The 131,547-nt window shown below is 41.1% G+C and overlaps 1 protein-coding gene across 1 annotated transcript; it reads left to right on the top strand.

Moving 5' to 3' along the window:
* The first annotated feature begins 19,142 nt into the window (after window positions 1-19,142).
* On the top strand, window positions 19,143-125,353 carry ST8SIA1 (ST8 alpha-N-acetyl-neuraminide alpha-2,8-sialyltransferase 1). Its single transcript, XM_034063417.1, has 5 exons — window positions 19,143-19,394; window positions 49,312-49,456; window positions 79,871-79,980; window positions 85,374-85,466; window positions 124,360-125,353. Exons 1-5 carry the CDS (start codon window positions 19,156-19,158, stop codon window positions 124,844-124,846), a joined length of 1,074 nt encoding a protein of 357 aa, XP_033919308.1. The 5' UTR covers window positions 19,143-19,155; the 3' UTR covers window positions 124,847-125,353.
* The last annotated feature ends 6,194 nt before the right edge of the window (window positions 125,354-131,547 follow it).

Raw genomic sequence — 131,547 nt, 5'->3', positions numbered from 1 at the left:
TTTTCTTGCTATGCAGTATGTGTAGTATTGGTAGATAGGAGAAAGGTCAGTTTTGACTACTCTACAAAGCAGAAATGAAGTAAAAAAGGGTGAAGTGACTTGCCCTGTCTGCAGAAGAGTTCCATGCCCTGGAAGCATCAACAAGCCTTGCAGTCCTTTCTGGACTCATCCCACCCTGCCCATGGCCCAGGGCCCCATTTCAATCCCTGGGCCAGGAGTCCTGACCCCTGTGATACAGCTGCAGGGCTGATCTCCAGCTCTCCTCAGCCCTGCCTGGCCATGGTCACTGCTGTGCTGGGGTTGCCCCCATGTCCCCATCACTCCCTGGTGCCCTGAGCAAGTAGCATGATGCAGGGGTAACTAGGCTGACACAGTAGCTTAGATATCAAACTACCATTCATTTTTAAGCTCCACTTACGCAGTTGAAGTAACTGAGATGTAGAGGTGTGAAACAATGTGCCAAGGTCATACTTGAGGGCTGGTGGGAGAAGCAGGTCCTGATCCAGACATCAAGATGCTGTGCTTGTCAGTAGGGTGCAGCAAGTGATGATTGGCTGAAGACAGTTTTATGTGGTCCTGCATCTCTTGGTGTTGTGCCTACGAGATGAATGCATTGCCTGAAAAGCAGTCCTCAGATTGTACCAATGTGTCTGGAGTTAATGTTCTCAGATAAGAATTTACTGTGTGTATCAGTCAATGGGCAATTTGCTGAGTAGAAGCTGAAGTCTGAAATAGTTGATTTAATTTTGGAAGCAGGAGTCACATTTCAGTTGACTTGGCAATTTTTTAACTTAAACACGATATTCACATTAAATGATACACGTTTCTTTTGTTGCAAAAGCATTTCCATGAACGTGTACAGGAATATCCCCTTACATTGTAGGGAGGAGAGGAACTGGGGTGATTCCAGTTCTGATTTCATTTTCTTAACATCAGATGTCTACAACACTCTGGTCAAGAAGAATCTTTGCCTGAAAACCTTGTGGGATTTTTGGAAATGGCAAAGTAATTAATTACAACCTTGTGAGCAGAATATTCAGCCCTGAAGAGCTCTTAAATGTTGAGGGAGTGCAACCACACCTGGTAAGCTTTAAAGAGACACCATTACCTCCCAGCATGCACTCTAAAAGCCAGAGAAGTGAATGAAAGCACTTAGAGACAGCAACTCTTCTTACTGCATCCCTTCTCTGCCCAGTCTGTGTCCTCTCCCTGCCCAACACCATCCTGGGAGTGTGCCCTGGGCTATCCCCTTCCTTCTCTCCCTGCCCTGTCCCTGGAGGGGTTGGTTAACCACAGGTCGGAGACACTGCATGCACTTAGCTTCTATTTTGCTCTGCATAGAAGAGAGGAGGCTGCTGTGTTTAAGTCTGGAAGCTGCAGATTCTGTTCATGCCCCTTGCAGGACAACAGGCCTATCTGCACTGCAGAGCTGTAATTCAGTTTTCAGGCTTTTACTGAAATTGATGATCTATTTATACTTTGGCCTCAGCTCAAGGTTGGTGCTGTTTGCATGGAAATGGCTGAGAGAAGATGAAATCAAGAGTTGCTTGTTATTAAATTATCATAATCTCCCACCTCTGTCTTCCCCAGCTCTCAGATCCTGCCCTTGTGCTGCGTACTGTGTGCTGTTATCAATGTGCTCTGTCAGCTGAAGTTCTGTGTGCAAAGTGATCAGAGCACACTGGTCTGGAGGGATCTCTTGTACATGCCAGAAACCTGAAAACAGGCTTTTAAATTGTCACTTTAATTTTACATCTATCGACTGTTAAACTTATCTAGAGGCCATGTGAAGAGAATGAAACTTAGCAGTAATGTGTTCACACCATTATTTCCATGTTAGAGCACTACTTGTTGAAGAGGAAATGCTCATGTGTTTCTTATACCACTGCTGGCTTTGGCTGTCTCCACAACTAGCAGCATAGCACATCTGTGCACCAGCTAACAGCTCAGGAAGAGTTTTGTGTCTCCAGGCTATTTCCATATTGCCACTGCAGAGGAAGTGGGACTGAGATAAAGAAGAAAAAGGCAAGAGATGGGGTAGATGAAGGAATGTAACACAGGCAGGAGAAGCAAAGAAAAAGTACATAATGAAGCTGAGTGAATAATGATTCCCCAACCAATATAAACAAGAAGTATAGAGTATGTCAATGTGCTGTTTCATCAGTCGCTACAGAAATATCTTGCTCTCATTCAAAACTTATCATTAGGGCTTGAATCACTGCAGAGATCTAGATTGTTATCTGGATTTACAGTGAGGGACAGCAGGACTTGCAGAATGTCACCTCCTGAATCCTGTTTTGAGCGTCACTGTGTTTTACCACAGTAAAAGGCATGGCTGATGGTCTTAGGTGTCCCCACTGCACTTTTGTGCCTGGGGTTCATGATTTAAATGCCACAGAACTGTGTCTCGTTCTTTCCTTTTTTGTCTTGGAGGAGGTCACTGTCAAATACAATTGAACTTTTACTTCTCTTACTTGAATAGCCATATTCTGTACCAAGCTGAATAGCTATATCCACAGGAAATCCTTTATCTGATATAAACCTAGGCATTGTTTGTAGGCTTTGTTTCTGGAAGTCAATGAACCTATCTTTCAGTGTGCATGTTTGACATGCATATAATCGCTGTATGTACCTACACGTACATTTCCACATTAAAGGCAGAAGGTGCTGTGCCTGGTTTTGATTGCTGTTCTTTGAGAAACATGCAGTCCAACAGGAAGGAGAGCTCAGAAGATCTGCAAGGAAAGGCTGACCCAACAAGAGTGAGTGAAACAGTGAACTAGCTAACTGCCTTCATGGGCTGTTTCTTACACCTGCAGCAGATAGCAGGGGAATTAATGGGCTTAAAGAGGAACATGAAAGGTTCAGGCTATATGCACAGGCATGGCTTTGCAGTCTGTGAGGGGCAGGAAGCACTGACACATTGCCTGGACAGCTTAGTGTTACCCTCTACCAAATGTCTTAGAGGGCTGGTTAGATGGGCATCTTTCAAGACTTGCATGTGTGCCTCTGAACAGGGGATGAATTGGGCTACCTCCTGGGATCCTCCTTATTCCTAGGACTTCACACTGTAGTTTTGCATGGATTTAGCTTTGAACTAAGAAAAAGATCCTTCTTCCCAAGTACTTCTATCAGGCCTGAGGTGCTGCTCCTAATGTGGCAGAAAGTAATGAAATTAATTATATATTGGGAGAAACAGACATTGCTTTTTACAGTTGCCTTGCCTACAACTAAACTGACATTATTTTAATAATGTAGTTACACTGGTATGAAACCCAACGTAGTTATTGTTCCTTTCCTAGGAAAAATGGTTTATTATGATAGTTGCTGGATGGTTGCACTGAAAGAGCAGTCAGTGGTTCAATGTTCAGATGGGGACCAGTGACAAGTGGTGCTCCTCAGTGGTCACTATTGGGATTGGCATTGTGTAACAACTTTGTGGGTGACATGGACATTGGGACAGATGCACCCTCACCAAGTCTGCTGATGACACCAAGCCCTGTGGTGCTGTTGACACACTGGAGGTAAGTGATGCCATCCAGATGGACCTTGACACACGTGAGAGGTGGACCAATGCTAACATTATGAGGTTCAACAAGGCCAAGTACAAGGGCCTGTACTTGGGTTGGGGCAATTCCAAGCACAGGTACAGGCTGGGCAGAGACTGGATTGAGAGCAGCCTTGAGGAGAAGGACTTGGGGGTGCTGGTCATTGAGAAAATGAACATGAGCCAGCTTCAGTGTGCACTTGCAGACCAGAAAGCAACAGTATCCTGGGCTGCATCAAAAGAAGCGTGACCAGCAGGTCAAAGGAGGTGATCTTGCCCTTCTACTCTTGTGAGACCCCACTTGGAGCACTGTGTGCAGTTCTGGTGTCCTCACCCCAACATAAGAAGGACATGGAGCTGTTAGAGCACGTCAAGGGGAGGCCACAAAGATGCTCGGAGGGCTGGAGCACTTCTCCTATGGAGACAGGTTGAGAGAATTGGGGTTGTTTAGCCTGGACAAGAGAAGTATAGCTTCCAGTGTCTAAAGAGGACCTACAAGAAATCTGGAGAGGGACTTTTTACATTAGCATGTAGTGATATGACAATGGGGAATGGCGTAAAACAGAGAGGGGAGATTTAGAGTAGATATAAGGAAAAAGTTCTTCACTATGAGGGTGATGATACTGACACAGACACAGGTTGCCCAAAGAAGGTACAGCTGCCCCATCCCTGGCAGTGTTCAAGGCCAAGTTGAACAGTTGATCTAGGATAAAGTGTCCTTCCCTATCGCTGGGGTTTGGAACTTGATGAACATTAAGGTCCACTCTACGGTTCAGTGATTTGCCTGAACTCATTATAGAGTTTAGACTTAAAAACCATCAACCAGGCCCCTCTGAAAGAAAAGGTGTTTTTTTGCCACAGGCATTAAATCAGTGTCGAAATCCTGTATGTTAAATTGGAATGTGTAAATAGCCTGGACAGGAGTTTGTTCAGATCTCAGGAATAATGTTACTTCAAACATACTTTCATAAATTAAAACTGATATTTTGCAGTGAAACAGCAACATTGTCTCATTTATCTTATTAAACCTCTAAGTTGTTCTTGCAATTAAAAAGGTACATGGGACAAGCAGCTGATCTCTCAAGCACCCTCTCTGTACTTAAGGGAGAGATTCCTTAGACAAGAATGCATGAGACTTTTCAAAGCAGTTGCCAAATCCTTTATGAAGTCTGACAACAGAGGCTTTAAGTGATTAATGGCTTTGGTGGGTTAACCATAGGTTTGTTTGTTATCAAACAGCCAGTCTGTGCAAAATACTAACAGTGTGTCATTAATTTCTCTGCAGCTCATTCGACTGAAAACTTACATGACCAACCATTCTCAAACACCGGCTGTAAGGTGAGGTTAGTGCAGAATGTGTGTTTCATTTTAAGTGGTAACAATCAGCGGCTGTTGTGAGCACTTTGCTTCCTTTTGAGCCTTCAGATGAGTTGGTTTGGGTTTTTTGACAGCATTTAGCAGCAAAGTTCAAGCCCAGTCAATGAAACATCAGTATAAAAGCACAGTGTAGGCCTTTCAAAGATATATGGGAGATGTTTGTATGGTGGTGGAACACAAGAACATTAAGGCTTGGCCAAAATGGCTATTCCAACTGAGCAAATAAGAAAGAAGTTTTAGTGTGGCCATACACAAGGAAGTACCAGGTTCTTACTTGCCTTGGTTCCAGTACAAGAATGCATGTTTCACTGCAGCACTTCCTTAGCACAACCTGTGTCAGGTTGGGCTGGGCTTTGAGCAACGTGGTCAAGTGGAAGGTGTCCCTGCCTATGGCAGGGTGGTTGGAACTAGATGGTCTTTAAGGTGTCTTCCAACCCAAACCATTCTGTGATTCTATTCTATGATTCTATGATTCTATGATTCTATGATTCTATGATTTTATGGTAGGGCTTTGCTGCAGGTGTCTCAGCAGATAAGAGCAGGGTACATGGGTTTGTTTGCTAGCTTCTTTTGTTTAGAAGTGTGTTCAAAATGAGTAGTGTCACATTTTTCTGCAGTAGCTTCAAGGAACTCAAAGCAAATATTTCATGAGATATAACATGAAAGTTAAAAGATGGTATTTAAACAGGAGAACACTGTGAGTGTTGCTCTTTCTTTGCAGAGTCCATGGAATGTAAACACACAGGAACAATTTTCTACTGTCTTGTGACACTGCGTGAGGAGGGGAAAGAAAAAGTACACTCCAATGACAATGCAAGATATTTGTGGCTGGCTAGGCACAGATTTAATTCGTGTGATTTGCCTGAATGGTATAATTATGATATTAATTTTCATCATGTTGCCTAAATACAAGTGCAAGTGCCAGAAACAGAAGACTGAATTGGCAGCCAATGAAATACAGTTAATGCACAGGAAATATCTCAGCCTAAAGTAATTTACAGATTATGTGAGAATGAGTGGGAGTGAAGCAGCTAGAGAAAAGGAAAATATAATCCATGAAGATGACAGGAAATCTAATTAAACACAAATTTCGCTCCTATGGCATTTACCAGATATGCTTACTTTTCCCCCAAGAAAATCTTGTGTTATATTAGTCCTGACTCAATGACAGGGAATTCAGATACTTCTGACCATTCTCTTGCTGTCTTAAGATAAATGAGTTAGTGAAAAGAATGTAGAGTCACACAGAGGATGGATAGGGCTATGTATGGCTGGAATAAAGAGGGAAATACCCAAGCACTGATGCAGCTGCTAAGAGTAGTGAGATATTGGCTGTAAATATTCAAACATCCAAGGACACAAAAGACTGGAGAATTAGCATTTGTGAGATTGATGGAACTTCTGAAAATGTCATTCTTGGATGAACAAGGCAGTGAAATATTCATAAAATCTATTTTCTCCTTTAGCTTTCTATTTTATCAATCTATCTAATAGATTCTATCAAATCTATATGTGTTATTTCCGAATGCATATAACATAGCTGAGCATATGCCGACATACTGTTGCTGTGGGAACTCTTAGATGAAGATGCAAACATATCCATCCAAACACTTTTTTACTGTTAAAAAAATCCAGCTAACATCTGAAGATTACCCATCAGTCATGTTGAGAGGCACAACTGGATGGCTTGCAAAGCAACCAGGACAAAACACACTGCTCATCATCAAAACCAGATTACAACATATGAGGAAGACACTACAAATTAAACACTGGTATGATACAGAGATAACTCATAAGCCACTAAAACAGCGAGTCATTGATATTATGGTACTTTATTTTTGAAGTGTTTAAGCTTATGCTTGGATTGATTCCTATCATATTAGAAAATAGAGTTAATGGGTTAGTGTATTGTTTTACAGTGCTTGAGTGCTTATAAATGAGCAGCTAGGAGAAAGAAATTCACATTGAAAATCAATTGAAAACTCTATAACCTACTAAACTGTTGGATTTTTGGTTCCCCTCATGAGTTTCAGTTCCTTATGAAATTAGGTAATACGCTTGGTAGAATTCGGTCTACAAGATCTTTGTTTCATTAGAGGCGTTGATGGGTTTCAGTTCAGAAATGTCTTGCTGAGTTCTTCTGGGATTAATGTACTCTTCCTATGGTTTTATAATGATATTTTAGTGCTACTATGAATCATTTGAGTAGTGAGTAATTAACCCCTCTAGAAATCTGACTCCTAAGGATGTCTCATGTTGAGTAATCATCAAATGAGTCACTGAAAGCAGACATGTAGGGAATATTTCAAGTTGATTGCCCAAAATTTGGAGTCACTCTTTGAGCAGGTAAGCCCTAAAAATACAAGTGTATCTGCTCCCATGATCTGTGTCATGCAGAAAAATAAATGATATATGAATTAATGTAGATGACACCCAAGGAAGAACAGCAAAGGCTATAGTTAAATCTTAGGGCTGAAATTTTGCCAAGCTGTAGCCTTTATCTGTGCTCCAAAGTTAGCAATCGTAAAGCCCCTGACCTATATGAATAGAGCATCCTTTGTTTCATCAGTTCTGTGCTGATGTGAAATGTTACTTGCGGGTGTATTTTGCCATTCTCATGCAGTCATTTCCTCTTCAGCCTCCAACAGCTAACTTACCTTTGTGAAACTACAAACGAACACAAACACAACTCTGACTTTCCATCTGTGGCATTATCTGATGTTTCAGTGTTTATGGATTCTGAAAATCTGCAGACAGAAAAAAATGCAGACTTTGCAAAATGTTTGATATTTATAACTATTGTAACTGCAAAACACAGCACATTATTTGTCCCAATAACAGATCTCAGCAGCAATAAAGTGTATGCCTCTCCTCCAGGTTTAGCTGTGGGAAGTATTTTGACAGTTGGATCCACTGTATGTAACTATATGTGGGCAGAGTTGTGTTTTCTTTTTGCTGGTGAAGAGAGGCTTTGAAGTTTGCCATGGATCTTAAGTATATGAGCACGTTCTCTGACTAAAACTCCTTTCTTACCTTCTCCTTCCCTTCAGAAGGAAGGATGTTGTTGGTGCCCAGATTTGTACTTAGTAGCATCACCCTCTGGAAACGCTTCCTCTGCTGCTAGTGAGATTCTGCAATGTCAAATGCAGCTTACTGTCACAGAGCTGTGGCAGCTGGCATTGTAAGATAAAACTCCTCTCTAAACCTCGAGCCAGTGCACAGCTCACACACCCCTTCCATATCTCCAGCCCCTTTGTAGGCTAGCAGCTTAGGCACTGAGCTTGTCTTGGGCCTTTCCAAGGACAGGTTTAATCCATTTCTGGTGTTAGTTGCTATAAGTCATGAGCACTGAGATGGGGAGAGCACCCTAGCACCTGACGATGTTGTAATGAAACCTCTCTGTCATACCTTTCCTCTCTTGCTTGGGATTAAAAAGCAGGTGATGATCCGCACCAACATCCAGCACCACCAAATAACCACTACAGGAGTTATGAGAGCTCCTGTTTATCCTTATGACCTAGAAGCAGAAGTCAAATCTAAATCCAGTTCAAACCTAGAAGTTGAAGACAAGCATCCAGAGAATTCAGCATCAGTTCAGAGAAATCCATCCTCCAGCTTGCAAACCATGGAAGTTTCTTTGTTTTGACTCTTAGTTTACTTAAAGTCGCAGTATGTATATACTCTTTTATACTCTTCAGAGTACAGACAGCTACTATTTAAGGATTCATAGATAATATTTTCATTCTTGCTTCCTTCTCTGAACAGACACAATTCTAGAAAGAAAGATCAATCCTTTTCCCCCTTAGTTTGTGGTTACAGTAGCTACAAATAATAGCTTTCACTGCAATGGTGAAAGCTGCTTCCTGGTGTCCTGACATCAAGAAGCTTGGTGGTTTCATGCAGTTTGGCTGTGGCCTACATTTCAAAGCTTTCCCAGACACTGCTGTGTTATGAATCTCATGACCATAGACATCCCCATGGTGGCTGAGCAACTGTGTCTGCCCTGCTGCAACCAAGGAACATGGAGAAGAGAGAGAATAGAAGTTCAATTAACTTTGTCAGTCAGCTTTATCTTTTGGTTGCATTTTCCTAAGCTACTTATGGTAGATCCTATAGGCAGAATTTATGGTCTTTCCTTTCTTTTTGTACCTCAGGCTGAGCATAGAGTGGCTCAGGGGATGGAGCCACTCTGTATTCATTTGTGGAACGTATTCTATGTGGCACTTCACAGTGTATTTTTCCCAACCATTTTCCAGGGATATCAGGTCTGCTTGAATCTTCATCTGCAGAAAACATTGCAGGTAAAGGATAATATGTACTATGGAGGTAAAGGACTTTGTTTTAATAATTGATGTTTGAATGACACTCCACACTGTGTTATCTGAATTGCTTGGCATTGAGACTATTTTTTACCTGCCAACCTGTGTTTTGGCCCTTCCAGGTCAGCAGAGATCATGTTAATGATGACGTTTGCCAACTTCATGTAAGGGGACACAGTAACAGATGACTGCTTAACTGCATTTTGTTCTTTGCTTCATTTCTGGTATATGGGCAATTTTCTGTTATCCTCTCTGAGCCCCCAAAATTATTCTTTGTGCAACAATGTTAAAATATGCTAAATTCTTTGATACCACATTATCCCACAAGGTTGAAAAGCACATTGTGTCTCTCAAAAAATAAGTTAAAAGTTTGTTGATATTTATGTTCCAAGCCACCTTATGTTATCTGTTGGACTCTACACCACCATCTGGTTGAATTAATGACTTGTGAAACTCGCCTTCTATATGACAGACATCAGTGTGACATTTTGTATGACAAAGTAATCCATCTCCTGTGTTTCTTTTCAAACGGTTATTTCCTTACCTTTTGTCGTGGTTTAAACCCAGCCATAGAGCTCGTTCACTCACTCCCCCGCTTGCTCCCCCAGCTCCCGGAGAGTTAGGAAGGAGAATCCAAAGAATGTAGCTCCCACGGGTTGAGATAAGAACAGTTTAATTACTAAGGTATAACATAAATCACTACTGCTACTACTACTACTAATAATAATGATAAAGGAAATAACAAGTGAAGAGAATACAATACCTCACCAGCCGCTGACCGATAACTCACCCCACTCCACCTGACCAAGCACCGACCAATATCTCCTCCAATCCCCAGAGCCCTAGCCCTTTCGGGTAACTCTCGGTTACATCCTGGATATGACGTGCTATGGTATGGAATACGTGTTTGGCTAGTTTGGGTAAGGTGTCCTGTCTCTCCTTCCTCCCAGCCTCCTCTCCCCCCTGGCAGAGCATGAGGCTCAGAAAGCCCTTGGCCAGAGTAAATATTTGAGCAGTAACTAAAAACACAGGTGCTATCAGCACCATTCCCAGCCTTGAGCTTTTAGTGACAATGTTGATGTCCTCTTTAGGAAAAGCTGCAGACTTCAGTATGAAGCTTCCCTCCCTTGGAAACTTTATTAAACCACAGGATACTTGCGTCTTCCTTCACTAGCACTTTGTATTGTTTCCCAGCACAAAAAAGTGTACTTCGGGGGTTTTCTTTCAGGTTTCATATCTGTCCTTCAGTGGACAATCTTTGTGTCTTATCTTAATTATATTTGTGATGAAAAGGAATAGCTTTTCACTATTATTTGCCCATCTACCAAAATTGACTGCCTGTGTCCTGATGAAGTGAAGCTGCATAACTTTAGAGTCCTTAAAAAAATCCCATTGTAGTCTTGAAGCACTTGGCTAATATTAGCTGTTGGTGCATCTGAGAGTTTGAATTACACCTGAATATCACTGTAATGTGTGTCCTACAGCACTATTCTAGGCTTGAAGAAGCCTCTATTACAAATCTATCTCAGTCGTCAGGTCTCCATTTCCCCTGTTAAACCACAGAATCACAGAACGGTTCAAGTTGGAAGCGATCTTAAAGACCATCCAGTTCCAAGCCCTCTGCCATAGGCAGGGACACCATCCACTAGACCAGGTTGGTCAAAGCCGTATCCAACCTGGTCTTGAGCACTGCCAGGGATGGAACATTCACAACTTCCTTGGGCAACCTGTTCCAATGTCTTACCACCCTCACACTGAAGAGCTTCCTCCTAATGTCTGATAAATCTACCCTCTTCCCATTTAAAGCTATGCCCCTTTGTCCTATCCCTACATGCCCTTGTAAAAAGTCCCTCTCCAGATTTCCTGCAGACCCCTTTAAGTACTGGAAAGCTGTAATGCTAAAAGACCCTCCAGATTCTGAGACCTACGTAAAGATTCTATAGAGTTCTGGTTCTGGTTCCTGTGTCTAAATGTTACTGCATGCATTTTGCTCCTGTACACAAGTATGTTTCAATATATGTATTTGGAAAACTCTTCTGAGGCCAGCATGAAATTTTTGCCCTAAATAAATGGGCTAATGGAAGAGTTGGCTAATGCAAACGTGACACAAATCCCAGACTTTGCCCAGAGCATGGCAATTTCTGCACTAATTCTGTGCCTCAAGTCTCATTTAGCCAGGATGATTCGTTTCCTACCACTGAGGCCTTGCCTTTTGCTCTAAGTCAGGTTTCAGTTTCTGCTGTGGATGCTGGATCTGGTTTTACCCATGATCCTGCATCCTTCAGGGCAGGAAGTCATACTCAGGATCCAAGTGCTTGCTGGAGGAGGCCACAGTAAGAGTGTTTGTGAGGCTTCCTCTCAGATGTCATCTGTCTAAGCTTTAAAGGTTGTAGCCGTCTGTGCTGGAACTTCCCTTTAAACACATTTCTGCATCACCTCTTTTGTTTCATCTGTTTCTACATCACCGTTTTCAGGGTGGACAACTGAATAAATCATGTCATCTACATCTACTGTTAATTTTCACCTAGTCTTGGAAGCAGAGGTCGACTCACAGAAATTAATGATCCTTCCTAACAAGAGCTAAGAATCATTCACTATAGGAAGAAAAGACACAGCAACAACATCAACAAGCTCTTTCCTCTCCTCTGCTTTTCCTCCACACTCTTCATCCTAATCTAGAGGGATCACTTCTTGCAAGACCAAATTTATTATGTTTCTCTCTATATCAGACATGACCTTCTCATGAACAGGCATTCTTAAACAGTGCTAAATTATACATGATGGCTTCCTGACAGCAACAGCTCAGATCGGAATTTCAGCAAATGTCAGACATGAGGTCAGAATCTGTTTGAGTCCCCAAGGAAAACGAACTCTGCTAGCAGGGGAAGTGCCTGCTTGCTTAAGAGACGTACTTGGAGTCTGTCTGCATGTGCATGTGCGTGTTCCATTGTTACTTCTATGCACATTTGATTTCCTTTTTAATAATGCATAATAAAATAGGACCCCTGCAGTCACAATATTTTTGGGGTGACAGTTCTAATACATAATTGATACTAACCCAGCAAGTCTCTTACTCTTCCATGTAGCCCTTATCTTTGTGATTAAACCCCTTCAGCATGGCTTGCTACTGGCAATAAGGCCAACTTGTAGAGCAGGTGCTTTTCCAGTGGGAGAATTCAGGAAAGCTGCTGAACCCATCTATCTGCAGTAATGGATGTTCACGTATGCCTTGTAAATTTGTTTTCCTACAGCTTTATGGCTATTCCTTGTAACTGATTTCTCAGTTAGGAGGAAGTATGCTTTATAACCAGAGCTTCTTTCAGGCTCTGATGCTTTTCAGTTATAAGTGTTGCAGAGGTCTGGCTGGAAAGGTTTTTCCCTTGATTACAACAGGCCAGACTTACTGGACCCAATTGTACTGAAGGTCAGACCCTTTTAAGGACTGTAATAACTGTGAACACTAGTGATTTATGGGTGCATCTACTTCTATTGGATAAAACTATGCCGATTATCTGAGTATTAGTAAGTATCATGAGCATGAGAGGAACATCTGGATGTGCACTGTGAATAATGTTGACTTGGAAAGGGAGCTTCTTGTAGTGCACATGGAAGGAATTTGACTCAGAATTTCACTGTGCTTCTGTACCTTCCCTTTACTGGTCCTCCAGCCCATCTCTGTCATTCACAGGCATTTTACATATATTAAAACATGCCATGGAAAAACCTCTTGATATGTCCTATATTACTTACTTCTGCACACTTTCACTCATTCTTTTTCCACCTTGCTACCAGCTAACATCACTGGTTGCATAGAAAGATGTTTTGAAAGTCCCTTCAACTCTGCTCGTAAAAGCAGTTCTCTGTTTTAGAGAATGAACTCTGTCTTTCATCGCTAAGATGCTTTTTTCCCATTTTGTGCTTCTTCCTTGTGCATTCTGACTCTTCTCTGCAGCTGGAAGGATGAGTGTAGATGTTGTCACAGTAATGATATTATTACACCATGACAGCTAAGGGGAAAAGAAAACAAGTGGCAAAATTCATAATGATTTTTCAAAGGCTAACTGATACAGCCAGGTAAAAACAGATTACCCTTTGGACACCATTCCTCGATAGAAATACTAATTCAATACTGTAGTTATGATTCTCTCCTTCCAATAGGATTATATAAAACTGTCCATCATATTGGGGTCTTAAAGCACTGTCAATAAGAACACATGTTTGTTGGTGCAGAGTATATCTGCAGAGTAAATCCTGATCGGGAGAAGCATTACAGGAATTTGCCAACAGGTCTATGTATGGGCAACTGCACATCCATTCATAATGGCATTCACACACTGTTTGTGTCATTCTTACACAGTGAGATTCAGATGCCAGTTTTTCAAATGGTATCAATAGGAATGCAGAGAAATCAGCCTGTTCAAAGGTGACACCGTGCAAAAGCTGACTGACAATAATATCTCTTACCACTTTGCTGTTGTACCTTTGGAGCACTGAGGGTCTATAGCAGCAGGGGATAAAGGCTGACATTTGACACTAAATACCAACTGGGTATTTTTTTTCAGCTCCCTTCTACCTTAGAAAACAAATCCAGCCTTCACATAGACTCTACTAATGGAACATGAAATACTTGCAGAACCGAAGGCCCAGCATAAAGCAAGGTGTTTTAGTCAGGTGGTAACTGGGCGCATTTGGAAGATAATGGATATACCTTGTAGGAATATGGCATTGTAACACTTTCATCAATGGAAGGCATGCCATAGCCTGAAAGATGATTCCAATGCAACAACCCTGTTAAATTCAGCAGAGCAGAGAGTGAGTGGGATGCTGAAGTGGAAGTGTTCTTTTGCAAGTGAGAGGGCTTGAAATGGAGCAAATACAAGGTACAATAGGATGTGTGCAGGAGTACAAGATTCTACAAATGAAAGGAGGCAAAGACTGGATTTGAGGGATGCAGGTCTGACTTTTGTGTGTGTTTTGGGCTGAGGGTGAGGGAAAGAGAAGATTCTACTTTGTAATACTTGGAAAAGGTTTTCACCCAGCTCTCCTGGGCAGGGCTTTCTCAGCTGCAGTATCATATCCACCTCAGGGGCAGAGGAGGAAATGGGAATGGTGGATCAGGAGGGTAGGGGGCTCGAGGGTGCACCCTCTGTGAAGGAAAAGGCTCAGCAAAGAAACAGGCAATAGAAGACAGGAGATGCAGATGCATTTTAAAGTGAACTAGGGAAACCCCATGCTCAGAATAACTATCCTTTCTGGCTGGGGATCTTGGGTCCAAAGCAGTAGAGGTGAGGCTAAATCTCACCACTCAATTCTCACTAAAATGGAGTACAACAGAGAAGAATCATGCCTGAATTTCAATTTTTTGCTTCGATTTAAAGACATGGATTGTTGATCACCACATCTCTACATCTCAATGACTGCAAAATGTCATTTAGCTACTTAAGACTATTTGCTTGCAAGCAAGATTCATGTCTGGCAGTTTATTCTTACCTTCTGTTTATTCCCCACCAGAAACTGTTATCCTCAGCAGAAATGAGCATCGATGTGCTTCTCTTCAGGGCTCACTGATGGAAGGAAAGGACAGAGATTGATAACGTTGCCTAGAAATAGATTTGACTATCGAGTAAAAGACCTGGCTTTGAGCTTGTCTTGGTGTTATCTCTAATTTCCACCTGTCCAAGAGCAGAACAAGGCCAAGCATTTCCAATTCCCTGTGATGATTCTGTAGCAACCGAACAAGCTCTGCCTCATCTCTGTCTTGATCTAGCTGCCTCCTTACAGGTGGCAGGCAGGGCACAGCGACAGCGTTGTTGCCACAGCATTATACAGACCATGGACTGTCATACATTCAGTGAAGAGCCTGCGGTCTTCATGCTGAAATATATCCAGAAAAAGCAGAGGAAAAGCTTAGGAATATTGCACAGGTTCAAAAATAAAAGATATCCCAAATATTGTCTCACTGCGCAAGAGAAAAACCCCTTTATTAAAGAAACCATCCCTCCCTATGAGGGATTACATTACTAAAGAAACATCTCATTTTTAGTTTGACTTACTCCATTACAAGCAGTTTGGACAGTGAAAGGATAACAGTCATTCCTACTTTCTCTTGTTCTTTTCCACTTTGTGGTTTCCCAAGCAACACTGAGCCTCTGGTTTGTCTCCTCAGCTAAAGGTGAGCAAAGAGGCAGAACTCAATTTGGAATACAGCTTTGCACATTTCACTCCCTCTTTTTCCCCTCTTTTTATGAGTAAAGTTAGCTATGTTTTGAATTAGTCTCCAGAGACGGAATGGTTCTGTTTGGTTTTAATAGAGTTGACTGGACAGGTTGGGGTTTGTTTTATTGGTGGTAAATAGCTTCCTAACCAAAATGAAAACATTTATCCTGCTCAAAACATTTGTTGTCAGATGTTGACCAAAATGCCTTGCTCAATTTCTTTGCCCATTTTGTCCAAAGAAAACAGCTCTTTTGCTGTTTCTAACGTAATTTTCTATGACAACTCTAGCATATCAGATATAAATGAAAACAATATATCTTATGTACTTACAAGGTTCTGGTAATTTTGCGTTCATTAGACATCATCATGTTAATATTCTTTTTGTCAGTGCATATTTCTCAACAGCAACACACTTTCCTCATCTCAAGCACTGAAAGGTACTGACATTTCCATGTTTATTTTTTATTGAGAAGTAAGCAGTGTCTGTTTATGATCTCTATCAAAAAATGCTGTATGAACAGCCAGTTAGAATTTGTGATAATTATATTGTTACCTATGGCCAGGGTGTAATAAACTGTGTCAAACTGCCTGCTTTCCTGCCTGCCTTCCTGCCCCCTCTTCTTTTCTTTTCTTTTCTTTTCTTTTCTTTTCTTTTCTTTTCTTTTCTTTTCTTTTCTTTTCTTTTCTTTTCTTTTCTTTTCTTTTCTTTTCTTTTCTTTTCTTTTCTTTTCTTTTCTTTTCTTTTCTTTTCTTTTCTTTTCTTTTCTTTTCTCTTCTCTTCTCTTCTCTTCTCTTCTCTTCTCTTCTCTTCTCTTCTCTTCTCTTCTCTTCTCTTCTCTTCTCTTTTCTTTTCTTTTCTTTTCTTTTTTCTTTCCTTTCCTTTCCTTTCCTTTCCTTTCCTTTCCTTTCCTTTCCTTTCCTTTCCTTTCCTTTCCTTTCCTTTCCTTTCCTTTCCTTTCCTTTCCTTTCCTTTCCTTTCCTTTCCTTTCCTTTCCTTTCCTTTCCTTTCCTTTCCTTTCCTTTCGCCTTCCCCTTCCCCTTCCCCTTTCCCTTCCCCTTCCCCTTCCCCTTCCCTTTTCTCTTCCCTTTCCCTTTCCCTTTCCCTTCCCTTTCCCTTCCCTTCCCTTTCCCCTTCCTCCCTCACAGTTTTCCCAAAGCCTCCTTCAATCATTAGTCGAGGGGAAGTTCTGGACTGTGGAATTTGGGGTAATCTGTTTTCAAACTCTGAAGCTGTTTGACAGAATCTCTAATTGCTATGATGAGAATCTTAACCTCCAGATTTTCCTTTGCTAGGTGACCAGCAGCAGCCTTCCAACATATCACTGTGCTTCTGGCAATGTTAGCGGATGAGCTGGGTTGTACTTCCCTCCCCAGCTCCCATCTGCCATGGTTGACACGTCCCTGCAAGATGTGCTTGCTCACATGCCTTGAGCCAGGCTAGAGGCTAACTGCTGTCTCAAAGGCTGTCAATATCTCCTTGCTGCCCTGAGTCTCCCAAGTTTCAGGCTGTCAAAGCCATTCCTTAGTTGTTGCTCAACCCTGAAAGCTCCCAAAGAAGCCAAGTCCCTCTATGCTCCTGCAAGTCTGGGAAGCAGCTGGCTATGGACTCATGCAAAACTCTTCCTAGGAATGTGTGGGAGTCCTTGGCGTTAACAGTGGGTCTGACAGGTGTGTCTGGAAACGCTGAACAAAACCCAATGTTCCAGCCTGAGCTGACATTGCCTTTCATGCAACAGGTACTAGTGACTGGGCTCTGAAGCTGGGAACTGCCTCGAGACCCTCACTGAGAGAAGCTGAACATGTCTCACATGTTTCAGCCTACCTGATTACCACAAAGAGGTACTGCTGGAGTCATTGTGTTGGCATGAAGCAACCACTCTCTCCCTGCTGGTTTAGGAGGGCTGAGGGCCACACATAGGGCATTCTTGTCCTGTGGGGCCCATTGTGTGTTCCCAGTGGGAAGCCTGTGCTGGGCATTGCCACAGGTGTGCAGGGCTCATGCTGCTGCTTTTTGGCTTGTGGATGGTTTCTCTGTCCATTCTCTCATGCACTTGGCACTTCAGCAGCAACCCCAGCAGGGCTGGGATGCCCCAGCAACTGCCCACATCCCACCAATGAGTATAAACCCAGTGTGTTTTCTTCAAAGACCCAAGCCATTCCAGTGGGCACATGGTGACACAGAGCTGCAGCTTTGGTAACGGTGCTCCTGGCTGGAGCATGCTTCAGTTTTAGGTTTCGTAGAGTCACAGAATGGTTTGAGTTAGGAGGGACTTAAAGATCATCTAGTTCTAACCCACCTGCCATGGGCAGTGACAACTTCCACTAGACCAGGTTGCTCAAAGTTCTGTTCAACCTGACCTGGAACACTTCCAGGGATGGGACATGTACATATGAGTCACTCCACTTCGTGGAAGAAGAAAAAATAATAATTAAGAGTTTTGCATCGAGATTTATGAGGGTGTCAAAGGGAACAGGACACATCCACCTCCACATTCAGAGGCCTCGACAGGATTTGCTAAATTAACCAGAAAACACCTTTATAGGCTGTACTTTGGCCGGTTGGGCAGGGTGATCCCTAGCTTGGACCTGGGGCTGACTACGAGGGACCCAACAGAAGTAAAGCGCTGCCGCACCCAGGAACGGACACTTGGAATAAGGAGGCAGGGAGGGCAAACCGATGAAGGGGCCTGGGTCGCCACCCCCGTGGGGGCCGGTGTCCGGCAGGGAGCGCTGGAGAGCGGCGCGGCCAGGGCTGGCAGCTGCGGAGGGGGAGCCCGGGGCCGGGAGGGAGAGTGGGTGCTGGGGCTCTGCCCGCAGCGGAGAGCCCGGACCGGGACATCCTCCCTTCCCTTCCCTTCCCTTCCCTTCCCTTCCCTTCCCTTCCCTTCCCTTCCCTTCCCTTCCCTTCCCTTCCCTTCCCTTCCCTTCCCTTCCCTTCCCTTCCCTTCCCTTCCCTTCCCTTCCCTTCCCTTCCCTTCCCTTCCCTTCCCTTCCCTTCCCTTCCCTTCCCTTCCCTTCCCTTCCCTTCCCTTCCCTTCCCTTCCCTTCCCTTCCCTTCCCTTCCCTTCCCTTCCCTTCCCTTCCCTTCCCTTCCCTTCCCTTCCCTTCCCTTCCCTTCCCTTCCCTTCCCTTCCCTTCCCTTCCCTTCCCTCCTCTCGGCTGGTGCGCACGAGTCAAGAGGGAGACGCAGGGCAAAGGCAGGGAGCGGGGACGCAGGGCTGGAGGGATGCGGAGCGCATCCCGCAGCATCCGGCTCTCCGTCCTCCGCTCCCCCGCTCCCCACGTCCGTCCCCCCCTTCCCCGGTGTACCCGCGGCCGGGGTGGGGTGGAAATTTACCGGGGTTGTCCGCAGCGCGGCGGAGAGCGATTGAGCGACAGAGAGGGCTCGGAGGGAGGCGGAGGCAAGGGAAGGAGGGCGGGGAGCGGCGGAGCATCGTCTGGCGGGGAAAGCGAGGGACCAAATGACTGTGAGGAAGGGCGGCAGCCGCCACCGCCGACAGAGGAGCCACAGCCGCGGCGCAGCAGCGGCAGCATCCCCGGCAGGAGCCCCGACGCCCGCCGGGGCCCGGCTCCCCTCCGGCCAGCGGAGCGGCGATGGAGGCTGGAGACAAGCGGTGGGAGAGCCGCCGGGCTTAGGGCGAGGGCTGCGGGGCTGAGCCGGGCCGGGTCCCCCCAGCCCCGCATGGCTCGGGCCTGATGCCGGAGCGCGGCCCGGCGCCGCGGCGGCGCTGCGGGAGGAGGATGGCGGGGCTGGCGTGGAAGTGGCCACGCACCCGTCTGCCCGTGGGGGCCAGCGCACTGGGAGTCTTCGTGCTTTGCTGGCTCTACATCTTCCCCGTTTACCGGCTGCCCGACGAGAAGGAGATCGTGCAGGGGGTGCTGCTGCAGCAGGGCAAGGCGTGGAGGAGGAATCACACTGCGGTCGCCCTGTTCAGGTAGCGCTGTCCGCGGCCCAAGGGCAGCTGGGGACGGAGGAGCGGTCGGGCAGGCGGAGAGAGCCCTCCCCAACCCCACCGAGCCCCAAACTTTGTGTTTTCCCACCCAAGTCTTTGTTGCTTTCCCATCAGCAGAGGGGCAGGCAGGGCCCCTCTTGCCCAGCAAAACTTTTTGGGTGGCTCTGCTTGAGGCGGGGACAAGGGTCTCAGCTCCGAGGATGGAGGCTTGTGTCTCCTCACAAGGAAATAAACCCACCTTGGATGCCTTTGCCAGGAGGGCTGAGGTTTCGGAGGCTTGCAGGGCTGCCTGCACAATAGCTGTCTGGAGAAAGGCTGCACCGGCAGCCCCTCAGGCCGGTACCGGAGAGGGGTCTCGGAGCCTGCTTCCCCTGCGGGCCGTGACTGCCGGGGGGAGCTCCTGCAGCTCCCTGGGACCCGCGGGGGATGGTTTGCATGGATGCGCATCCCTGCCGACATCCTCGCACCGCGGAGCGCTTTGAAGCTCCGCTCTGGTCCTTGACTCTGCTGTTTATTATAGAAACCACGTGAAAAGGCTCTTATGGGGTTTTTCCTCCTCTTTTCTTATGGCGTGGCTGGGAAATGGCGGTAATCCTGGGAGCCCTTTTCACCTTCCCCAGCCGCAAGGGAGAGCAGGAACGTTGCAGTCAGGGTGCCACAGCTGGGAGCGGTGGAGAGCCGAGTCCCTGCAGCGGGGAGGGTTGTGTGAATGACCCTGCCTGGGTAAAATGCAGAGAATTGGAAGAAAAGTCGATTTCCATCACTTTCCAGGAGGGAAGCTGGGCTTTCTGTCCTCTAAGTAACAAATGAAAGATCAGAGTGAGTCGTAACCAAATTGCCTGCAAAAAGGCCTCTTTCTTTAATAAATGCCAAAATGAATAATTCTCCAAGGGACTTAGTTTCTTTTTTTTTTCCTTTTTTATTTTCTTTTTTCTTTTTCTTTCATTTTTTTTCAATATTTCTGAATGCAACTCAACTTGCCCTTCTTGTGAACTGGAGCCAGACCATGGTTTAGTATCTCATCTGCAGGGATAACAGAAACTTCACATTTCTTCAAAAGCACATTCCTCCTGTTATAAGTGAGTCTCAATAAGGGGCAGAGACTGGCTATTTGAGTCTCAAATAAGGGGAAAAAACTGGCTAGTTGAAATGAATCAATTTATTAAGCAAGCAATAGTAAGCAAAACAGCACTGGGTGGCCAGGGAGTCTCCGCTCCACCAACGGTGCGCACCCCCTCCTGCAGGTTCTGTCCTTTCATATCCTTTTTTCCTCCTGTGTACGTGTCCTTCTTGTTCCTATCTTCGCATGTGGCGCTTGTTGCTGGAGGCTGTATTCTATCTCTTGGTGGTCGTGGGGATGAAGATAAGCTGTCTTCCTCCTGACTTTTGGCCTAGCTTCAACATATCTACTTGACACATGCCGGCTTCGGGATATCTTGTTTAAACACCAGATGCCTACGGTTACAATCCTGCATAAGCAGATACAGGACTGTTACAGTTGGTTTTCTTTAAGCAATTTCTAAAGTTTACAAAAGTATTCTAAATTTTGCAATATAATTCTCTCAAATTGTAAGACCAGTTTGACTGAACAGACTCCATTTATCACACTCCTCTAGCTCTGAAGCTTGCAGGAAGTATAAGCAATGAGAGGTGATAAGCAGGCATGTGTTAATACTGTCTCATTAGGTAGGCCTGGTGGAAGTTCTCTCCTTAATACAGAGCTAGCAATAAGGTACAGATGCATGATCCTTTTCCTAAAGCAATAACACTAGAAACTAGGTTGGTCTTCTCAGTTACTAATTCATGTTAATCCCATTGTGCCACAGATTCCCTTTTTGGGGTAGATAAATCTAGGTTTTTAAAAAGCATACCCTGATAGGTGATGTAGGAAAGAGTTTGATGTAGCATTTTTCATGTTTGTAAACCAAATGTTGTTTGAAGATTGACAATGCTGCTGTAGCATAAAAAAAACAGTTTTTAGACCATTTCCACCGCATGGTTAGTAACAAAAACTCTGCATGGCTTGTCAGCTATTCCACTTGCCCATATGTTTTCCCACTCCCTAAGCAGAGTGATTATCTCAGAAATGCTACTGAAGAGACAAAAGGAGCTATTGTTTCTTGTCTGTGTCTCTTGATGAGTTGGTGCAGTGCTAAGTACAATGAGCTTTAATCAAGCTGCTTAAAAAATAAAGCTATAAAGAGGAAATGTACATGGGAGAGATGTAGTGAGTATGCCATAGTTTTCAAATAACTGTGACATAGAACTTTTGCTTCTCTTTGTATTGGTAGGAGATTATGAAATTGAAGCTCAGGTAGGTGGCTCTATATTGTCGGGTGATTAACAAAAACTATCTCCTGTTCTTTGCTATGGTCCTGCTGTCTCTGTGCAAGAGCACTGTAAAACCTCCAAGTTTCAGTTTCTACTGGAAGCTGCCTATGAATGTGAGTCTGTTTTATCTGGGAAGGAGGTATAGAGCTTCAGAGAAATCCTACATGTGGGCTTTACAATGATATGGCTTTCCATAAAAGCCTAATATTAAATGAGATCTAATGTATTATGAATATATTATCATTTCACAGTGGCATTAATTGCCATTCCCACTTGCTCTTCCGCCACATTCTGGTTGCCAAACAATTTTGGTTTTCCTTAGTTTTGAAGAGTAAATTTCAATTTGTCTGTGTTAAAAATCTATATGAGAAAGTGCAAACTTTCACATTACTGCTTTGTGTAATACGGTGGCATCTGTAGTACTGTGCAGGGTTTGCACAGCTGGGTTATTGCTAGGCAGAGAAAGCATTTGATGGTCTTGTCAAATATTCTTGACATGTTTTCACCTCCTATAAACTTGTGGACTCCTTTTGTTGAAGTAGATTATTGTCCCCTAGTAATTAATTTGATCAAAACATACTTTTCCAATCTCAGAAGTGCCATTTCCCATTTGCCTTCTGTACTGGGGTCAGAGACAACTTGAGGTCACTGAAACTATCTGAAGGTAATTTGGGTTCAGCTGAGTGCTGGGAACTCCTCCGTCTCCACTGCTCTTTCCTTCTCTGCACCCAGAAACCTCATGTAAAGGTCTGATCAATGTAAACTCTTGCTTATGCAAGAACCCAGACTGTCCTGGTGCTTGTGCATCCTTACATGAGGGTTTTGTCTTTGAATATGGATTTGCAGAATTGGTTTTCAGAAACGAATACCTCTGTAAATAGCCACAGACTGCTGCCTTTGAAGCCTCTTTTGCCTTACTGCAGCTGTGGGAGTAAGAAAATGAGCAGGATTAAGCCTTTGACTCCAGTGTGAGTCTGGGTTAAAAGTGTGCTCTCAAATGTGCTCACAGCCTTGGCTCTGAATATGTGGCTTCCATGAGTAACTGTGGCATGATGTCCCTGTGGCATGATGGCACTGAGTCCCACTGCCAGTGGAGCAGTGACTGTGTGCAAGAGCTGCCTTGGTTCTCACATGGAAGGGCAGATCCTGGAGAGCCTGAAGATACAACTGAGGTTATAAAAAGAGCTCTTGCTCCAAATCCTTTCCTTAGTTAAGCATAGCTTCCTTTAAAGTCCTCAGATTCTGGGCTACCAGCAAGCTCTTTCTATTAGTGTCCTTCAAATTTCAGGTCATTAGTGGCTGAGTGTGGTCAAACTCTCTGCTCTCCTCTCTGACAAAGCTGAATTATGGTCTGTTAGTCAGGTGGTAAACTGTTGGAGGTTGAACTACAAAGTGGTTGGAATAGGAATGAGATCATCGTTAGAGTCACTAATGGCTAATATGTCCATTTACCTATGGTATAATGGGTTGTCATCCTCTGAGGTGGTTAATGTTATTGCACCCTAATTGTCTTTACAGATTGGTTATTTCTTTTAGGGGTGTAGAGCTGCTTAAATTATTTAGCTAAAATGTTGTTTGTTGTTAGTGAAGTAGTAAGGCAAAGGTGGATGTTTTCATCTGCCTTAAAAGCTCTGCACAACCACAAATCCCAAGTACTGTACTTTTATCTGACACTTCTGCTTCATTTGTTGCCCCAGGTGGGCCTCCTTTAGGGAGTGAGTATGCTTGTATGGGGCAGTGGGCTTTTGGCTGTCAGGACTGCCACTGAAAGGGTTTGATGGTGACTAGTGACTTGGGTTACAGGTTCTCCAGGAATAGATCAAGGCAACAGAAAGGCTACCTTTGAAATTCAGATGTTTGTGCTTCTGCTGCAGCATTTTTGTGTGATCCTGAAAGGTCACCCAGGGCTTCTTCTGGGGGTGGCTTGATTGAAATGATGTCAGGTGTCTTCTGTGAACACACTGTTTGTGACCTGCCTCCAGTCCAGAGCATCTGCTACAACTGAGCTCTGCTTCACATCTGCTGTCCCCTCTGTCCCTAGTATCAAATCAGCCACACTTATCTTGGCAGGTAGCTTCTCCACTTTCTTTGACATTTTTGATCTCTTGCCCATTGTCCAGGGACAGAGAGGAGAAGATACTTGCTTGAAATTGCTCAACAGGGTCAGTGGCTCAGCTGGACAGAATATCCAGACGTGCTGGACTGTGGTGCTTGCAGCGTAGATGTGGACACAGTGCATGAAGCCTCTTCTACTGCCAGCTTTCATGTGCCTTGCAAGAATAAGGCTCTGTCATTGCTACGTGCCATGCTGGAGGGGATCTTCCTACTGTAGCTGTCTCTGCCAGCTGCTCTCTGCCAGCTGTTAATGTCTGTAGCTAGAGTGCAATCACAACAGGCGCTGAAGAACACCCCCTTGTGCAAATAATTCTTCTTTCTACATTGGATTAATACAGAACTAGAATTCCAAGTCACTTCCCTGTCTGTTAAGACAAATGCTCTTGCCAAGTTAGCAAGACTTTCTTTAGTTCAAATGGCTTTTTTTTCCTTCTCTTTTGATGTGAGCATGGCAAATTAGAATCGCTACTGCAGTATTTCAAGGCAAATCTGGGATGAAACTTCATATTGCTCAGGTTGGATAGATAAGAGTTTTGCCCTGCTTGGACAGCTTTATCAGATACTCAATTATCCCTGCTTCTTTCACTGAGACATGTGAAGTGTGGAGTCAGGATTAGAGTTGGGAGATGCTATATTAGATTACTTCTACCTCTGTGGCCCATAAAGCCCTATCCTGAAACCTGTCTTTCAATGTCTTTGGATACCTAAATTACATGAGAACAATAAGAATTAGTTATCTGAGTTAGCTTGTGACATTTTTGCAGATGAGGGCTGTGGTGACAAGATAGGAGTCATAGAATCATAGAATAGTTACAGTTGGAAAGGACCTTGAGATCATCTAGTTCCAACCCCACTGCCATGGTCAGGGACACCTCACACTAAGCCATGCCGCCCAAGGCATAATTGACTTAAATTCTGGAGATCCAGCTCATGATATCCTCCTTCATTGTCCCTAAGTAGTGTTTTCTTACAGACTTTGGTTCTGCCTTCACAAAACAAACAGTTGAGATCCCTATTTCTAGTACATACTCTTGCAAAGTTTTGGATTGCTGCTTTACTTTGAATGTGCAAAACCTCCAGTGCTGCAGCATTTATGGGAGGGTGAAGCTAACTTCCCAAGGCTCTTTTTCTGGTAGCTGGGAGCATCCAAAGGCCCAGGGCCAGGCACTGGGGAACAGGAGGAACAGAAACTTTACTGGAATTTAGGTTACCTGACTAGGGCCCCAAAAGTCTGATATGTACATACAGAGACACCACTGGATGTATGTATTTTCACATCTGTGCTTTCCTTATAGTGGGTGGAATGGGCCCTGAAGTATACATGCAATATAGTTATTAGTGATTTATTCCTCTACTTGCAATTTTCATCTTCAGAGCAGCCAAGAGTGTTGCTCCAATTTGATGTGTGTTCAATGAGATATATAAAAAGACCTATTTTTGAGCCTAGTTCCTACTAAACGCATGGAAAATGAATTATCTTCCCCCCCCCCCCCAGAATTTATCCTCACACAGTGAGGTTGAACCTCACTGAACTGAGGAGGGTGTTTGGATTGCAGTCTTCTGTTCCAGTTTTCTAAGCACAAAAAATACTTAATCTTTGTATAAAAAGCTTGTTCTGCATGTATTTTGCAGAATACAAGAAAAGTGCTCCTAATGTTAAATCATTTTAACATAGCTGCATGTAGGTAAATTCATACTGAAGTACATTAATCTGTATTACGAAGTATTTGCAAGCTTCAGTGGAGGCTCAGGGTTTGTCATGCTACTATTGTCACATATACAAGACCAGAGACAATTCTTCTCCCAGGTCTTGGAATCTAAAGTGATAGATAAAGAGAGGGTGGGGTGGCACATGGCACTGATAAGTCCCTTAACCCTAACACAGTCTTTGTCAAGAGGAGCTGTAGCTACACTGAGGCTTTCAAAGCTGCTGGGAGCAGCTGAATAGAAATGGTTGACATTTCTGTCTTCCATGTTTGCTGTGAGCATCATCTCATTTCCTGAATAACCATTTCACTTATATCTTTCTTTTTTCTTCTCTCTTTTTTTCCTCTCTCCAGCTCTTTTCAGTCAATTCCCATTCTCAAGCTGCTTGGTGTCTTCCTTAGCTTTCAGGAGAGCCCCAGACTCTTTGGATAGCCCCTTTTGTAATTATCCAGTCAGCATTCAAAGCAGTGATGTAAAGAACTGGTGTGAAACTATTTACTCCTTTATCTCCCTCCCCTACTGAGTTGCCAGTCACCTACTTCAGAGCCCTGCAGCTCCCACTGATGCTCAGGGCATCTGTCCTTTTCCATCCTTGAAGTGCCTATTGTTGGCTATCAGGCTTTCCAGGTAAACCATGAACTTTACCTTAATGTGGTAGCAAGATAAAGTCTCTACTTATCAGGTTGCCTCTACTCTGAGGATGCACATCCAGCTTTAATTTAAATCTGCTATATAGCTTGCCAGTATTTTAGGGAGTGCTAGGAAACAGTTCAGCTATTTTATTTGCTTTCTTGTGGGAAAAACTTGCTCTGCCTATTTCTGGAATGCCTGAAGTGACCATTGATGTAATAGAGGAGCAATGGCTTTGTATTTCCTGTCGATGGAAGACAAATAGCCAAGATTTATATGTATATATATATATATTATATATATATATATATATATATATTCCCCAGTGAAAAGATTTTAATGTTTTTCTGTGTGCTCTGTCTTGGCCAAATGTCAGCTCTGGTAATTCTCTTTCGCCTGCCTTAGTGCTTGGAGATTCCATTGTGTACAGTGTTCTACTTGTGCTGTTGGTCCTGTGGTGCACTATGTCCCAATGCAGGGCAATGAAGTATCTGCTGCTATAGGGGATGCTCAGAAGTACCACAAGAGTTGAGAGAACCAGGCTAAAAAGCACTCAAATAGGCAATGAGGAGGTGATGCTGAATCCGAGGTTCGTTGATGCCTGCCTCTCACAGTAAAAGTTGGTAAGACTTAGCCTGAATGGCAAATGGGATGAAGACTTTCTAGTTAGTTAGCAATGTTTGAATCTTTTGACTGTTAGGGGAGACTTGATTCTCATTCCCTGGGTACTTTTATACAGCTAAGGAAAAAGACTTGTGAAGGAAGTTAGGGAAATTGTGTCTCCATGACCTAGTTGTCTCTTGTAACTGAACTTTGGGTCTTGGTCACCATTGAAATCACTGTGGAATTCTGTGAATATTTACCAGTCTGTACATAAATGATCACTGATATGGTGCCTTAAGCTTGCAGAGAGCTATTCTGTGCCATGAAGGGTTTTCAGTCCGTGAATGTGTGTAGTGAATTTATCCCAGCTGTGCAGATTAGGAAGTTTGATTAATGGGTGGGTTTTCCCTCTGTTACTACAGTTTTTAATGTGAAAAAAGTGGGCTGTTTGTTAGCAACAGGCTGCCTGAATGTTCTCTGGAAGAATGGTCCAAATACTTGTGCTGAGGGTTTGGTGGGTACTGGTCCTTCTTGCTACTGGTGCATGGAGGTACGAACTTTCTACTTGTGCTTAATGCTTTTGTGTACTTTCTTGTCTTCCTTCTGTGGCTTCCTCTGAAGCACTAATCTGTTCAAAAGAGAATAGAATATCTCTTTATTCCATATGTAGTATTCACATGAAGACATGCAAACAGGGAGCAGACACAAAGGGTTGTGAAGTAAGGAAAGTGTTGGCTTGTTTCTTCCCCCGTCTTTTAAGCACATGAATGGGTAAGAGCAGAGCTGTGAGATCCATGAGGTGGTGCAGTTCTGAAGCACAGAGGATGGATGATATGGTTTAGTGTGAGGTGTCCCTGCCCGTGGCAGAGGGGTTGGAACTGGATGATCTTGAGGTCCTTTCCAACCCTAACTATTCTATGATTCTATGCTTCTGTGTTACATTATGTAGGGTTCTTTGCAATGAGTGCTACTGTCTGGCATGGGTTGAGACTTTCCAGGTTTTTTTTCCCAAATGATTGCTGCATGTGGGAAGTCCAGGTTAGTATGTGTATGTGTGTTTGATGGGTCTGATGAGGACAGCTGTTTCTGGAGTATGAGAGTGGACTATCAAGATTGGAGTTCATGCCAATGCTTGAATAAGTCAGTGTAGGCAAATTTATAACTAGAGAGCTTGCATCAGTGGAAAACAGTATGTTTCAGTGTGGTCCAGATGCGTCTGCAGAGTAGCAGGATTTCCAAAAGAGTCAGAACAAAGCAAGTTTTGAAAGGGAAGTGAACAAGTAGGGAGAGTCTTCCAGTAAACTAAGTTATGTCTTAGGTGGAAAAAAGAGGGGTAAAAATGCCTTTCTAGCAAGGAGGGGGTAAAAAAACAACACAGAAGGATCTCTGAATTGCACAGGAAGGTTCTGGGCCATGCCAGAACAGTGGATTGCAGCCCAGGTTGAGTGAAAAATACCTTTGAAAGAAATATGCACCTTAGTTATGTGGAGTTTAACATTTATTGCCGTAAGGGGCTCAATTCAAGAGTATTGGGAGATCAGTTGTGAAGGGCCAGGCTCTGGATATGTGAGACTCAGCAGTGCAGGGTATACCCATCAGTGAAGTTTCACCTAGGTTGGTGATGGTTACTCCTCTCCTAGAGCAAAGCTCTATATACATTGATATACAATATATACATTGCTGAGCTATGTATACTTGTGGTTAGGGGCAGTTAAGATGACTTGGGGAATGCTATGAAGTCTGCTATTGCCCACCCTTCTCGTAGTTGTGCCAGCTCCTGCAATCAAGAGAACGTGTGATAGTTTTAATTGCATGGAATAAAAGTGAAGAAGGTGTTTTCTAGTCCTCAGAGCTAAAGTGAAGGGCTTGAAAACATGAATGGCTGCTTGTGCCCCAAAAGGCAAATGAAAATCCACTGTGGGTTGTTGTTTTTCAGATGCCTTATTTTTGTGCCTTAATCATAATTTTGGGGGCCTGACTCATGATTCTTAAATGCTAGGGATTGCTATAGTGAGAATTACTTATCAGCCTATAATTAGATGCTTTTAGGTTTTTTTTTAACTAAGGAAACTGCAACAGAGAAGGGAATAGGAGAAACAAAACCAATCTGGGCATTCTTTTTTAGGTCATAGTATTAATTGAACATTTTGTCTTGGCACCCAGTAAGCATCTAGTGCAAACACACTTGCTGAGCCTTGTGGACAACTGCTGAATGTCTCCAGTGTTTAGTATGCCCACTTGGACAAAGCATTAAAAATGCACATGAGATATTTGTTCTTTCTGTCCCACTCCAGTCATTGCATTTTAATGTTGAAGCATACCCAGAAGGGAACAGTAGAGCGTGGAACTTGAGCTAGCTGATCCAAAAATGGTAACAACAACACAAAAGTAAACCTATCATTAGAGAAATCATGTGTTTTGATAGTTCTGTTTAGACAACAGAACAAGTGAAAACACTTATCTAGTGTAGTTCAGTAAATGCTAATGGGGCCAGCATGTGATAACATGTTTATTTTTGCCTTGGGTCTTTGATGAGTGAACATAGTGTTTTTTCTCATTTTGATTTAAAAAAAGCCTGGTTTGTGCTTCACTTGTCAAACAGGCCATTGCTAGTGACAGTCTTGTACTAAGAGGGTTGAGACTGTTGTTCTTCTCCATGTAATCTGTGGGGAAAATATATCTGTTGGCCTGCGTGGTTATTCTGTCAGTTGGTTGTATAAGTTTAGTGCCAATTTTGTCTCTGTAGAACAGATCTGCATCATGGAGAAAAGCAAAGTTAACCTCTGCTGGCATGGGGGCAATGGGCTGGTGGGTGTGAGTGAGCCCAGTGGGGTATGGGTTCTTTTCTCTGTAGGATCACCAGGAACATGTGTGTAGTGTGCTTTCACTTGAAATTATGGGTAAACCTAAGTGAGTATGGGCTTGCTCAGGACTGTAGAGCTTAATAAGTTATTTCCCAGATTTCATAGAATCATAGAATCATAGAATAGTTAGGATTGGAAAGGGACTTACTCATTTGGTTTCAGGTGGTGTCTTGTGTGGCTGGGCAGTCTGTCTTGTGAGACTCTTGCTCCAAACTCTTGGTCCTTTCCATTTAAAGAGTGATAGCTTATTTTGCCTTAGAGAAATTGAGAAGAAATCCTAAAACTCCTTATAAGCAAGTCATTTCCACTCCTGAAATACCCCCAGTCTATAGGTAATTCTTAAACAGTTTGGTAACCGCTAAAAACAAATTAGCTTTCCACAAGTTTAATGAATAAATAGCTAGGCTTTGTAATTTCATTCACACCTTTTTGGGTCTAAAGTAAGTAAGTTTAATGTATCGAGAGGGAAAATCTCCCAAAATACACTGGCTCTGGACTAGGCATTGACCACATAGATGTGATTTTAAAGTATTTTTAAACCAACTTTCTGGCAATATTCCTATCTTAAGATGCATACTTGAAGGACTGAGTAAGTTAAAGGATTTATTTAATGAATTTTTACCTAAATTCTCATACTTTGCAGATTTCTTGCCTTAATTGCTTCAAGTGCTTTTGCTTGCTGTCTTTAGCACCATCTTTTAAGTGTTGATACTGTAAAAGACCATAAGACTTAAGAAAGTTGATTCACAATTAAAAGTACTTTGGGTTCTCTGGGCTCATCCTTTCCCCATGAGGAAGCTGGTACACTCCAGTGCTAACTAATACTTTCTTCTTCGCTTGTCAAAGTTATTGAGTGTCTCGATAGCAGACCTACACTGGTCCACTCATCCATTTACTTTAAACTGAAGCAGTTCATGAAGACTCAAAGTTCCTGTCTACAGCCAGCATTGCTGTAATGTCCTCTCTGCTTACTAGATCCTCTTCTGGACACTGGTATCCGTTGCTGTTTTAGTAGCTCTTTGCTGGAGGGATCCCTTGCTCCAATACCTCCCAGTATTGGTAAGGTAAAGAAATGTTACAAGTGTGCTGGTGGGGACATACCTTTTAGGGTTTCTACCTTTTCCTCATCATGCTCTTGCAATTGTGGGTACCCCATCCCTGGAAGAGTTCAAGGTCATGGTGGATGGGGCTTTGAGCAACCTGGTCTAGTGGAAGGTGTCCCTGCCCATGACAGAAGGGGTGGAACCAGATATTAAGATCCTTTCCAACCCAAACCATCCTATGATTCTATGATCCCTCTCTGCAGAGGCCAGGTGGTGGCTGTGAATGTTGTCCTGTGAAAGCTTACTCACCAGGTGACATTGCAGGCACGCCAGCCCAAGAATAACTTGTGTCCTGGTGTTTCTGAAGCGGATTACCTTAATGCTTTGGATCAACTCCAGAACTACCTCAGCTGTCACCAGCATCTCTTCCCACTTTAAAGAGTAGGTTGTTCTATTAATAGAAGTGTTAGTTAGGCTTCGTTTTGTCCCAGTTCCCTCAGCTCCTTTTGTCCCCTGTGAGATGTCCATGGAGTGAGAGGCAGTGGGTGCTAACGGAGCAGCTGGCTGTACTCAGGCAGATTGCACAGCTCTGCTGACATGGGGCTCATAAATTTGGGTCTTCCTTCCACCCAGGTTTTCACAAAACCCATAGGATCTTTATTAGACTTGGTACTTTCCCCCTTCCCTCTTCAGATATTGCTGAAGCTAACCAGCAAATTCAGAAGTCTGTGAGGTGGACAGCATAGGTATGTCAGCCAGAGCCCTCCCTTAATCTTTGTGTTTAAAACACATCCTTGTGTCCCAGGTGCCCTCAGACTTGCTTGCTGAGTGCCAGAGCTCTGCTTCTCTGTCTTTATCAGCCTTTCTGGGGTGGGCCAGCCCCTGCTTGGTGGGAAACAACCTCCTCTTTGTTGCTAAGGGCAGGCAGCCAGACCTCTGTCCTCCTCCTGCTGGGAGCCCAGCTCCAACCAAACCATGTAAACCACAGCGAACTGTCAAAGTGGGAGCAGACAAATTCACTATTCTCAAGGGCAAGAGTGTGCTCTTTCCTGCCTGCAACAAACTATGGACAATGTTCCTTCTCCCCTCCTTGTGCCAGTCTTGACCTAGTTGCTGGGTTAGGGGCCAGATGTCTTCCTCAGGTATTCTTATTCTTACTTAAAACCAGAGTTTTGTACTGGGAAATGTGTCAGAACCTGCTTGTCAGATGGGAGAAAGGGATTGTGGAGAGGGGTACTCCAGAAGGAGAGAAAATATATGTGCTTGGAGGGTAGGGTGGGAAGGGGATGATCATAAAGTGATGAGATGGAGTGGTCTTGGCAGAGTGGAAGGCAGATGTAAGATTGGTAGGGTTTTAGCACAGTAAAGGTAAGTAGTTTGTATTAGCAGGGGCACTGAAGAAGAAACATTGAAAGCAGAGAATAAAGTGAAGAAACATGTGAAGAAGTATAGCAGAGGAAGGAAGATTGTAGGAAATTTGAGAACAAATACATGGCAATCAGAAGGGCAATCAGTTAAGAATGAAACATTCAGCGAAGTGAACAATTTAAGCACAGTTCAGCTAGGCAAGATAACCTCAAGAGGTCACAATAAATTAAAACAGCATGGGTTAAATCATAATCTCAGTTAAGAAGATCAAGTATCAGATGGAAGTAGATCACTTGACTAAATTGGGGGTCCAGTTTCAATGGCCTATGTGAGGTATAAGAGGCTGTGAAACTGTAATAGGAGAGGGCATTTTCATGCCACAAGAGAGGAGGAATAGGAATCATTTTGTTCTAGAGAGAACTGTTAAAGTGGTGAGATTTTAAAGTAGAGTGATGAAATATGTGGAGTACAGCCCACTCACTGCAGCTATCTCTGGTACCTGTCCTACTTAAGAGCTGTGGTAGGGAAAATGTCCATATGGTTAGCAGTAAGACAGGAAAACAACATTTGTTGCTCTGTTTTTTTCATTCTGTGATTGCATGTTGCCAACTAGACAGTCCACAGACTTGGCATGTAGTGAACTTTGCTTGCTGAGGTTTAGACTGCCCTCTGGGACATAAGCAGCTCATGCTTAGGGAGGATGAATTACAGTGGGCAATTCTTTGATTTCTCATATCTAAACTTGGAGTTGGTTATTATGGTTTTGGGGTGAGACTTTAAAACAAAGGCTCTCTTTGTTCTGTCTGGATGCCGCTTGTAGCATTTCTGCTGAGATAATCTCGCTGTACTAGTAGGGTTGTACACATGGTTGGCATTAAATTGAAGCATAGACAATATGCATTGAGAAACAGAGACTCAAAGCTGCATTGTGCTGAGGATATTCAGTTACTCCAGAATTCCTTGGCCATCCGCACTTGGCTAGTTTTGCTTCCAAACTGTGGAACAGCTCTGGGAAGGTGAGGGATTTGTGCGGGCTGACATGGAGCTTTTACACCTCTCATTGTCAAATGTCAGCACCTTCTCAAAACCGATCTCACTGGGGAGGAGGCAGAATGGAAAGTGGTTGAAATTCTGTGTCTCAGGTGTTCTCTTGCTCTGGTTTTCATCTCCTAGCTTCTGCTCCAAATACACTTGATTGTGAAAATGCATCCTTTGGGGATCTGCAGGGCAGATTTGTGAGAAGTGTGCTGCATAAATCAATTGGTAATGGACTTTTATTGCAGTACATAAGAACACAGAAATGTCTTTAGTAGGACAGATTACTAGATGAAGTCCATTTAGTTTCCTATCTCTGTCAGGGGCTGTTACAACCCAGACTGGCTAACAGGGAGTCGTAGTGGTTTCGTGATTCCCTTGAGCTAGAATGAGGTGCAACAACACTGGACAATTGATTAAACATTTTAGATTTATGCTAGACAGAACCTGAACTTGCAAAATGTAATGGTAGACAGCCTGGGCTCTTTTGGGATATTTATAAGAGAGAAGTGCACAAGAGAGATACGGTGATGGGCACATATGTTGCTCCTTGGAGTTGTGCCTTTTATATTCTAGTCCCCATCTCCCCATCATAGAATAGTTAGGGTTGGAAAGGACCTCAAGATCATCTAGTTCCAACCCCCTGCCATGGGCAGGGACACCTCACACTAAACCATATCACCCAAGGCTCTGTCCAACCTGGCCTTAAGCACCGCCAGGGATGGAGCATTCACAGCTTCCCTGGGCAATCCATTCCAGTGCCTCACCACCCTTACAGTAAAGAACTCCATCTACCTTTGCAACGCTTGGTGCCAGCCCTTCTGAAAGACTGAAAGAGTTAATGCATGTTGATGTCTCAAACACTGTAATAAAACAAGTTGTGGGGTCACGCTCCTTTTGATGCAGCCCAGGATACAGTTGGCTTTCTAGGCAGTGAGCTCACACTGAAGCCGGCTCATGTTCATCATGCCAGTTGTGCCCCTTGAGAACTGATCTAATAATCCATCATCTGTGCAGGTGCTATTGTGGGGATGGTCTCAAAGGCAGTTTTGGGTGATTGTGAACCCCTTCCTCAAATAAGCTCTGTATGACCTCTGGTGTTATGTATGTGGTGCATTCTCATGGTATGCCTATTGGAACACGTAACATATCCTCTGTGTCCAGCCTTAACCTTCTTCTTTATGGTTTATGGTTGCTATGCAAACCCCACAACTTGTTTTGTTACAGTGTTTGAGACATCAACATGCATTAACTCTTTTAGTCTTTCAGAAGGACTGGTACTAAGCATTGCAAAGTCATGCAATAGATAGGGATATGTAGTATACTCTCCCAAATAAATAAAAACCTCACATTCTTAGAGTTACAAGGCCTACCCCTTATTAACTTTGAACAGAGCCTTGGGTGACATGATTTAGTGCAGCGTGTCCCTGCCCATGGCAGGGGGGTTGGAACTAAATGAGCTTAAGGTCCTGTCCAACCCTAACTATTCTATGATTTTATTAACTTCGTTTAATACTTCCTTCAAAATTATTGTTAATTATAACAAGCTTTCTTATTTTGGGTGTGCACATAAACAATCAGTCCCTTTCTAATCTGCATTATGCTTAATTTAGGAAATGCAGGCGTTCTCAGAATGGTTAGTTCTTAAATATATATGCCTTATTCTTGGATTGCTGCTTAATCACTTTAAAAAATAGATTTCCTCTTGATCTGGTATGCTCTTTTTGTACTACTTTTTTATTCATCTGGTTTATTCTTAGATTGTAACATTGTACCAGAAAACAAAATGTCATTGTGCTGCTGAAAAGTAAATAGCTCATCTTCAGCCCTGTAGTAAACAGTTTAATTACTATTCAGTGGAAACTGAATTATTGCCCTTTAAATCTGTTCAGTTATCACTTGTGATTCTTCTTTCTAAACAACTAGCTGCTTGAATTTATCAAGATGACTAGCATAGACCAACTGAAGGATATTCCTATGATACCTCTATCACTTGTCATGCATTCTTGAGCTGCAAGGTGAATTTTCAAGAGGAGTTTGACACCTAAAAATCTGGCATTAGGACTGCCCATTTGCTGGGTGCTTTCCAGCTAGTTTCAGGCCTGAGAGCTCTGAATGTGATGAAAGAATCGTCAGAAGTGGGTTCATTTTGTGCAGGTCATATCCTGTGGGGGTGAGCAGGAAAGTCTTCTCATGCTGATCATGAAGACAAACATTTATCTGCCTGACAGGAAACATTTCTCATGTTCACTCAGTAGCAGGAATTAAAAACACAAACCCAGCAACTGTACCAGAGTCTATTGTTGGTTCATCATGAAATCAGTCCAATGCCCCTGGCAAGCTGGGGAAGAAGGGGTCAGAGAGAGCATCCTGAGTGACTGTCTCTTTGGGCCAGCAACTGTCTCTGCTCAGTGTCTCTGCTCTGGGACCCTTCTTTTTGGCATGTAGTATCCACAATACTCATAAAGTGAGCCACTTGCAGTCCAAACTGATGAGTTCAAGATCAATCAATAAAGTACAGAATTTGCTACTCTCCTTCCTCACTCCCCTCAGGATCTTGAGTGCCACTGTTTCATGGGCCAAGATTTCTATTCATTATCACATTCCCAAACAGTGCTTCCTTGTTACTGATAGTAGATCCAGTATAAGTTGACCCATTGATACCTGTATCAAAAATTATCCCTGACACTCAAGAAATCTCCCAGGTTGCTTGCATCACTCTATGTTGCCCTTCCTATAGATTACAGGGCATTGCGAGTCTCCTAGTGGACCCAGAGATTGTGATCTACTTCCTTGAGTTGTTTGAAGGAGATTTCTGTTACTAGCATTATGCCTCACTCTTCTGGAACTGACAACAAACTGGAACTGGAACTCACTCTTCTGGAACTGGAAGTTCGGGTAACAGTAAACTCAGGTTACTGATCTCTTTGCAGGAGAGATGGGGAGTGGCTCAAGATGACCTGCAGCTGAAGGTGAAGCAATAGAACATGAGAGACAGAAGGGAAACAGGAAGATGGCTCCTCCTTTGGGCTGAAGAGAATTACTTGACAATGGTTAAAGCACATCTGCTATCTTGAAGCAGTCTTTTTCCCATGGTGATGAGCTAGTGTGAGATGAAGGTAGAAGGTCTAAGCAGGTACCAGCTTGCTGCCTGTTTGCTATGGAGAAGGCCCTTGGTTGTCAGAGCTCCAGTTGTGCAGAGTTTGTATGACTCTGTAGGAGCAGTACAGCTCCTATTCCTTGTTCAATCGCATCACTTGGACATGCTGTGAGTGTTATGTTTTGTTTGTAATGCCTGGTTTAGAAATTCCCCTTTTGGCTCTTTTCAGGATCTATTTCCAGTATTTTTTATAATTCAGATTTCTTTGGATTATGAGTATTCTCTGAGAACTGGAGTGTAGGCACTAATTAAATGTAGGATTTCAGCAGTCCATCAAGAATCATCTGTGCTCTGTGTGGCCGCAGATGTCAAATGCTTCAGGTTTCACATTCATTTAGAATCTCATAATATTGCACATGTCATTATTGCAGGCATTACAAGGTAGCATGCTTTCTATTGCTATTGTATGCCAGGCACCTATTTATGTATTTTTATATATAATTATTTTTAATATATTTATATATGTTGTATACCAGTTTGCCTATTTGCTACCTTAATGCTAATGAATCCTGTAACTGGGTTTTTGAGACTAAAGAAGTTTAAGAAGGGTGGAAGGCTTTAAACCAGTGGAGAAGAAGCAGGAGGCAAAGTAAAACCCCAGGCTTGAATTCTGACACGAACTGTTCCTGTAGCTGTAGGGAGGCTGTTTTGCAGCATTGGAATCCTAGGGTTTCCCAAAAACGCCCTCTCAGCGCGCGTGCCTGTGCAGAGGAGGTGTGAATGCAGAGCTGGGGGCAGGTCCAGCAGATGGCACAGGCAGGAGAGGTAGATGGGAAATAAACATCTTGGCAAAGCTAGGTAGGAGTCATAGCATGTGGCAATCTGCACTTTTATGTTCGACAGGCTTTTAGGAATTCTTCTCTTGCATTTAGTGTTAATCTGTTAAAGACCACCAGGTTAGACACAGGGGTGAAGTTGGATACATTGCTTTCTTTGCCAGGACTTCACGCCTATAACAGCTTAGTACATAAATCATATTTATCCCCAAGGAAGCTGTTTAATTGCTCTGGGTAATGGGGTTTGTGCATTCCTGATTTATTCCCAGCAGGACAGAGTATAGTGCAGGAAACTAGTTAAATTAGGTTCGACTCAGACATGGCTTCTGTCTCCTCCTCACTTCTTTTTTTACTGCCAAGCAACTGCATAGTTTCTACTTCTGCTGCTGTTTCTATGCCTGTTTAGGCAACTTTCGTGCCCCTAGGTCCTCCAAATCAAATCCAAACCACTAAACATTGGTTTTGTTGTAAAACGTTTGTATTAGTGGTGATTGTTGCCAAATATCAGTTGCTTAATGGTGATGACAAAATAGCATGCAATGAGTTGGAAACTGGAGTTGTAAATATTTGATGACCTTGATGGTCGAATCAGTTTGGATTATTGGAGTGTTTCAGAGACCTGACAAGACAGAGTGCCTTGTGAAACTCTGGGAACTTTGGAAATGTGAGTTTTGGAAACTGTGCTTTCAGCACCATGTGAATAGTTGTCCTGAAATGTCAGCTTTATGTTCCCTGATTACACTCACAACTTCTTTCTAGCTGATTGGGGGAAGTGTTCAGGGGAATCCTGTCGGCATCTCTTGTGGTCTGGAATAGCTCAGGTGATAAGCATCTCAATGTCCTTCGAAAGCAGAATTTGACTAATAGAAAGGCAGAGTACATACTTAGAGGAAACACTCAGAGCGCTTAGGTTCTGGCTACTTGTTTGACCCATGAAATTCCAGATGTTTTATACATCCTGGAATCAAAGTGTATAGTTGTGGTGAACAGTGAATTGGTGCTGTGACTATAGGCAAAGGGACTTGGCTCAGGTTAGGTTGCTAGTAAAACAGGGGCATGACTCAGAAATAAGATGATGTGGGTAGAAAGTGAGAAAATGTCTCTTTTGGACTCTTCTGTATCTTGTGTCAGTAGCTAGGTTACTTTGCAGTGAGGATTGGCTAGAGTGGAGGTCTGAGCACATTATAAGTAATTGCAAGAGACATTTTACATAGCTGTCGGTATATTGCAGCACTCTTGAGAGCAAATGGCCAAAGTGTACTTCTGCGTCAGCATTTTATCCTTTCTAATGAGGTGCTAGAGGGAGTAAGGTATATGGCAGGTTTTGTTGCTGAGATATGTTTAGAAAGAAAAAAAACCCCATCACTTTCCTGTGAATGTGTTCCTATTGTCTAGGCCAGGACGTAAGCAACAGATTTTAATGATGTGTAGTCACCTATGGATATAGCAGGTTGAGGTTCATCACACTTACTTTAACTATCTAAAAGTCAAATTTCTCTGTTAGTACTCCTGCAGTTTCCTCCTGCTATAAGTAATGAACAGGCAGAGGTACTTGCAGATACTGATGGCTCTCTTCTGCCTTAGGTACCTGTATTAGGATAGGGTAAGTGTCCTGTTGACTGGGAAGTCCAGATGAGCAACATAAAATAGATGCCTAACTGTGGTGGCTGGGCTTTGGGGGTATGAGTGTCTTAGGAAGAGCATTGAGACTTGAAGCACTTTTACATGAGACTGGGCTTCAACCACTAACAGCTCCTCCATCGTGAATCAGTTCTTGAAACACATAGCTGTCACTCAGCCACTGATGATAGAAGTAGGAGAACTGCAAGAAGAAATCCTGTGGTCCAGCAGCTTAGCATTTGTGTCTGCTTTTGCTTAATCATACAAGTTCTGCAACGTACCCAGTTATCACTGATAAGCTTGATTTTATGTTTTTTGCTGGGCCTAGAGGAGAGAAAGCTGTGAAGACAGAGAAGATACGTTGCCTCTTGTTTCTGGGACAGGTATTTGGAGATGACTGGTGAAAGCATCTCAGCTGACCTTCCCTGTAAGAACAGACTCTTTTTAACTCAGAGCTAATGAGATCTTTTCTGATTTCAGGAAGTCTGGCAATAGCCAGAACTCAAACGTGATGGAGTTAAAGATGAGTGCAAGACGATTGTCATTTAACTTTTTTCTATGGCTTCATCAGAGGAAGAGAATCTTAAAAAGATTTGGAATTGGAGCTTCTAATGAAAAGATGTTCCCAATTGGATGTGCCTTTCCTTTATTTTATTCCATTTACTTCATATTGCAAAGTGTTTGCAACTGTGAAACTGACTTTCTAACACCTAGTACTCAGGCAAGATTTAAAACGTGTTAACAAAACTGCTTTGGAAATGAAACTTATAACCATAAGCAGCAGAAATGCAAGTTCAAGCTATCTTGTAATCTGTGATAGTTTTACTATTCATTTTCATCTGTTAGAACTCATCTGCTACACACCAAAGGATCCCTGAACTCAGTTCAGAAATATCTCTGGTTATGTGATCAACTGATCATCAGCTGCTTTCAAAAATGGAGTTGATGGTTGCAGCAGCTGGGGCTGAAGGTGAAATCTGGTGTCAGTGCTTGACAGTGCATTGAATTATGGTTTTCATCTAGAATTGGGCTATTACAGCTTAACTGGTGTATTATTTGGGGTATACAGGGGCAACAAAGAACATAGTGTTGTTAATGTCCTGTTCAAGAAAGCTGAAGCAAGGCATTATTTGGCATTTATTGGATTCCCTCCCCAGGCAGTAGGAAATGCAATATATATGGCTGGAATCTCAGTAAGCCACCCCCTTTATGAAATTTGCCTTTCTGGCTAATTTCATCTCAATTAGACAGAATAATAGAAGTCTTAAAGGTAGTCAATTCTTACAAGTTTCATCACAAACAGTGGCTGGATAGAAGAGAGAGATCAAAACTGAGGTTTCTGATTTTGTTTGGCCTTCTGTTTGCCCAGTTGGCTTGTCCTGCAGGCAGGGCATCAGGTGGATGCTTCAGGCAAAACTCACTCTATCTCCTACACAATTGATAGTTTTGAGATGTGGAATACAGGTTCTGAAAAGGGAGAGGAACAAATTTCTCTTCAAAATAGGGCTTCCTTCAGTTGTAGATCTATTCGTATGTCTTTGATGGATTAAAGCTTCCCCCAGAATGCACAGCTTCATATGCCTTTGAAAATATATAGCTCTTTCATGCCTTTTCATGTGATGCTTTTACATATTGTCTCTGTCACATGTATGGGCAATGGCTGCCTGGTTACCCACAGCTTTTACATCTAAAAGCTCTCAGACTGATGAGTGGAAGATTATTCCCCTCCTTTTCATTTCTGTGTTCTCAGATTTTAGGAATTTCAGGACGTTTAACTCTGTGTTTTGAAGGAATTATTATTATTATTATTACTACTCCTACTTGTGGCATTTCACTTTCTATGGAGGGGCATGACCATAACTGATCAAAGTAGTAAAGGGCTCCCTATGGACCTTCTTGGATAGGAGCATGGAGGCGCTTTTGTGAGGAGCGTTATATTATGCTTACAGGGCTTTTAACTGAGTTGCAGCAGCAGGTGGGGAAGTCACTGTAGTGACTGCTTGGATCTGGGTGGCATGTATCATCACTCTAGATATTACAAGCTCAAATGTAAAATTAGAGCTGCTTGGTTTATTTTTAGTGAATCTTCTCCTGGAAGAATACAGCAGCCTGTGCTGGCAAATAGCATCCTTCTGTGAGATGCTATAGACAGGCAGAAAGACTACAGTCCCTCAGTCGCAGCACATGTTAACTGTAGAAGCCTCGGTAGGTTTTCTAGGTTGGGCTTCTTGGATTTGAATTAAACTATCAAATGTAAATTAGTCCATCTAAGCTAGCTTGTCTTTTTATGGTCATTGGAGAGAAAATAGGTGTCTGTTGAGTTTGAGCTGAATCACACCCTCAAGTGCTCTCAGCCTCAGAGTGACTTGAATGGAAGTGTTTACATTTCAGATACTGTAAATGAAGTGAGATGTACCATGTGTCTTCCCTCAGATGGGTCCTCAAACAGTTGTATTTAGATGGTGGTGGCATTAGCAAAGCAAAGTTGCAGTCTGGTGCGGTGTCAGTGAACTCCAGCATCATGTGAGGTCATTTCTCTTGAGCTGCTGCCTGCTGCCTGGAAGCCATCAGCTCATGCTCAGATTTGTCACTTCATTGCAGTTCCTAGGTGAGATGAGAAGTCACTGCTACCATCTCTCCTGGATGTGGTAGGGGTTTCATCTGGAGCAATGCAGACAACTTGGAGGCACCCTGCATTCCAGTATATTTTACTGCATGAGTAATAAAGCAGTGCTACAGTGCTGATTTTGCTATTGCAAGTCACAACTTGTGGTGGTTTTCTTATATATAGCTCTTTATACATCTGGTATGAGCGTCTTAGAAAAACGTCATCTGGCTGAATACTAGAATTCATACTTTATTTCATACATTATAATTCATACATTATAATTTGTGTTTCAAAGCTTATAAGAAGGCTTTGTGCATAGCAGTCTGAAGCAGTTTGCATAAACCAAAATGTATTTTCTCTCAAAAGAGGCTAACAGTATGTGTTCCAGTAGCTTTCCAGGTCAAATCTGCTCAGTTTGTAAGTAGAAGAATTGGCAGGAGGACAGGTAAATTTAAGGCTTGTCAGATGTTCAGGTGCTATTCACTAAGAAATGCCCTGTTCTTTTCTAGTTCATAAACGTTGTTGAATAGGAAAGATACTCCCTGTCAAATTTGGCCTCATCAATGCTCCTACAATCTAAATGTTGAACAGTTTAGTGCTCCTTTGCACTGAAAATTTTAACAAAGGTATGGAATACATTGATGTGATGCTATTAAAAGAATCCTTGTCTGTTTACAGTGGTATGAAAGCATATTTATTAATTTTCTTAAGATACAGGTTTTTGATCAAAGAGGGAATGCATAATCATAGAATCATAGAATAGTTAGGATTGGAAAGGACCTTAAGATTATCTAGTTCCAACCCCCCTGCCATGGGCAGGGACACCTCACACTAAACCACGTCACCCAAGGCTTCATCCAACCTGGCCTTGAACACTGTCAGGGATGGAGCATTCACAACCTCCCTGGGCAACCCATTCCAGTGCCTCACCACCCTAACAGTAAAGAATTTCTTCCTTATATCCAATCTAAACCTCTGCTGTTTAAGTTTCAACCCATTACCTACAGTAGGTAGTAGACTGTGTTTCGCTACAGTCCCTAATGAGCAGTCCCTCACCAGCAACCTTGTAGGCCTCCTTCAGATACTGGAAGGCTGCTATGAGGTCTCCATGCAGCCTTCTCTTCTCCAGGCTGAACAGCCCCAACTTTCTCAGCCTGTCTTCATACAGGAGGTGCTCCAGTCCCTGATCATCCTCGTGGCCTCCTCTGGACTTGTTCCAACAGTTCCATGTCCTTTTTATGTTGAGGACACCAGAACTGCACACAATACTCCAAGTGAGGTCTCATGAGAGCAGAGTAGAGGGGCAGGATCACCTCCTTCAACCTGCTGCTCACACTTCTTTTGATGCAGCCCAGGATACGGTTCGCTTCCTTGGCTGTAAGCAGACACTGAAGCTGGCTCATGTTCATTTTCAACCAACACCCCCAAGTCCTTCTCTGCAGAGCTGCTCTGAATCTCTTCTCTGCCCAACCTGTAGCTGTGCCTGGGATTGCTCCAACCCAGGTGCAGGACCTTGCACTTGGCATGGTTAAACTTCATGAGGTTGGCATCAGCCCACCTCACAAGTGTGTCAAGTTCCCTCTGGATGGCATTCCTTCCCTCCAGTGTATCAACTGAACCACACAGCTTGGTGTCATCGGTAAACTTGCTGAGGGTGCACTCAATCCCACTGTCCATGTCAGCAACAAAGATATTAAACAAGACCGATCCCAACACTGATTCCTGAGGGACACCACTCATTACTGGTCTCCAGCCGGACATTGAGCCATTGACCACAACTCTTTGAGTGCTACCATCCAGCCAGTTCTTTATCCACTGAGTGGTCCACCTATCAAATTGATGTCTCTCCAATTTAGAGACAAGGATGTCATGTGGGACAGTGTGGAACACTTTGCACAAGTCCAGGTAGATGACGTCAACTGCTCCACCCCTGTCCATCACTTCTGTAGACCCTTCATAGAAGGGCACCAAATGGGTCAGGCAGGATTTCCCCCTAGTGAAGCCATGCTGGCTGTCACCAAGCACCTTGTTGTTTTTCATGGGCCCTAGCATGCCTCCAGGAGAATCTGCTCCCAGATGTTGCCAGGCACAGAGGTGAGACTGACTGGTCTGTAATTCCCTGGGTCATCCATTTTCCCCTTCTTGAAAATGGGGTTTATATTTCCTTGAAGTTACTGTGTATCTTTATCAAGCAATCTGAAATTTGAGTTTAAATTCAAAGGAGAGTCTAGTAGAGATTCAATAATCTGAAATAATCTGACGATCCAGAGGTTGATCTGAACCACAGTTCAATTTTGAGAGAGCAGAATTTAGGCAAGTTTGGGGAATTACAGAGTGTGCCATTCGATGCCATTGCTACTGCTGTCTTCTGAAAATGATGAAAGATTTAAGATCCTTGATATTTTAAGCACTATGTCGATGGTTGTTTGGAAGGTTAGAGGAAAACAAAGCAAACATTTTCCAAAGAGCTGGACAAAATCAGTCACAAGTTAGGATGTTACACTGATGTAACAGCCATTACAGCTGTAAGGGCTGACAGCTGAGATTTTGCCTACTGCAAGGCAGCAGGGTTTATTTGTACTGGGCCAGCGTAGCAAGGATAGGGCTGCCTAATACACAGGAGAAAAAAGGCAGTTTTGTATTTCTTTTGCAGTCTGGAAAAGAGAACTGCTAATGGTACCACATGGGTAGCGCCAAATTCTTTGTCAGTGATTTTAAAATAAATAGTGAAAACCCAAAGATACAGTTTACAGTTAAAATTCCTTACTTCAAAAGTGCTGCTAAGCCAAGGAAGGTGGTTTTCATGAGTTGCCCTTACTCTGAGAAGTATCTATGGTCTCTGCAATCTGTTTCCGTTCATGGATGTTGCAGCACCAGGCAGTTCAGTACATGATTTGCTTCTGCCTATGACCTTTTATTGTCCTGATTTCTTTCCTCTTTTGAGGAAGATAGGGTAAAAATCACGATCGTTGTAAAGTCCAGACACCAGGTATTGTTGCAGGATATGCTGAAAGTTTAATAAACAGAAACGACAACATAATAAATGTAAGGAGAAAAACTGCCATGACTTTAGTGTTCATAAAATCTTATCATCTTGCAGAAAGGTCAACTGGGAAATAGATCAGATTATTTCTCTGTCCTGCTCTGCAGTTGTGTGATTTGCAACTCATTCGGTGCGTCCCTTGACATCTGGTGATAGCAGAAAGACACCAGCTTCTTTCCTTCATCTCCCTAGTAAATTCATAGTGGTTACTTGTATTCTACCCACAGCTTTGGTACAGGGGAAGTTAGGTGTATGAAGTAAGAGCCTGATGTGTATGCTGTCTACCCTGATAAGAGAACACCACATTCCACTGTGTTCCCTTATACTTGCTGTCTTCTGCCTTGCCTAAGGCAGTCCAGCATGCCTTGAACCTCTGGAATAATAAGGAACTTAAACACCATGAAAATGTAAAAGCTTCTGACTTCTTCAGGCTAACACCCAATTGCAAGTATTATATTGAGCTCTTTAGGAAAGAGGAATTCAATGTGTGTGACCAAACCCAACTAATGATGTTTTCACAGAATATTGAGAGCCCAAATGCCAACTGTAGCTTCAAGCTCATACAACCACACTGACTGCAATTGAGTCAATGATTTTACTGTTACTGAGTGGCTTCTATAGAGCTGTAAAATTCTCAGGTTGCCAGCTTGGAGAATAAAATGGCCACAAGCATAACCATTATGTGGCTGTATGAGAGGACTCTTTTATAGCTGTAACTGTTGGAGGTGAGTTATGGGGCTGTTATCTGTTCTTGGATGGGGTCATCAGATGGATGAGTTCAGGATGTGTGCAGATGTGAACCATGATCCTTTGCATTTGTTTTAATCAGTGCATTTATTTTAATCAGTGATCGGCAAGACAACATTAAAATATTACTGATAAAGTTTTCAGATGAGAAAAGGAGCAGGACAGCATCTGATCCAGGGGACAGGCCAAGGGGACAGAGCAGCCTGGGTTTCCTGCTAAGCTTCCCAGTTTTCAATAGACCCATTTAGCAAACCAGTGTGCAGGTTGCAGTTACAGATGGATGACTCCTTCCTGGGAGTTATTGGCAGTGAACGAGTGCTTAATAGTTGATCAATTAAATGTGCTTTGGCCCTAGACTTGGGACATATGACTTTAAGTATGAATTTAGGTTTAGGTTTTGCAAGAAGGTCTGTCTTTCTCTCTGTTTTCAGATGGAAGAGGGTGCATCTGTATCACCCTTCTGGTCAGAAGTGGCCTTCTGAGGCAAATCTCTTAATTATCCCTAGTTATTGCATTTCAGTAATGCACTTTGTGTGCTACAGCCGCTCACAGGCTGTGAGACTAACCAGAGTTAGTTGACAGTAAATCCCATGAAAATGAGGTAATATGGATCTAGGCTCCTTGGCACCAACTATTTCACTCTGCTTCTTTCAGTGTGCAGTGTCTGCTGGGATAACCTCAATGATGTGTGCCATGGGGGATGTGGCTAACATCTCAAAACTACTGCCCAGCTCCTGTCTTGTGCACAGGTTGCTGCTTCAGTTGCTGTGCAGAGCCAATTCAGTGCTAGTGCTGCCTTGTAGTTAACGACCTGCTTGGTCCCCAGTTCCTGCTGAAATCTTAGAGGTCTGAAGTGGGATTCTCAAAGTAACTTTACTCCTGCTTCTCTTACAAGTAGGGATTTACCCTTTAAGTGTGCTCAGATTTGAGAGCCTGTAGTGTGTTCTCAATGCCGACATTCATGTTGCTAACTCCTCTCATATGCAGGTCTCTGTTGAATTGGAGATAACTTTGAGTCAAATGTATATCATCTATGTCCTTGAGTGACGGAATGCTTGTAGTGAATTGGAACCCTTTGCTAAAAGCTGTTACAGGTTAGCAAATTCTATCATAACATTTCAGCTGTATATTTTACGCAAGCTTGGCAAAATCAGTTCAGACTCCCTGATCCTGCAAAGTATCCTCCTTTAGGTTCACCTTTGAATTCGTTCTGCTGTTTAATGCATGTTTTCCTATGGAGCTTTTCCCACTTTATGGTGTTTTGGATCAGAAAGAGAGACTGAATAATGTGAGACTTTTAATATTTTTTCTTTTCTGACAGAAAGCACAAGTGAGTGCACAATATTTTTGTGCTAATACATACAGATACATACTTGAACTAGTGACCTGCCTATCTGTGGACCTTCCAGGAGGCACCTACTGCTTTTCACAACAAGTTTATTGATGAACAGGATCCAGAAGAATGTATTTTTGGAGAAGGGAAAGAGTAGGTATATATATCTAGTCTAATTGTACAGAGAGCTGCTCCTTAGCTCCTTAGTTTATGCTGGCTAAGGAAGATTCATTAATTTAAGCCATTCCCTACATGCTTTTCCACTGAGTTATGTGTTATTTTGTGCTTCTTGCTCAGACCAGTCTTCCAGAGAAGGTATGAATTGCAGGATTTCACTTGGAAATCTTAATTTTGTTATACAGTTGTATAACAAACGACTATATGAAGAATGGAGGCTCCAGCTGATCTTGGATTACCTTATGCTGTCTTGAAAATGTTGCTGTGGGGACAGAAAGAAAAGGAGGAGAAAGATAGACAAAAATCTCTCCACTTGTCAGAGTTGAAATAATTGTCCAAAGGCTGTGAACTGGAGCTTGTGGACAGCCAGAAAAACCTTCGTTCTCAAATCTTTTATTATGAACAATATTCCATGCCTGTCTTAAGCTGTTTTGCAAAGGTTATTTGGCAAAAGGTTTCAAATTACCTCTAGTTTGATGTTCACAGTTCTGTGATGAAGGCTTTATTTGGGCATCAGCAGGAGGATGATGTGAAGCCTTTCTGTGGGGGGTATAGGCAGACCCATTGGTGTTTCTAGGAATGGAAATTGCCGCTCAGGCTAACACATTTTTATGCTCAGAGAGAGGCAAACCAACTCTGCAACAGGCAGTATAAGGGAAAAACAGTTCCACAATCACAGGACCATCAAAATGGGAAAGGCCCTTGAAAGATTACGTGATCCAACCTCCTGTGAGAAATGGAGCCTAGATAAGACTATCTATCACCTTGTCCAATTGCATCTCAAAAACCTCTACTGATGGGACTCCACCACATCCCTGGGGAACTTGTTTTAGGGAATGATTATTCTCACTGTAATTTCTTTTTTATATATATCGGGATGAAACCTCTCACAGTGCAATGTGTACCCATTGCCTCTTGTCTTCTCCATGTAGCCCCTTGTGAAGAGAGACCCTCCATCCTCTTTGCTGAGTAGCAGCATGTTCTGCAGTTACAAGCCCTGAACCCTCACAATGTAAAGTCTGGATATATGGTGGGGCATCATGCTCTGCAGTGCAGTGTGGCAGGGTCAAATGGACAAAATACTGACATTTTGAGCCATGAAGCACTCTGTCATAAGCTTCCGATATATAAAAGTCTTCATGAAAATCACTTGCCTCTTAGACTGTCTGTGGGGACAGATGGGCTGCTCAGTCTGTTACAGGATGAGAGCTTATCTTGCCACTCTTCAGGGGAGATGGCTCTTGGCTTACAACACAATATGGTACCCAGTTATCTTGTGTAATTTACTTCCATTTAACAGTTTATCTGCCTGCATGTCATATCCAAAGGCTCCTCTCAGGTATTTGTTTTGGGAGAGGAGTGGACCTCCTTCCCTCCATCCCATTTCCCCACACTTGCATCCTTGCTGTTCCTTGAGAGCCTTCCTCCATGTGAGGCAGTGTCCCAGGGGCTTATGGTATTGGTGGGGGCAGCTGCTTGGAGCTGAACCATGGCAAATCACTGACCTTCCCAGTGAGGAAAGCTAACAAATAGCACTGACAACCCTAGTTTGTTTGTTTCCAAGTTGTTTCCTCTTCTGCTAAGATTACAGCGAAAACTTCTTAAAAAAGCTAAAAAATGTAAGCACTTCTGTGAATGATTTCATGGGTTTAAATAAAATTTCCTCTTTCACAGAGACCAGCTATATTAAGCATTTTAGTAGTTACTAATAACTGATGTTTTTCTGCCTTCCATTTGCAACTCTTATGCAGCCACTAGAAGTGGCATCAGTCTCTTTAGGCTTCTCATTAAAATAAATGAAAAATGTATATATTATTATGCTGTAATGACATCATTCTGCAACATGTATTTTACATACATCTACTATGTATAAAAACTCATGTGAGTGCTGCTTTTTCTTTAGAGAGCTACTTCCATATGGGGTTTGGAACGATAGGATGCTCCTGTCAGTAGATGTCTAGTGCTTTTTGTCATTCTGTATTTTAGGATGTTAGTTGCTAAGTTTACTGTGATACAGAATTTTTTGCTTAGTAAAATTCCCAATGACCTTACAAGTTCTCAGATTTCTAGTTGAGCTGAGTAATAAGTATTTTGGGGAAGTGAATGTGGAAGAGGATATGCTATTTAATTGGGGAAACAAGAAGTATAATATTCACTATATATATATATATATCTGTCATACTGGGATGACTCAAGACAGACTTCAGTTAGAAGGCAGGCTCCAATACTGCTGTAAATGTAGCACAAGGATATTTAGTAACTGGAAAGAGACACCAAAATTTTCCATGCAGAAGTTAGGTAACTGTGGGGTTTTAGGAGGCCTGTTTTTCATGATTAAGGTTTGGTACTGCATTTTCATATAGCTCGACCTTGATTTTCAACAGAGTTCTCTGATTTCTATATGGGTTGGAAATCAGTACTTCATTCATTAGAATAGGTTGTAAAGGAGGAATTTTCCTTTGCTGTATTTTCATTCTGTTCCTATGCCCCTCAAAAGTGAACAGAGGTTTAAATCTTTCACTGTCTGTTTCTAAGGTTTTCTGGAATAAAATCAGGCTTCCTGGCCCTTCTGTAAGTAAAATAGAGTCACTCATGGTGCATCTGTTGACTGGGAAGATGAATGGCTTGCTTTGGAGCATCTGAGAGCAGCAGCATCTCAGGTGTGATGGGTGGTCATTAAAGAAGGTGTGTCAAGGCTCTAATTAACACAGTCCTTTTTCTTTTGGTTGCCTTCACTAGGAAACTGCTGGAAGAATGCTGTGACCCTGCACAACTCTTTGCTATGACAAAGCTGAACTCCCCAATGGGAAAGAACCTCTGGTTTGATGGGGAATTTTTATATTCTGTTACTATTGACAATGCGACTTACTCCCTCTTCCCACAGGTTAGTAACCTTTTTTCTTCTCACTTTAAGAAATAACATACTAAATAGTAACGTGGTACAAGTGAGTAGGCTAAATGTTCATCAACAAATTGTATTTTCATGTCTCAATACAAAACAGCCTCTTCTGCTTTCTTAATTCTTTGTTGTGAAAATCATATGATGTTTGTATGCATGTTAATGCTTCCCTGGCCACTTTTCAAGTGTGCAGATATACACAAGGTGTGAGATTGGGCTACCCGTCTTGATGTTTAAAATGCTAAGCTGTGGCTATTTTAGGAAGGTGATTTCTACATTTCAGTCAGTGATCATGCTCCCTGGGAGCATGGTCCCTCATCTAGGATTGCTTCAGATCTATTTAGCTAAGATGTGACATTGCTTTGTGTGAAGGTGCGTGAAGTTACTTCCAAGTTAATGAAGTTTATTGATGGCATGCAATGTGAGCTCAATATCAGAAGCCAGCAACTTGACTTTGTTGATTCCTGCTGTGTTTTGAATACTAAAATTGATTTGTGGCTGTTCAGCAAAGGTGTTTTGGGTTAACCCTCAAAACCCCAGCAAAGGGCAGAGTTTTTGAGTGCTGGGGATCTGCAATACTGGCCTAAGCGTCTTGTATTTTCAATTAATACACAAACTGATGTTAAAAAATGAGCTTATTATATTCAATTTTGCTTGTGGAAGGGGAGATATTTTATGTGGCTACACATTTATAGAAAGACAAACATCTGAACATATTAATTTATGTGTTATTCTAACTCATCAAATCTTTAATAGGTATTTATGAAGCCTCCCAGTCAGTGTTGAGTCATTCACACTGGGCTTTTCTCATTTGTTGTTGTTTCAGATAAACATGTAGCAGATTTCTTACTTGTTAAACTCATCCTGCAAATAAAACATCAAAAAGGTAATTAAAAGAAGGCCAGCAGTGTAATGACTTCAAATGCTTGTTTTAGTGGAGATAGAATGAGAGGAAAATGCAGAGTGGGGAAGAGGACATGGGAGCAGCTGCTTTCTATGTTAAAATGTCATCTGGAAGAGGGGTTTTAGAGCTGTGTCTTGTTTAGGCTGCCAGCCTGCTGTCTTGTCACTTGTCTCTGCCTGTAGCAATGAACTGGTTAATGAGCCTCTACCTCCCTGAAGCTGCTCCCCAGCTGCTGTGTCCCTGCAAGCTCAGCAAACAAGTAGATGCTGAAATGTGCATGGCGAGTGTTCTTTTCCTGCTGTACAGCTGGAAGGGGCTGCCTGGCTGGAGTGAATTTCAGTCCCTGCCTTTGAGACTGGTGGAAAGTTTGTGCTGTGTCACAGAGAGGCAGCTGTAAATCCTTTTTGTGATGATTAGTAGGATTTGTTGATACAATATTGCACTGTTTGTTGGAGAAAACTGAAATCCATGTGGGTTGGCACAGTGAGGTCACTATTTTGTGTTGGATTTGGGATTTCAGATTTGGCTTTCTTTGCCACATTGGTGTCCTACTTCCTCTCGCAGGGAAGAGTAAAGTACTGGATGGGCTTCTTCAGAGAGGAATCATGTTCTTTGGAACTCTAGTGGTTCCCAGGCTCCTCAAAGTTTATCAGTTGATTGGATTGAGAGTGAGGAAAGCCCTGGGAAGGCCAACTGCTGAGAGACAACCTGAGCTAAGGATCTGGACTTCAGTGTCCCTTAGGCTTGCCAAGCAGGCTGCAAAGGGGATGGGTAGGTGCAGTTGTAGGGGTGGTGGTGGAAAAGGTGAATTTTCACAATGTTTCAAGCTTAGAACAATGCTAGAAATCAGCTCTAGGACCGGTGCCAGAAACACTGTTCCTTTAATGAATTGACAGGTGGTTAATTTCTGACAAATGCTACCTGCTACTGTTCCCTCTTTTCTTGCAAGTACCACTGCTCCTAACTTGATGTGTTATTCCTATGTATTTTTCCCAGAGGAATTTTGTAGACCTTTCTCAGATTAAACCCTTCTAGGCTTAAAACCTCAGGAAGATTTATTTGCAGTAAATCCTTAAAGTATTTTTGTAGCTTTCTCTTTGTTTCAAGAAAAATACCTAAATTTTACAGTCTTCTACTTTGAAGAATGGTGTCTATTAGCTTGCTAGCAACCGGAAAGTGATTTCTGTGAAGATGAATATTCCTTTCGAAAGTATCCAGAAGCTTAAAACCAGTCACAAAATATGGGTAATAGCCTGAAATGCTCAGGGGAAGTAACAGGAATGTAAACGACTGCAACTATGTTGATATAATTGAGAAAATATTTCCTCTGATATAAATAAGAAAGGCTCCATCCACATCAATCTGCTGGACTTAGGCCATTCTGTGCTTGCAGAAGGTTTCTCAGTCCTGAGCCATTTATTAACTTATAGGATAAAGTAACTGAACTAAATAGCAAAGTTGCTATATTTTATAGCAGAGAATAAGCTGGCTATGCATGAAGAGAAATATATACAGAAGTAATCTAAGTATGCCAGAAATTAATATGTAAAATATCACTTATTTTTGAATCTGAACAGTGCAAAATAGAATGTTTTTTCTTCTCAGTAATCTGTAGATAAAGCTCTTGCAGCTGGTTCAACATTTTCTGATGGATTGCTTTTTCTATAAGAATACTATTTCATCAAAATATAAATTCAGTATCAGCTCATTGTTTTTTTTTCAGTTCTTCTTTGAAGTGAAAAGGTTTTGGTAGAGTTATGGCATTTAATTTTACCATTTCTTTGAATGCAATATTTCAACCATGTGGGTGTTTTTATCAGCTCCATTGCTACTCTTTTTTTTTGCCCTCAGACTTTACTTGATTATATTCCTCCTCCTTATATTTTTAAGTTTTTGGTTGACTAAGGGATAAATTTGCAGAAGAAAAGAGCTTTATTATGGAAATAGTAATCCAGTGTTTCAGTTCAGTTTATGAGAACAAAACTTGAAGTTGCAGAGTTTTTTATGAACCAACAATTCCAGCTACTGGAATCACAGCATGGTTGGAAAGGACCTGAGAGCTCATCTAGTTCCAACCCCTCTGCCATGGCCAGGGACATCTTCCATTAGACCAGAGAAGTCCTCTGACTCTCCCCCTCTCTGTGTCATTTCCTCCCTGTTTTGTAGAATGTTGTTTTTTTGGGTTTTGTTGTGTTTTTTGGTTTTTTGAGACAGAAATGGACTATTACATAGACTGCACTATCTTTCCCATCCTGGAGAGAAACTGTTTAGTGGCTCAGTGTCAATACCTAATTGGTCAGGAGAAGTCTGGTGCAGGACATGGGTCATCACAGAGAATGGCCTAGCGTGCAGTGAGGGTGGGCATCCTGCCTGCGTCATCTCCTTGCAGTGTCATTGCCTGGAGCTGTTGGATAATGGAATGTAATTTCAATTAAAGTCAGACATTTCTTGACAGCAGCTTTGTTTTATTACTTGATGTGATCTACAGCATTACAGTCTTAGGAGGTAAAAAGTATAGCGTCTGCATGTAACTGTAGGTGTAGTTTAATACTAATAATGAGATATTATTCCTATTGTGTACCTACCACTTTTCTAAAGCGTTTCATGTAGACATGAAATTGCAATACCAACCAGTAATTTTGATAGGTGTCTGAGGGCACTGACCTCAGGTGAACCTACTACAGTTGAGTTTAGCAACATGGTCGGATAAACCTCTGAATAGCCAGGCTGTCATGTCTTAGGTTGACCACTAAAGGCCATGGGTAACTTACAAATGTATTTCCTTTCCCTTGTGGACCAACTGTTATACAGAAAATGGATCCACGTGTTGTTGAATGTTCAGGAGTCCTGTCCCTGACAAGACAGAGATTTACACCTTCCTCGCTCTTCAGCTTGGAGGTTTAGTCATGCAGCTCTGGTCCTGTTGCACTGTATTAATGCATGACAGAAGACATGATTAGCATTTTCCATCCTTTAGATGGAAAATGGCTAGACCATCCTGACCAGAATGGAAGAAACCAGGCTTCTATATATTCCTACAGTAATTTTTAGATGCTATGGGTAAACATGATGTGACCACAGGAATAGCAGGGATGTAACTCAAGACCATGTGAGAGAAACGTGAAGTAGCACTCATCAGCTTTTGAGTTAGGGCAAAAAACCAAGCCCCAGTTTCAAACATTTTCTAGAATAATTGTGCATTCTCTCCCGTCTTTTTCTTCCTCAGAGTCTCAAAAGCAAGCTTCAGACTATCCTTTCTATTTCAAATCTGAAGTGACTGAACACCAATCACTTGCTTTCCTAGGTAGCACAAGAGCTGCTCCAAGCACACACTGGTGCCTTTGCCAGATAGACATTTATGCCCTTGGGCCTTCAAAAAAACCCCACAGATCAATTCCACCTTTGTTTAGGATTTTGGGGATAAGAGGGTGTGGAACAACAAACATGGTTTAGCTCCTGTGTTGCTTCTGCATACTGAGCAGTACTAAAAGAAGTACAAAACCCTGTGGGATTTCAAGAGGATAATTCAGCCATGAGGCTGTTGTGACTTGACATGGTTTTTATATTTGGAAAGCTCTTCAAAAAATGTCTTTATCCATTTCTGTTGGTACCCAGGATTGTACCATTACTGTCTGGTAAAACAAGCCTGTGCATAAAGCAGCTGCTGCGTGTGGCCATAGGGCAGCTGAAATTCTTTACCTCAAGTAATGTTTTTGATGGTACCTAGAAGTCACAACTACAAACGTTATGCTGTGGGATTGTAAACTACAGAGCATAAAAGCCAAACCTGAAGAGGAAGTGGGCAGTGTGGTCAAAGATCACCAGAGAGGTTGTGCTACTGCCCTGGGAATTTTATGGGCTTTTTAGTCAACGTTCATCTGCTTCTCTGTGACATAAAATTGCTGCTTTAGAAGCAAGAAGTGTTGTCAGCAGAATAATTAAAGGAAGTGGTCACAGATGGGAAACTACAGGAACAGCAAACTTCTGATGGCTACAAGTAACTACAGGGCATATAAGCTGCCTGGCTGAGGGTATAAAAATGGAAGCAAGAGTGGGTTCTATTCTGCCCAAAGACAACACAATTAGGGTTTTTGTTGTTAGTTTTATTGTAGCTTTATATAGCTGGTAAGATGCTAAAAGGAGGTTCTTTCTCCATGCAGGGCTTTTTCTGGCAGTGATCTCGTTTATATACCAAGACTTCCACCTACAGGTGCAATGAGACCTTTGCTTCTTTGGAAGTTAGTGTGTAAAGCTTGAGTAAACTTTTATTGTTTATATCTTAGTTTACAACTATTAGCCTTTCTTATTATTTATTAATTTTATTATTAAAAGTAATCTTGTTCAAGTTTATTGACTTTTTACTGTATATGTGACTATATACTCAGTGAACAGATTGCATTAGACTGCTGTATTCAGTAGTTAAGCTTTTTTTGTGATATACTTCTTAAGTAGGCTTAATACTGATATTGGCTTATTTGAGGCTTAGGTTTGGTTCCATTTCACGACTAGCATTTACCACCTGGTGGAACAATGACTAGGAATTGATGAAATACTACTTACAGTTTACGTTCTTGATATGGCTCATGTAAATTTTACTGGAGTGTGGCAGGGTATCAGATTATGTTCAGAAAGTATTTCACCTGCAGCAAAGATGTAGTCCTCCCCCTTCTCCCAGGTATTCCTAAATACATGTAGAAGTGTGGCTTAGCACAGTCGGAAGCTCTGAAGAAATTCAGGGAAGGTTATACCATTGCAGAAGCTATTAAATAGAGGCATTAGGGTTACAAATCTTGTAGGAGGATTATGTAGTGACTTTTAAGAGATCTTTTATGTCTTCTAGCTTAAGGGGGAGTCTAAGCCCAGCTTTACATTTAATGAGAAATCTGCTGTATTACAGTTCAGGAGTTGACTTATGTAGCCAGGCACAGTTGATTTAGAGTCCTTATAGCCTGATAAGGTATGGAGGGGAAGAGCTGTGGTTCTTTTCTAGAACAACTGAATGGCTCCCATGAGGCAGCCATTGGCTTTTGAATGATGTTTTGGACATTAGGAAAATAACACAGTAGTGTGGTTTTGTCATATCAGGATGCACCAGGTAAATCCTGTGAGGCTGGATGTGTAGGTGAAGTAACATCTAACTCACTATTCCTCAGATCAAGAATCTAGGCTGTTTTTTCCTTCTTGATCAACAAAGCCTATGCTGTTTCAAGGTCTTTGAGGACAGATTTGACAAATCTGTGCTGCAGATTTTCTGCTGGCCAGTAAAAACCTATCTGAGGTGAATGTTTTGTGTGTGGTGGCTAAAATGGTAGTCTGTAGTGACAGGCAAAAAAGCAAGACAAGTGAAAGCACTGGTGTCTCCAGATGAAATGAGTTGGGATATGAGATATAAGAGCCTTGTGTAATGTAACTGTGAATCCCAAATGCAGAAAGGAATAGTTCTTTCTGTTGTGGTTATGGTATCTTCTACTTTTTAAATTTACTTTTTAAAGATATTTTAGACACTTCCGTGAATGATGGGCATTTGGGGCTGGTGACAGTTGACAGTGCTAGTGTAGGTATGTTGCAGAGAAGAACAACTTACTTATATGCATACCTGGCTTTGCAAGTGATTTGAAGGAGGAATATGTCAGCCCAAGACCATGGCTTAAAGTCACTGTCCTTCATCCAGTCCAGGAATATCAGAAAGACTGCTGCAGACATTTGCAGGATAACTTCATGTAGAGTACATTATTGCTAGCATGATTCTACACAAATTCCTAGGTGAGCCCTGGATCTATAAGCTGAAAGTGAATTATAACATCTGTGATCAGGGTTAGTGTTTTTCTCAGTGTAAAATGTACTGGACTAGTGGTCTCCAGTTTCAGAAGGTTCAGATGAAAGAGCATTAGATCAGGAGGAAATTACCTTAATTATATCTTAAATACTAGTTCTGTGAGACCTGAAATGTTTTCTAGGAACTCCCAAGTCATGCAGATGCATTCAGTTACCTTTGTTCTCTGGTGTGGGAATTGCATGATAGGTGAAGAACAAAAAACATATGTGATGGTAGGGGTGGCTTTTCCTTTTGCCCAGAGAATATGGCTTTATTGAAGGGGACAGAGAAGTTTTCTGTATGAGTAAATTATCTGGCATTGTGTGAAGGGGTAACGGCTGTGATCTCAACTGCCTGATGTGAAACAGCTCTTGGAAGTCAAATATCTTAATATTAACATAGCACCTTGTCCACCTGCTGCTGCCCTAACTAGTCTTCCTAGCCTTGAGCCTATGGCTAAGTGGGAATGAATGAAGAGTGTAATTCCTCACAACCTGTGCTTGAAAAGTATGTGCTTCAGATTTTGTTTTAAGACAAGGTCTAGATTCACAGAACAACTTAAGCACAGGTGTATTGCATTGAAATGCGAGTGTGCTGCTGTCTGGTGCTGATGGATCTATCTTGTGAGCTATTCAGTCAGATAAATGTACTAATGACCAATTTGTCATGTGTATGACATCTCCTTACTTATGGCTTTATGGGGTGTGACCAAAGTATTTGCAACCTATTAAGTCCCATGGTAATGAGTCTTTCCTGCAGTGACCAAAGGAAAGAAGTCAGTGCAGTGAAGGTGATAGTGGTGATACTAACATTACTTCAGCCTTTGGTGGTATGCATGGGCAGGCAGCTCCTTCAGAGATTCCCTGCTCACTTACCTTTACTATATCATCTCACTGGTTTTGTTGCAGCTAGTTGCAACATGTCAAAGCTAGCTGCAGATGTATGCTGGGGGATGCCTGAGAGCTACATGCAGTGATTTGAAATATGCTTGTTAGCTCCATCCTCTGCTTGCTGCACTTGGGTAAGAAGCACCAGTTACAAGAGAACAAGGGTTTCAGTTGTGGCCACTAAATTGAACAACACTGAATCAAAATCAACACCTATTTTCACCTAGTTCCCTTCTCACAAAGAAATGTATTCAATCACACCACGTAATTCAGAAGTACAGCACTATTTCTGATTTTACTTTTACAAACCCAGGCTTTTAAGGGGAAAAGCCTTGCACCTTCATACAGGGATCCACTATGCAGAGCTGCACCAAAATACAGGGGCACTGTCAGCTCATTCTGATGAGCTCAGTGAAACCTGGGCAAAGCCATTGTCTGAAGGGGATACTTGGAGGCTGCTGCCCTCTTGCCTTTGCCCCATGGCAGACAGCTCTACTTGGGATGTATCGAACGTATTTAATCAGTTTTTACAGCTTTCAATAGTAGAAGTTCTACAGCCCACTAGACAGTCTATTCTAGTATTTACTATCCTTATGTGTAGGATATTTCCTGATGTCTAACTTAAAATTCCCTCTTGGCTATGATTCAAGAGGGTTTTTTTCTTATCTTTTTTACATATAACTGCTATCAAGTCTCCCCACAGTCTTTTTTCTCTAGGCTAAACAACCACAACTCTTTTAATCACATTTCTAAACCTCTGGTTGTTTTTGTTTTTCTAATAGTCTGCAAGGAAAATATGTGACAATTAACCATGTGGTTCCCTCAGAAATATATCCTCAAGCTTTCTCTTTGGAGATGATACAAACCATCAATGCATATCCTCTGAAAGGCAGAGCTTAATGGCACATTTCTGCTCAAACAACTTTGTATTTAGTGTTGCTGATTATTCCTGTAGCCAGGATCCAGCAGCGACCGGATGTCACTACTAATGAGGTAAACTTAGTGTCCCAACATACATGCTCATCTCCTTTCTCTGGTAATGAGGACTGACTGGAGACAGAGCTCAGGGATCTTCTCTTTTCTGGGGTGAGGTCTTTGTGTGCTGTAGTCTGCTTCAGCTGTCTGCCTCAGTACTTTATGTAGCTGGAGAGAGACAGAAGGACACTTGCAGTGTCACAGCAGTGAGTCCCCTCTCCAGGAGTCACAGTGAAGATTGCATGGCATTACTATTGTATGTCTTTATTTCTCAGTGCATAGAGCCAAGCTGAATTAGACCTGTCTGCAGGGCATGAAATAATACCATGCATTGCTTTCTCTCTGTTGATTTTAATGAGGTTGTGAGAATGACACAAACATAGAACAGGAATGTGTAGCATATTCTGGTTTTTAGGCTGCCTAACCTATTTGTAAGCTAATTCATTAATAGACCTTCTCCATCTGGACTATCTCCAGCCTTTTCCTCAATCTAAAACCCACTGGCTTGTCTCACTTCCCTTCTCTTGCAGTAGGGTTTGATGAATGCATAATGTAGCTTGTTATTCAGGAGCAATACTGCAAAGGTAAGTGATGGGCCTAGGCTTACTAGGAGGCAGTTTAGGTGAAAGAAGTCAATAAATGCAAAGGCTACACAGACCTATTCTGTGGTCCATCATTGTGCCAGAAGACGAAACGAGGAATCCTTGGTATGATTTCGATGCTCTTTGTGACAATTACTTCAAGCACTTTACAGTCAATCAAATTCAGTGTTACTGTGTTATTGCACAGCTAAATCTATGCATAGGAATCTCTGGAGACAATTAAAATGAGGGCTTCTGCATGGGGAGTGTGTAGGCAAGAAATACTGCAAAACCCCTTTTTTATATACAATAAACATATAGAGATACTGAACCACTATTCCTTTTGCTTCAGAGACAAAAAGTTGGAAGAGACCTAGAGAACCCTTGTAATATCCTGGGCACTATATAAAAAGCCAGGAGTATTTCTTTAGCCTAAGGTATCAAACAAGGCCTTTGAAAAGCAGGACTAGCTCATTTAAGCTCATCATCATATTAAAGTGGAGTCATCCATGATTTTGTTGGCTTTATTTTTCATTTAGTTTTTGAGTGGTACAGAGATCCTTGACATGAGACCCAATGAAAGAAATGAGATCACTGGTGTCCTCATTTCCTGGGGCAGTAGTGGGAATCTTAATTTCTGCAGTTTTTATTGAGAGAGGAACAGGTATTATTCTCCTCGGGTACAAATTTACCACAGATTGGCATCAGGATGCCTAGATAGCCCCTGTGTTTTGGGACTTTCAAATTGAGTATCTGGTTACTTGAGATATATATATTTGAGAATAGACTGAGAGATGAGGAAGTTGTAGAGAAAACCTGTGTAGTGATAATTAGCAATGGTGGTTTCTTTTTATCTAGTCCCATTAGGCTCTTGTAAGGCTGAATGCTTTTCTGAAACCTGCTGTTGTGTGAAGCCTACAAAACAAATCACTTTTCCAGTCAAGTTTAGAAACTAGCTTTTTTTTTGTGATTTTAAAGGGTCTTCTTTTATGGGAGATGAAAAATGTAGTGGTAGAGTTAGAAAGTGTTTGGTGTGGTTCTACTCTCATGTAAATTATATTCTTCCTGTTAGCTTCATTGCTAGCATTTTTATCCTGCAAAGAAGATAGCTGTAGAACTCCTCATCCACAGTAATTAGGTATGCAAGAGATAATAAATGATTTTATTCTTTTTATATATATAAGCTTCCACTCCTTCTTTTAATCTTTCCAAGTACTCTGAAGTTTGATATGCCAGTTACCTCCATTCAATATTACTCTCGTTGACTGTGTAAACTTAACTTTCACACTGATTTACTTTGTAAAATGCATGTTAATAAGGACATCCCTATTGTCCTTCCTCTTTTTGGTTGCCTACTTGTGAGTACTGCTGAGTCTGTACTTTATAGAACTTTGCACTTTATTCTCTTTGCCACCTTTAGTTGGCCAGCTTGCACCAGGCAGGGGCCTGCCCAAGCTTGACCTGGCAGGGGCCCTGAATGATGGTGTTACTGACTCAGGTTTGGTGGTTCCACTGAAGTGCTGAAGGCAGCTGGAGTGAATGGTATGTAGTGTAATAGGCTGTCCATGAGTGTAGCTCTATAAAGTCATTTAACTCACACATATTTACAGAAATGTGAGCTTGTAAAACTGGCACCTTTTGATTCAACAGAGCTGCCCCTTCTTTCATATCTCCAAGGTTTATCTTCCCACTGACAAAAGCAAGCTTTATTCCTATTGTTCCTTCAGAGTACATTCAACTACAGAAAAGCATATCAGATTATAGGTTGTTGCCTTGCTCCTAACTAGCCTTGCCAGCTTAATAGGGTTTTTATCATACGTTTGTCTAGTGCTAAAGTTTTACATGACTCTGTTACCCTTGCTTCTCCATGGAGCCTGCAACGTACAAGGCAGATCAAAGTCAAACCTGATTTAAGAGACCTAACAGGGTCTTGATTTCAGAAATTACATATTTCTATAATAGGCACTTTCTCTTTATGTCTGTAAGGGCAAAACTCTAGCTAGTCTTTTGAGACAGGACTTTTCCATGCCGAAGCTGAAATCTGAGCTGGTGTCTGACTGAGAGGGGAGAAAAAATGTAAAACCAGAGTAAATATATCTTTTGTCTGATAGATATATTTACCTTCTGTGTTATCAAAATCTCTGATTATCAAAGTCTCTGATTTTGGTAATACAAAAGTGAGGTGAACTAGTATGTGCACTATACTATAGTTGTATTTGTGGATAATCCTATTACAGGTAAGAGGGTGAGAATAAATATTTTTGAAAACTTGCTCATTCCAGTGTACTTTTTGTGTTGCTTTTTGTCAAAGACATCTGCTGTCTACAGCATCCCAGTGTCCTTCTCTATGATAGAGATGTCTTTTATTGTCTTTCCTTCTCCATGGCACAGGTAAAGTTAACCGAGGCACAAGAAGCTGAACCTTAGGTTTGAGTGTTCAGAGGGAGCCTAGTTCATTACTTCTTAACATCTGAGTAGCTCAGACTGTTTTTCTCCTGGGTTCTAGCCCATGCACCCTGTACTGAGCCATTCCTGATAGCTCCCCAGTCTGCCATTTCAGTTCTTTATCATGCTTTCCTCACCATGTTTTTTTGTGGCTCCTAGATTTCCCCTAGGTAGTCTCCAGCTCTCCTCACCTGCTTCTGTTATTCTTCAGTCTCTTGGTGTCTCTTTCTAGTTGGTCTTTTAATCATAGTTAGGGGGTCAATTGACTCCCCAGTTAACACTTTCTGGGCTGCTGTCATGTTGCGTGGAGTTCATGGATCTTAATAATAGACTCTAGAGACAGAGACTTGTTGCAGCAATAAAGATGAAGAGCATGAATCTCATTTTGCATCTGTTTCACAGCAGCATAACTCCTCTGGCCTCTCTGCTTTATCCTGCTGTGGGGATTTGAATCCTGCATAAAGATGAGACAACCCCCTTCCACGTAAGTGCTACTCCATTAGTCCGATACTGAGGTAGCTGGCACACCTGGAGTGAAATTCAAAGCGTTCTAGAAATAAATTACAGGTTTTCATCACAATTTTTCCACTGTAAAATGATTTATTTTCGATGAGTGGTGTCAGGTAGGAGTTGCAGTTGTTTTTCTGTTGCCTATTTCTTTGTTGTCTGGATGTCTTTGTTTCTCCTATAGTAATACTGTGTAATAATGTTCTCCTACTATTCTGATAGCTTTGTTGTGGCTTTGAAGGTATAAGAACACAGATAAACCAAACTTTGTGAGAAGAGGTAATAGTTTCTATCTAAACCAGCTTAAGCTTAGATCTTGTAAGGCACTTTTTCATTGCAGATTCCACAATACAGGTTTTACTCCTCTCTGTTTTATGGATGAGGAAACAAGCAGTTACCTAAGGTGATGAGGTTATTAGCAGAACCTAGAGCAGAACTGTTTGATGAACATATATGAATATATGATGTACGCTATATGGTTGGTTTGCTATGTCCAGAGGAAAGAGTGCACAGTTCTTAAAGGTTTTGCGTATTTGTATGAGGTTTTGGTACATTCTGTATTTGCCTGATCTAAGCCACTGAGCTTCCAGACTTCTTCAGTAAAACTCAGTGGTGAAAGAGGATTAGAGAAGGTTCATTGGCCTGAAAAGGTCTTTTTTTCTTTCAGATTGATGGATTTTAAGCACATATCCAACGTCTGATGCACTAACTTCTGAAATATAACTGGCTAGTTGCTAAATTTCATCAAGCAATGTAAAGTCAAAACAGGCAGGGCGCCTACTCATCACAGACAATATAAGCTGAACGATGATTCTGCAGAAGGACTACACATGCAGTCAGGAGTTTTGATTAGTTGGGGTTTACCTAACATCAACTGAGTCTTGCTTTTCTTTAATCCTCCACAGTTAGAATCATGTTGCTCATACTTTCTTCCTGAATTTTCTTGCAGTGGGAAATTCTTCTTTATGGCATTGCACTGTTTTTCTAATGATGTTTTTCTTGCATGTCTGAACATGCAGTATCCCCTCTTGTTAGCTGTCTCTCCAACCCATTATTTAAGAGCATAGGCACCTTATTCCTTTCTTTGCTCTCTGTTTCTATGTAATTTTTCTTTTAAAACATTTTAGATCACAAAAAGACCATGTTTCCATTCTCGATTAACATGTTGTGATGACATTTGTCTGTGGCATTTTAAAGCGAATTAAGTATTATTTTAATGTGCTACAGATTTTTTGGAAACCATATCAAACTGTTTTGTTAAGTGTCTTGTTGCCAGGCAGGTTATGGCTTATTTTTTAAATTTTTAAACTTTTTAATCTTAAAACTTGAATACATACAGGAAATCTAAGATGTGTCACATTCCTAATTTGACAGCAATCGAAATCAGTCACTTAACAACCCCTTTACCTAGCTGTAAATTGAAGAAGTTTCTCTCATCTTCTGGCAAATAGGTCAACATTACATTTGCTGTTGTACTTTCAGGGAAGCTAAATACATTATAACTTGCAAAAACATGACAAGTATGTGTGTGGCTTTGATGAGTAGCCTTTCTGCCAGAATTTGTGGATTTTTTATCTTTCAAAAAACATTTTCTCTGAAATTATGCTTTCAGGGTCTTTTCCATTTCACTAACATACACCTAACTATCATTTACTAGCAGTGCACTCCAAATTTGTGTCAGGAGGAGTAAATTTAAAACTCATGGTTTCGTACTTTAAAAATTGTCTTTTGATTGCCATATCTTTATGTTTTGCTTTCAACACATGTCTAGCTACTTAGTCAAGAGAGAAAAAAGCTGTCTCTGCAAAAATTATGAGCTCAGGAAAAAAGATTTCTTTACTTTGGTGGCGTGTTAAAAGCAATTTACACTGTGCATTGATATTCTTCCCACTCCTTTGGGACTTGTCAGGAATCATTTGTGACAGTTTCATTTGAACGGGCAAGAAGAATCTTAATTTGAGGGAAGGAACAGAAAATAAATCGGTTACAATGGAGGCTGTATTGCAGCCTTTAGGCTCTCTGGAGTTTGGAATCCCCATTGCCTGTGCTTGGAGTGCCATGGAAAGGCTGCTTGCAGATCAGATCCCAAGCATATGTATGATGACAATTATTATTCTATCTGATACACTTACTTAACATCTTTCCTCGGATATTTTGACACCTGCAGATGCAAAGTGCTTTGTGTCGTTATCTCCAGTGCAGGAGGCTTAAAGGTAGTGGGAACCCTTATGACTGGACCCGACCTCAAGCTGTATAGCTGCATCTGGTGATTTCACAGTCATGGTGCTTCAACTGCAGCATGTTAGCGTTACAAGGCTGAAGTTACCCTGCTACAGCACAGTTACTGCTTCTGGATACAAAGGACTCCTTATGCTGGATCATATATCATACTCCACTAATGACTTCCAGTAACTCAATGTTGCATCCAAAATATATCTTATTTCCATCATCTCCAGAAGTATAAATGTGGGAATAGCACTGCCAACTTTGCCTGTCGAACTGCAATACCAAAATACATCACTATAGCTTAAGATACTGATTTTCCGAACACTTGCTACCTAGGCCTACAATGCAGACAAGAGACATAAAATGTATTATCCTACCAAATCATTGAAATGCATGAACAATCAAACCAGAAATTAAATACCACATCCTGACTGCAGTCAGAATACTGACAAATACTAGCCATTATCCTAAACTTAAAATTCCCTCTGGAAGATACTGATTTTTAGGGAGAAAACATTTTAATTTCTATCCTCATGGCTGATTGGGCTGTTAATTGAATGACTGAGTTTTACTTTTGTTTTTTAGGTTCTTTAAAGCACTGCTCTGAGTGTGCAAGCAGATATAAATTACATCACTGTTTAGAGACAATGAAAGTCAGGATCTCTTGGGTGTCCAATCAGCTGTGTAGGATATTACCTCATCTGCTGGATCAACAACGAGTATTTACACTTCTGTTATGTTTATTGCAAAAAAATCATTGTGATATTCTTTTCCTTCATTTATGGACCTTTTTTCTTATTTTAACTTGATTCATTATAATTTTCCCTATTTAATGCTTATTCCAAGCCATTACAGCCTGCAATTGCATTTTTGTCATTATGCTACATATATGGATGTGATATATATGAATATAAAATTACATCATTCAGCATGTTGCCAATATTGCACCTACCAATGAAACCTCTGTTGAAAACTCTTTGTGTTACATATTAATATTTTTTCACATATACTTGTGCTACTGGTTAGAATGACAGGATTCTTTTATCTGACTGAGGTGTAAGCTTTTGCATTAGAGGTCTGTCCTTCATACCAGGCAGATCTACAGGCCTCAGCTAAAACCCTCTGTCTGTCTGCCTGTGTGTCTTCATTTTGGAGTGCTTTCTTGTTTATGACATATGAGAAAGGGAGAGATGTTGCCTGAAGTCTTGCATCTTGTGATGCTCTTGGAAAGAGTATGTTCTCAGCTTTTGCACACTCAATATGGAAACTCCATGGAGCTATTCCCTAGGCCTCTCGGTAAGAAGAGTCAGAGAGGTGTTTGTGGAGAAGTTAACTGTACTGCAAGATAGTGGGTGTGACTGTGTGTGATATCTGTGAGATGTTTCTGGGAGGCAAGGCTGCAGCCCCAGGTGAAATGTCATTTCATGGGGTTTTTCTGGCCACAAGAATGTGGCATAAGTCACACTGCATCTTCCCTCTCCTTATAGCAACTTGTGTGCTTGTCAGGCAGTGTACTTGGGATAAAGAGTCCTAAAACAGGAGAGAGTGACTATTAATGGCACTGTAGTGGGGGTATATGATGCAGTGTATGTCTCATTCATAACATCTAAAGCCTGAGAGGTCTGAGGAAGTTTCATCTCAACCCCTGGATGACCTGAGTATGGCTCCTACCCTGAGGCACATGGATTTTATTCTGTGAGATCTCTAGGAATGCAGCAAGCTTGTAGCTCTGTGTCAAGTCCCCCTATGTATCAGTTACTGCAAGTTCAGTGGACTTGTAGCATTCCTTTGATGTGGTGAATTTGAATGTCTGAATTTTAAGGAGTGGGAGATGTGATTTAAACAAAATACTGTAGCCTGTGACCCACTGCTTTGTCAAACTCAATGTGAAAGGCTTGCCCATTTTGAATTCTGGTGTAGAATCATTGCTAATTTATCTTTAGCATGGTGTTGTAAAACAACCTCCTCTTCACTGCACTGCAGTATTTGGAGTGCAGTATCTGCCAGTCAGTTCTTTCTACAAGTATCCTCTTCTGGCTTAAACCTTGGTAATATTTTTAACTGCTTAAATGGAAGCTTTGCAACTAGACTTTGTTGTGAATAAAAAATGCAAGCCACTAATTCATGAATACCAATAACACTTTCAGATGAATCTTGATTTAATTTATAAAAGGGAAATTGCAAATTTCACAGGCTTCCAAGATTTGAATACAAAAACTCAATGAAACTCAGTAGTTTTGGTATGTTTTCATTTTGGAATTTAACTCTGAAATGAAACAATGTGATTTTGAAGGGAAAGAAAGGAAGATATTATATATGTGAACTTCTATACAGTAAGACTGATCCCTATTATCAGACTCTTCAGGCAGTTTTGTGCAGTACTGTTATTCTGCTAGACATCCAAGGGGCTGAGGGAGTTCAGTCTTGTTCTGGACCTTATCTTTATTTCCAGGTTGCCTTTTCTGTCATCAAAACCCGCAGGTCTTTCACTTCAGCTCAAGAAGGAACATTACCTTTCCTAGGTTTTTACTATCCTCCCTACCAGAGGAGACCAGCACAAAAATGGAAGATTTAAGAGGTCCACTTTTGCAGAATCTTTACTAGTGATGGCAAAAATACAAAAAGAGAAGAGAACCTAATCTGATTTTCTAATCTCAGGTCATGTTTTGAGAGATAATGAGAGGTTGTATCTCTAGGGGAAAAAACATCTCTCCTTTTTAGTGTGACAATTTTCATCTGGGTACAATTGAGAAGAAATATAATGTAAACATTCACAATGTCATTTTAAGTCTGCCCTTTAAAGGCTATTCAGACATGAGTGGAGGGCAACATGACTTGAATATCTCTCTAATTGACTGAGAGAGCTCTAAAAATAGAGATACTGTGAGAAGATGAAACCAGAGGACACAGTTACATGTCTGATCCAAAGCCAACCACAAGCCTGTGCTGTCTTTTTCCATGAGATTCTTCATGTGAATAAAGGAAGCTAAAGGAAAAGTTAGAAGATTAAGTTTGGGGAGTATCAAAATTAGACAAGTTGGTTTTCAAAGGGTGGAAGATTATGGCATGTATTCTGTGGCTTCTTTGTAAAAGGATGAAAACTAAAGCACTGCAATGAGTATAACAGGCAGAGTGGAGTGGTCTTCTTAGCCAGAGAAAGAAGTCTGAGAAGAAGATCATAGAATCATAGAATAGTTAGGGTTGGAAAGGACCTTAAGATCATCTAGTGCAACCCCTCTGCCATGGGCAGGGACACCTCACACTACACCATATCACCCAAGGCCTCATCCAGCCTGGTCTTGAACACTGCCAGGGATGGAGCATTCACTGTCATGTTTGAATGTTAGTGTTATGTGCTAGCAAGTACTAAGACTGGGGCAGCATGAGACTAATTAATGACCTGTCATCTCAGTTGGAGACCTTCTCCACTGATAAACTCAAGGTCCTTTGCTCTTTCACTCCCCTCTTCCAAGTTACAAGGCCCAGATGTTTACTGTTAGGAAACTTCTCTCCCCAGCCTAGTGTTTGAAAATGGCTGAAAGGGGCCCCAAAACCAAGAGGAAAGAAAACCCTCTAGAGACCTCAAGTATCTTGCTAGTCTGTGGCACTCAGCAGTAATCAATCCAGCACATTCTTATTAGGCTAATAGCTTCCTGCAGAGTGAGTCATCATGACATTCAATAGATTGCCCTAGATTTGCTTGTGCTTTGGGAATAGCTTTTAGTGAAAAATAAAGTTAGTTTTAGTTTAATAGAAAGATGAAAAACTATTTGCTGGGTCTAACAATAATTAAAAAAACAAACAAAAAACAACCCCCCCCAAAGAACAATGTGTTGTTTTTGTGGCTACTTTGATTTCCAGTGTTTTGTTCAACTGGCAGAAGAAAGTTGCCTTTCATTAAAACTTCTGACACGGTCATCTCCAAACTGCAGCCTCGAACAGAGGATAACACATCAGTTTCTTCTGAACTCTTCTCTCAATGAATGTAATTATGCCCCTAAGAGTTTGGGGTTTATGGTGGTTTTTGTTTGTTTGGGGGGGGGGGGGGGGAGGGATTTTATTTTTTTTGGGGTTTTTTTTCCCCCCGGACAAATGGAATGGAAAATAGCACATGAATGACATGAGTAAGATGTGCCGAAAATGTGCTATCAAGAATACAGGGGCTGTATTTGCTCAGGATAATCAAGATACAAAAGAAGTATTAAAAGCTGCCTCAGAGAGCTATGCAGTTTGTTACTACTGTGAAAACCTATGAAAAGCTAACGTGCTTCCCATTATGTAGTCTGGAATAATCTTGGCGAGTACTTGGACCATCCCGGCAGATTGACAGCCGCCAGCGGTGGGGTCGGGGATGGGATCGGACAGGACAGGTGGATGGGACGGACAGATCAACAGGGGGAACAGCGGCTGCAGCTCGGAGCTGGCCAGGGTGCTGAGCCGGCATGTTTCACTGCAGCGGGTGGTCAGGAAAACAGCACAGCAAATGACAGTTAGAGACTTACCTGATTGATGCAAAGACACTGAAGCACTTAAGAAACACCATATATTGACCAGTTTTCAAACTGGAGTAGGAGGTTAGACTAGATTACCTGAATTATATGATACTAAAACTGAGGGAAGCACCAAGTCAGTGGAAAAAGACATGTTTTTGTGTGAAATTAATTTTGTTCTGTATTGCCTTTCAGTAGGTTTGCAGTTGCCTCAGTGTGCTCAGTTTAACTTGACTTCTAATTTTCAGAGTCTGATGTAAAAACTACATCTTAGGTTGGGTTTGGTCCCTGAAGCCTTGCCCCTCTCTTTTGCTGTGCTCCCATCATAGGAGCTAGCCCCAAATGGACTTCTGTGAAGGTTTGCAACAAATGACACTTTCTGTTTGCATTTTGGGAAATATACCCTTATATAATGAGATGACACTTTTCTCCATTTTAATCTTATATTACTAAGTGGTTTATTACTGATACAGAAATTGTTGTTTATTCAAATCAGATTATGATAAGTTATTCAAACAAGGTCATGAATTACTCTCATGCCTCTAGGTGAAAAAAAATAGAGTTTTGTTTTCATTACTGGAAAAAATAGTTTATGGAAATTTCACTGATTCTGTAATTGTAGCAGCTTTTTCTCTCTGCCTCCCTGGACTTCTCAGCTTCTGTTTTCATAACCTTTAGACATGACATTGCATGTCATTGCACTTTTGTCTAATTGCTTCCTTGTCTGGTAAGCATTCCTTGTTAAACAGTTTGGTAGTCACTCACTATATGTAAATCCTGTTATGCTACTAACCACTTTCTTTACTTTTCAGCAAGGTCTTTTAACCTTGGCTCTATATTTCTTCAGAAAGACTGCTCTAAGCAGAGATAGTGCTCTAAATGAAAACCTATGGCCTTGTTTCATGTGCAGTCCTTAAAATTCTTTGTGTTGTTTTCCTTGCCTATGTTTATTTGCTTTTCAACTCTTATAGGTCAACCTTTTGTTTTTTTGTTAGCTACGTGAGCCAGCTCACATGCCATCTAGGTTTGTGGACGAAGGATATGCTAAAGATGCAAGATATAGACTGATGCAGCCTCCTGGCCTGACACAGATATAATGGCTCTTTAGAGCTGGGTACATTTACTGATTCCTCATAATGATTTTTAATTCTTAGTGCATTTTATGTATTTGATTTGACTGAGTGTTGTGGGGAGGAAAAAAAGTCATTGCTCACTTCTTTGAATTCTTGCTATTGTTTCAATCAATTCAGTACTGCATTTAAATGAACTCACTCTCTCTGTAAGATGATACTGCATATTGGATTTTTTCAAATGTTTCTGGGCAACCCAGTATCATAAGGCTTTTTCATCCAATCACTACACATAAGCTATTCCAAACAGCTTGAAGTATCAGAACCCCATAAATATATCCTAACCATACTTTCTTTGCTGCGGTTATCTTCACTGTTTAACTACATTTACTTAATTGTAATAAGAGGAAATGGTTTTATTTTATTTTATTTAACCAAGAAAGATCAGTAAATAGATCTGCATCTGTATTGTAAAATTTGTCTTAGTTAGGAATTTCCTCCATATCTGTAGGTAAAGCTTTCCTAAGAGGCTCAATTTTTCTCATTAATAGAGAGGGGGGAAAAAAATGTGTCTGCAAGTATTAAAGAAAGTCAGCACTTCTTCCATGCTGCCAGAAACCAATCTCAGTGTTTAAACTCTGCTCAAACTCTAATTGCAAATTTCCCAGAAAGATCAATCCTTGCTAGTTGTCCTTGATGTCTTTTTAACTAGTGAAACTCAATAGATGTCTTTGATTCATTTGAACTATTTAGGGGTAAAGCAAAGGCAAGAATGTTTTTTGATTAGTGGAGCTTTTCCTTGTAGACACTCATTATTTAATATACCAGCTAAATGGAAGTGCTTTTAAGACAGTCTGAAAAGTAAAAGCCAGAGCTTTCAACTTAGGTGTCTATCACATGATAACTAAATCCCTGTTTTGGTGCCTGTATAAGCTGATTGATTTCCTTTACTGCAGCTCCTTATTCATATCAGTGGGATCAGAGGGCCTTCAGGAATTCAGAGAGCCAATCCATTGTTTGAGTGTTATTGTCCTTTATACAAGTAGAATTGGCAGCACTCTATATTTTTTATGAGCTGAAACTAACCTTATTTATTGCATATACTGTGTGCTACATTTTAGAGAACTTTGTGTTTCTATAGATGGATGAGCTTTTTAATAAATCAGCCACATATATGCAGATTGGTCTCCTGACACCTTCTTCTGAGTCCTCCTGTGTGCTGTCTTTCCTACCCCCACCCATTTTCAATGCAGGCTGTTGTTGCGTTTCACAAGCATTTGTATTCTGCTCATGAGATTGTAGAAACATTCATCTTGCATCAGTTCTACAGGGTTAGGGTTGCTCTTGAAATGCTTAGTAGCTGTGTGTTTCATTGTGAATTGGTCCTAGCGATACCCTTGTGCATATATGAAACTGCTGTGAGAAATCCATTGTAACTCCTGGAAAATAAGTGAGTAGTACCGCTTACTGAGCAATAGTTGGGCTTGCGAAATTCCCAAGCATTTTCTTATCTTTGCTGGCTGTGTGTTGTCCCACACTCTTACTAGAGAATAATTCAGCATGAGAGTACATTGTCTACTTTTTACTACACCAGCTATAAGTAAGTACCCTGCAATTTTCCCTAGTCTGTTTTGGTTTGTTCCTTTTCTTCCATCCTGAAACTGCTGAGGGAGAAAATACATCAGGTTTGGAGGACTTTGTCCCTGAGCAATCGTAGTATTTGTTTTTGATCTACATTTCTCTAACTAGAATATAATAGCTATTTACTGTAACAAAAGCTTCTCTGTATAAAAGTAAAAATGTGTCCCTACACACAGTAACTTCCACAGCTAGGACATTGTATGCTGCAATGGAGGATATTAGTCTAAAAATATATACTAAATTTTCACAGGCAGGCAGAATAACTCATTAAACTCTTGTAAAATAGTAACTACTCTTGTTGTTTAATAGACATGCGAGACATTAAAAAAGTATTTTTTTCCCCCTGTCCTGGGTTCAGCAGTAGCAGTCATTTTTCTCCTTCCTAGTAGCTGGTGCAGTGCTGTGTTTTTGACTCTCAGCCTGGGAACAGCGCTGATAACACTGATGCTTTTAGTTGCTGCTCAGTAATGTTTGCTCTGACCAAGGACTTTCTGAGTCTCATGGTCTGTCAGGGAGGAGGGGAAGCTGGGAGGAAGCAGAGACAGGACACCTGACCCAAACTAACTAAAGAGGTATTCCATACCACAGCATGTCATGCCCAGTATATAAACTGGGGGCAGTTACCTGGAAGGGCTAGATCACTGCTCGGGTCAGGCTGGGTATTGGTTGGCGGGTGGTGAGTGGTCATATTCTCTTCCCTTGTTATTTCCCTTATCATCATTATTATTGGTGGTAGCAGTAGTGATTTGCGTTATACCTTAGTTACTGGACTGTTCTTATCTCAGCCCATGGGAATTACATTCTTTTGATTCTCCTCCCCATCCCTCCAGGAGCTGGGGTAGGAAAGGGCTGGTGAGCGAATGGCTGCATGGTTCTGGGATGCTGGCTGGGCTTAAACCACACCATTCCCCTGAAGTGGTGATTTGTGCTTACCCTTCTTTCCGTGAAATGCCTAGTCAAAACTCAGTGTGTCAGTGCAACCCTGTCATTGTGTGTGCATTGTGTTAGTGCAACCCTGGTGTATACAGTTAGATGGATGTAGCTTTTTCTGCTCAGACTTGGAGCAGATTAAGAAAGGAACAAGGAAAGAGTGGAGGATGGGTAAACTATTTAAAACCAGCATCTGAAAGTTTGCTGTCTAAGCCCCAAAGATTGTTTAGGGGTTGCTGCTAAGCATTCAGCAGAATACAATATCAGAAAAACACTGGGATACGTGGTATGTCCACATGTTTTTCTACCATTGAGTGCAAGAGAACTGTGTGTGTGTGTGTGTGAATTGCTGCCTGATGTATAAATGCTGCACAATGTGAGTATTTGAGCCCAATTAACTGGAGTCTAAGCAGGAGGGTGTTGTGTACCTACCTTTGAGGGTGCTGGCAAGGCTGAGAACCCCACACAATGAATGGTGTTTTCCTCCAAGCTCATCGTGGCATCTGGTGGTGCCAGGAGGTCAGGTGAAAAGAAGGTTTTGCTGCATGTTTCTCAGCAAATGGCTGTTGGCAGAGTCTGATTTGACCTATGAATCAAAGTTTATCCTTCTTACCACGCAGAACTGAAAAAGAAGAAAATCCAGTGTGTTGCTCAAGTGTATGAGCAAGCAGTTAGGGAACCAACGGAGGCAGCTGTTTAACAATTCTGGTCAAGCTGTTTCTTGAGGAATTTGTACTTTTTTATTTTGTAGAGCTTACAGGGAACTGGGTTTCTTCATGGAACAACTAAATGCAGCTCAAGCCATGGAAATGTGGAAAGCTATAATGTCTTTCAGAATAAGAGACACCCTCTCTGCACCCAGTAGGCTGAGTTCCTTTTTTTAGCTAATCATGAAGCAATATTTCCTTTTTCATCATTTTTACTCCAACATTTGAGGTCTTAGTGCATTGCAAGTCATAAACTTTGGATCCAGAAATCTCCCCAAACTTTTCATTTTCACACTCATTAATGTCTCTTTTGTCTTATAAGGGAGAATTCTTTTCACATTCATGGAGCATTCATTGTTTAAAATACTGTTTATGATATACCATCAATAGCCTGTTTTCTAAAATAAACCATTACAATCTCCAAATATGTATAGTTTGGCTTCATGTGTATGTGGTTTTTTTGGACGTTTGTTTTTTGGTTTTAGGGTTTTTTTTTGGTTTGCTATTTGTGGGTTTTTTTAACTTTTTTTCTTATAATCCCCACACTAGGCTGGTTGATTCCATTGAATTAAATGCCCTAATAGCAATTTGAAATGTACTTGTAATTCATGGCAAGTACTCACAGTGACTTCATGCTGGGTGGAAAGCTATTAGAGATCACACTGGTTTGAAGTTCCTGCTTAAAGTACAGCTTGAGCTAAAAGTGACTGCCAGCTAGTTAGTGGTACTCTGTGTCTCTTGTGAATATGCAGGTATGTTGCAGTGTTCCCTCTTTGGTGTGTGGTCGTTCCGAAGTTAAGAACCCATGTATTCTTTTGGGTACAAGACTTTGTGCTGTAGCAGTAGAGTACCGTGTTCAGTCTCCTAAGTGTTCTTCTGCATTCCTGTGTCCACATAGAAATATTTCATGAGATATTAATCTCAAGAAAAAGTAATACCGTCTGAAGTACATATTTGTGAGGAGCACAAAGTTTACATGAGCTTGTATGTTTAATTCCACTTCAATCCTTGATAAAGACACAGCTGTCATGACTGAGACATGCTTGTATGGACCTACAGAGAAGCTTGCCCCACCTGGACTGCTTTTGTGTAAGAAATGAGCTTCAGATTTCAATATTTTTTAGTTGGCAGTGTCTGGGAGCAAAGAAACTAGTAAAAAAATAAATACAGAAACTAAGGTAGCTGGAGGTCCATGGTAGGATCTCTTTCTTGTCTCCTAGAGGGATTTCATAGTCACCATCACAGTTTCTTCTTCTGGCAATGGCTTTGTAATAAATATTGAGGTTTGGTAGTATGAGAATGTAAAAAATCATACCTGGCTTATTTATTAATGTTCATAATTATCATACACATGATCGTAATTATTGTACACATGCTACAGCATGTGCCAGGATGCTATACGCCTGGGATCAGCCTGGCAGGAGCTTAATTCTGAACTGTTCCACAAAAGGACTGTAAGTATGCTTATATCCTTCTGTTTTGTGAGAGCATTACCATACAGGCAAGGTTTTTGGCTTGCTTCTTGCTTAAAATATCACACATTGTTTCATCTATTAGTGGACTATAGAGAATTTTATACAAGTTATAGCTAGCACACACATTTAGCAACTCTCAGTGGAACATGCATTCTGGTTCTGACAGATTGTGTACATTGAACCTATAACTTTCCACAGCTTCACTAATGTGCTTTTGTAATGCAGGTTTGTAAGAACACAAAACAATCTAGGAATTACATGAAATGTAGTAAATCTGCCAGTAAAATATCAGTGTGGTTTTCTGATATGTTCAAATTCATGTGTGTTCCAGCCCACGACATTTGCTCAAGATTTATGACACAGAAAAGATTTTCTCCCTTTGCAGCCCTCAAGACACTTTCATTCTCATCCAATTTTCTTCTGTTTCTGTATACAAAAGTAAATTCTAAATGTTCGTTAATATTTTAGATGCATTTCAAACTTTGTACAGTTATTTTAATTGGTAACTACAAACAGAAAGGCCAGGTTGAAAATAAGTTTATATATAAAATGTCTGAAAAGCTCCCACATGTGAGACCTATTAGATAACAGTGCACTCAATTTTAAAGGAAATGCTCCTGAAAAAAGTCTATCTTTTGTTAAAAAAACAAAAGTTTTCACAGAAGAAAAATGCTAACCCTAAGCTTTTATTTCTTTTTAAGTGAAAACAGGTATTTTTCTGATAAAATAACACTTCTAAAGGATAGAATGAAGATTGTTATTTGTCTCCCTGTGGTGGTGTAGTGTAGGAGATGGGGTGAAAAGCCCTCTCTTTCAGGAGGAGCAGCTCTTCCCGTCCTCTCTGGTGTTCCTTGCTGTCAAGTTACTTCTTGCTCTGGCTCCTGTACAAGGAACCACAGCCACCTTCCACATTCCCCTATAGAGAATACACTGTCCCTGACAGTGATGGTTTTTGGAGCCAGTTGCTGTCAAGCTGTCATGTCTTGACAGCTCTGTAGGAGGAACAAAAGGCTCATCAGACCGAAGATGATTTGTAAACAATGAAGAAGGAGTGTTTGCCCCCCTGCCTGACAGTGTAGAAAGCTGAGGCCACTGTTGCCTATGGTTGACAAATAGAGAGCTAGCCTTTAAAGTGTCAGCTGCATCCTAAAGGTGCAAGAAAATGTTTTGTAAAGACCAGAATTTGGCTTCTCATTAGCTCTCAGGGTTTTGCTGGCTCCTTAAGAAACTCAGTCGAACAACGCCCTTCTCATCAGGATTCTACCTTCTCAAAAGGGACAGTAAAACAACAGCATTTCTTGCAATTTCAGGATGCTTATTAAAAAAAAAAATCTATTCTAATTTATGTTCTCAGTGTTTTCAATGTTTTTGACATCTTCAGCATTAAATCAGGCAGAATATTGTAATTTTTTCCCAGTAAGAACTTGGTTGCTGATGAATGTCTTTGGCAGAGAGTGAGCAAAAATTCATGCATTAGCAATGTAACAATGAAATCAAAGCAAATTAGAGTAGCATTATCTAAAATAAATGGTATTTTGTTATTACTATGTAATGTTCTTTTAACTGACAACAATGATTTATTTCTGCTGAGATGAATGATGAAATTAATCAGGGAATTGCTGGATAGATGCTTTGTTAAATTAGTCCCATATTCAATTGGGAGTCTTCATTGCTTTGTGTACTTATTTGTCATTGAATTTGCAGGGGTGTGTGCAGGTTCCTTTGTTTACATGAATATGAACTGAAACATCTTCATTGATTATTTCATTGTTTTAAACCAGGAAAATCAAACAATGGGGACTTTCCATTTTTGTTCTTGTTTGGAGATGCCTTTTAAAACCCCCCTTATCAAATCATTCTTGAAATGATTTGATATTTACTTTCTAAGGGAATTTACCCTGCTTATTCCCAGTATGCAAGGTGGTCTTAGTTAACAGTCCTTGTGTATTCTTGGGTAATGACTGCTTAAAAAATAAGTTTCAGGAAGCTAATATTAATGGAAATGCTTTTGCTCCAACTTCGTAGGCCAGAGGCAGCATTTGTTAGACCACTTTATAATTCTGAGGAGAAAAACAACTGAGCTGTTTTGTGAACATTTAGCATAGATGACAGCTGGGTCCCCACAATGTGAGAATTTATATGCTGGTAGCTATGAACTGACAGTTTGCCTAGCAAAGAGTTACACTGTGGGAGGTAAAGAAGGAAAGCATGAGGAGGTTTTTGTGAGTCCTGTGAAACATATTTTGCTGGTAATAGAAACCTAGAAGCAAACTTGGGTTTACTATATAGTATTATCTCTAAATAGCATCATCATCTTAGAAGTCTAACACTTCTGATTGAAAACTGCCTCTTACTGAAATTACAAGGAATGCCCAAGTCTGTTTTACAAATAAGTGCAACCAGTTTAATTCTGGAGGAAGCTGTAGCATCCTTCTAATCCTCCAACTCCAACATAATGTTCAAAAGATCTGAAGGCAGATCACCCACACTATGAAGACAGCATAAGATCACTTGGTATGAGGAAACAAGTCATTATTGGAACCCATCTTTGATGTTTTTTACCCTTAGAAGGGTAAAATAAATCTAGGTTTTAATAATCAGTTAAATATTAAATTCACCTTTAAATGCACAGTGCATATGCTGACAAGCCAGCTGTAGGAACAGCTAGAGGATGCAGGGAAACATCTTAAAAGCCCAGGAGTGATGTGGGAAGCTCGTAACAAGCTGAGTAATTCTGCTGCATGTTAGGACTGGAGCTACCTTTAGGTAAACTGTGCTGCAATTTTGTTTAAGCTTTTTGCACATCCAATTTTGTGCAGCCCAAAGGAAGGAATGAGCTGAATGCCTATGGGAGGAAGTCACAAAATGAAGTCCGCAGCATTTTAGCTTTGAAGATCCTCTAAGAGCCTATATCTGTGCTGTCTGTCCCATTAGCATCCTTTGGATGGGGGAGGGGAAGGAAGTGTGCCATTGCAGGAAATTCTGCACCAGAGAGGGAAAAGATAAATGACTTTTGTAGGGAGAAAAAGGAGCAATATGTTTTGTAGTTGCTTGGGGACAGCGCTTGAGTTTCACTTGTATGATTTGTGTAAGACCAGGCAGTTTGTTTGGATGAAGAGACTCAGGGCAGAGCTCATGAAATGCCCCTGCAGTCCCAGCAATAATATAGATCTGTGATTCAAATGTTTGAAGAAAAATCATGTGCAAGATAACAAATGCAAGTTTCTCCCTGGTCATCCTAAGCAATTGGTCTCCATTAAGCTCAATGGTGCTGAAATCCCACGAAGCAGAAGGGACACTTAATCCTTAGGCCTCTATGACAGCCCCCCCTATGGTGCTAGGAATAGGTCTTTTGCATAAAAATGTCTGTAGAAAGTCTGTAAGTATGGTCTTCTGGGAAATGCATCCATTGAACATTTTAAGGTAGGCAGTGGGGTGTAGATCCTCTGTGATGTCTGTGCCATGTTGTGAACTTTACAGGGCTTTGTTGAGTCAGGCGTAAGTGTCTGTGGCCTCTTGTGGGTATGCTGGTTTTTCACAGAGAGCTGCTTTGAGCCTCCTTTTCCTCCTATGTCCACAGAGCGAGCGGATTTCCTTGCAGGTTAGACAGAGAGGCAACCACTGTGGTGATTTTATCTGCCTCTTTTACTTCCCTTTGGCTCCCCCAAATCACCCTGGATCTTGTTCTTTTGTTTCTTGGACTCTCTGGAGGACCAGAGTTTCAGAGCTTGAGGTCACACCACAACAGAAACAGAAGCATGTATGCAAATGACAACTAATATTATCATCTCTGAACATAACAGGATATAAGCCTCCCTGGAAGGACAGCAGGTCATGTCAAACAACCTCAAAGGCTGCTTTCAAGTCAGAGAATTTTGAAGCATTTAGTAGCTCCTAAATGTTTATTTTGGGACATCTAAAGCCACTTAACATGTACTAAAGCCACAGAATTTATGGGACAGTGTCCACAACTCTTAAAAGCCAGGCTTAATAACTGCTGCCTTTGTCTGTGATTTGTCACAGTCTTGCCTTTGTATAACTAGCTCTCTTGGAAGGAGCTTTGATATATCTTGAATAAGAAAGGTACTGTTATTTATAAGACATATCTCTTCCACACTTCCTCTGATTCCCATCCCCTCCCTCCCCCATCCTTTACTGAGTATCTGAGCTCTCATTTGCTCAGGGTCACCTCAGAGATGAGATGTCCTTTGAATCTCAAGATATGCTCCTGGTTCAATAACTGTGTAAATTAAAAAGTGTTCTTGAGAAGGCAGTTGCAGCACAAGAGTGCAGCTGCATACGTAGTATTGCACTGCCATGTTGTCACTCTGTGTTCCTAATGGTGGCTGGGCTTCAGGAAACTCAAATTTGTTTTTCTGCTTTAGCATGTCTTAATCCAGAGTTAGAAAATGCTTTAATATTTTGCATTAGAAAGGAGGTTGTGGCTTTATACTGGCTGAATGGAATTTAGTTTGCTGAGAAAAGAAGATAAATAAATCTAAAGAAGAAGTAAGACAGTAGAGATAATTCCTAACAAATACAGTTTATGCTATAATGCAGGATCTGTTTCTGGACCGTGTACACTATTGCAGTGCCTGGAGAATACATGATACAATGTCAGACATTGTTCTGTACATGCGAGTGAGGACAAGTGCTGCCATCATTCTATCTTCTCCTCCTGGAGAGGAGAATTGTTTTGTGGTGGTGCATCCTGTTGCTGTGGCAGTTGCATCCTTGGAGACCTGTGTAGTAACTCTGTCTCTACTGCAAAGTCAGGTTTTGACAGGGTTGATACATGAAAAATCCCTATACAATTTTTTGCATTAAGAGAATATTAACTCTTATATTGTAAAAAAAGTCCATTCTGTAACTAAATCACAGTGCTTTAAATTCATGTGTATTTTCACCACCTTTTTGTTTTTTATATGTTGGGCTGCACTGTATGCTGTTTAAATGACTGTCCTGACATCACTAAAAGTGAATATCTTGGTGCTAACAGGAACATGTCCCACCTGTAATTTTGGGGTCTTCTGGAATGAAGACAACTACACAGATCTAATTTATTACTGCATAGACTAGCATGACAATTTGACCTTGTTCTTTTATGCCCTGCTAAGCGGCTACCAGAGTTCCTTAGTTAAAATGGTCTCTTTCTAATTTTAATTTATCCTGTGTCTGGACAGCTGAGTGTTTAAGGAGGAGTTGCTGTCAAGCTCTAGATATCTTTGCCTAAGGCTTCACAGTGACCTATCCCAGCAAAACAACCACAGAGAGAGCCAGGGTGACCTCTGATTCCCAGTGCCCTTCTGTCATCACCTCGTGCCTTGTTCCTTCCTTCCTTTCTTTCCCAGTGCTTTGTGTATATCAGCTCAGGAAGGTCACTTTCATGGACCTCTTTTTTGTTTTTCCTGTTGTCTTATTTCCCATGTCCTTGCAGCTTGGCTAGAAGGCTCACTCTGCGTGGCTTGGTCAGTATCTATCTCATGACCTTAGGCAGGCAGTTTTGGTTTAGCAGAAATGTTATTTTCTGTATCACGTCTGTTGTGTCCTGCTTTAGGGAGTGGGGATAAGACCTGTCCTACATCTACTTACTAGCTGATTTCTGTGCTATGTTTTATCCCTAGCCCCTAATTCGCCCTTTTCTTTCCTCACTTTGAGCCCTGCCAGCTCCCTGGCTTCTCCAGGAGCAGCTGCTACAAAGATGTGTGTGTTCTCTGTCAAACTGGTCCTTGTTTTGTGTTGCTAGGCTACTCCCTTCCAGCTGCCACTGAAGAAATGCTCTGTGGTGGGAAACGGTGGGATCCTGAAAAAGAGCGGCTGCGGAAAACAAATAGATCAAGCAGATTTTGTGATGCGGTAAGACAGAAACTTGAATGACACATTGTCTCCCTTTCCCCCCTTAAATCTTGGACTTTTCAAAGCTATTCAGTTGTGGTTAATCAGTTATAATTTGCCTTGTTTCCCCGCCCCCTTTGTGGGATGCTTTACGCAAGTGATTTGGGTCAAAGTGTGAAGAGAGGCAAAACCCAAAGTTTTGACTGGCTTCTGTAAATGGGTGGGTAGAATGGGGGAACTGTCTGCATATGTGTGGGTTCAGGTTGTGGCAGATTGTGCAGTGTCACAAAGAGATACTGAGGAGCTGCTATTCTCCTTTAATTATGCAGCATTAGGCAGGGTCTCATCCTGCCACTCATCCCGTGCTCTGTCTTCTGCAACTCTAAATGCCATCGTATGCACCAGTAGGTACTGAATTATAGGGAAAAGCTTAAAGACATGAGCTGGAACAAGCTAAAACCTCTCTATGCTTTTCTTCCCTCAAGACTGACTTATGAATGGCTGATTGAGGAAAGGCCAAACCTTTCCTCCTTTCCTTGATGCAGAGTCTTTGGAATTCCTAAAGTTATAAGAACCTGTCAGGAGGGATGCTGAAGCAGCTGCTGCTTTTGTGATTGAATTTGGCACCTTCTATGTCTGCATTCTGTAAGGAAGAAAGACTGAAATTAGTTCTTCCCTGTTAAACATGAACAAGGGAGAAACTGGAGGAGTGCTCCCAAAGAGATTGCAAAATGGGGTTTCTTTAGGGTTTGAGATGATTACATAATGAACACCCACTTTAGTGGGTCTCCTTGTGAGATCCTGATGGCTTATTATAAAGCCATACAAATTTCCTGCAAACCAAACAGTATTATTGTGATTTCAGGTTTGCAACTCAAAGACACAAAATGCCTTCAGTGTTAAAGCAAAGGAATACAACAAACTAAAGGCAAAAGGAAACGTATACTTAGAGCATTTACAGAAGAGAAGATGTAAGGCACAAGGGGAGAGAGGCAGTGTGCTGATTGCCATTACTGCAAAACTCCTTGGGTGTTCCACAGACTACATATAAGAAACTTCAGGGTATATACCATGGTAATATTATCTCAATGCAATTGAAAACTGGAATGCTGCAGGAGCAATCAGTTACAAAAACAATAGACATCCTTTTATTTAGGAAAACCTAAAAAAAACCCATCAGTTGTTGCAGCTTGATCAGAAAAATCCTTTTCTTTCCAGGCAGGGCAGAGCAGCCATTACCTGTGCAGAACTTATTCTGAATTGGAAATAAGTGATAGGGAGAACCCTGCACAAATCCCAGTAGCTGCCTGCAGGCTGTATTGTATCAGTGATGTGCAGTCATATTTATGGAAAACGTTTCAGTTCTTTTGGGTCACAACTAAGACACTCCTGGGAGAAAGTATTTTTATAGCAGGTGGAAGACAGGATTTAGTTGATCTTTTCTAAAGCTGATTTTGATAATCTGAGAGCTGAGATAGAAAGAGCACAGCAGTGACTTGCATAACATCTTTCATTAAAAAGAAAGAAGAAATTTGTGTAGCATCTTGACAGTATTTCCACAGTGCGAAATGTCATGTCAGGTATTGCCCTTGTTCTTTCCTTCAGTCCACGTGGTTTTTGATTTCACTTGAGTGTACTTCCATAAGCTTTGCCATATGACTGCAACCATCCTCTCTGATCTATTGTCATCACCAGGATTAATTAATGAGTTTAAACTCATCTTGTTGCTGGGAATTTTCTACAAATACAATTGTACCAACATAGAGATTAAAAGAGCAACAGTTTTCAGGCCCCAAGGCATAGCACACTGCGTCTGCAATGAAAAAGGTGCATAGCATTTGGTCTATGTGTTTAGGCAGCGTGGCTATAACAGGCTATTCTGATATCTAGCTACTTTTCAAGTTAGTAAACTTTATTTCTAAGAAAATAAATTTATTTTTACCCTCTTTTCATGCTAATGATTATTTTGAGAGAGAAATGTTGGGTACTAAACCCTAAGCAATGTTTTTGTCTGTATTTTGACAGAAGAGACACATTTTTCTTGTCATTAGATTTTGAAGAACTATTTCTACATCTCACAGCTCTCCCGTTCCTCCAGCCACTTTCCATGGCTCTGCTGCTGTTTGTTTGTCTCCCAGAGAGGTGGAGAGGAGGCAGTTTGGGATTTGTAGACAAGTAAACATGGCTTTCAGCTGCCTTATAAAGTTACTGTCTCGATGTTGGCCAAGGTGTCACAAAGTAAAAAAGAAATGAATGTTTGCAATTGCATATTAAATTTGTATTAGTCCCTAGTGTTTAGTATATGATAACGTTCAAAACTAGTCACACAGCATCTACCAAGCTCATGTGCATCAAGCAAGTAGCCTAGATTCTCTGCACCTGCAGGGAAATAGGCTTTTGTCTGGACCAAACCCAGAAGAGCCATTTCTGCCTGGTGGGGGTAAAAGGATCTCTTTCATTTTACCACTGCAGCTGTTCCTAACTATATGAGTTGGAGGCTCTCAGATGTGAAAAAGACATGTGTCACTCTGCCTCTGGATGACTTTTTTCCCCACTTGAAGGCTGTATCTAAGTCATATTATTCTTCTATATGCAGACCAATATGTTCCAGTCTTCCGTTTAGGCTTGTGTTAAAAATGCTGGCCTGGAATGCCTGGTGCTTCCATCTTTTCTGTACGTTCACATGCTTAGTCCTGAGTACCAGATGCAAGAGTAAGATAATGAAAAAGATATTTCTTAGGATGAGTCTTTTGTTTCTTGGTGTGTTCCTCACCTGCACAACACTCAGCACTCTGCTGACCTGTTCAGGAAAACAATCTGAAGATTGCAGAAGTTTCTGTGAACTGACTGATTTCTTGCAGTTTCCTCTGCATACTCAGGCCATTTCTTAATATTTCATGCAGACAAGGTGGGAATGAGACTTACTGATGAAAGGAATTAGATGTGTTTAAATAATGCATCTGATACTGGCCTGTGAAACAAATTTAATTATTGAGATGTTAGGATAATAAGAACTAGGGAGAATTCTTGGTCCCTCACAGTGCTTTCAAATATGCTTCAACTAAAATTGGCTTATTACAAGCTTGCCTTATGAGTTTGTGTTTATTCAAATCAGAAGGCATTATACTGTAATCTGCCAGAGGTCATTTATGCCATCTTTCTCCTCTGATGCATAACACTTATATATCTTGCTACACAAATATTTGTTTGACCTGCCTTTGAAAACTGCTGCTGAGAGAGTTTCTACAACCTCTTCAAATAGTATTAATTGTATTAAATCATAGAATCATAGAATAGTTAGGGTTGGAAAGGACCTTAAGATCATCAAGTTCCAATCCCCCTGCCATGGGCAGGGACACCTCACACTAAACCATATCACCCAAGGCTTCATCCAACCTGAGCTTGAACACTGCCAGGGATGGAGCATTCACAGCTTCCCTGGGCAACCCATTCCAGCACCTCACCACCCTAACAGTAAAGAATTTCTTCCTTCTATCCAATCTAAACCTCTGCTAAGTTTCAACCCATTACCCCTTGTCCTATCACTACAGTCCCTAATGAATAGTCCCTCACCAGCATCCCTGTAGGCCCCTTCAGATACTGGAAGGCTGCTATGAGGTCTCCACGCAGCCTTCTCTTCTCCAGGCTGAACAGCCCCAACTTTCTCAGCCTGTCTTCATACAGGAGGTGCTCCAGCCCCTGATCATCCTCGTGGCCTCCTCTGGACTTGTTCCAACAGTTCCATGTCCTTTTTATGTTGAGGACACCAGAACTGCACACAATGCTCCAAGTGAGGTCTCACGAGAGCAGAGTAGAGGGGCAGGATCACATCCTTTGACCTGCTGGTCACGCTTCTTTTGACGCAGCCCAGGATACGGTTGCTTTCTGGGCTGTAAGCACACACTGCAGCCGGCTCATGTTCAGTTTCTCATTGACCAACACCCCCAAGTCCTTCTCTGCAGGGCTGCTCTGAATTTCCTGGTGGCACCAGTAGACATCTTCTATACCAGTGCACCAGTCAACTATTTCTGATGCAAGTGCATTTCCTCATCAGCCCCCTGCAGGACAGCAAAGCAGTTCTGGGTGGGTACAGCAGATTTAGGAGGAAGCCCCTTGCTTTTAATAGCTCTCTTCCTCCTTTTGTTGTTTTTTTTTTTGTTACTAATTCCCAGCTTCCCGGGTCAGCGGCCTCCTTCTTTCCTCCATGAGTTAGAGGGGAAGCTTGAGGCCCCTGTGCTGCTTGGGCCTGGAGCAAGCAGTCCTGCTTCCTCTCAGCTTCCCTGACATCTTGCAGCTTACTGACAGCATCCCATAGCTCAGCCACCTGCTGCAGGGGGACCTCCATCAGGGAGCAGCGAGTGCAGCCCTGCCCATTCTGCACCCTCCCCTCACAAGACCAGTGCAGGCGCTCTCTGAGACCTCTTACTTTGATTCCTGTTTTCTGGCTTCTTTTTAAGTTATCTAGCTTGTCTTAATTTGTGGTAAATCAACCTAGAAGCTGCTTCCTAACTGAAATCTCAACACATTGTGCACAACTTAACAAATGTAGTCATGCGGAGAAGAAAATATTTGTGGAAATGTTAAGTTTTTCTTGTTGAATGTGTTTGAATCCATCTGTGTTCCATGTAGGTGGAACTTTGTTGTCCTTCTCCTTAGCATTTCCTGATGATGTGAATTTAAGAATATGGTTTTGAGAGCTGGCATGTGTATGCAAGTACATGCAGATGTAGCATGACAGTGTTTTTTCTTTAGGGAGTCTGGATGTTTTGCGTTAACAAAAATAGCAGAGAGTATCCTGTGTGCACCCTGCCCACCAGAGCAAGACTGTGAGATGCACAGGTTTAAATAGCCACTTACATTTTTTCTCTGTGTTTTCTTGGTAAGTTCTGTATGCTGAAGATACCCCACAGTCTGATATAAAAATGCCAGTTGCTTGTTGTTTGCAAGATGTGTAATCTTAAAATAACACAGAGTGGTAATAGTCTGGGGCCTGATACTGGTAAATAACACAGAATTGAGAGAAAAACAGAACTTTAAAATAGTTTTTTTTAGTAAAAAAAGTCTTTTCTGTAGATAATAATGGCTTCTTCCACAGCCTTTCAGCCCATCAGAAATGCCAGGTTTGTGTCTTTGCTTGGTAGTTACATAAGGTTTTCACTGCAAAAGGTATTATTTCTGCATTTCCCAACAATCTAGTACAAAACTGACCTATTGTGCTTATAGTTGTGAAACAGTAGGGAACATCTGTAGTGTAGTCTCATAGTTATACAGCACTTTCATGTTTTCTGACAGCCTGCTTTCTTAAAGAAAACCAACAAACCCCACACCTGCAAACTTGCAGATTAAAAAGACTAAGGCTGAAGCCTGTCAATCCTGAATGCCATTTAAAATCTTGACTGTCTTTCTATGCACAGGTGCAACCTTCCTCCTCTATCCAGTGAATACAGCAAGGACGTTGGATCGAAAACACAGCTGGTGACTGCAAATCCCAGTATAATTCAGAAAAGGTAGAGAGCGCATTGTTCCTTCTCTGGTTGGGGAAACAAAAAGAAAAATGCTTCATCTGTGTTATGGATATTAGTGCATCAGAGTTGTGTTCTTAATGATCTTCTGGACCTGGAAAAGGATCTAGAAATTATGGCATAGGCAGTAGTTTGGCATTAGGTGAAATAATACGAGACTAAGCCCCTGATCCTTTTACTGTAAGCAGGGAAACGTAGGGAAGCTGGCTTTTACAGAGTTACTTTGATTTATCAGGCTCCCCTTCCAGCTCCCTTGCTTTACTGTGCACTGGGCATGTGCCAGAGGTGCTTTGGCTGCTTCCAAGCCAGGCATGTACTGACGAGTGGCCTAAACCACCCTGCAGGTCAGGTCAGTTGGTTGCTGCATCCCACAGTGAATGAAGATATTAGAGTTTCTCTTTGCTTCACCACTGATAACTTCAGGGTCCTTCCTGTCTTTGTATTGTTTGATAATGACTTATGGATACAGAAGTGTCTAGGGTGGAACCAGTCAGCAGGTTGTTATCTTACAAGCCTTATTTTCCTGAGAAACTGGGACAAAATTTTGCTGTTTGAGTTGGTTGGAATTTTCCAAATGTCAGTAGCTGATAAGAAAATGGAAGGGGAGGGGGAGTCAATGCCAGCCTCTGATATTGCCTTCTTGAATTTTAATTGCTATGTTATTTGTGTATCACCCGGAATGATGTAGGCTGTTCTCAGCCAGAACAAGATCTGGTAGTAAGCTGCCATGTTCACTGAAAAGCACAAAGGGAAAAAAGGCATAAACCAAGGGGATGAACAGATAATGATTAAGCATAAAGAAATGTATAATGCAGGTACTGGGAGGTGAAGGATTGTGAAAAGAAGCAAAGCAGGGAAATAAAATGAATAATAGAAAGCCAGATGTTTTAAAAAGAAGAAAGGCACAGACTTGGAAATGGATATTTGATGGTATTTAAATGTAATATTTTTCCTCTCTATCATGAATTGAAGGGTTCTCTAGCTCTCTGTGTGTGATAAAGATGACAGTCTTTGGCAGAGTAGAAAAGAGAGGGTGAGCAAGAGGGAAATGGAGTAGTAATCAGCTTCAAGAGCTGATTCCAGGCAGACAGCGTCTGAATAGGAGAAGGCAGAGAAGTGCTTGTGGGATGAGATCAAAGCAAACCAAGCAGAACTGGCAAAGGATGACACCAGGTGCCAGGCAAGAAAGAGATGCTCAAGGCAATGGATCTGAAGATGGGGAATCTGAAAATACTGTGGGATGTAGATGGCTGACAAGGTTGATTTAAAAAGTGGTATGAGTTGGTCAGAACACCCCATCAAGGAAAACAGGTCAGTTTGGCCATGGCATTTTGAGTAAAATGGCTCAGTGTGAAACATGAAGCTTACAAAGTGCTTTGCAGCTGTCAAGGCAGAGGGTTGTTAAACTCATGGATATTTATTTTGCACACACCCCCCAACAAGGCCTAGCATGGAATGCTCACTGTACTTACTATTTTTGAACAGAAGAGGAAAAGAGTTTTTAAGGATATTACTGGGAGACTGAGAAGTTATGCTAGAGAGACTGGGGAGGTGTCCAGCAAGAAGGAAGGGAAAGAGTGAGCAGATGGTTGAAGAAGCAGATGGAGAGAGTGAGATGCTATTTTGTGAGAAGGGGATATCACAAGAGGGAGTTGGGAGGGGGAGGGAAACGGGAAAAGAGAAAGGGAAGAAGGGGTAGATGGGGAAAAGGAAATATGATTGTGGGCAATGTCCATTTTCAAAGTGAGTGGACATTAAATGGGATGCAAGACCTTTGAGAAAGTAATGTGGGATGTATATGTCTGTGTATTGATTAGGAGGAGATCTACAGACTGTGACTGAGAATGGAAGAGATTAAAAATCACACTGCTGAAAATTGGCAGAAGCCTCTTCTGAGGCTTGGAGCTCTTGAGAGATCTGACACTTTGCTTCCTCTGCCTTGTCAGGAAGCATTTTAGGGTTTTTTTTAAGATTTTACTGATGTTTCCTGTATGCTGTCCAAACTCATTATTTTACCTCCTGTGTGTTCAGTTAGAATTGGGAAAAAAGGTTAAATCTTGGAAGTTAAAATAAAAAGACTGCTACTCTGTAAACAAATAATCAATTCCTATGGAAAGAAGCCTTTTAAGGAATTAAGATTGCTTGTAAGCCCAGACTTCCATGTAATTCAAGGACATTCAGATTGGTGACTGATATTTGTCTCTTTCTATGTTATAAGTTAACTAACTTTACTTAATGTTATTATTCATTATCATTCTTCCCCTCTCCCCTTGTCCTTACTTTGAGTAGATTGATATTGATGAGGCTTGACATCTCAATTATCTCTCAAGTGCGTTAAGGCAGATTTAGTGAATTGGTTCCGCAACACCATTCATGGCTTCTAAAAGATTTATCCTTACCAGATAATTGGTGATGAGGCATGTTGAATAGGACAAAGTTTTCACACCAGCGATGCGAAAACAATGTTTTGTGTTGTTCTAAACCCAGAATTATTGCCTTTAGAAAACAAAATTGTTGGTGGTAATTACTGCAGTGGTATCTGAGCTACCACCATTTCCCTCTAGGCTTATAGCCTTAGGATGGGAGACTCAAGACCGACTTTAGAGATAGCTTCCAAACATTGTTTTTTGCAAAACATAGAGATCAAGCTCTTACTTTAAGAAGGAAATGTGACACTGCAGGCAGTGCAGCTTTTGCTTGTAAACTATTGTGCTCAGTCATCACTTGGATTTGAAAAATGATGAGGAATTTCCTACCCTAACCTTGCTTTATATAATACAGGAGTATTGAAAATTAATGTGTTATGATAGAAAGGTTTGAGATTGCATTTGGGATTGAAATGCTGCATAAAGCTATTCCTGGGGCTGCTGTGACCTCTCCCACCCTCTACCCTTCAACACTGCTGAGGGGTTGCAAAAAGCTTCCTATCTTTGATGTTTCTGGTTCATCCCCCTACCACCCTAGTCAGCTTGGCCTTATCTGTATGGAACCACTTTGTAGGCAGAAGGTTATTCTCTATTTGTCCTGGGTTTTATTTTCTTTGTGATGTACTTACAGCCATTCTTAGGCTCTGGGAAAAATCAGCAAAGTTATGCCATTTGCAGTGATTGTTTCTACATTCTGAACATGTCTATAGCTGTGGAGAGGGACTAGTCAGTGGATCACACAATGAATATAGAAATACTTAGGTAGTGATTATTTTTGACCAATGGCATAAGATTTTTGACTAAAAAATTTAAAGAGTTACAATTTGAGACACAGATATTATGTGTTTCTGAAGTCACTGGCTCTGGGCTGTTTCAGAGAAGCAAATTCTAGCGATTTCTTACTATCTTCAGCAGCTCTTGCAAATGTCATATGATAATACTCTTTTCTCTAAACTTTTAATTAAATCTGTAAATAAATGCTGTTTGCAGCAGTCTTCCTTTCCAGTTGCCATTTCTGCTTACTCAGTCTAATCCATGCACATATATATTAGCATTAATGTAGATATAATAGTCCAAATAGTTCGTTTTCCAGCATGCAGCAAGTTTCCAATTGACTGTGTCTGTTGGTATTCTTATTCATGAGCTGTGTAGGTGTTTCTGACCGCTGTAGAATTAATGTCATTAGAAAATGGCACAGTGCCTATGGTAGTTTTCCTTATTCCCCATAATTCAGCATCAGTATTACTGACAGAAGCCCCTAAGGTTTTTAACACACACTTCCCAACACTGTCTTTGAGATGCAATCTGATAATTGCTTGAGTTGCATGAGGCTTTTCCCACTTCTCCTTTCAGGGTGCTGTATTTTCTCAGCACTGATGGTGCTGCAAGGAAGACATGTACTTTGGGGAGAGCCTAAATTCACTTGGATGAAGGCCAGGTCATCCGTGTATGCATTTAGGGCTTTGGAAGTTACTTTAATTAGATTAATCATGAACATTTCTGTGAAACACCTGTGCTGTTCTGGACAAGGTGGGGGTGTAGTTGATCCATATTTTTGCTACCACAGGGTTTCTACTAGAGCATGCCCTGTTGCTTTGAATACAGAAATAAGCAAACGGTTAGCTGAGATAGATGTGGAGATGTGGATATTTTTATTCAACTTTTTATAGTGGAGTCTCTCAACAGTTGTATAACATTGCCAATGGAAATAGCATGACTGAAACTTAAATAACCAGATTTAGAATCAGTCATTACACCTTGCAGCTCAGCATGAACTTCCATCACTGAATGTGAACCTTTTTTTTTAGTATATTAGTTTGCTTTTTTGATTTCTGCAGTATTTGACAAGTTTTTGCTGTGTCACATTTCCTGCACTAAAGCAAAATGAAGGAATGAGACTAAAGGCTAATAAATGCAATGATTCTGCTTTCAAGCTTTGAAATGTCAGGTAAATATTGCTGCTGTTTATTAGGTTCCCATGAAATTTGAGTGGGATTAAATTTGCTTTTCAGTTCTTCTTGGATCTTGGAAGCAGTTAATATTCTTTCCTGGTTTCAGTCCTGAAGAAATCTTTGAATCCAGTTGAGTTAAGCTGTTAAGTATAAAAAGATGGAACTGAGGCAATTATTTAATTTGATAATAGCTCCCTTAATCTTTGATTAAACAATATACAATATTAGGCTGGTTGCTGACACTCATGAAAATGAGTGGTACATGAGATTTCCTTATGATTATATCTCCAAGTAAAAAGTCCATTCCTAGGTAGTTCCATTTTAATTTGGTACAAAAGATAGAAAAAGAAAGAAAAAAAAACTCCAAAACCCAATAAAACAAAAACCAAAACCAACTCATCCATAGAATAAGTTAGTGAAGGAAAACCCTACTTGCTCATCTTGTCCTTTCTTTAAGGGTTAGATGATGAGAATATCTTTTATTGCTAAGTCATTTAATCATCAGATTTTAAATATTTCACAGAGGTTCTTATTTCATTCTTGCTATCTGAATATCTCTCAGATTATTTCATTGAGAAGTACTCTAAAGTGATAAGAATCATTGTTTCCATTCACATTGCAAAACTATCCTTTTCTATTCCCTGCCAAAGTCTGTGAGCATTCATGCCAACAGTAAAGGGATAAAATTACTGGGAAGCACTTCCTTAAGGGCAATGTATACAGAGGTTTCATGAAGCCCCATTTGTTGATAATCATTATTTTGTCTTCTCTAATACAAAGCTCTTTTAAACGTTTTAAATTTATTAACAACTGGAGCCTTAGTTTCTTTCTGTGAGGAACACCTATTTTTGTCCTCCCTTGAATATAAAAGGAAGTGAAAGTGCAGTGATGGGGGAAACACTTGTCAGTGTTACCAGCAGGGCAAAGGCAAAGCCAGAAAAAAGAAGATCCAGACTTTTTTATCAGGTCTCCTGATTTATTAGCTGATGAAGAGAACTGTGGAATTGTAACAGTCTGTTGTGATTGATTAGGACAGTTTGATGCTTTTATAGCCATGATTTGACTCCATTTAATTTGATGGCTTTTATTCTCTTATCCACCTCTTCTCTCCTTTATTTCTTGTGTGGACAGGTTTATAGTCTATTTTAGAGTAAGAAAAGTATATAGAAGACTTCAAAGAAATGTTAATCTATTTTGTATTTTTCTCTGCTTTTTACAGATGAGATTTAGATGATTTTTTCTTTGAAAAGTTGCAGAGTTTGGCTGCAAAGTCATACGTTCACAGAATCAAAATTTAAACTAAATAGAATGCTACCCAGAAATCAAATGTAGAGTCCTCCATGTGGGGAAGAATATGTGAAAAGCTGGGGGAAGTGCTGGTTAGGTGGCATTTCTGCAGAAAAGATGATGTGGTGTTAGGTCAGTGACTCATCATGGATAGCAATGCCCTACTATTTAGATAATAGGAAATGCTCTGTTGGGTTATCTAAGTAAGTGTAATGCATGAAGAGATGTATTTAAGCTCACCTACAGCCTCAGCTTGGGTACTCTGTTTTAGCACCATGTGTTCAAAAAAGTCCTCACGTCCCAACCCTCGAGGTCAATTGCAAAGTGCAGTGAAGAGCAGGAAAGATCTATGAAGCCTAAGCCCCAGGAAATGGACTGTTGAATCTAGAGGTGTCTCAGAATGTACTGGTGGCTTCAAAGAGCCATGTCATTAGTTGTTGATGAGCTGAGAAACAATGGGCTGAAAGTTTGGTTTAGGAAAATGAGAATGAGAGAAAAAGTTATTTAATCTGGTAGGAGAGAAGAAGGGAGAAGGAAAGACTGAGGAGAGCTGCAACAGTTTCCTGGGTGTCCAGTTAGCTAAGGTGGTGGGGGTGAGGACAATACCTCATCAATAAAAGCAATTGCTAGATATTTGGAAGCACTTTACAGAGAACTTCTATAAAAGTCACTATGTTAAAGTAATTTAAAGGGCTAATTAATAAGGGAATAAAATGGGAAATTATAAATGAAATGTCAGGAAGTCATAACTTGATGCTTTCACTTAAATAAAATTAAATGTCTCATTAGGAATTATAATAAAGCAAAGATAAAAGATACCAAGATTAAAATACTCCATTTGGATTTCTGACTGAAATGTCCTCTATTTTCAGTTGTAATGTATATTTATTGTAGAATTGGACAGAAATAGGATGCATTATCTTGCACGCACATTTGTATGTCTCCTGCCTTAAAGTGGGATTTTGATGATAATCATAGTTACCTCTATTTTGAATGGCATTTTAATTGCAAATCTTTGTCTTACCAAAATCACCAATGCTTGCCCATATGTGCTGATATTCATTAACACATTGTCTCACACGTTTTCATTTTCTTGGCAAGCCATTGCAGGAAGACTGTTGCTTTTTGCTTTAGTTTCTCGTTTCCCCCAGCCCTGCTGGTATCTTCCTCAGACCACTGTCTTGAAGAGTCTTCCAGCAGTACCAAACAGAAAGACAACCAGCTGTCTGATTTTCCATTCTTAGGTTTGTGAAATGGGAAAGCTATATATGTCCTTGAGCAAATAACACCTTTAGTTAAGGTGCAGGGGATTTTTTTATCCCTACATTGCTGTAGTAAGACTTGATACGAGGGCTTCTAAATCCTACTGCCAGTATGTGGAAAAGCATACCAAGTACCTCATGTTTCAGTATGTGAGTACAATCTTGAAAGTGAGTGAAATAACTCATATGTGTTTTGCTGGATCAAGCAGTTTAGTGTCTTATGAGAGATGCAGTTTTTTCAGAGCACCATCTCCAAAGAATTTTAGCGCCTAATCCATATTTAAGTAACTAATCTTTCTTTGCAGTCAAACCTCGATTTTTCTATGACTATCCCATAGCTTGATTTCTTTCAGATATTGATTGGAAAGCAAATAGATACAGGCTTTTTTTTTTCTTTTCTTTTTTTAGAAGACAGTATGAGGACTTCTGGGGAAAGAAATGCCACTGTGGAGTCCTTTAGGGAAACAGGTTCTTTCCTGGTGTAAATCACTGTAGCTCCCATTGCAATATTTTACACTTGGATTTTTCCCTCATCAGTGGGGGTTGGCTCTTGCACTCAGGTAGCCTTTGGCTGGACTTGCTTTCCAAGCCAAAACCTCCCAGAGAGTGTGGGTGAGACATCTTTTTATCCCAGTCTGCCCTGGAGTCCAGGCAGCCTTCTCTTCCCATCAGTGTTGGAAGTACTATCAGAGTATTGCCTTGCAGGTGTTGTTCTGACTCAAGCCAATTGTCCTTTCAATCAGCTCAGGTTTTGCATATAAAAACATTTCATGAGTCATGGTTATTTGTAAACATGGAAGTCTGATTTATCGATTTATGTTTTTGTTTTCTCACTAAGCTAGAAATACCTTACAAGGAGAATATATCTACTGCTTCTCTGCTTCGGCTCAAGGTGAATAGGAGTTGCATTTATTTCGGACCACTAGGAAAAATAGGGCTAGAAGAGAGCAAGAAGGTGATTAGGACCAAAGGTTGCAGTGTAAGTTGGGACAAGCTCTGAACGTGTGGCATCAGCCATCTGACTGGGCAGGGATTACTCTTGTGTGCTCCATCTGCTTTCTTGTCCTTTCCCCATGTGGTGGTGAGCTAAGCTTTCCCCTGGTTTTCCATCAGCACACAGGATATACCAAGGGATAGTGCAGCAATTTGAGCTTTGCCTCATAGCACTTTAGTTATCCTTGTAAGACTGAAGGTTTTCAGCACACTTACTTGGATTAATTGACATCCTTGCCCCACAGTGCTAGATGCTGTCAAAACAAAAGACAAAATAACAGAGCAGAGCAGCATGAAGAACTTGTGGTGGAACTGAAGGACAAAGAATAAAGATATAAAGATATATTCTTATGAACAAATCCTATTACTTTTTGGACAGAAAGCAAGAATTAAGAATGGCCTTTCTGAATTTTATGCTATTTCTAAAGCAAAAAAAACCCTTATATTTACATTAACAGAAGCCTTATCTTGAGTGCTTCAGAGCAACCTTCTCCGAAGTCCATAGATATCCTGATTCCTTGCAATCTGATTGATCTGAACACTGCATTCACTTTTTGAGGATGCGATTAGATAACAAACACGCAGCTACACTGAGAATTCCAAAGAAAAGTCTGTGACATCATGGTAACAATTAGTGTTCGAATACCTGTGGAATAATCATAAGTTCAGGCTTGCATGACTTCAACTTTGATCAATTAGAATAGAAAGCTAGATCAGGGCGTGTAGGCAGTTTGTAATGTTGAACTGTATTATTAACAGCTAATAAAAGAGCTGTAAAGTGCAAATATAAAAGAACTCCAGTAGAGTAATTTTAACACTCTCCCTTGAGTATGTGAATATACAATTGTAAGATTTGGCATTGGTGATTTTGGCATGCTGTTTGTGCATTTGAATAACTTGTGTACTTCTTACTGAAGCAGGCAGGCTGCTAAAATAAGACCTTTAAGGTTCTGACTCTGAGCCAAACTGCATACTAAAATTAAGTGCTCATTTTACATGAGTTTTGAAACAGCACACAAGATTTCTCAAGTGTCTTAGAATAAGACATTTTAGCTATTTTATGAACTTTTTGTGCATGAAATCTTACAATTAGTTTAAACTTCATCTGTGCCAGCCCTTCTAATTTGATTGTCTATAAGCAGATGGAGGATTCTTTATGTTTTTAAAGGAACAGCATTTTTCAGAGTAGATGTACTACTGTGAATTTCCTACCTGTTTTGCTTTCCTCTGTCTAGATGGATAGCAAACAATGTACAAAATACACGTGTTCTTCAATTTCTATTTCACTTCTTTCATTATCTGCTGGGAGGGTGTTGATTCTTGTATGATAATTCTTACTTCTGCTATTGTTGGCAGGGTTTACTTTACAAATAAGACAGCATTTCTGCCTGGGTTTGTGCCCAGAGGAATGTTTCAAATCGATAGCAGTGGGGAACATAGACTGTTAACAGAAAAAGTCTTGGCTCAATTTTTCAGTGCCATGCCAGCAGGTTGGCATTGGTGAGTAATGCTGATATGAAGTACAGTTTAGAACAGAGAGCTGAGTCTGTCATAGTTTCTATGGTAAAAGTTTATCTTGTGGCTTAAAAGATTGCTGTTCATTTATAACTTAATTCAGAATGTCCCTCCTCATTCTGGTCAACTCTATTAGCTTCAGTCTCTTGTATCTTGTACAATCTAGTAATGAGGAGCTGTAGTACTATAATACAGCAGACTTATACCAGATGGTTGTATTATGCAGCTAAAAGAGGTAATAATCTAATGTTACCTTTTCCACCCCCACTACAGACAGATATTTGGTTAATTCTTGTGGGTGGATTTTTACATACCCCAATTTAAGAATGTAATTTGTAAAATTCTGCTTACTTTCTTGAGAGACTGAATGGATGTAGATTGTCATAGCGAAGGTTACTTGTCCATGTCTTTGCAATGCTGCAAAGTCACGATTTTGGTACGATGGAATTGAAATCTTTATTACAGCTAAGCTTAATCAGAATTCAAAGAATGGTTGAGGCTAAAAGGGACCCCTGGAGGTCATCTGCTGCTCAAGTAGGGCCACCTAGAGCTGGTGGCTCAGCACCATGTCCAGTTGGGTATTGATTATCTCTAGGAATGGAGACACAATCACCTCTCCAGGCCATCTGTTCCAGTGTTTGATCAACTTGACAAAAAAAAACTTTTCCCTGTGTTTAAATAGAATTTCCTGGTTTCACACACCAGGTACCTGTATCACTTGAGGTGTCTGGTTTGATAGGTCTGCTTAGATGTGCATAGCTGAGAATGCGCTCTATTCCTATCTAGTAGCTCTTTCATTATACTTGCTCTTCAATTTTGCATGGCAACATACATTAAGGTGGCATTCTCCTTGTCACAGGTACCTTAGGTCATGTACTCTTTTAGAGATTTTTATTTATTTATTTATTGAAATCTAATCTAATGCATGTAGAAATACTCATAGTGCTTCTTCTGCTCACTCCCGAAGTCAATATTAAAGACTGAGCTGAGCTAGCTGGCCCGTGGAGCAGTGAGTTGAGTGGCACTTCTCTGCTGTGTCGTAACTGGAGGTACATTGAAACCAACTAGAAATAAAAACTGCCAAAATGAATGACAAGATGTAATAAGCAGGATAAAAGCATGAAATGTGACAGTATTTTTTCTTCTTATAAAGGTCATTTCAGTAACTGAAAGATCTATTTACACTATACAAGGTAAAATGGGGTGTTTCTTAGATTAATTAGACAAATTAAACTATTTGACTTGCTCTTGATAAGGTGAAGAGTTGCTTTTCAGATACTTTTGCCCAATCTACATCCTGTCCTCCCTTATGTTTATGCCAGACCAAACTCTGGAGGAAGCCGCGCTCCAAGAAGTAGCTAGATTTGTAACTTAGCAGCAAACTGCTTAGGCAGTAGTCAGGGCAAGACAACAGGTAGGGTAAAGGCTTGATTTGACTCTGTCGCACTTCAGAAGGTGGGAATTCTTTGTTGTAAGTGGAATAAGTTGAAGTCAAGCTGCTGTTACAGAGTGTTGAGTAATGGAAGCCTTTAGCAAAGTAGACGAAATATCAATCTCCATCACTTACAGATAAGAGAGCAGAAACAGGAGGGAGCTGTTGCAGACCGACACCGAGTCAGACTGAAGTCCAGAACAGTGTATTCCTGGCTCTTTGCCCAGGTTTTAGTCACAGGTGTTTGTCAAGGTACCCAGTGTAAAGAGCAGACTTAAATTCCTGGCTGCTTACGCTATGTCTTTCATCAGTGTATTGAACCTGCATAAAGAGATTAATGAAACCTGCCAGAGAACCTGTTTCTGTCCACACAGTTGCTAATTGCTGTTCACACACTGTCAGAATATCCTTGGGTTTGGTTCTCATCTTTGCTACTTCTTCCTTAAATACAGAAGTGTACATCAAGTGATAAATCTACTGTCCAAGGCATTTTCCTCTGGCACAGACTGGCAGCACTTTGAGCATCCCGTTTCCTCCAGAGTGGATGATATGCATCAGTTGTTCAGGGGTGTGTCCCCTTCTATTAGTTTCCACAATCACTGAGCAGCCACAGCACAGAAAGACCTTAAACATCTATTGTGGTTTAAGCCCAGCTGGTAACTCAGTACTATACAGCCATTCACTCACTCTCCCCCTTTCCTTCCCCCTCCTTCCCCCTCTCCCCCACTCCTGGAGGGATGAGGAGGAGAATCGAAAGAATGTAACTCCCACGGGCTGAGATAAGAACAGTCCAGTAACTAAGGTATAACACAAATCACTACTGCTACCACCAATTATAATAATGATAAGGGAAATAACAAAGGAAGAGAATATGACCACTCACCACCTGCCAACCAATACCCGGCCTGACTGAGCAGTGACCTAGTCCTTCCAGGTAACTGCCCCCAGTTTATATACTGGGCATGACGTGCTGTGGTATGGAATACCTCTTTAGTTAGTTTGGGTCAGGTGTCCTGTCTCTGCTTTCTCCTGGCTTCCCCTCCTCCCTGGCAGACCATCAGACTCACAAAGTCCTTGGTCAGAGTAAACATTACTGAGCAGCAACTAAAAGCATTGGTGTTCTCAGTGCTGTTCCCAGGCTGAAAGTCAAAAACACAGCACTGCACCAGCTACTAGGAAGGAGAATATATGACTGCTACTGCTGAACCCAGAATGGCATCCCCCTTTTTTGTTAGTGTTTCTGGATGTTGCTGGGTCATCTCAGCTCTGGAGTTTTTACCCTCCTCTCATTTTGCTGTTTTCAACCTTGCCTGAAAATGTGTTCCTGTGAAAAGAAGCCTTGAATAACCACCATTAGCAAAAGTCCTGGAAAACCCAAGTAAAAAATATGAAAGAGCTATCAGTGGTGCTAGTGAATGGTATTTACTTACTTAAAATTAAGTGGGAATGAGATATTAATCCGCCTCTCCCCCCTTGTGTGCTTGCTAAAGGATAATTCTGTCCTATGGGGTGAACTGTCTCCATCTTCACATGGAGAAAGGCATGTATGCATGACGACCTTCAAATTGGTTTTTGTTGTCTTCAGGTGGCTCTATTAAGGATCTGATGGGTATGTTAGGCTTACAGAAGTATGGTGGCTGAAGACAAGATTTCCAGTATGGATTTTGTTTTGCACTTTTCAGAAAGGCTTCTCATTCCCTGAAGGATGCTTATTGTTTATAGTGATAGGGACATTGTAGTGGTCAGGGCTAGAAATAGGAAGGAAGATTTCTATTGTGTGCTAGCTTTCTGATGTCAGGAGAGATCATTTTTGCTTTAGATCTCTTGTTTGGAAACTTGGCTGTAATGAAACTCCTTGCCAAAAAAAAAGGTTGATTTTTAGAGTAGATGTTTTTCGAGTTCCTGGTGACCTTGACAGAATGCAAATAACATCCTCTGCTTAAAACTGGAGTGGGACTGCTTTTACCTTTGTAGCAGGGTGAAGTTCTTAAGTGAGTTGCATTGGGATATTGAGTAATCTTATTCCCATTTTATATTTTATGCTTTATTCTACTCTTCAGTCTGGCTTTATATGTAAAGCAGCATTGTCTAACTCTGTGTGTGTGGCTGAATCTAGCCTTTGGAAAGCTTCTGTCCAGTCTAGCTCCCTTTCTGTGGAGGAGATGGGAAATATGTGGTCAAGCAGCAAGCAGTCTGGCTAGTCCTTCAGAGCCCCCTCACAGCCTAAGAGTGTGAAAGTTGCTGCTGCTCCTGAAAGTAGGGAGGTATGGGGGGACTAGCAGCTACAATGTGTTATAGAAAAGGTGGAGGAAGAGCTTGGGTTGCAGATGGTTGTCAGATACAAAGATCTAAGCCCTAGATCTGCTTCTCATCTTTATTGCATTATATTTTCCTCTTTCCTCATTAAACACGCAATGCACTACAATTGCAATGTGTGTGGCTGGAAGAAAAAACTGTGTCAGCACCATAGGGGAGTTGGCAATGATAATGTACCTGACTGATGTAGAGGGGCACCATGTGCCCCTATGAAAGCACTAAAGTCAGCCTACTGACTAGTCATGAGTGTCCTTCAGTGGGTGCCTGGCAAGAACTCCTCTGTGAATTGCTCAGAAGGTTCTTTGCAGCTTCCTTTTACACAGTTTGCCAGAAGTCTTGAGTAGTGCAAAGAGACTGAGTGGTTGCGTGCATAGGCTGCAATCATGAAGTGCAAGCTGTTCAGGCAGCTCTGACAGCAGCAGCCTAAAGAAAGAGGACATCCTAGTATGTGATGAGCTGACTGCTTTCAGGGTGGTGGCTCACTAATAGAGCCAGGTGTATGTTGGTACCATTTTTCTGTGCATACCCTTTAATTTGCTGAGAAAATATGTTCAGAGCCAGATTTTTCTTCCCTTTTTCTCACATCAGGTAAGCACATTTCTTCTTAGAATGTTGTCTGAAGCTGTAAACTTATCTTGAATTCTATAGGATAGTAAGGGGAGGTGAAAAAAATGTGGTTAAATAACAAATTATAAGAGCAAACTGTTTATAGGTAGGGACCCATTGGCTATCTCCCATCTTGCAGCAGCTTTGGACTTTATGTTGGGTGAGAACATCTTGAATATGTAATGTTGAATGCTCATAACAAACTGCTTACAAATAGCACAACACAAATAATTTCAACAAGTAACTTTCAGTGACTTATTTGTGTGTGCATGGACCACTCTCGTTTAGTAGGTCTCTCAAAAACTGTGATGTTGGTTCGTTTGCTCTGCTATATTCACTGAGTTCTGAGTCATTGTTAGTTGAAGCAGAAGTTATCTATGAATCTCTTCTTGGTATTTAAATTATATTAAACAGTCTTCTTCATGCCACATAAGTTTTGACTCAAAGATCTGGCTGGATTAGCAATGCAGACACAGCTGGAGTTACAGATAATGGGTAACATCCTCAGCTGCTGTATTATATCTAGTGAAGCCAACAGAGCTACACTAATTCTCACCATCTGAACAGTTATAGTTCCTGAATTTGCTCTTTTTCTCTCAGCTGCCAAAGCTTACGTTTGTGCCTTTGTGCTTCTCCAACAGAATTTAATGATATCCCTTGTGTTTGCATAGGGCAGAGTGCCCTATAAATAATAGGTTCTCTTGTGAATGACTGCTTGTTAGTGCTGGGGGCTGCTTTTGCCTTTCCTTGAAATTGAGGTATATGCAGCACTTTTAGAGGAACAGATCTAGGTTACTTGTAAGGTACGTGTGCTTTTTATTGCAGTTTTCACTGGTAATGTAGATAGCATTGAACTAAGGTTTGTTATTTAAATTAGCAATTCATAAGATCATTTAATACTGTAACCTTTAATTAATCAGAGACAGATTCCCTATCTCCTTTACCATTTTATTGTCTATACTTATGTATCTGCTCTCTAGATGTCCAGAACACAAACAAATAGAAATAATTATAGAAATCTGTAACAAACATGCCTATAGCTCTTAAAGATACAGACCAATAATTTCTGAATGTTTTTCAACTATTTTTCCCTAGCCCTTGGGAAAATTTTCCATACAGAAAACAACACTCAAGCATCATTTTCATTTTTGGCCAAAGGCATTGGAAAGAGTAGGATCGGAGCAACATGGGCGAATGAAGTACTGCTTTCGATGAGGTTTAATAACCTTGTATTCCCATGTGACAAAGTACAGAGGTTGCTATTGTAAGTGCAGCTGTTCACTTGGGACAGCTGTAGAGCTTCAGATCCAGCCATGCTGTAAATCCTTTCACCTAACTGTGGGTGTTACAAAACCCAGGGTTTCCTCTAGGCTTCTGCGGTTAATGGAGGCAGAGAGAGGAAGAGATGCTCCTGGTGAAGATGAACTGCCCTTGGAAGGTCCTTATTGCTCTGAGCTGGTGACAGCGGTAGTTAAAATGACCTGCTTAGATTGAAATGTGTCTTAGTCCTCCTCCAAAACCAAACCTCTGGTCTCTCAGAGAGAAGAAGCAGAGAGAGAGGGAAGAGGTGAGCAATGTTTGCAGCTGCTGGGTTGCACTTCAAAAAGTTAACTAACAGCACCTTTCGATTTAGGTTTGTTCCATGTAACACATATTGATATGTTACAGTGGTGCAGTAGACTTGACATGGTTCTTGTTACCTGTTGCTTTCACTGCACAAAGAAACTGAAATGGGCTGCATGTTCCATATGAGGAAACAGTAACATATACCCAGCCCTTTCTCCCTCTCTCACAAATGTACATACACATATGTATATATATATATATATATATATATATTAAATACCAAGATTTACTTCTGATAGTCTAATATCAGAGCTATGCAAATAGCTATTTATTTTGTTAGCTGGAAGTAGGAAACATTTTTGAGGCATGAGACCGAAGTGCTTAATTTTATATTGAAGCACTAAAAATATTTGTATTAAAAAAACAACAAAAAATGAAAAAGAAACCTGAGATACCATTTAAAGCAAAACCTGACTCTGTTTTGTTTACAGTCTTCTGAAATATGCTGATAATTTTCCCCTCCAGCTCTTACTGGGAGGTGATTTGCATTTAAGCATTTTGGATAGAAGACTCCATCAAAAACGTTGCCTAAGTCTCATCAGTTAAGGTCAGGAAGCAGAAAAACTCTGAATCAAACTCTTAGTAGCTTTTTATTCTTGTAGTAGCATTTTATCTGCCAAATCAGTTACACTGGATATGCAATTACATGATTAAAAGCAGAATTTGGCTTTGTTTTGCAGGAAACCTAAAGTTATTAAGAACCAGAAGCTATTGATTATTAGCTAAAATTGTAATTTCATGTTGTTATTATGCAATGTTGAACTACAAAGTGATGAAGAGAGCCCTTCTAGCCATGATTAGTATTAATAGAATTCATAGTGTTTCCAAAAGGCTGTCACACTCAGTTCCTATATAATTTCTGGTGCCTACACCTTTAAATTCATGTGATTTCTTTAGAAAGCATAATTGGATATTTTTACTGTGTGTAGCAGGGAAGGCTGTCTAATATATTGAAACATGACATTTTGATGATTACCCATAAAACAGCAGTTTGCTTTTGGCCACTGGAATGCTAACATTCATTTTCCTTTAGGAATCAGCCAGCCTGTAATAGGTGTGGCAGCAGCAGTATATTATTCATTAAAAAAGGCTATGTTATCCCATTTTAAATTTACTGTAATGCATGTACAGACTCCCACAAAAGCTTTAAGTCACCATGTACATTCTTCTAATAGGTTAATGCTGTGACTAAAGAGATAGACTCTAGTAAAGTAGTCTTCAATTTTAGGTACAACTTTGCAGTCTTGCAGAAAGAAGAGTGTGTACTATTTTGGGCTAGTATTTTTTAAGCGTAATAAATGCAGTAGTTACAACATTGGACCAATACAACAGAGAAGCAGCCCTGTGACTGCCTAGTGACAATATAATTGGTGTTGCCTGTTATGGTTTATGAATTTCTCCTGCAGCTGGAGTTAATTGCAAGTATTTTTGTCACCTTCAAAGCCAGTCTCTGGTGTAGATACAGGCACCATCTGTTCTACACCTTGTGGAACTCAGATCCATGACCAGTTTCTATGCATTTTTGCACACTACTGTTGCTCAATGTTGCTTTTGCCAGGGAATGCTTTGAGCACCTTAAGCATGAAGAAAAGTTCCTTTAACTTCCTATGTATTTAAATGGCCATGGTGGATACAGTTTCACAGCTTCACTGGCAGTGAGTTTAACTGAGTAGGAAGTGGGAGAAAAGATACAGACCTTTTAGTGAGTATGGAGATCTGAACATGACACCTGGCAATCATAGGCTTAGACTGAGCACACTTGTGAAGCCCTGTTTTAATAGAAGTGAAACATGAATTTGTATCCTCCTCCTAGGAGATTAGGAGATCCTAATCTGACAGCTGACTCTTGAGTTTTGCTATGAACTAAGAAAATCAGTTTTCCCCTGTTTACTTACCATTCTAATGAATTAAAATTGAGCTAATCAGTGTAAATTGTTGCATCTTTAACTCTTGATGCTTCAAAATAATGCCTATTTAAAAGATTATCAACCAATTTATGGGTGATGAATCATTCCCTCAGATAAAAGCATCTTTACACTAGTTGGTGAAATCGCTCCATGTGGTTATTCTTCAGGTAAGCTTTAAATTTCTGGCCTCTTTCCATAGACTCAGAGGCATAGACACAAGCACCTTATGCTTTAGGTGTGCATTTATGTAGCACTGGAAGTGGATTTAAGTGCTAACTGTGCCCCATCCCTAACTGCTAGCAAGTGATTTGAGGCAGAATTTGTGGAATTTGATGCATGTTTTGTGGCTATAGCTCAGTGCACCTCTGAATGTGGTGTTAGCAAAGCTGCAGAGCTTTGCATTGAAGCAGCCCTCACAAGTTTCATTTTACTGCCTGTCCTTGGAAGTAGTAATCCCTAGCAGGAGGCAGGAACAAGCAGTCGGGAGAACAAGTCATTACATTTTAAATCATCACAATGAATGTGAGTCAAAGCCTGAAGCAATTCTGCAAATCCATCCAACTGTTTCTGTTTAGTTTTCAACCATGTATTGTAACCCTTTTAGAATAGGCATCCTTTTTCTTGTCCTTGCTATAAGACATCAAATCTACTAGTTGCTCTTGTGTGGGTGACAGTCATATACATCTGCGAGACATAAAGCTTCTATTCAGTGCTGTTTGCCTTAGCACTGCAAAAGCTTAGGTGCTCTTGCTAAATGTTATCTGTTGTAGAATGAGAGAGGAGATTACAGTAAAGCTTTTTACATCAGCGAAAGTGGGAAGTTGATCCCTGAATTACACACCAGCCATGCAAACTAAAACGTATTGGAAGCAGTTGTTTCCAATATCAAGGGGTTTCTCCCCAGATAACAAAAAATGCTCTTTAAAAAAATGAAAGTTTGTTGTTGTTGCACCAATAAGCTGAGGCAAACACATGGTTCAGTGTTTCAGGACTGGAAGAGGAGTAGAGGTCCTTCTCTGTTACAAGGAGCCCCTTTTTCTGTGTTACAAGAAGCCCTTTTTTCCCCCAGCCCTAGGCCAGTGTAATATGTCTGGCACATATAGCAGCATCATGAAGAAAGGGACAGTGTGTCTGCCTTGCTTCTGGCAGTAGATCTAACCCCAGGAAATAAATATTCTGAGCAATGGTTCAATGATGATGGTGAAAGCAGTAAAGCTTCTTGGCCTTTACATGTTGTTCTTCACTCACTTCTCCTTTATCTCAGTACAAATTAAATGAAAGAAGTTCTGTAAATGTGTGCTCAAGAGATTTGAGGGTGAAAGCTGTTGTTTGAAATCCCAAAAATGATTAAAGCTTATTTCCTCACTGATCTGTGACTCAATTATAACATTAGACTTTGGTTCCTGTAGAGCATCACTTCCTGGGAAGCAAAGTCAAAAATACCCTTGGGTCCATAGCTAATAAGACAGTTGCTTATTGTTCTTGGAGGCCTTGTTTCAAGGCAGTCAGTGCAATCAGTTGATGAAAACACTGGGTATGTTGCTGTGTATAAGTTTTTGTGGTAGGAGCCACTTGTGTTTTACTGTACTATAGAGGATGTCAAAAGATAAATGGAGAACAGTGATAGGAAGAGAGAGAGAAAGTGCAGGGAAATGGGCTTGTGGTGACATTTGAGAGTTCATGGGATGCTGTGGGGAGATCAGGAGGAAAGGCAGATACTGGGGAGAGAGCATGGCAGTGAGAAATACTGTGCAGTGTAGGTACTTGCTACAAAGTAATTTACCAGGAAATATTAGGAGATTTTACTTTGTGCTGTAAGTCAATTGACAAGAGTGCTCTGGAGAGGTCTGTGGGGCAGGAAGCATGTTACTGAATGGTCTCAGTTTAATTATGACTTTGCTACTGTTCCAGTAAGCAAAACAAATGCTTTTGCTGTCACAATTGCAACTCCCATTTCCAACAGAATAAAATGAAAGGTAAAATCAGAATATTTATTTATGTATTTATAATCCAAGTGCTGCAGAATCAAGCATTTGAGGTAGGGTTTTGTTTTTTCTCCCCCAGTGGTTAAAAATGGTTATTCCAGAATCTTAAACCTCCATGAACCTATCTCTTTCCTGAAAGTGGATGCAGGTGGGACCTTTAGCACCACACATGGTATGAGCCCTCTGGTTAAGCTGAAATGCTGAATGAAGCTGTTACTAGGTTTGAAATGGGAAATAGGAGCAGCCCTAGCAGATTTACTGTTGTTTGCTCATTAATACCTGAAACCTCTAACAAACCACCAAAAACCAGTCTGTCTGCATCAGCCTAGCTTCAAACTCAGTTGAAAAGATGTCTCCTCATCAGCCTAATGTTAAAGGATGTCCTTGCACTGACAGGCCATTGATGAGGAAAAGCCCTCACAGTCATAACGAAGGCATTGAGATATTTTGGGGTATAGAGAAATAATGGCTAGATTAAAGGGGTGATTAATGGTTACTATGCAGTTAAAACCATGCTCAGAAGAGCTCCACAGTATTGATGAGGAGGCAGGTTCTCTCTGTTTTTTTTTGTTTGCTTGGTTTTCTTCTGGCATGAGAGAAGCGGATCAGTATTAAAAACAGAGCAACAACCGTCAGCTCTGCTTCTCCTTTGGTTTGCCATTCCACTATCCTTATCCTTGTCTTTGGTGATGACCAAAGGTCAATCACTCATTACCTACTTCTGTTTTTAAGTAGCTTGCCTGAGGAATTTGCCTGGTTACCCTTTTCCTTCTCCACATATTGTGCAGTGTTTAAAATACATTGTCCTTCTTTGGGAGGGTTTGTTCCCTGTGTGCATTCCTCCTGGCTTTTCTTCCTTGCATGAGCCCCTCCTCTGAGGAGCTGAGCACATCCTAATGTGTACAGTATATTTCCTTCCTCTTTATCTGCCTTTTCTCTTGCCTGCTGTCCCCCCAGCAGTTTCAAAAAGATTAATGGGAATAGAGAATGTGTAACAACACAGGCTGGGCCGGGTCCCCATTTGTAATCATTAAGCCACATTATCATGGCACATAGGCAGACGCATGCACACAAAAACAGCAGACCCACAGCTGGGGTAGGACTGTCATGCTACACACTTGAACTGTTGGAGAAATTGCTCCAACAGCCCTTTGCTGTCTCCTAAAAGTGTTTTTTCTTCACAAGTGTCTCTAGTTGCAGTATTTATGAGGGTTTGATCCTTTTGTGTAGCCACTGCTTTGGCTTTTGTTTTTGCTGGGTCAGTAAAAGTATGTAAAAATACCTGACATGCCTGTGTTTTGTGAGGCTTTAGTTATAGCAGTGTGAGATATATTTCTTCTATATTATTTAGTGTTTTGACAGAGTCTGTAAGTCTGCTTCATTTTCCTTCCTGAACTGTAACCTTTCTGTTGCAGAGCTTATGTTGGGGGACATACCACACTAACCATTTCAGACACAACTTAACTGAGTGTGATAATGGTGATAAAACTGGAAACAAAGAGAGGAAAATATTGTAGTTCACCATGAACAATGTTTATAAAGTTATAGGTGCCAACACATCCTTTTCTTAACTAGGCTATCAACTGTCTGGCCTTATGATTGTGCTTGATGAAATAGGAGGTGGATGGATGATGGAGCTAACTGTTCAGTGCTCAGGCAGCATGTAGTCTGCAGGGACAGTGGTGGCCTCCAGGGTCTAGAATTAAGTTCATTGAGGCTAGGAGAGAAAGAAAAGGTTTTGCTAACGGATGTTATTAAAACATGAAAAGGTTCAGAATAAAACTGTCATGTTTGGAGCCTTTGGGCATGAACCGTAGCCTGGTGAAGGCAATGCAGAGGTTTCTGAAAGGTGTTTATATTTATGTATAAATCTGTGTCATTTTAGGTCACCTTTCTCTTTCTCACCTTTTCATAAAGCAAACTCAACCTGTGACTTCCTTGAGGTTTTTGCTGGTTTTAAAAGTCTATTTCCACATCATTGCTTTTTGATGCGTTATTGGAAATTTGCTCACTCTGCTTTTATGCTGCATCTCTCAAAGCATCATATCTGTGGCTCTGACCTCAGCCCTTTCCTAGGTGATCCATGAAACCTTTGCATCTTTTTTGCCTGTGCCTTTTGCTTTTCTCATATGATAATCCCAGCTTTGCAACCAAGCCATGATTAGCCATTTAAACAGACTGCATCTGCTAGCTGATGTTAGTCCATGTAGGTACATCACTCAATATAGTGCTCCAAGGTACAGATAATTTTGCACAGTGTAGTTTTTTTCCAGGGTGAGGACAGTGTGTTAAACAGACCAACCAACATCTTAAAAATGAAGAAGCAAGAGGATAGCACATCTGCTGAGCAGAACATTGCCTTGGGGAGTTAAAAACTGGTATGATGCTATTAATACCTGATCTTTGACCACCTGCACTTGTGCTATACAAGCAGGCTTTCAGGCTATGCTGATGGGGCTTTGTTTTTATTCATGATTGCAGCTGCAGTGTTTTCACTGTGCTGGTGATGAAATTGTTTTCATCAGTCTTGTTGCTTTCTGTGTGATAGGCATCTCCACATAAGCCCTTTCAAGATTTATTTATGTGTCTAAGTAGTTCAAGGCAAAGGAGGTTTTTTAAGTGGTCACCCTTAAGGGGTTCATTTCTTGCACAGGGTCTAGTGAGGTGAAAGGCTTGGAGAAGATCCCAGAGATTGCTCTTCTCTTCCTTTACTCCCTCCCCTGGTGTGTGTGTATGTTCCAAAATGGACTAATTGTGCCGTAATTGGGAAAAATCCTGGAGTGACTCCACCAAAGCCAGACATGACATCAGCAGCATTGCTCATGCAGTAAACATTTGGGTCATTGTTCCTGTCGCACAGCACACTTCCCTAGTCCCGAATTAGGGTGGTGTAGCTACGTCAAATGCATGCTGTCTTTCAGTAGGAGGTGCAGCCTCAGCACTTCATGCACAGCATGGGGATTTGGATGTGGTCAGTGTTTGTGCTGGCAGGCTTTTTGTCATTTTCATGGATTCTCTTGTCTAACCAGCATGTTTTGATGAAAGATCCTGGCATTAGATAAGGCATTATTCTTTGCTGACAAGCAGATTTCTTGTCATAACATGTTCAGGGTGCACTGTTGGTGCATAATGTACCGATCCATCACCTGCTAACTTCAGAAGGATAAATTCAATCTCTCAAGCTAAGATGATATATGTCGTCTCAAAAGTACAATCACCTGGGATATAAATCAGGGTGAAATTGAATTAATCGTTATTGGGTTTAGATAACTTTATCTCAGTGAATTTCTTAGTGTGACAATGATGCAGCTAGATGCTAAGTTCACTTTCATCAAGTGATGACGGCTTCACTTTCCAGACAATTGTTACCTCATTTGATTTGTGCTGTGTGCTCCCATATGCTGAAGGCAACAGGAATTTATTTTTGGGCTCTCTGGGAGTGGGATCAAACCCTTTCGTTTCAAAGAAGTTGTTGTCTTTTTTCTTTGATGGCATATGTTTCTAGAGCATATTGGGGTTTTCTGTGTTTCACCATCTCGGAGCTGTTTGTTTCTACATGCATTTTAATGTCTCCTTCTGGCAGTTTTCCCTTAGTCTCATTATAGCTTTCTCTGTCTGCTACTGAACTGCTGAGGGATGTGTTTTATGCAGTGCTTTTTCTCTCAGTCACATTGAAGATACAAGGCACTTAGGATGTCTGCTCCCTGCCATATAGCCAGCATGGATGAGCTTGTATCTGGAATCAGCAAGGAGGATTGGTCACTAACATTCCATGTTTATATGCTGTTCATCACAGATGTGCCTATGACTTGCATCAGCAATATTCTTAATCCAGCAAAATCTGCTTTAAAAGGTGTTTTAAGTTTGCACGCAATTTCTGTCTCTGTTTCACAGAGAATTGCAAGAGCCTGTGGGAAAGCCTTTTGCCTCTCAAGTATCTCAGCGTGCCTTACTGGCCTTCCTCCTCATTACCTTACTTCATCAACACCCACCATGTGCATGCTGAGAGGCTTGCCCTGGCTATCACAGCATCTGTCATTTAGGGCAGCAGTGTTTTGTTTTGGAGCGTGCTTTCCTCCTGGCATGTCTGTGCATAGAGTAGGGCAGCTGTGTCTTAATCACTGACCAATATTGGCTTCTTCTTGCTCTGATTTTCTCAGTCCAGTGCTCTTCTGGGGCTGTCCATGCCCAGTGTCCTTGGAGTTTAAGACACGTGTTCTTTTGTATCTTTCCTTTAATATGTTTGTGGTTTGGTGAGGATAGGTGGGCAAGGACAAAAAATGAAGGCTTGATTTATTTGCTCTGAGCTCTGAAGCTGTGTTAATCGTTCATTCGGGGAATCTATGTCTTTCTGATGCTTGTGATTATAAAGCATTAATATAGCACAAGAATCATTTTGAATGTAGCTTCTTGAAAGGATTTCCAGAACCTGGACTATTATTGCCCTTCGCAGTATAGGAAGGAGGGTTGGGATCCATAACTTCTTTTTCTTATTATAAACAGCTCCCATGCCTTGATGTTGGTGCTGCAACTTCTGGATAGCTCTGAGGTGCATTTTCCACAAGAATAATTTATTCATTGAAAAACACAATTTAATACATCTTTTCATCTTCCAAAGCTGTTTACAAGTTCTTCTCACGACAGTAGTAATTTATTCCATAAAAAACCTAGTTCATTTTGACATGTTCTAAATGATCTGAAATGAAGATAATCAGAAGTACAGAAGCAAAGAACAAAAAGAAAAGGTTCAAGTATAAACACAAAAAGGATGGCAGTCAGGAGATATCAGGTGAAGAAATGATTTTTGTATTGCAGAATGTGATAAGATCCTTCTCTGGGATGTATTGAAGATGAATCTGTAGATAGAAATGACATGCATGGTAACAAATGCAAATAGAGCATTTTCTATTGGCTTGGGTAAAAAGAAAAGAATAAAATCTTAAATGTTATTCTTTCCAAGGCAAGAAAAATATTTCTCCTGTTTAAGGGATGCTGTGAGCAGCTGCATCCTCCCACAGCCCTGGCCAGGATCACCCTGCTTTAGCACTGGAGCCCAGCCTGGTGCTCAGGGGTCTCTGCCCAGTCTGAAGGGATGTGGCTGCTGCTTTCCCTTTCTTTGCTTTGTTTTAAATATTATGATTTTTTATTTACTGAAGAGGTCCTTGACCACATATCTTAAGAAGCAGACAGTCTCCTTCCTCTTATATTTCCTCTTTTACCCCTGATTTGTCTAGGAAGTCAAAAGACATAAAACCCTGTAGTATCTTTCCTTATATAAACTTTAAAGAAGAAAAAGCTTTTATGAAGTTGGTTGTTCAAGTATTTAGTGAAGGAGGATATGAGAACCAGATGGATGTATGTTAAGGGAGAGGAACACAGGCACAGTAGAAAGATTTATGCAATTGTTCTAGTAACACCAGGGAAAAAAACAGGTAGCAGCTGAAAAGACTAGATTGGAATAGAAAGAGGAAATAACATTTTATGCTGACTAAGATAACCAAAGGTCCTGGCAGAAGCATCCTAAAGACTAACACGAGGGGAAAGAATGATAGAGGAAATACGTGCCGGAAATGGTGTTTTCTACCAAGAACAAAAATACCCTTTCATACCTTTAAACACAGAGTTCATGATGAATTGTCTCTTTTGTGTTTGCCACTCAAGTTAGCCTCCAGGATTCTCATTTTTCAGTCTGCTTTGATGTACCCTTCCAGATTTAGTACCAAGTGCAGGTGGCTTTCGTATGTGCTTAATCCTGTCTTTCAGGTCATGTCTCCTGTCTTTGCCCATTAGATTCTTTCATTGCTTCGTCATTGGGAAATTGAAAAACCCTTTAAGGGAAGCATCCTGTAATCTTCAGCACATGGAGAGTGATTTAAAAATGTTGGCAGTCTTGGTTTTATCCTTTTCTGGTACTCTGCAAGAAGCATAATAGATGTCAGCTGAGCTCAGGTCCATTGCCCAGAAATAGTCAAATGGGTGGTGGGCTCAATCCTTACTAAGAAACCGAGCTGATGATATGCAAGATGTAAGAGAAGTCACCTTACTCTCTGTCTTTCTTGGCTTCTCAAAACTGACAGGAAGAAAAAGCAGTAAAGAGTTACAGTTGCAAAAATAGTACATTATGCTTTCTGTACATATATTTTTTTTGCATAAAACTTCTATTTTTCAGCCAACAATCCTCTCTGGAATGTTGTCTTTTGATTTTATACGAGAAAACACACTTGCCTGTAAAAGGAAAGGAAATGTATTCTTTCCCATATGAATGTCCCCAGCAAAGTTAGACACATTCAGACTTAAAGACTGAGTTTCTAGATCATGCATAGTTTTGGGGGAAAAGTTAAATGATTGAAATTAGCTCTGACTATTGGGTTTGGATAACAGCAAATGGCACAAATTGCTTTCATACTAAGTTCAGTCACTCTCTCTTTGAGGAAGTTTGTTTTAATCTGTTTTTCATGGCAGCTTTCTGCCATCTGGTCTGGAATGTATTACAGGCAGGAACTCCTACAGAATTAGTTGAATGGGAGATGTGCCACTCTAATACTTAATTTCTTCTCCCTGCTTCCTCTCTCTTTTTTTCAAGAGCTGTAATGCTTCTTTAATTCCTGATTTGAAAGAGTAAGTAGTGAAACCACAGCGATTGATTTTCAAGATACAAGGAGTACTTTGGTAGGTTAAAGCTGACCACTGGAATTTTTCATCTTGGTTTTATCGTTTTTGCACAATAGCTGGTTTGTTGGAAGAGGAAACGGAAACCTGCCAAAAGCTGTCATTGTGCTGACAGAGAACCAAGTGATACTTGTGAAAGATAAAGCAGGATGGAGAAAATCAAGCTGTCAGTATGTATAGTGCAATTTATCAGGGCAGAGAATAATACAGTCCTCTTGGAGGAAAAATTGCCCCAAAATGAATGAAAAGTAAAATTTTAATCTAAATGCTTTATTTTAGTAGCAATTAAAAATAATAGCAGTTTCAAGTGACTCTGAGAACAGAGTGAGGTGAAAAAATCTGATTGAACAGGTTTTATTTGCCTCTGTAACCAGTTCCTGGCATGTGGGTCACAGGGAGAATTTTCCTAGTATACTAGCTCTAAAACCCATAACAAAATTCTCTCTTTAGCTTTAACTGATTTCTTAGCTAAGATGTATTTCACTAACAGCAGTTACTAATCTTCCGTCAAGTACACAAATAGCACTGCAGATGCTTAGAAGTTTTTTGCCATTGAAATATGAGGATTTGTGGAAGGAAAATAAGAAAGCAACTTCTTCCATCATGGTTATAATAAGCTTTTCTTATGTACTACATTCCTTGGTTAAGTTATGGTTTAGCTGTGAATGCTCAAGGCTAATCTTAGAAAAATGTAAATAGAGAGCTTTCTAATAAAAAATATTGGGGTTTTTAAGTTATTTGGAAACTTTATTTAAAATACTGTTGTATATTTACACATGTAAAACTGGTAACTTTAAAAATAGTGACTTTGAGTACTGTGATTCTATAGTTTTATTTTTTATCATCACTGGTTTTCAAACATGACAAAGATAATTCTTTTTTTCAATGAGGTTTTATGTGGAGGGTATGGGCTGTTAGTCAATTACCTTTATATCAGAAGGTAAGTCAATTACCTTTATATCAGAAAATATATGATGCTGTGAAGTTTCAGAATACTGTCATGCAAGAAAGTTGAGGGTTTCTTTCACGATTGAAGACAGCAAATCAGAATGTGGCTACTTGAATCTTGCAGGAACGTTCCCAAAGGAAATGAAATTAGGGAAGATGAGAAGCAGGATATTTTAAGTAGAAGATTGTATGCATACGGAAGTTGAAAGCATGTGAAAGCATATAGCACCGTACTCAGCATAAATGTAAAAATAAAGTAAAAACTGTTGACAGGGAGGGCACAGATTGTGCTGTAGAGGGTATTATACAATCCTCAGCCTTTGGTGGCTTTGCCCTGGTTTTATTTCCTGCAGGCAATATCTGAAGAATGAGGTTTACTTCCAGTTTCAGGTGTGAACCTGGGAGGAAAGCAAATCACTGCCCATGGTGGGCTCAGCTCAGTAAGGCTGTGTGTGTGTGAGCTGTTGCCATGCATGATCGCAAACCTTTTACCCATGTGGGGACTCCCGGCAGCAAAGTGTTCACGGCTTTGCTTTCAACTCCCCTGTAAAATCCCTGACTGGTTTGTATAGGCATCATGAATACCCATGTTAGATGCTCTTGGCTAGTAAAGCTACACAGCCTAAAGGCAGGTCCAGCCATCTACCTGTGATACCCTAGGATCCCAGTTGTACTCCCAGGGATGGCTTGTGACAATGGCAACATGTGCTTGTTTCTCACCTCTCTTGCACTGCACTCGTGCATTTCCCTTATCTGATGTGCAGTGGAGATGTAGCTGCTGGTAAATAGAGAGGGCAAGAGACCAATTCACGGCTCCGATGCCAAGCAGCACACACTGGATTACAAGGACATTGATTTAGTCCCTGTAGTGTATTTGTTTTGGAGAGAAGTAGCTGGAGCACCTGAAACAGAGCCAAAGGGTGAGCTAAAATCATTAAGCTGTGTGAGCAATCAAGAATCCAGCACTTATGCTGGCTTTGAGGCCCTTTTAAGTTTAATGGGGACAATAAATTTCACAGCATTATTACATCACTGTGTCGCCAGCAGTTACAAGGTATGGCTGCACAAATCTGCCATCCTGAAAATGAACGCTTGCACAAGTTCTTGCTGTCCTTTTGGGTAGAAGACTTTGTAGAGCAAAGCTTAAGACAGTGAAGTGGCTGCACTAAGTTGCCTGTACATTTGACTTTGTATGTCTTAATTTGCTTAGGTCTTAAAAACTGAGATGGCTGAGTTTGGAACCATGTTAGGTGGGGTTTGAGAGCTGGAGCTTCAGTGTCCTGAGCTGGAAATGAGAACTAGTTTAAAGAAAGTATTGGGAGAAAACTGATCTCTACTGGGCTGAGCAGGAAGCTTTTTCTCCATGTCACTAGTGTGCACTGTGGATCTTCTCATAGATTTTGCAGTATAAGCCACAGGTGCCTCTTTAAGACCACCAGTGAGCTTTTTTTTACAGCAACTATTCTCATAGGTTAGAGACAAGGGGACCCTGAGGATGTCCCTGTTTTCTTCTGGACCCCTCTCCCCTCCTTGTTTTTTAGTTTAATTTGTTTTTTAACCCAGCATCTGACAGTTGTAGCATTTGGTTCTTTATCACAGGTTTTGTGTTAGTTACATGACATCTATGAAGCATTTCAGGGCTGTTGGATGCCCCTAAAGAGCCTCCTGAATCCTTACCATCTCTCACAGTACTGACGTTGGACTAGATGATCTTTTGAGGTCCCTTCCAACCCTTGGGATTCTGTGACGCTACAGGATTTCCCATAGGCTTTTTTCTCTGCATCTTCTCTGTTCCTTCTTGGGTTCCCTTCTGGCATCTCAGCTCTGCCAGAATGCCTGCAACTAACTAACTAACTAACTTTCTTTCTTTCTTTCTGTCTTTCTGTCTTTCTGTCTTTCTGTCTTTCTGTCTTTCTGTCTTTCTGTCTTTCTGTCTTTCTGTCTTTCTGTCTTTCTGTCTTTCTGTCTTTCTGTCTTTCTTTCTGTCTTTCTGTCTTTCTGTCTTTCTGTCTTTCTGTCTTTCTGTCTTTCTGTCTTTCTGTCTTTCTGTCTTTCTGTCTTTCTGTCTTTCTGTCTTTCTGTCTTTCTGTCTTTCTGTCTTTCTGTCTTTCTGTCTTTCTGTCTTTCTGTCTTTCTGTCTTTCTGTCTTTCTGTCTTTCTGTCTTTCTGTCTTTCTGTCTTTCTGTCTTTCTGTCTTTCTGTCTTTCTGTCTTTCTGTCTTTCTGTCTTTCTGTCTTTCTGTCTTTCTGTCTTTCTGTCTTTCTGTCTTTCTGTCTTTCTGTCTTTCTGTCTTTCTGTCTTTCTGTCTTTCTGTCTTTCTGTCTTTCTGTCTTTCTGTCTTTCTGTCTTTCTTTCGTGTCTAACCAGTCATTTGTCATTTTTTAGACATGTGTCTAACCCAGCCACAGTAGAAATAGCAAACTCAGGTGATCCCTTCAGTCCTTTGTTCCTGCCCCTTTGTTCCTCTGTCTGTTGGGCAAATTTGTACGTGTTGCTACATGCAAAATTAATTGTTCACGAATAATTGAGGTTAGATTGTGCTGAAAAAGATAGCACTGCTGGGCTACCCCAAGAGACCTCATGCTTGGTATACCATAGCTGAACTAGGTCATGCATCTGCCCTGTGTATGCCTAGTACTCCAGTACTTACGACTGCGGAGGATGGTGTTGAGAAAAATCAACCAGAGAGTTGGCTGGGGTGTATTGACTGAAATATTGGTGCCAACTGTCTTTCTGAAAGGAAATTCATTAGGCACACTAGTATGCCCTCATGCAAATTGTTTATGCTTCTGACTTCATGCTCTTAGGTCCGTTAAGCTGGAAATGAAACTCAGAACTGTTGCTGGAACAGAACACATGGGATTTTTCTGCCAGAAAAATTCTGCAGTGGGCTTAGTATTTTTATTCACTTCATGCTCCAGCATAGTTGCTGCCATCCCTCATTTCTCCTGGTACATTAAACATCCAAGGTTCAGGAATGCAAATGATTATGCTAAATGAATCATCTCCATAGCCTTGTGCATCCAGATAGTATCATTGTCTTTAATTGTATGTTCACAGTGTGCTGCTTGAATAATGCACCGCACTGGTGGTTTCTGAAACTTTAAGTATCTGGCATATGATATCATGAAGACTGACCTATATATTCATTTGATGAAAGTTAGCTTAAATCTGTTGGTATTGGGGGAATTGTGTTAATTTAAAGCATCAAGACAGGACCCTGATGACTGTATTTCTATTCCATTTCAAGGCATATTCAAAGTAGATGAATCTTTTAAAACGCAACATTCCTTAGGTTGTTCTTTTTAACATAAAAAATACGAATGTGGGGGGAGGGGAGTATAAGAAATGGTATAATTTGTATAACAAGCAGGAGCAGTCTGAAGAGGATTTGGTATTACTAGTGAAATGCTACATTTGCTGGCGTACATAAGGTTCCTGACTGTAGCTTAGTAAAGCAAAGCAGCACTGCACTGTGATTTACTAGAGTAGCAGATTAGGGAAGGGAAATTTTGGCCTCGAGGTGAAGTCAGATAAAAATATTTTGCTTGTTAAAAAGTATATTCCTTTTCCAAATCATTACCTGCATAAAGCCTCTGGATAAAAACCTCAGCAACAGCTCCCGAGTGTTGCATATCACCATACAAGCTATTCTGGCCCCTGTTTGTAAAACAAGAGGTTGAATTTCACCACTTGTGCTGTTTGATTGGCTGCTTTGGAAATATGTGTACTGAGCTGCTAGGGATGTAAAGGTCTGTCAGCCAAAGCAGCTGATCACTGAATGATCCTCCTGGCATTTGGAAAACTTCTGGGGTTGTAACTACTTCCTCAAGTGTGAGTTTATGGTTGTGGCTGGTTGTTGTCCTGTGTAATTCATGGCCAACCTCAGGCTCTTCAGAGCTGCTGACAGACTTGACATTTACAGCTACTTTCACACCTACAGTTTGGCCTTATCTGCAAAACACCTTAGCCTTATCAAACAGATGCCTGTAAGATGCTCTGTTTCTTTGTTTCTGAGTTGTGCTGTGGACCCCAGACCATGCCTTCCTCCTCACTCCAAAACACCCTTTAGCCTGTTTGTTAGGTCCAAAATACCTGAAGAACAGTAGTGTATACTTCCTCACTTAAAACTGCTTTGGTACTTCAAGTCTGGAAAGTATTAAAAATGGGGTCAGTGTTTAAAAATGGTTCAAGTAGTTCTGTAAGCCTGACATCTCTACCAGCTGAATTTGTAGACCGTATTATACAATAATGTTAGTGAACACTTGGCTAGACGTATGTGCTTTTGTGAAGACTCAGCACTGTTGAATCCTAAGGAAATTTTACTTTGTAAAACTTCTGAAGTTTTCAGATAGATGCGTGTGGATAAGGGTAATCTATATGCAGTAGATGAAGTCTGATTTAATTTTTAAAAGGCTTTTGACAAAGGGATCAAGGCAGTTGTGACGTATGCGGGAAGGTATTGGCAGAATAATTGGTTAGAAGGATGTGGAGAATAAGAGATTAGGCAAATATGTGGAAGTAAGATTCACTGGGATTACTTCATCAAGAAACTGCACGAGTATCCGAAAATCTTCTGAGCTGAAAATACTTGGATGTGCAGTTTAAAATACACTGGTTGTGTTCCACACTCTTCCCTAGGTGTCTGCATACAAATTGTAAAGGGTGGGCTCTTTCAAAGAGCAAGCGTGCAGCAAATCAACACATCACAGACACTGTTGGAAGCCTTGAGAAGAATCTACTAAAACTTCTAGGCACAACTGAACAGCACCAGAATAGCTGAAAAATATTGCTGTAAATTGATGTTAGATGACAGTAGAACCTTCTACTTCAGAGGGGCAAATTTGAAAGGTAGTGACTTCAAGGTATAGAGCTGCAGCCCTTAGGATGGCTTGAATTCTGGCTCATTTCCAGGGATTTTACTAATGGCATGAGCTCTTGGACCAAGGACTGGTATAGACCTCCTTGTCTGTTAAACTGCTGGTTCTTTGTCTCTTTTTCTATCGTTTCAATCTTATGTTTGGCTCCAGTAATTTATCAGCTCTTCTGTTTATACTCAGTTAATTGCTCAATTGCAGTGCTCATTGCCCTAGAGATGTAAAGCTGGTGAGGTTGCCCAGAAAGAGTGGCTAATAGAGGAAAGAGGGAGACCTCATTTTGCATACTTTAGAGTGGTGTGAATTAATCTTACCATCTTAAAAATGTTGTAGAATCATACATTCCTATGGGCTCTGAACAACTGTTTCATTATCAAGCTTTTAGTTGATAGTGTTGTTTAATAGGGATCTTCACTCCAGATGCAGGCCATGTGGTATGTGTCAGATATCACAGTGTATGTAGTATAAAAAAGGTGCTCAGATACTTAAAAAAAAGCCTATCCTAGTTGCAGCTGTTGCCATAATGCATGTTGAAGCATCTACTGTTTTAAATAATTTCTTTTAGGCCTACATTTGATAGCACAGGGCATCTTTAAAAAGAAAACATGTTCAGTTAAAATGTTGTTTCCTCTCTATATCCATTTCTGTTTGGAAAGAGCTCTAAGAGGTTGAATGTCACCTTACCTTATACTTGGAAATCATTCATACAAGAAGGATGTCACAATGTTGAAGAGAAAACTCAACAGACTTAGCAAAAGTTCTCAGCTCTGAATATGCCATTCATAATGGCTGTATCATCTGGTATGTCACTTATTTGGGTTGTAAAGCATATTAGGCCAGCATAAACAGATAGCTAATGTTATTAGCTTTGTGTTTGTTTCAGTGCTGTTGTGGGCAGTGGTCTAGAGACCTGTGTCTGAACAGCAGCTGAGTAAAAGACCTAGACCTGCAAGAGACATTACACTGTTCTGTTCCTGTTTGATTGCTGTCCTGAGGACACACCAGACTATCTTAGGGAACCCATGTTAATCTAAAGTAAGTAAGATAAAGACTATCTGGGCTTTGTTGCAGTTCTTATTCAAACCTGAGAAAATGTGTGATCTGATTATGTTTCTTCTCACAGGCTTGCTCTGGCTTGCAACGCAGTGAAGTTCAATGTTAAAGATACCAGACCTATGCTGGTTTTCCTTTTGTCTTTTTTTTTCCCCCTAGCTGATTTCATCAGTTCTCTATTTTCTCATCTTCCAGACTTTCAGCTGTAAGAGCTGTGAAGTATTGAGAAGATTTAGAAATACTAGGCAGTAATTTCATTTTGATAATACAAAAAGTTTACAGCCATGCTCTTCTGCCTATCCTTTTATATTATTTCCACTTGTGTGGGACTTAAGCAGCCACAACCTTCAAAGAGCCAAACTAAGATGAACCACTCATCTTTTGAAAGCTAAGTTTCAGGCTGTCAGATAACAGAAAGGCTTGATGTTCAGTTCTGCTTGTTTTGGAAAGAGTAGCTATTAAAAGCACATTCTAATTTGAGTTGGCAGAATAAGGATCACACACATTCCCAAAATACCAGTGAACACTGATTTTAATGTTTCATTGCTTTGGTGTATAGGATAGCTGTGTGTTCCACTGAAAAACAGAGTCAGCTTTCCCTTGGCACTATATATAGTATTCCCAGGGTGACACTGCAGGAGCAGTAATGGGTGGAGGTTTAGAAAAACCCACTCTAATTAATACTGAATTCAGTCATAAAGGGAGACTACCTCTTCTTTGAGATTGGAGCCTACTCTGCTATGTCTGACATACTGAGTGCATCACGTTATGCTGAAGGTCATGTGCTAAGGACAGAATGTCATTAAGAAACATGCTGAAGGAGGAAGATGTAGTCTGCAGTCACTGTGGAATGAGTGCGTTTCCTTGCTTTTGGGTTGTTGGAATTGACGGTGGGAGAATCCTTGACCTGGAAAATGCCATTGAAGAGGTATATAAAAAAGAGAATTAAGCTAATTTATCTTTTCTCTTTGAGACCAGAGATGACAGGAAAGCACAGGCTCCCCAGGGCTGGAATCCCCCATCCATAAGATAGAGTAGGCAGTGTGGGGTCTTGGTGTGCTGCAGGATGAGCTGATGTAAATTTGAGAGTCAGGCATACCTGAGTGGAAGATCTGCTATCTTTGGGTCCATAAAGGGCAGTCAGATGGGAAGGGAAGAGGGCAAAGGAAAAGATGGGAATAGCATCACCCCACCTGTGCCATGAGCTTTTGAGGGGGACCATAGTGCCTGTTGGAGGACCTGCAGTGAGAACAGGAGTTTGTGCTGAAGCTGTGTGAATGAGATTAGAGAGAGCACTGAGAATCTACCACAGGAATAAAATCATCCTGCACTGATGGAGAATGTTTGGCATCTGTAATTCTATTGGTTTAATGATCAGTCTTTGTGAATGATCGTGTTACTTCATACCCTTTCAAATCACTCTGAAGTTTATTGTAACCCTGATTTTTTTGCCTGAGCCTCTGAACACACTTTCAGTGAGATCAGAGTTGGTTTTGCCATTGAGTTTAATGGGATTATAATTGAATCTTAAGTCAGGTAGCTATCTTTAGGATAAGTAAACAGTGGCTTCTGTAGTTGCGGAAGCTAGGATAAAACAAGAAAGGAAGTCGATTTATAGCACCTTAAGTTCTCATTTTTGGCTCCTTGTGTTGACCAGTAGATTAGTATACCTTGCACCTGACATGCTAAAAGTGCCTATATGTAGAATGAGCCTATGGAAACTAGTACAATGTTAATTGAGACACAGTCTGTGTCTTAGTAAGATTGGCTACACAATCCCAAAGGGGCAGACAATCAAGACACACATGATATGAATGAGAGTGTAGGGTATTAAGGAGGGTGTTGCTATGTGAAAGCTTATAAAGCACTCTGAGAAATGAGTGAGGTAAAACTCTTCTATCACAGCAGTGGAGGCTCAGATGTGTGGTTGCAAGCTGACTTCCTGTGACCCCAGCTGTAAGCATATTCCAACAGCTGCAGCAAATTGCTAAATCATCGTGGCTAATGCTGACATCAAATTACCTAAATTATCTTGTAAGGTTATCCTTTGCCATAGGGACAAATACATAAGTCCTTATATGCTTTCTGCTGTATTCCCTTGAGCTCTATTTGTCTTAATTTTAAAATAATACTCTATTTCTTTGCCATCTGAGCTGTTCCCCTCATTACTCAATATTATCTTTTTTCCCTAGTATGTCAACTTGCAATTAATCCAGAATGCTGAACTTGTACTTTGTGGATGCCAACACAGGAAGTGACTGGGATATCATCACAGGCATGAGATAATAACTCTCCAGGGAGATCAAAAGGAAACTAAGAAAATGCTGCCATTATTATCTGCAAGTGGATTAGCTCAATGTCACTGCAGCAGATTCTTTGTGGTTCCTGCAAGTCATCTCTTTCTACCAGAGAGCAGCCCTGGCCCTGAATGTCTGTTAAAGAACATCAATAAGAACACTAAAAACAGATTAAAATGAAACCCAAAACATTTAATGCTCTTAAGTCTTTGATTGTACTGACATGACAACGTGTTGTGGCAGTTTCCTCTTGGATGCGTCTTCCTCTGGAAAAGTAGAGCAGAGCATTTAAGGGAACTGTACCACTGGTATCAGAGAAATTATTTCCCTTAATAGCTGTGCAGCTGTGCCTACATGTGCCTGTTGAAAGTTGTGCTTTTTAAGTTGATCTGTCATATGGACCTGATGGCAAAAATGTGTTGCTGATGAGATCTTATTTGCTCACTGTCCATTAATGAGTGTAGTAGAAGTGAAGCGCCTGGGCTGAACATGTTGTGATCCACTTTCACCAGTGTCCATGGTCATCAGTGTTTCTCTGGGCTGCTGTCAAGCTGCCTGGATGTATTTACTGCAAATTACTCATGGAGTCTTCAGGGGCTGCTCAGGAGATTCCAAATCCAGTTTTACCTAGATGCTCAAAGCATGTCAGGTAGATGCAAGCACCAATTAGGAACTAGCAGCTCCTCATTTAAAGGAGGCTGAGAGAGGATCAGCATGAGGGAAGGTGTTTGTGCACATGGTGAGGCTGCACCTTGAACACTGTGTTCAGCTCTGGGCCTCTTACTACAAGAGAAATATTGAGGTGCTGAAGTGGGTCCAGAGAAGGGCAACAAAGGTGGTGAAGGATCTGGAGCACAATTCTGATGAGGAACAACTGAGGGACCTGAGGCTGTTTAGTCTGGAGAAGAGAAGGTTCAGGAGGGACCTCATAGCTCTCTACAATTACCTAAAAGGAGGATGGAGGGAGGTGTGATTTGGTCTCTTCTTCTAAGTAACAAGTGACAGGTCAAGAGGAAATGGCCTCAAGCTGCACCAGGGGACACTGAGACTGGATATTAGGGTGATCAGGCATTGGAACAGGCTGCCCAGGGAAATGGTGAAATAACCATTCCTGGAAGTGTTAAAAACCATGTAGACGAGGCCCTTAGTGACATGGTTTAGTGGAGGACTTGGCAGTGCTAGGTTAATGGCTGGACTTCATGAACTTAAAGGTCCTTTCCAATCTAGTCGATTCTATGATTCTATCTGGATGCAAGGACTGCACCAGGCTGACGGTGTCCATGCCAGGACAAGCAGGAAAAAACCCACATTGTCTTGCTTAGCATGCTCGATGGAGCTGGTCAGCTGTAGAAGAAAACCTCTCCTAGTCTGTCAGGCATGGGGTAGGCTCCTCCCTGTCTGCTAGAGCAGATGCAGTATGCTACCCCCAAAGCCACCTGGAATGGGTTGCCTGGAGGACTCCCTGTCTGAATTGGGAATTAAAGGAAAATATATCTGAGCTTCTAGTGCCATTTCTAGAAATGTGCTGATGCACAGCATTTGTCCTCAGGTTTCTCAGCCTCTAACCAGTCTGTGAAATGTCAGGAAGCTGGCTGGGGCTTCTATTCTTACAAATGGGGAACAGAAAAATTCATTTGCTTCTAATATCTTCTCGCATGAGGAGTGCAAGATGGGTAGCAGCTTTTTGGCTGTGTTAGATCACCAGACCAGCCATAATCAGCATGTTTTATGTTTCTGCATGGGCTCCTAGCCACCTGTATAATGTCCTTCTGTTGAAACTGGGAGTGATGCCTACCAACACTGCAGTCTAGATCATTGGAATAAGGCATGGGTTTGCAGGAGGTGATAGAGTTCCTGAAGGACAGTTTGCAGCAGCATAACAAATGCTGTCCCTTCTGTGTGAAGTTCTTCTCATGCACTGCTCCTGTGGCAGTACCATTCACTTCTCATTACTTTCCTTTTTACTCTCAGTGACTATGTCCTGATGGAATTGGAATAAGTTTGATAGGATGTACCCAACTCCTGTACCTTAGCATCTGGCAAGTTGTCCTGCTTCTTCCTTTGAAAGAGAGGATGGTAAAGACTGTTTTTTGGAATACTTACTAAGTCTGATAGTAATGGAGTGGCAGGGCCCATATGAGAAGGTACAGCCAGCCAGTGAATTTCTGCCAGGGCACCTTGGTCTCGGCTGGCCTTCTATTTTCATCTGTGTCTTGGCTACTTCTACAGAAACGAATGCCAAATACAGTAAGTTATGAAATTATTTTTATTGTTTTATGTTGTGTGTTCAGGTTGAATCAATTTCTTGCTTGAACGCAGCGGCTTTGTCTGCATTAGCAAATAGCATCACGTAGACAAAGAAGATCATCAGAGCAAAACAGTAATGAAGACCCAGGCAGATTTCATGGGTTTTGCTGTGGAACAGCTGTATTCTAAATTCCATCTGAAGGAATTATTGAAAGAAACTTATAAGAAATCAGGAGACCAAATGTTGCATGTTGAAAATGTCAACAAAACCTTTAAATTTATTACGAATATTTTGAGTTTTCTGCTAAAACAAAGACTTCAAAGAACCAGGCACATATTTGTGAGACACTTCAAGGCTGCTGAAGCTGTGTATTCTTTTGTTGACAGTTGTTTCAGCTAAAAGTTTAGATGGTGCTGCTTGGGGTCATCTGGCATTCTACTTGAACCTGTATAGGTTGTTGTTTGTGCTATTCTTTGTGTAAACTTTGCCTGTATGTTGCAGGCTATATAGAGGCTGTCATGTGTTAAAGGTGGGGAGGGCTTACTGTGTACTGAAGATTGTGTGGACTTTGGAAAGCAAGCAGATTATCCACGGTAAATCATAGTGACTTACTCATGCAAAGGTACCCTCCAATGAAGTCAACAGTAAGTGTTCCTGTCACTTAGCAAGTTTGTGTTTTAGATATTGTATTTTATTATGACTCTGGCTGATCTCCATATCAGTTACATCCAATGATACATTTTTGGGATACTTCACTATTTTACTGAAAAGTGATTTGTTTAGTGTCAGATGTCAGGACAGGTCAAATATCAGTGAAGGGTTTGGGGTGTGTGAATGACCTAGGATTTCCTGCCAGGTATCTCGTTCATCTTGGCATATCCAGAAGCATATGGCAGGGAAAGGTATCTTGACAGGATACTGGTTTTGGAATAGAATAAAATTCTATAAGTCTATATTCCCATCAGGGATAAAACAGATATCAGCAAATTGTTATTGGCAATTAAAAAGAATGTAATCTGATATAGTGTTTATATCAAGCAATGAGGAAACTGTCATATTAGAGCAATAACCTGTACATAGGTGTTGCCCTCCTCATAGTTGCCAACTAGTTTCCGCTTTAATTTGCATGCTACAAATACCAGCTGCCTTTAAACCTATTCAGTGTGTAAACTGTGACATCTTAAACACCCCAGAATATTGTCTGGTGCCTGTTGCTGTTTTCTTTGTGGTGCCACTTATCCTGAACAATTAATCAATTTCTGTCTTATTGTTTGTAGCAATATTGCTGTAGTTTTCAGTTGTCTATTAAAGTTTATCCTGTTGGAAGAGGGGCAGCAGCATCAGACAGAGGTTTATCTGGGCTTTCTCTGGGCTTGTGAAATGTGTGCTGTTAACTCTAAATACAGCTGTGGAGATCAGCTTTGTGAAACTACTGGGAAAACCTCTGTGTGACCAAGTTGTTTTTCTCTTGTTTTACAGGTTTCAGAATCTGCTGTGGTCTCGAAAAGCATTTGTGGATAGCGTGAAGGTGTATAATCACAGCTACATCTACATGCCAGCCTTCTCAATGAAGACGGGGACGGGACCCTCCCTACGCGTCTATTACACCCTGAAGGACTTTGGTGCCAAGCAGGCGGTCCTTTTTGCCAACCCTAATTTCCTGCGGGACATTGGCAAGTTCTGGAAGAGCAAAGGTATCCATGCCAAACGGCTTTCCACAGGACTTTTCCTAGTCAGTGCCGCCCTTGGTCTGTGTGAAGAAGTAACAATTTATGGCTTCTGGCCATTCTCTGTGGACCTGCATGGGAAGTTCATTAGCCATCACTACTATGACAATGTCCTGCCTGATTCTGGATTCCATGCCATGCCGGAGGAATTTCTACAGCTCTGGTTTCTCCATAAAAGTGGTGTACTGAGAATGCAGCTAGAACCGTGTGAGGACCCTTTAATCCAGTCTTCTGCCTGAGGATTACAGGGGTCTGTTTGGGAGATCCAATAGTTTTTAATTTCAACTCTCTACAACAGAGTGTTCTGTTTTTTCTTTTTAAAGGGAAAATAATTGTGCATCTGCATGGACCATAAAAATGTTACTTGAAGGCCAAATGGAATACGTCCTTAATGTATAGTGTTTTATGGATCTGGGGTGGGGGGAAGAGGACCTCTCCACCTAGTCCATTCAGCAGCATTGGTCAGAAGCAGCACAGCTGAACTTTCTGGGGGATGTTTTTAAATGACCGCTGTAAAAAGGGCATTAAGGCTCAGAGAGACACAGGGCCACCCACAAGCTTTTAGTGGCAGTGCCAAATATGACTGTCTGTTCAAAAATCCATTTCATTCCAGATTGGCACCTCATACAACTTTCCTTTTTCCTTTTTTTATCCTTTCCCTCTGTGTGTGTGTATCTGTATGTAGGAGAGCATGTGTGTTGTTGACTTTGTTTGATTCTTTCATTTCCTATTCCCCCGCTCCTTTCTTCCCCCCACCCCAGTGGAAGAAAAAGGAAAGGCTTAAAAGACTCAGGAGCCAAGTACCATCAGCTCCTCTGAAGACTCTTGGGAGAGTGAAGGGTGCTAAGAATCTGGTTAGAAGAATGTCTTAGAAATGCTCTGCTACTGAGTATGGATGGACCTACCTATTGTGGTTTTTATAAGGGTAGTTTAGGTCATTGCACTTATAGTTATGATAATGCTATATTGTGGGCAAGTGCTGGTTAAGGCAAATTGGTCTGAAAATGAAAAGTGTGTTACAAAACCAGTAGTGAAGTGCAGCCTGGTTTCAGTTGACCTGCTGCAAGATTTCAAACATTTCCACAGTGATTTTTGGTAGTAGGGGTAGTTCCTGACCTGTTTTGCTGTCCAGCCTTAGGGATTAATTCTGTATTCATTTGGACTCCAGATGTTCATTGACTGTCAAGGGTATTTGAGGTGCTCAGTAGAATGCAGAATGAGGTTCTTCATTTTCTTATATGCAGAAAAACTGCAGAAATGAATGTGTCGTTTTAAATGAGCTGAAGCTTTGAAAACCCTTTCTCTTTTTGTGACTAGATCTTCTGCTTGGATTGTAACGTTAGCCTTAAAGACTTGTACTTTTCTCGCAAGACTGTCTCTGGTTAAAGGTAGTCTGAGAAATAAAACAGCCTTTGGGAGCACTGAAAAGCTGCATAGCCAGCAATTAAAAAGGAAAAAGACAGGCCCTTACATAAGGCAGCCTCTCCTCACAGCAGGTGAATTATGTCAGTGTGCGTATTGCACGCACGCTGCTCCAGCTAGCACAGTGCCTGAAGGACTGTTTTATTCTGGGTTATTACTTGGGCAGCAGATGGTCCTATCACCATATAAGTGAGAAACCTTTTTGTTTGTTTGCTTTGGTTTAGCACTGTAGCACGAGAATCCCGGCTCTGGCCACAGTGCAATTTCAGCTGCAAGATGTTATCACCATTAACTTTAAAAACCCAGATCAGTGTTCTCTTTCTTATCCTTCCATCATCAGTAGCTGAAATTCTAGTCAAAGTATTGAAACAACAAAACTGTCGTCAGGTTTCCACAACTTCCTGTGCTGTTTTAGCTCCAAAATGCTAGTATTTTGGGCTGTGTGTCCTATCATATGTTGACAACTCTTTGTAGACTACCAGCTGCAAGTTATATAGATATAATTAAAAAAGGCAAAAAAAAAGGCAAAATTCGTGGCTCTTCTTTGAATAATTCAGCTATCTATGTAGGACACTGGGGGAAAAAATATAATGTTTTGCTTTTTAAACCTATTTTTCATAATAAAAATCTTCTTACTAAATATGGATATTCCAAGCATGAAATGGGAACTGTTCCATAGGCTTATAGGGCTAAGCTGTAACATGAAGATTTGGACGAAATAGCGGTCTAGATATTGTTCACATAAAACCCAAATGTGCTTCTATAACCTGTTTATCTTTGTTATTTAAAAATACAGTCAACATGCTGATGAAATGTTACTTGTTAATTTGTTCCCTTTGTTATGTTTGTTTTATCTATTTTGTGAGTCATAGATGAGGAAGGATTTGAAGGTAAACTATTTTCTGTGCTGCTTGCCATGGTAGAATTTTACTGAGCTGCCTTTCTTAGAGAAGAGGAGGTGCCTGTATGGTTTTTATCTTGTGCATCAAGTTTTGTACTTTTTAGCGCTTTAGAAGTTATATTATCTGTGAGAACAACAATTGAAATATGATGTGCTAAAATATGACTTCAGCAGGATGCCAGCATTTCCTTGGGGTGGGAGGGAATGAGGAGAGTAAGGGGGAACTGCCTCTTTGCTGGTCTTTTTTTTGTACTTTTACCAATACTTGGCCTTTTTTTGACATGTCTTGGGAAAAAAACTGGATTAGAAGAACAAGAGAAAAACATATATTTTTGTAGGAAAACTCTGTGCAGTGTTTCATAGCATCTGGTTTATTCATTTTCAGCTGGTGCCCTGGGTATTTGAAGATGTATTCCCCACCTCTGTAAGACTGAGGCAGACTGAATCTGCAGCCTGAGGTCTTTGTCCCTTCTGATATCTGCAGTCCTGATGTCTGCAAGGAGATAGCTTCCAAAACAATTAGGGAGATAGGAGAGACCCAGGATATGTGATGTGTGACTAATGTTGGAGAAATTAGTAATTCTGGTTCAGTTCGCATTTATGTGTAGTGAATATAACTGCATCTTACAAAGACAGCCACATTTAATGGGGAAGTAAAAGCTTCAAGGATAAATAATTGTCTAGAGCTTCCAGAAAGCTGTCAGCCAAGGAAAAAATAGAAACAAAAATAAAGGCCTCTTTTGAGATCTGGTTTAGCTGGTTGACCTGTCAGTCAATGCAAACAGTGGCCAGCGATTAGCCTTTTGCCCAGCCAGTAGAAAGGAATATAGGAGAGCAATGTAAGTGCTTTGTGGCAAGAGCAGTCACAAACAAAAAACTGGCAAAACAGCTGGGAACATGAGAGTGGCAGCTGCCTGACAGAAGTGTTGGAGTAAATATGCTCTGTCTGTGCTGATGCTCAGCATGTGGCTTGCCTTGTCTAAATCTAGAGGGAGGATAGGTATCCATGTGAAGGATCATTGATGTGAAATAATGCATTGCATGCAAGGGTCTAAAGTTGTATACTTCTTCAGGAGCGAAGTCACACCAAGGAATAGGATCTTACTTCTGCTTAAGAACAGGCACATGCAAATCCAGGAGGCTAAACCTTTACTGTTAATCATGAGAAATCAGCATCTTGCAGTCATGACAAACTTTGGTAGGAATGATTATATCTATCCAACATCTACCTACTGATTGATTTCAGTCCATTAATTGCAGTGACCTTTGTCAAATTTCATTGCTTGTGTTGTTGTATTTTCCTTAAAGTGAATTGAAACCATAATATTTATTTTGTTAGTGAAATTCTCTACTCTAGTGTCTATTTCCAGTGCCAGCCCCTGAATTTGTCTGATAGTATGGCTATAGCTGCACAACTGGTTGCCAGTTTGAAAGCTATGGTAATTAATCTTCAATAAAAACTAGTTGAAACTGGCCAAATTACTTCTTAATGTTTCTAGTTATTAGTTTTGTCACAGAGATGGCGAGGTACAGAAGTTACATAGCACTGGAATCATTGCCCTGCATAGGAAGAAAGATATGCCTCATGTTTGTTAGTAGAAGAAGAGCTGTGCATGGAAGATATTTGATACTAAAATTGCTCCAGATATCTTATTTTTGGGGGTGCATATACTTTTAACTAAATCAAGACCAACTTTTGAACTTTCACCAAAACTATGTAAAACTTCTTCCTGTTGATTATGAAGTCTTTGGAGTGCCTTCTAAAGCAGACAAGCAAAGCAGAAGACACCAAACTAGAATCATAGAGGAGTGTGCATGCTTGTGAGAATAAAAGCATTTATAATTTTGGCACAGACCTTGCTATAAGTCTAAGGAATCTCATTCACGAATGTTGTATTAAAAATTGTTGTTGAAATGAAGATACCAAGCTTGGAGTTGAACCAGCTACAGAAGTCCGAAGTTACAAGGCTGTTACAGTTTAATCTGTGTAGAGTATAACAATATTGGCAATGTTGTCAACATGACTATTTTCAGTTGTTATCTTAATCAAAAAGGTGTCATAACATACACTGTTAAGTTTGCACCTCTATGGGAGCTGAAACTAAGGAGAGCATTTTCTTTTGTAAAGTGAATATCCGAACTATGGTAGTTAATGTCTTTGGGGGATACTCTTTGGGCTGTGGCTTCTCTGATGGGACCTCTTTGATGTCATGTAGTTCCATCAGATTTTCATCTGGAATCATCTAGACTTACATTTGTGTCTCAAGATACTGTCCTAAAGGATCTCTGTTTTATACTTCCTGATGACCATCCACCTTGTGATTAGAAGCATGATTTAAAAAATTATTGTGATAAGGTAGCTAATATACTCTGTCATTCTGAACCATCTTTTCTTTTTAAGTTTTGATAAATCCAGCAGGAGTTAGCTTCAAATCAATAATATGACTTCAGTTGGGTGTTGGTAATTACATCACTGGAGAAGAGAAAGAGGATGGAAGAAGCTGCGTTTTTCAAAGCAGTTGTTGCAAAATTACTTCTGTTTCCTTGAATTTCCAGATTTTATCACTTGGAATCTATCAGATGTTTGACTTTTTGGTAGTTTTTGAGCAGAACAAGTAATAAAAGACTTTCATGCCTTTTTGTCTAAATATTAGCAAACTCGCTCTCAAAAGTGTAACACAAACACCAAACAGGAGGCTTAAAAATGAATCTCACTCTGTCTTTTCAGCTGGAAGAAAAAGAAAGAAGTGCTGTTAATTGAAAATGGTTGTGTGGGCTTTCTCTACAATCAGGGGAGACAGGCACCTCCAGATGGTGACTGGTGCTTTCACTGAAGATGGGCTGCATTCAGAGGCCTCCTCGGAACTCTGAAAATGCTCCATCTGTGTCTGTAAGGTTAAGCTGTGCAGAGCAGAATAAAAGCTTAAGCTTTTTCCCTGGTGGTGTATAGTTTGTGAGCATACAGCTGTGCCTTTGTGAGGCACCCACCGATGCTGCCCTAACCAGTGTTAAGGCTTTGCATGGGGTGGGGGATGCTGCTCCTTGGTTGCAGAACAGGTCCTAGATAATTGCCCGTGGCAAGGTTGGCTTTTCCTGCTTCACAGTCAAGAGTGCTGGGCCTCTTGATGGCAGTTCATCCCTCTGGAGATTCGCTTGCTGCTTGCCCCGGAACACTTTAGATCCTTGGCAATTCTCAGAAGAGCTTATTAAACCTGCATTTTAAATCATCTGAGTAGTCCCTGCTGCTATTGAGTTGATCAGCTTTCTTCTGAGCTGAGTGTTTATCCTGTTTGGGTCTCTCTAAAGCAAATGAGTATTTGGCACTCAGACTACCTGGAATTTACTCTGTTATTTGGGTTCTTTACTTTCCCTGTTAAATCTTTGGTTTTTGTTTTGTTTTAGACCGCATTTAACTACTGTGAATGAGTCCAACGTGCATTTAAGAACACAACATCACAAGTATTTTTTCTCTGGGTTTACGCATAAGCTGGTATTCAATAAAACACTGAAGTACCTTTCTAATAGTTCCTGTTGATTTCTAATTGTGTATTCAATTAATTGTTTTACTCAGATGGAGCCCATAGCAAAGATGAGTTGCATCATTTTCTGTTTATTGGAAGCGAGCAATTACAGATACATAACATATATTAAGTTAAATTCTTACCAAGAAGTTAAGGAATCTTCGTATTCTGCAAGAAGCTTTTTTGTTGTATGATTACTGTGGTAACAAAGGAAACATTGTCCCTGAAAACAGATGCACAGCGGAAAAAAGATTTTGATTAGAACAGCATAATCTGGAATACTGAGATCTATATGCAAGTGTCTGCTTGGATGTCTTCACACCAGTGTGCTGGAGAGTGCCATCATAGCAACTTTTACTTCTCTGCATGTAATAATTTTTGTAGGAAATACTTGAATGCTTTTTTATAATCCCTGTTGATTATATGAATGAACATTTCTTCAGGAGCACAGGTTTTCCTTTTGGGTACCCATAGCTTTTGGTATGCAGAACAGAGCTGACAGAAGATGACTGGTTTTCAGAACACTGTTTTGGAGTAATGTGGCAGGGCTTCTGCAAACATGCAAGTTGATTGCTGCCTCCTGAGCTGTAGAGTTTCAGTAGATGATACAGAGTGTGCTGCACTGCCAATAAAAAGAAGTTATTTTAGCTGCAGCTCTGCCTGTTTGAAGTCTCCCATATGCTGGCATTATTAGTTGTGCGAGGGCTCCTCAAGAGTGGACTTTGATGCTGAATATCATGTATTAAAGAATTTTAAAGGAGAGGACTTTGAATGTACTTAAAACTGAAATGACTGGAAATAAGTCCTTTAGTGTATCAGTTGGTCATGCTGTATGCCTGTTATAAAACAGACCTGTCCATAGCTGACGGCCGTTTTATCCGAGTATGAAGCTTGTCTATACGAGGAGGTCACTGAAAGGTAAATGCCTCATGCTGCACAGGGCAAGGACTTCCAAAAAACACTGTGGTTTTATTTATATCAATAATGAAATCCCCATTGAGCCAATAATGGGTTAGGTCAGCAATTAATGCTCTTGAAACTCTTGCCCCATAAGCATTTCCAAGAATTGTTTTATGCATAGGCAGAAACAATAGGG

The sequence above is a fragment of the Melopsittacus undulatus genome, chromosome 5 (genome assembly GCF_012275295.1).
Source record: "Melopsittacus undulatus isolate bMelUnd1 chromosome 5, bMelUnd1.mat.Z, whole genome shotgun sequence".
Lineage (NCBI taxonomy): Eukaryota > Metazoa > Chordata > Aves > Psittaciformes > Psittaculidae > Melopsittacus > Melopsittacus undulatus.
The sequence above is the reverse complement of the archived record's forward strand: the minus strand, read 5'-3'. Positions and strand labels throughout refer to the sequence as shown.

Bases quoted from the DNA above. Each gene is read 5' to 3' on its own strand.
- ST8SIA1 (XM_034063417.1), top strand. From the start codon at position 19,156: ATGCCGGAGCGCGGCCCGGCGCCGCGGCGGCGCTGCGGGAGGAGGATG. The intron at 19,395-49,311 runs GTAGCGCTGTCC...TGCCTTCACTAG, and splicing joins ACTGCGGTCGCCCTGTTCAG to GAAACTGCTGGAAGAATGCT. The intron at 85,467-124,359 runs GTAGAGAGCGCA...CTTGTTTTACAG, and splicing joins CCCAGTATAATTCAGAAAAG to GTTTCAGAATCTGCTGTGGT.